Raw genomic sequence first — 144,179 nt, 5'->3', positions numbered from 1 at the left:
TAAGAGACACTTGCTCCTTGGGAGAAAAGCTATGACCAACCTAGACAGCATATTAAAAAGCAGAGACATTACTTTGCCAGCAAAGGTCTATACAGTCAAAGCTACGGCTTTTCCAGTAGTCGTGTATGTAGGGGAGAAGTGGACCAAAAAGAAAGAAGGCCAAGCACCATAGAACTGATGCTTCCAAACTGTGGTGCTGGAGAAAGCTCTTGAGAGTCCCTTGGGCAGCAAGGAGATCCAACCAGTCAGTCCTAAGGAAATCAACCCTGAATATTCACTGGAAGTATTGATGCTGAAGCTCCAATACTTTGGCCACCTGATGTGAAGGGCTGACTCATTAGAAAAGACCCTGATGCTGGGAAACACTGAGGGCAGGAGGAGAAGGGGACGACAGAGGATGAGATGGTTGGATGGCATCACCGACTCATGGCCATGAGTTTGAGCAAACTCCAGGAGATGATGAAAGACGGGGAAGTCTGGTGTGCTGCAGTTCATGAGGTCAGAAAGAGTTGGACCTGACTTAGCTACTGAGCAACAAAGAACAATGACCTTGGCAGTTTAAACACTCTAAGCCTCAGTTTTCTCATAGGTAATGAGGTGGCAAGAATCTGTTTCACAGAATCATTTTCTACCTATCCATTCATTCATTTATTAATTAAACAAATTTCTACTGAACAACTACTGTGTGCCAGTCACCACTGTATTTCGGGCTTTGGAAATAATGGAGAGTAAGAGCAAAACAAAGTAAAAAGAAAACAAAAATTCAAACTAACAAAAATTATTTCCCAGTCCTTGTCATAATGGATCTGATGAAGGAGAGACACTGAACAAAAAACCATACAAATACAATATAAAATTTTTATCCATGCCAGAAAGGAAACATACAGTTTCCACACAAGAGTGTATAATAAGAGTACATCATTTAGACTGGTGTTTACTCAGTGGCTCCATGGACTAGCCATGACACTGGCTGTCAAATTATGACCTGCCTGAAGAATGCTGGGGGGTTGGTGACATGAAGTGTTGGGGTGGCGTGGGAGGAGAACACTATAAGGAAAGGCTTTGAGGCGGAAGGGGAAGCATGATGTAAGCTTACTAATAAGGTGAAGTTGCTCACAACGAAGTGAGAGAGGAGGAGAGTTAGCGCAAAATAAGGCTAGAGAGGTAACTGGGGACAGGACTCTGGAAGCCATCACGAGTGCGATGCAATCAGAGGCCTTTGACAGGTTTTATGCTGAAGAGGTAAGTGATGTGAAATCCTCATGGAAGATTGCTCTAACTGTTACATATATATTTAGTGAGTGCTGGAAGGCAGGAGGTGTGACCCTTAGCACCACTGTTCTATTGGAAGATACTGATGTCGCAAAGCAACCCACATGCTGAGTTTATTTAGAAAAACATGGATTTGAATTTGATTACATTCCTCTTTTCTTCTTTTCTCCCATTTTCCGTTCTTCCTTTTCTTCCCTCAATTTTTCTCTATATGCTAATAACTTACGTTTATCATCTCTTAGAAGAACTTCATTAAGAGGATAAAGTTGTGTTATTCATAACCAATGGCCCATTGCATGTTCTCTGTCACACCCCTGGGTGATTTGTGCTGCTGAAAAGGCAAAAGGGGATATTGAGCCATTTTGCTCAGGATTTACGGGACAAGGAGAAGGAATCATGGTCTTCACGGTGTTGTTAGAAGTGAAGGAGCAGAGGTTAGGAGTCATTTGGCAGATGAAATTATGTGTGAAGAGAGGTCAAGGGTGTTGGGTAAACTAGAAGAGGTGAATTGGAGATGGGAGTAGCCGTGATTTATGGAAGAGATTTCTGGATATCAGAGCAGCAGACAAGGAACTAACATGTTCATTTCTAAAGAAGCCCAATACAATACTTTCATGATAGAAGAAAGGAAAATACTAAGAAATTCAGGTAACCAGTATGATGATAATTTTGATATGTTAAACTTGGGACATATGCATATACAATATGAATTTTAATTCTTTTTTGAGTTCTAATTCTTACAGAGAATGGTAATGATGGTGAATTAGAAATATATTGAAAACTCCCAAACAAACAACAACAAAGGAAAAAAAAAAAAAAAACCAAAAATGTGCTGAGATAAATAGCACAAATCAAGGAAATTCCCAGGAAACATTTATACAGGAATAACCATCCTGATTCCTCATGGAAAAATCAAAGAACATTTTTCCTTATGGATAGTAACTCTGAGTTTATTAATGATGATGATACCACCCTGCGTTTTGTTTCAGTTCTCTTGAGGCACACTGTTACAACGATCTGCAATGTGAGCTCTAATGATTTTGACTTAAGTACATTGGTATCATTACCATAATCTAAGTAACACAGGGTTTCATCAGCCCTTGAAGTTTACTTCTGCCCCTATTATAATCCTTTCCTTCCTCCATCCCCATCTCCAAGCGAGCAGTACTTTTTGTCACTATACATTCATTTACATTTCCTAGAATTTAACATGAGTGGAGTCATGTACTATAATTCTGGTTCTTCTATCCAACACAATTATCTCGAGATTCATCACGTATCATCAGGTGATTCTATTTTACTGCTTAGCAGTACTGGTAACACATGGTATGAATAGACTTATCTTGGGTGGCCTCAGCCTGCGATGGTCTGGAGTGGGTTTTGGGCTCCCAGCCAGAGACTGAAACCCGGTTGCTGTCTGGTGCTTTCACTGCCGCAATCCAGTCTCGTTCTCTGGCTGGGAACCCAAGCCCGGCTCCAAGCCATTGCAGGCAGAGGCCGCCCGAGATCGCATCTGGTGCTGAAACCCAGAAATTCAGAAAGTCAAGGTAAACCCCCGGCCTCGCCCAGCCGCGGCCTGAGGCCCCTAGGGACTTTCCCTCCTGCCTTCTTTCTCTCTGTCTCCTCTTCACTTTCTTTTCAAGACCCGCAGGGCATAATCTCTGCTCCCAGCATTATGGCTCCCCGCAACACTGGGGGTGGCGGGGCAATTTCCCAGGCCATGCAGATTCAAGCAATGCCTGGGTGAGAGCCGCCGCCGCCCTCTGGAACACGGTGGAAACGTGATTCCCAGTCATGCAGGGGCCCTCGGCGTCTCTGCCTCTCTCTCCCTCTCCCTCTCTCTGTTCTGTAGGAACCCTCCACCACGCTTCCTCTCCTACCTCACTGGCACAAAAGGCCTCTTTCTTATTTCTAATTTCCCCTCCCTTCTGAGGAATGGCTTCCTAGACATCACTCCTAAACCACACCCCCGCCACTGTCAAACCCAGGTCTGCTGCCAGACAGAACGGTCAGACGATTCCCAATTCTCCCTTAGCTGCCAGGAAGAGGCAGCAAAGGATTTTGGCTTCTTCTGCCGTCTAGTCTCACCTCAATCTATGCCCAGAAATCTACTATGAGAATGTCTCTGCCTCCAGGCCCTCAGGCCTTGAAGACGGTGTCATCTTCCACCATGCCTGATTCCAAGGGTTCCTCTCCAATTTCCTCAAGGTTCCTCTCCAATTTCTCCAACGTTCCTCTTTGCATCCATGGGACCCCCTTCACTCTAGCCTTGCAGCCTCCACACTGCTATGGACAGTCTATTGGGCTGGCCTCTACCCAGAAGCCCAAGTTATAAGCTTTGCAGGTGCTCAGTCTTGAGGATGACTCCAGCTTAGGAAGATGTGTCATAGGACCTAAGTCCTATAGACAAGGGATCCCACCTCAGGAAAGTCCTGGCAACCTGCCTGCATTGGTTGGCAGGAAAGCCCTTCTCCAGCCGTGCCAGGCTGGGTAACTTGTGTAAGAGGTCACAAGGAGGACCAGAGACATCTGGCCAGAAATCAATGGTAGGGCAGAGGACACTTGAAACCCCATCAGGTTCAAAGGGAATTTGGCAGATGCCCTGAACCCCTTTGGGTTAAAGCCTCCTCGTAAATTTTTCCAGGACACCAGGTTTCATCCTAGGACTACTCTCTTATTCTCAGCTGCAGGTTACTCAGTATGGGAGGATCCTCTTCTAAGCCACAAGAAACATCTCTGGAGTGTATCTTTAAGGAGTGGAAATTCATTAAAATCAAAGGGTTTAAAAACAGAGACCTACTGCAACAGGCACCTACTGCAGCAATGCTTGGCCTTTGTATATAAGGCTGGGGAATGGAGAAAAATGGCTTGAAAACAGGTTTGTCAATTATAACACCATTCTGCAATTGGATCTTTATTGCCACAGAATGGAAAAGTGGAGTGAGATTCCCTATGTTCAGGCTTTCATGGTCTTTTACTGAAATCCCGCTCTCGTAATTTAAAACTTGAAGAATGAGAAGTCTCTTCTGACATTCTGGATGATCCCCTCCAGGCTCCTCTGTCCATGGGATTCTCCAGGCAAGAACACTGGGGTGGGTTACCATTTCCTTCTCCTTGGGATCTTCCCAACTCAGGGATGGAACCCGGAACTCCCGCATTGCAAATAGTGGGTCATTGGCCATTTTTTTAAATAGGGGGGGATTTGAACAGTAACTTGGTGATGAGGGAGGGAATCTCTAGCTCCCTGGGAAATCTCTCTCCTGGGAGGGACATGTTGAGCTCCCTCAGGGCCATCCTCTGTTTAGGAAACCTCCGGGAGCCCCTTGTTTCAACTCTGACTAAGACAGACCAGCCATAAGAGCAAGGTTCTATTCCTAGTCATATTCTACAAGCAGTAGATCCTTTAGTTCGGGACAAAGGAATTCCTGGACGGCCCATAAACACCCAACCTGTAAGAATTAGCCTTAGGTCAAAAATCGCCTATCCTGACAAGAGACTATCCTGTGAAGCTGGAAGAGAAGAAGGGTTTACGACTCGTTGTGGATAAATCCCTAAGGCACGGCCTCTTGGTGCCCGGCCAGTCTCTGTGCCACACTCCGCTTCTGCCAGTTGTTAAGCCAGTTGGGGAATACAGGTTGGTACCAGACCGTAGAGCAGTAAACGATGCAGTGGCCCCTGTATATCCCCTCATGGCCAGTCCTTATAACACGTTAACCCAAATCCCTGCTGACACTGCATGGTTTTCTGTATCCATCTCAAGGATGCCTTTGTCTGCATCCCAGTTCATTCCTCTTCACAAGACCTGTTTGCCTTCGAGTGGACTCATCCTCACTCAGCCCTAATGCAGCAAGACCTGGAGAGGGTTGTGTCAGGGGTTTCAGGACAGCCCACACCTGTTTGCCCAGGCGCTAGGAAAGGAACTAAGGGAAATACCCCTGAAGGAAGGTGCTATTCCACAGTACATAGATGTTATTTTAACATGTAGACCCTCCATGGCCTCAGATCAAAGCATGACTGAAGTCCTTTATTTCCCTGGGGCTTGCAGATACAGTCCCTCAGAAAAAGGCACAAATCTCAAAGCAACAAGTTAAGTATCTGGGATATATTATAAACCGTGGAAGTAGACAGTTTATCTCCAGATAGAAAACTAGCTATATTAGGCCTAAGCCACTCCAAAGATGAAGAAAGATTTCCATACCTTTTGGGGCCTGGCAGGATTTTGTAGACTTTGGATTCCAGGATTCGGACATATGGCTGAGCCCCTTTATTAAGCCACTAAAGGCCCAGATAGAGAACCATTACTTTGGAATGGGGAACATAGAAAGGCTTTTAATGATATCAAGCAGGCCCTCACTGGAGCCTCTGCTCTTGATCTCCCCAACTTGAAAAGCCTGTTCCTCTTGCACGTGGCTGAAAAGCAGGGGACAGCCTTGGGAGTCCTTATACAGAAGCTAGCGGAAGTTCCTCAGCCTATAGGATACATTTCCAAGTGAATAGACTCCGTGGGCCAAGGTTGGCCCAGCTGCCTCTGGGCAGTAGCTCCCACGGCTTTAGTGGTGGAAGAAGCTAATAAACTTACCTTTGGGGAGCCACTTGAAGTAGCCATACCCCTCATCAAGCACAAGGGATTCTAGAGATAACAGGCCACCATTGGGTAACTGAAGATGTCCCGATAGCAAGACTACAGATTTCCATCAGTGTGCCTATTATTGGGCATTTGGGTTGATTCCAAGCTTTATCTCTTACCAACAAAGCCTCTGCGAACTTGGTGTACAGTCTTAGTGTAGACATATGTTTTCATTGCTCTTGGGTGAACACAGGAATGGAGTGGCCAGATAACAAGGTAGGTATATAAGTGTTAGTCCCTCAGCCGTGTCCAACTCCTTGTGACCCCACAGACTGCAGCCAATCAGGCTCCTCTGTCCATGGGATTTCCCAGGCAAGAACACTGGGGTGGGTTGCCATTCTCTTCTCCAGGGGATCTTCCCAACCCAGGGATCAAACCCAGTGTATACTTAACTTGAAGCAAGCTTTCAGAATATTTCCCCGAATGACTGTACCATTTTATGTTCCCACCAATAGTTTAACAAAAGTTACAGAGGTTGGCATTGCCTTACACAAGCTTAACAACAATGCTGAAACGAAAGTTCAGCACTCCTTTCCCCATTATACATAAAGAAAGCTAGGTTCAGGAATGTTAAATAAAGCACTTGTGATCAGAGTAAGTGAATGGAAGACTTGGAATTCAAACTTGTACCTGATAGTGCCAGAATATTTTTTTCAGAATGCTTGGGGGAAGTTTTTTTGTTTTCTTTTTTAATAAACTAAGGACAAGCTCTTGCTTTAAATAAGTGTGGTTCTCATCCACTGAGTTGCTAGCTCCTGCTTGACTTGGATAAATGGAGAGAATGGAAAATTATTTTAGTTCAAGTAATGGCTCATCAGCCAGACAAGGTCAAGGTATAGCTTTGTATGGTTGACTGGAATTCAAACTTGTGACCTGCCATCAGTTGGAGAAGAGATATATAAGACCCTCTGATAAATGAACAATCTTATTAATTTCAGAAGGCAGTTCCAATTCAAATGAAGTGCCACTTAAATCAGAAACCATAACCATGCTTTCATTGGTTTAATGCCTTTTTCTTTTTAATGTTGATTTTGTTTCAAAGAACAAATAAAGATGTAAGGACTGGAAAAAAAAAAAGAAAGAAAGAAATATAAAACCAACTGGGAAACAAAGAAAAAAAGGACAAAGCACCTGGAGGAGATTAATGGACGGAAATACATTCCCTTTGTTTCCATTTTTAATAAGACAAATGCATTATGTAAAATTTAAAATGTGAGAACTGTACATAGATGTATGAAACACAACTGCAAGAGGTTCTTGTGGTTTTTGATGCTACTGTTGGCACTGCTTCTCCGACTGCTGACGGGCACTTTGGTTTCTGTAATGGTTACTCTAAGCGCAAGCCTCTGAGGTAATCCAATATCCAGGATAGACAATGATGAAGTCACTGCTTCTGCCTTGGGGACATAACATTTTAGTACTGAGGTGAAAACAAACAGAAAACTAACTCTTTTCTCTTTCTGGAAGAATCAGGCATGAGTGCGGTCTGTGTTTAGGAGGAGTTAGTGAGTGAAGGTCTAAAAACTCTCAACACCAGAATCTTATTTCTCAAAGACTTTCATTCCTCACCATCTGCTGTCATCAATGACAATAGTTTCTTAACTAAATTAGCAAATACAAATATAAGACACAGACTTAAATTTAGTTTTCAGATAAAAAAAGTACTTTTAGTATGATAATGACCCATCCAGTATTTGGGACACACTTATACACTTTTTAAAAAAATGGACTTCCCAAGTGGCACTAGCGGAAAAGAACCTGCATGCCAATGCAGGAGATGTAAGAGACCAGGGGTTTGATCCCTGAGTCAGGAAGATCTTCTGGAGGAGGGCATGTCAATCCACTCCAGTATTATTGCCTAGAGAATCCCACGGACACAGGAGCCTGGCAGGCTACGGTCCAGGGTCACACAGAGTTGGACACAGCTGAAATGACTTAGCAAACATGCATTCTAAAATTATTTGTGTTTTTTTCCAAAATTCAAAATTAATAGATTGTCCTGTATTTTTATTTGGCAACTCTGTTGCTAACAGACTTCCCTCCTCTTTTACTCTGATTTCCCTCATTGCAGTGTCAGAAAAATGGGATAGCAAAATTTATTGAAGAAGTGAAATATCTAAGTTAATAAGAGTCATTAGATGGAAACACTTCTGTGCATTCTTTCAATCATTCTAAAACAGTGAATTATAGTGTCATTTATTCACATGACATAATATCAATACTTAACATGATAATCTCAATAAATACCTGAAAAGTCATTTTGTGAAATTTAACACACTCATTCTTCATAAAGACACTGAAATAATACCGATGAAAGGTCAGTATTCAATGTAATAAATAATCTAATATTTAGTAACTAACATTCTTGACCTCTTTCTATGTGTCATGGCAGTAAGGGAGACACATAGAAAGTATTGTTTTACCTTATTTAAAACCTTATGTCACAATTAAGGTGTTAAATATGATCTTATTTAATCCTCACAACAATGAGAAACCAAACCTTGTGAGGCAGAAAAAATAATTATTATTCCCATAATAATTTTTCGTGGGAAGACTCAAATAGAGAAGTTAAGCAATTTGTCTCAAAGTACACAGCTGTAATTTATGGAACTAGGCAGTCCAGCCTCAGAGCCCATACTCCACACACTGTACTACCATTCTTCATAGTAGCAGTAATAAATATGCATTGTTTAGGAATAAGGCAAATAAAAGATATTCAGGACTCACACTATTAAAAGCAGCTGAATGACTAGATATACGCCTTGTGTTTTATTAAAAGGCAATGCTTGTAACATCTCAGTTCTTCCCAAATAAATATATGGCTAGAATTCACTCAGATTTCAAATCATGTTTTTGGGGAAGTTGGCAAAATAGTCTAAGATTAATCTGTAAGGGTGCATTAGAAAAAATATTTGAGGGAGTTGCCTGGTGGCCTAGTGGTTAGGACTTAATTCTGGGCCTTCACTATCGAGGCCTGAAGTTCAATCCCTTGTCAGAGTATTGAGATCCCACAGGCCTGTAAGTGGTATAGAGTGGCCAAAAAAAAAAAAAAAAAGAAGAAAGAAAAAAGTTGTTGAGTAAAGGGGAATAAGTAGAGAGAGTTTGATCTACAAAACAGATACAATAGGAAGAGTAAATATTATAAAGATACTGATTTTTCCCAAATAAATCTTTACATTTAATATATTTCCAGTAAACTGCAAACAGGTTTGTGTGCATGTAAAGAAATGTTTAAGCCAATGTTAAAATTATGTAACTGGGATTAGTGGTGGCTCAGTCAGTAAAGAATCCTCCTGCAATGCGGGAGACCTGGGTTCGATCCCTGGGTTGGGAAGATACCCTGGAGTAGGGCATGGCAACCCACTCCAGTATTCTTGCCTGGAGAATCCCCATGATCAGAGGAGCCTGGTGGGCTACAGTCCATGGGTGTTGCAAAGAATTGGACATAATTGAGCGACTAGGCACAGCACAGCACAAAATTATATGACTGGGATTAGTTAATGAAATATCTTTCCCTTCATTCAATAATTTTGCATATCTAAAATATAAGAGCTTAATCTTTTTAAAAAATGTAACTAGCCACCACTATACCATTTTACCTATCTTAATATTGTCAAATACTCACTTAATGTTCAAATTTCCAATTGCTTCATAAATGTAATCATTATTTTACAGTCCTTTTATTGACTCAGGGTTGAAATAAAGCCCATGCATTGCAATTGGTATAAAGTCTATATGTTTCCTCCCACCCCTCAATCTACTGTTTTTCTTTTCACAATTTAACTGTAGGAGAAGTCAGGATGTTTGTCTTGTAAACTTCTTACAGTGTACGCTGTATCTCATAGTTTACATCTTCCTCTGCCCTCTGTTTTTCCTGAAAACTGTTATATGTAGAGACTTGATAAAACTCAAGTACCATTTTATTTTGCTTTTTGACCAGACACTTACATGGTATTCTTCTACCCAATGCCTCTCTCCTTGAAATATTAGCAGTCATTGTTCATCAATGACTAGATCATTAATAAAGATGAGATTAAAAAATGGTGATACTCTAATGCTATGATAATAATTCTTCTATGTTATTAGTTAGAATCCTTCTATAAAAAGAAACATTTCTTCACTTATTATTTAATTATCCAGAGTACAGTTTGAAAAGGCAGGAAAAATGCTGATTATTTTAGCTAATATACATGTGATAAATAGTAACAAAGTGAAAAACTCATTCTCTTGTGTGTGAAGATTTATTTTTAAGTATAATAATACATACAGTCTGGTATTGGCACAGACATACAAGGGGCAAAGCAACAGAATGACTTAGGTCCACAATAAATATTTATCAAACTTCTGAAATTCTTTATTGAATTAACTGGCAACCAGATGAAGAATCAGAGCATTATCAGCAATCCAGAAACCTCTCTCTTGGCTCCTTTCGATTACTACTCTTTCTGAAAGGCAAGCACTATGCTGATGTCTAAGAGCTGCCTGTATTATACTTCAAATAAATGGAATCATACGGTAAGTACGCCATAGTATTTGGCTTCTTTTGTTCAATATTGTATTTATGAAATCCAATCATGTTGTTGTATCCAGTTATAAATCATTTGTTCTTATGGTCTGTATAATCTACCATTTTCGTAAGCACTGTTCCAATGCTGAGCATAGAGCAGATTTAAAAAATTGTGTCTCTGCTTTACTGGAGCTTACATTCTGGTGAATAAAATCCATGAAGATCATATATATATATATATATATATATATATATATATATATATATATATGCTATTTGGTCGATTCAGTTGTGTCTGACTCTGTGCAACCCTATAGACTGCAGCCTGCCAGACCCCTCTGCCCATGGGATTCTTTAGGCAAGAGTACTAGAGTGGGTTGCCATGCCCTTCTCCAGGGGATCTTCCCGACCCAGGGATCAAACCTGGGTCTCCTGCTTTGCAGGCATATTCGTTACCCCTGAGCTACCAGGGAAGCCCATATTATATAAGAGCTGCATATATGCAATGGTTGGGATATTGATTTCATGGGGCCGAGATAATTTGTTTCCATTTGGAAACCAAAAATAGAACTCTGTTTTATGTCATACACACAAAAATATTTCAAAGATATTTAAAGCCAAATATTTTATAAGAATAATATTAATTTATTAATTATGAATAGTTATTAAATATTTACTTATACCAAGCATGTTTCTATGTATTAGGGATACATTAGTAAAAATAACATGCAAAAATCCCTGCTCTTATGAAGCATGCATTTAATGTGGTAAGACAGACAATAAAAACATAAACAAATAAATTATATATTAGAAAATTATAAGTGGTCTGGAGAAAAGCAAAGCCAGTGGGAGTAAGGGGTGGGTAAAGAGTGTCTGCAGAGAAAGGGATAGGATTGTAATTCTCGATAGGATAGCAAGGAATATAGCAGAAAAGTCTTTGTAAGCATAGAGTAGGAAGGATTTATGAAATAAGATTTAAAAAGCCTAAATCAGAAAAGAAATGTTTGATCTATCTGACTACAATAGAGGAGAAATGCTTACTCCTTAAAAGCAAAATAAAATTAAAAAGGAAATGAAAAGATATTTGCAATCCATATAACCACCCCAAGGACTAATATCCAGAATAGAATCAAAAGCAATTCTACAAATTAATAAGAAAAATCTGACCAACTACCAGGAAAAATATCGATAAAGGAGATAAATATGCAATTCACAGGAGAAGAAACCCAAATTATGACTAAACCTTTGGGGGAAAAAGTGCTGAATATCAAGAAAAATGTGAATTCAACTTACAATGATTTCTAATTTAGTACAGTAAGTCCAAACACGTTCCATTCCTAAAGCACGTTTGTAAGTTCAATTTGCTTTTAAGTCCAACAAACTAACACAATCAGATGCATTGTTCTACACTGCAACAGGTTTATAATACTTTTCACACAAATAATACATGAAAAAACAAACACAAAAATAAAGAAAGCATTCTTGATCTTGTAAGCAGTACAGCCCCTTGAAAACCATAGTACTATAGCAATAGAGCTGGCACGCAGGGGCTGGTATCAAGAGAGCCGCCAAGAAGAGCTACTGACTGGAGGCGGGAGTGGAGATGGGAGATATCAGAACTGAAGGGTCACCAGCAACGGGAGACAGAGGGCAAGCTGCAACTTCACTCACGCCCCACGTTAATGGCCCAGGTTCTGGTTCCTTGCTGGATTCAATTCTATCTTCAGTTCAGTTCAGCTCAGTTCAGTCGCTCAGTTGCGTCCAACTCTTTGCGACCCCATGGACTGCAGCTCGCCAGACCTCCCTGTCCATCACCAACTCCCGGAGTTTACTCAAACTCATGTCCATTGAGTGGGTGATGCCATCCAACCATCTCATCCTCTGTCGTCCCCTTCTCCGCCCGCCTTCAATCTTTCCTAGCAAGATGAGTCAGCTCTTTGCAAATGAGTCAGCTCTTCGCATCAAGTTGAAAACACGATCCAGTGATGTTTGGGTAGTAGCTCTTTTTTTTCCTTGTTCTAGATGACACAGTACCACTAGATTGCATTCTGAATGGCTGTTGCAACCTTCATGTACCAGATCCTGTACCTCCAAACCTCACAGTGCCTCCTCAGTAAAGAGCATTCCCTTGCCGTTTCCTGCATCACAGCTTTATCTTCTTCCTCTTATCTCTCCTTGTCCTTTCTCTGGACTTTCAATTCCATCAGATCTTTGTAAGGAAGCTCCTTGTGTTGCATGGCAAGGAGTTCACAAAGTTGCCCTCTTGAAAACTTACCTCCAGCTTCTCACTGAGGGTCACTAAGTCTCTGAAGACTTCTTCGGACTCTTCAGTAAATATAAGCCTTTGTCTCCAAGTTTTGAGGCCTTAGAAGATAAAAAAGAAAAAAAAATAAGGTGGGAAAATGTGAACTGAGGAAACTTGAAATGCCACCCAGCCAAGTTGTTGTCTGATTACTTAAGAAAAAGAAATCCAATTTTTGGATGACCCAGGACTCTTGTTTCCTGTTTTCCTTCTTGATGCTTAATTAATACTCATTTCAACTCAATGCTTACTGATATTCCATCAGAAGTGGTGTAATTCGCATTTGTCAAAAATGATTACTCTTTAAAACTGATGTAAAAATGAATCATCTTGTATGTAATGGGTATGTGATGGGTGGCTGAAATAGCTCAGTTGGGAGAGTATTAGACTGAAGATCTAAAGGTCCCTCATTCAATCCCAGGTTTTGGCAACTGTTTCTGACCCTTTGGGCTTCTCTGATAGTTCAATTGGTAAAGAATCTGCTGGGTCAGGAAGATCCACTGAGAAGGCATAGGCTACCCACTCCAGTATTCTTGGGCTTCCCTTGTGGCTCAGCTGATAAAGAATCCACCTGCAATGTGGGACACCTGGGTTCGATCCCTGGGTTAGGAAGTTCCCGTGGAGAAGGGAAAGGCAACCCACTCCAGGATTCTGGCCTAGAGAGTTCCATGGACTGTACAGTCCACGGGGTCACAAAGAGTCAGACATGACTGAGCGACTTTCACTTTCCCTTTCTGTATGTGATGTCAAAGTGAGCTTTTGAAAATACGGATCGGATCGCCACACCCCCATGTGCATTCTGAATTCCAGTTTTAATAACCAATGTGCTCTTCTGCAAACAGAAGATTCCTTGTAATGAATACAATTTGCTCCCTCTACATGTTTTATGCAACAAATATTTATTGAGCACCTATAATGTTATATGAGCACCTAGGTTCCAGGCACTGAGGTTTTATGTATGAATAAAAAATAAGTTTTCTGTTTTAATGGAGCTTAAATTTAAGTGAAAGAAAATAGACAATAAGCTGAAAAAATATATAACATGTTAGTATATCCAGTGTTCTGAAGGCATTTTTTTAAAGGATCAGGGTACATGGTGATGGAAAAAGGCTGTTTTAGATATTTTGGTTAAAGAGAGTTCTCGATAAGAAATTTGAGTAAAGACTCGAGGAAAATAACAAGTAAGTTGTGGTTATCAAAAAATGTGTACTCTGTATTTGTCAACAACAGAATTAAAACAGAAGACTATGATAGTTTAAGGTGTAATATATGGGGAGGGGGGAGATTCTAGCCACTAAATGAGAATAATGTTTCAAATAGATTATATGAAAGAATATGTTTCTTTGAGTTAAAGAAAATGATGCAATTTTTTTTTAAATTCTGCATACTCTCTTGCTAGTTGCATTATCAGTTCTGTAAGCTTTGAACCTCAGAAACATTTAACTTCTGAAATTCAATATGGTACATTTTATTCTTGCAAATTTTTTTGCTATAGAAAATGAAAGTGTCTGATATTTGATTGAAGGCATCTGTATGATTCACCCATTTTTACCTAAGGTAGCTGTTAGATTTCTCTCTGCTCTGCGTGTTATCATTTCTCACAGTCCTTTCCTCAAGTCGAGATACTGAAAGCAGGATTACCAAGGTGCATGTGTTGGACTTAAAAACTCTTTAAAAAGAGTTTTCCAACTATGAATTGAGTGGAAAAATGTGATAAATGTACGTGAACTTTCCTGGGGACATTTAAAAAACCGGTGGTAATTTGAGGCTTTATGTCACAATTTTCCAGGTGGCCCAGCCAGCCTTTCCAATAACCCCACTTTCTCGGGGGCTGAGCACAGGCTGACCTAACCACAAGTGTGATCCCCACGCTAGGCACTGGGAGCTCTCTCTCAGCCTCCTACCCAACCAGCTAAACACAGAGTCCACTCTGAAACCACTCTGTCTTCTGAGTCTCTAAAATATACTGGATGTACTAACACAAGCATAACTCATCCTGTGAAGTCTGGTGGGACATTTGGGCAATTGAAAGAGAACTGATATCGTCACAGTCATTTCTGGTATGAAAAGTATGGTTAAAAACAAAGCACAGAAGGAATTTTTAAAGGCATCCCGATTACGAATTAAACATGTAAAATAGCCACAGACTACTGGGGGAAAAAATGGCAAATTTTACTATTTGGAGATCCATTCATTTTTAAAATTCATTCATCCACTTATTATGCATTCAACAAACACTTCATAAACATTTACTGTCCATCAACTTTATAAGAGTGCCGAGAATTAAACAGTTGTTTCATAGTATAATCACTTGTCCTTGAAGAACTAGTAGGTCACATAAACATATGAATTATTACAATACAATTTGGGGAGTGTTTTGTTATAGGTTTATGCAGTCAACTTAGACCGTGGAGAGTGAGGCCCAAAGCCCACTCAGTGTTGGGGAGAAGAGAATGTCGAAGAAAGCTGCCCAGAAATATTTTTTTCTTTGAATTTGAATAATCATTCTAGTAATTTAGTGTATCAAAACCTAGAACATTTCTTCACCATAAACACCGCATAGATGAGCAATTTCCTATTATTTGCACTTGCATATATGCCTTTTCTTTAACTTTGTCATCAGTTACACCAAAACAATGGGGGTCACCACTTTTCCAGCCATTCCCATAAATGCTTGCCTCCTCCTCCCCTCTCTTGGTCAGTGGTTTTTCCAGAAATAGGTGATGACATGATCTCAATTGCTTAACCATACATGGAACTATGGGACCATTCCTGGAAATCCTGCATTCAGGGGCTGACATGTGATCTGAAGCCTGAATAGGCAAAGATTCCACTTGTTCTGCTTGTACCTCTGAAAATTATCTTTCAAAGCAGAGGCATTAGTCTCTGGAGAGAACGTGACCATACTTCCAAGGTGGAGAAGTATTTCAGCTAGTTTATAGGGTACAGTTGATTTCTGCAGTGATTTCCTTTTGAAGAGCAGATGAGCGTCAATAAAGGCTCATTCACGCTGAACTTTCAGTAATCGACTCATAAGGAACTTTAATGTAATTTGTTTTTACATAATGCAGGCTCATAAAATGCATCGTTTTTCTTACTCAGTTCATAGTTGGAAGATTTATCATTAAGAGGTTTTATTGAAGGCCAGACCCTTCAAAAAAATATGAACAGTTTCTTTCTCATTCTAGCAAAGTCCTCCTGTTAAAGAAGTGAAAGAAGTGAAGTGCTTCAAACACCCTAGTAATGGTACAGTAAATTACATTTTCTCATTTGGAACATTGTAATAGATTTCTCTACAGAGTGATTTATCATGCAATAATTAGGAGCCCAAGGGAATTAGATGACCATTTTAAATTTTATCAGCTTGTTTCAATAAACTGTTAATGTGACCCTAATGTTTGGGAAGCACTTTAATATAATCAGATTTTGGTTGTTCAATCCACTGACATTAATGGCCACCTCATTAATCATAGCATTCTCGCGGAGACCTTGGAGGCTGAGCTAAGTTCAGTGGACCAATTCTTACCATAATAAAAACAGGCAATTTTTGACAGGGAAGTAGTCTCACTTTAGCTACAAAATGCATTTTGTTGTTTCTGAGGGACTGACAGGGGCGACTGGAAGCTCTAAAAGCCTACAAAACAACAATCAAAAACCCTTTAGCTTTAATTCCCGAATGGATCAATTAAATCAAGACCTCATATAATTATTGCCTGTAATGATTTTCTATTATTTTAAAAGTATCAAACTACACAGCAAGACCTAAAATAGGCCAGCAACAAATAGGTAATAAATGTCTGTCTCCCAAACCTGGGTAGCATCTGATTGCTTGTGCAAATCCTGTAGTGTTGAAACATTCTTCAACTTTTAAAACTCTGCAGTTAATTCCTCAGTGGTCTTTCAGGAGAGAAATGAAAAAGGTACTACAGGTGATTTATAAGATTTCAGGAAATTGTGTGCAAATGTAGGGGTCAATTTTAGTACTCTTGAGTTTTTTATTGTGATAATAGACACTCTCAGTCTCTCAAATGTCTGTAGAACTGAAACAAGAATTATTTTAAAACCACAATATCACTATAGTTTTCTGCTTCACTTACCATTATAAAACACCTTGGTATTATATGTCATGACTGGAAAAAAGGACATAGTACCATCTGTTTCTAAAATTATGGTTTTGTTTTATTAATTTTTCTTGTTAAGCTTAATAGAATATGATCTTATTGGAAACAGTCTATAAAGCTATATAGTTAGCTGAAAACAGAAATATCAGATGTTTTTAAGTCAGGTTAAAAATGCCCTGTGCTTTACAAGAATTTCATTTTTGGTTTCAAGGAAATCTCATCATTAAGTGTGTGGTTTGTACTCTGGGTTTTATATTACCCACAAAGATTAAACTACAGAAAACAGTCTTAAAAAATCAAATATAAAAATTCATAAAAATGAAACCAAATGTATCTACTCAAAGCAGAAAATTTTTTGAAATGTAATGTGCTAAATCACTATTCATATTTTTTGTAGTTCTCAACTTTTTCTTTACTTAAAAATACATCATTTTGAGTAAAGATTCTTGGGTAGATAAGTTTAACTTTATTCTACTGTACAGGGGTGTAAGCCCTCTGAAAATGTCTAGTATGATATGCTTTCTCAAGGTAACTATGAATTTCATAGTATAATTTCATTGCCCCTTCAGTCATCAAATTCTTGTTAAATATCTTGTATTTTATAAGTATCTTATATCTTATAGGTGCTTTGTCTCGTAGACTCTGGATTCTGAAATTTTATGTGTTAGATTAAGTGCATGTTCTGTGTATAATAATACTTTGAAGTTGGAAAGAAATGATATCTATTACACTTTGCTTAGCATTCACCAGGTTCTCAATTATTTCATGCATGTTAAGTGGATATATTACTGGAATAATAAATAACAACCCTGCTTGTTAGCAGTAACAAAAAACATTTTAGAAACTGTGAGCTATGTAATTCTCCAAGTAAAGAAAAGCCCTTCATTGGAGGACCCTGTTTTCGAGCAGACTACTTGCAGGGAAAAATTATACTGTGAAAGCGAAGATAAAGGCGATTTCGTTTTCAGATATGTTAAACAGTTTTGTTCTTGTTGCTCTTCAGTCACTCAGTCATGTCCGACTCTTTGGGACCCATGGACTGCAGCATGACAGGCTTCTCTGTCCTTCACCATCTCCCAGAGTTTGCTCAAACTCATGTATACTGAGTTGGTGATGCCATCCAACCCTTTCATCTTCTGTCATCACCTTCTCCTCCTGCCTTCTATCTTTCCCAGCATCAGAGTCTTTTCTAATGTGCCACTTATTTGCATCAGGTGGCCAAAGTGTTGGAGCTTCAGTTTCAGCATCAGTCCTTCCAACGAATATTCAGGACTGACTTCCTGTAGGATTGACCGGTTTGACCTCCTTGCAGTCCAAGGGACTCTCAAGAGTCTTCTCCAACACCACAGTTCAGAAGCATCAGTTCTTTGGTGCTCAGCTTTCTTTATGGTCCAACTCTCACATCCATTCACGACTACTGGAAAAACCATAGCTTTGAGTACATGGACCTTCAGTGGTAAAGGAACGTCTCTGCTTTTTAATATGCTGTCTATGTGTGTCATAGCTTTTCTGCCAAGGATTTTAAAGATGTTATGCCATTCCTTTCTGGCCTGCAAAATTTCTGCTCAAAAATAAACTCATTATGTTATAAATTATTCAGAGTTCCGTTGCACAGAATATAACTATCTGCTTTTCTCTTGCTGCATTTAAGATTGTCTCTTTATTTTTAAATTTTTGATATTTTAATCATAATGTGTCTAAGTGTGGGAACTTCCCCAGTTGCTCAGGGGTAAAGAATCTGCCTACAATGCAGGAGCCACAGTAGATGCAGGTTAGATTCCTAGGGCAAGGAAGATCCTCTGGAGGAGGGCATGGCAACCCACTCCAGTATTCTTGCTTGGAGAATCTTATGGACAAAGGAACGTGATGGGCTATAGTCTATGGGATCACAGAGCATCAGACACAACTGAAGCGTCTTCTCATCACGTCTTAGAGCGGATCTCCTTGGGTTCCTCTTGCTTGGTGCTTTCTCTGCCCCCGGAGCTATCTATTTTCTTCTCTAATTTAGGAAAGTTGTCAGGTATTATTTCTTCAAATAAGTTCTCTGCCCCTTTCTTTCTTGTCCTTCTGAGATCCTTATAATTCAATTACTAGCTTGCTTAATGTCTTAGAAATTTCTTAAACTATCTTCATTTTCAAATATTTAGAAAAAATTTTTTTTCTATTCAGCTTGGGTGATTTCTACTACTCTGTCTTCCAGATCACTGATTCATTTTTTTTTTCCTATTTCATTTAATCTACTATTGATTCCTTCCAGTTTTTTTTTTTTTAAATTTTGGTTACTATATTCTTCAGCTGTTATATTTTCTCGTCCTTTGTTGAATTCTCACTGTGTTCATCCACTCTCCTCTTGAGTTTGGCAAACATCTTTATGATCATTACCTTGGACTCTTTATCAGGTACTTGTTACCACCACTTTGTTGAGTTCCTTTTCTGAGATTATCTCCTACTCCTCCATTTGAAATTTATTCCTCTCTGTCCTAGTTTTAACCAGTTCTCTGTGTTGATTTCTATACGTTAGGTAAGTTGTTTTCATTTTCTGAAATTGGAGAAAGTGCCCTACTAGGCCCAGCAACACACTCGCCTCTGGTCCCCAGAGCTATTCTCTGTGGGCTGCATCTGCATTCTGATTTTGTGGGGCCAGTTGCTGTGGCCACACTGATGAGGTGGGCTGCTCTTCAGCCTAGGTGGCTGCAATGCTGTGCCTGATGAAGTGGTCAGCTGGAGGGTGGGTTCACCTTCCTATGCAATTGGCTCTTTAGCCCGTGGGGGCTTAGGGCTTGTGCCAGCTTGCAGTAGGCAGGGTCAAGTCCCCACCCATGTGCCATAGAATTTTTACTGGGCAGCGTTTTTCTGATTATTCCTCCAGCTTGCAATTTTTTTTTTAACCTTTAGGCATGGATCTTTTTTTTCCCCAAAGATGTTATTATCTATTAAGCTAATAAAATTTTTATTTTTGAGAGCTGAGAGACTCTACAGTCAACCTGTCTTCTCTGAGAGACTCCTTAGAATGCTACCTTGTGGCTGAAAACCACCGTTTAGATTATTTCATTCTTTAGGATCACAAATGAAATTTATACCCCTCCATGCTTTAGGAAGGTATTTACAGACCTTATTCCATATGGTGTATTTTTTCAACTGTGACAGAACTTTCTATGAATGACAGTGGAAATTACATATATGAAGTGAGTGGAAAATTAATCTCAGCTGACACCAAAATTTTTCTTGGAAGATAAGTGCCTTTGTTTAGAAATATACTTTGAGAAACCTGTTAGAGTGGCATCTGAGACCCTCAAGTCATGAGCTTTGAAGATCAGCTTTAAAATGATAATTAAACTGTTCTGCCAAACAAATGTTTAGGATGTAGAGGGCTGGAAAAGAATGAAGAGAAAGGAGCTGGTGAGAGAAGAAACACTGAAAGTCAAACAAGACAGTGGGGGATAAATATTTTTTAGTTTTTTATTCTATATTGGAGAGTAGCCAATTAACAATGTTGTGATGGTTTCAGGTGAGCAGTGAAGGGACTCAGCCGGACACACACATGTATCCATCCTCCCCCAAACTCCCCTCCCAACCAGGCTGCTAGGTAACATTGAGCAGAGTCTCATATGCTATACAGTAGGTCCTTGTTGGTTATCCATTTTAAATATAACAGTGTGTACATGTCCATCCCAAGGGACATATTTTTAAAAGCCAAAATGTATACCATACTCCATTAAAATTTCAATTATATGTTTGTGTGAGTCTCCTACTTTATGGAACATCAGTCTCTGTTACAGATGCTTTGAGGCTTTATCAAATTTATTTCTAAATCCACATAACAATCCCATAATGTACACGATATTCCCACTTGACTAATAAGGATAAGTAAGACCAGGATTCTCCATTTACATGTACATTCTGTATGACAATAACTTATTGATCACTTCCCAGCTGACACATACCCTGTTAGATGCCGGGGGTATAGTAGAAAACAATGGAAGTTAAAGTTTCTGGTCTCAGTTAGTTTACATTTATCTGCTTTATGCTGGTGATGAAAGATTCAATTCTAAGTTAAATTACTTTAGTCACAGGAAATGCATACTGTGTAATAGCTGAAAAGACTAATCATTTTTGTTACGTAAAAGTTAAAGCCTAACGGATTTTTTAAAGAAAATACAGTTCTAATAAGTCAAACTCTTTAAACAAGGCTACATTTAAGAAGTTAACAATCTTGGCTTTTCTACTTCTTTATGTCTTATAATAGACCCAAGGTGGGTGGATAACCTACTACAACTGCATACCTTACCATGTGTTATTGATTACTTCAGGCACCTTTCATAGCTACTCACAGGACTTGGAACAGTGCTTTGAATTTAAAATGTCTTCTTCTGTGCTTGATGTTCCTAATTATGTCAGCACCAGCTGGAAGGAGATATTGACAAGAGAGTACAACACGGCTATGTTCCCTACATAATTCAAATTCAGTGGCAGACTTCCACTTCCATCTCCCCTTCTACCTCCATCAGAATAAAGTGGCACAAGCCTACTGCTTCATATTTAAATGCACAAAAGAAAGGGCATGCAAAGACAGATTTTATTATGCTTTCAATATTTCAATATCAAAGGTCACTAATATCAAAATTATCATCAACAGTTAAGTTACTTAACAGTCAGAGGAATTGCATACTGTGTAATAGCTGAAAAGACTAATCATTTTTGTTATGTAAAAGTTAAAGCCCAAAGGATTTTTTAAAAGAATTTTATATCCTTAAATGTCTATAATATGAACAATAATAAGAATATTATTTTAAAGTAAAGCTGTGATAATTATTTTAATATTGCTATATGAAATTAGCATAAGTCCCTAATGCATTATATCTACACAAATGCTCAAAATATGAACTGTTTATGGAAATAAACTCATACATTTCCCTCTATAGATTAGGCATGGAAAAAAAAAAACAAAAATCTTGCTATAGAATGTAAAAGATTGTCCAGTATTAAAATCCTATAAATGCATTTTTTCATTATTGAATGTAGCTGCACTAATAAACTACATTAATATAGTACATACTCTAAGTCCCAAAGTTAACGATTTTTTCTGTTATTTTGATTCTTATATAGGTTCTTGTGTTTGCAAGGAACAAAGATTCATTCAGGTTACCTCCTACAGGGAATCTTGTAAAAATAAGGGAAACAGGAATCTTAGCCAATCCTCAAGGAAAGCCAGGAAAAAAAAAAGGTGTTTTAAGCAAGAATAAGAAAGACTGAACAGCCAGACCTCGTGGCAACTGGAATGTAGACTTGATGTGAATGCAAGTTATCTCCCTGTTTTCTCAGCTGCCTGGGCCCCACCCACTGCTCTCTCTCCCTCCCATTCAGCTTCCAGGTTCCACCTTGTCTAGGCTCACTCTGGTATGTTTTCCCCTCCACTTTCACCACCAGTCAGCTAACTCTTTAGGTGTCTCCCAGTCTAATCCTGACCAAGAGGAAGACTGGGAATCAGTGTTACTGTGAAGGAAGACTCTGGCTTCACCCCTTCTCAGAAGCCCCCAGACACCCTGAAGTTAGATGTCCAACGGATACATCATGGTGGCCAAGACCGCAGAGTCAGTTGGTAAGAGAACATGACCACCCAGGACCAAGCTGCTGCCTGAAGTCCTCGCTTCGGGCCATTTATTAAATTGCGAATTCTTACTTCTAACGCTTTCAGATATAACGTAGCTTCTCATATGCTGATGTGAGCAATCTATGCAATAAAAGAGGGGATTATTCTCTAGGAGCTTCAGTTTTCTCAGGAAACATGAACAGCAAGCAGACAAAATTGAAACCAGAAGCAAGTACATTATCTTTTGCATCAGACAACTTTAAAAAATTGTAAGGGGCTTCCCTGGTAGCTCAGATGGTAAAGAATCTGCCTGCAATGCAGGAGACCTGGGTTTGATCCCTGGGTTGGGAAGCTTCCCCTGGAGAAGGGAAAGGCAACCCACTCCAGTATTCTTGCCTGGAGAATTCCATGGACAGAGGAGCCTGGCGGGCTACAGTCCGTGGGGTCACAAAGACTCAGACACGTCTAAGTGACTAACACTGCTGCTGCTACTGCTAATGGTCAGTATCTGTCATTAAATAAAATGGATGAACTAAAAATAAGATTTAAATCTTGAGGGGTTTACCTGATGAAGCTTTATCAACACAAAATGAAACAATTAGTTGCCTCACTGAATTAACTAAAAGGGGAGGTCAAGAACCATGAACTCAAATCAATGTGTTAGCTATTCAATGTTTTCTTGTTGCCTATGTATTTTGGTAGTACACACCTATCAATAGACATGCTGCAAATGGGCAAGGTCATGTAAATTGTTATTAATAATTTAAAGTGTCAGTAACCCATTTGCCAACATTTATTGACTGATTAATATGTTATATACTCTGCTAAGTTATTTTGATATATTAGCTTATTTAACATCCCAGCCCAGTGAGTTAGCAAATATTAAAACACCCTATTTATAGATGAGAAAATTATGTTATAGAGAGGTTTGATTATTTGCTCAAGGTCAATTTGCAGTAGGGCGTGCTGGGGCCAGGATTTTTTAAAGGCACCCTGGATCCAGAAGTCCCTTCTCTATGTGACTATTGTAGAAACTTCTAAAGAGAAATGTTTAAATGAATAGATTATCCTGACTTTAGTGGAAATTTTGCTTCCATACATAATCCTGCTGAGGAAATAGAGTTTTCTTTCAACCTTTAAATATCTTGGTGGTCAACAGTTCAGGAAGAAGAAGAAAAAAGACAAGAAACATCTAAGGAAATTGACGCTGAGGATTAATTTTTAGAAAGATTGGGGTTTTCTCCCTTATCTTCAGACTCTAAACACATATACACATTACACCACCCAAAGTACTTTCCCATCAATTTTGTTATTAACCCACAGTTCACTAATTTTAATTGTCAAAAAAATCTTTTGCGTATATGTGTATACATACATATATATGTTTCCCAGGTGGTGTTAGTGGTAAAGAATCTGAGCAGGAGACTCAAGAGATGTGGGTTTGATTCCTGAGTCAGGAAGATCCCCTGGAGTAGGAAATGGCAACCAGTTCCAATATTTTTTCCTGGAAAATTCCATGGACAGAGGAGCCTGGAGGGGCCACAGTCTATGGGGCCACAGAGACTCATTTGTGACTAAACACACATTATAATATATATATATGTATAATGTCTCTGCCCATCTTGTATTAGTAGAGATTTTGGGTTCCTCAACTTGTGGAAGGAAAGCTTACTCTGGTTAAGTTGATGCCAGGTCCATTTTGAGCTCTCACAATTGAGGAAAGCAGAAGTGAGCAAGGCTATCCATGTAATTGTGTGTGTCTTATGGAGGGTGGGATCTCTGTGAGGTATCAGGACTCCAAAAACTGTTAAATACAATGCCAATAAGACTTCATTCAAGCACCTTTAAGTTTACTTGAAAGGCAAAGATAAAAGAAATTTTCAAAGGCACACATTTTATTCAACTTATTTTACTATAAAAATCTGCCTTTCTTGTTTTGGGGATAAAAAAAAACAACAAAACACTCTTTAATGATCAGATTATTTCTCCTACCATCACTAGAATCTTGGATATTAGAAGAAACTCTGCAGCAGAAGTAAACCACATACAAAATGGACTTTGGCTATATTGACAGTATTTTTGTCTGAAATCAGATGCTTTGGGGCAACATCCCTCTCCATTCATGTTATCCATCATGAGGGATTTTCCATCAAAACATGTCAAAGCAGGAAGAATGCAAGAATAGTACTGTAATTTTTGCCATTTTTTTTTCCTTTACCTGATTTCTTTTCTTTCTCCTCATTTCTGTTCCAGGTGATCCTTAATCCAGGAAATGGACCTAGACCCATTAAGTTCAGAAACAGTGTGGCTTCAATAAATTTTTGTCAGTTGTTCTTAGACCCTAACCCATCTACAAGTCATTTGAGTGTTTTCAAGATCTGTTCTTTGTCTACCTTTACTCCTAAGATTATCTCTAGCCTCATATGGAAATATTCCAAACTTATAGAAGAATCAAACAAATATCACAATATACATGTGCTGTTCATCAAAAATAAGTAAGTGTTAACATCCAGTGATGCTTTCTTCAGAACATTTTTTTAAAGAAAATAAGGCCTTCATTCATTTAGCAAGTATTTTTGAGCACCTGTTGTGGGGCAGCAGTTCTTGGTGTTTAGGATTTATCAGGGAGCAAAACTGATTGCAGTAGCTGCAAATGGGAAGTTTGCATTCTTCTCTGTAAGCTATTTTTAAATCTTCCAGAGAGGAAATCTTACTGCCTACCAGTGCTGTCTCCTTAGACATAGAAGTCACTGTCATTAGCATAGCAATACTGGCCTCTCCAAACACTTATCTCTTTTCTGAGGAGGGGCTGCTTATTTTGGTGAATCTGAGAGGAAAAACAGGGCTTGAGTATTCAGTTCCTCCTCTTCAGACAGTAAAATCACAATATTGCTCTCCCACAGCACAAGAATTTTACAGAGAGAAAGACCCTACAAGATTTGACCCTACAAGAATGATCTATTTACATACTTATGATGTACTGATAAACATAAACTTTTGTCCAAAGCTGCTAGTCACAGTGTGGTCAACTTTGTCTAAATTTATTTTCAGTATTATGAAATCTATTTTTCTATATCTCTACACCACAGTGTCCTCAACCTAGACTTCATCAAAATACAGGCAATATTTTGCTCTTCAGTTGTCATATTTTTTTGTTTGTTTGTTAACTGATCCTGAGGTTAGTAAAGGGGCGAGTCAATTATTTGGACCTCTCAAATACTCTGAATAATATCTCTCTTTCAATCATCCAAAAGCAATAGCTTTCTAATATTAGTACATATTCTTCTGGTCTGTGGTCTTTTGTTTTTTGACTATATTTGTGTATAACCATAAAAAGTTGAATATTAGTTTATGTATTTTTAAACTTTACATGTGTTCCACATGTTATATGGACCATGTATGTAGCTGAACATGCTACAGTTAGAACCACACATGGAACAACAGACTGGTTCCAAATAGGAAAAGGAGTATGTCAAGGTTGTGTATTGTCACTCTGCTTACTTAACTTATATGCAGAGTACATCATGCGAAATGCTGGACTGGATGAAACACAAGCTGGAATCAAGATTGCCAGGAGAAATACCAATAACCTCAGATATGCAGATGACACCACCCTTATGGCAGAACGCAAACAGGAACTAAAAGAGCCTCTTGATGAAAGTGAAAGGGAAGAGTGAAAAAGCTAGCTTAAAACTCAGCATTCAGAAATTAAGATCATGGCATGTCGTTCCATCCCTTCATGGCAAATAGATGGGGAAACAATGGAAACAGTGACAGACTTTATTCTCTTGGGCTCCAAAATCACTGCAGATGGTGATGGAAGTCATGAAATTAAAAGATGCTTGCTCCCTGGAAGAAAAGCTATGACAAACCTAGATAGTACATTAAAAAGCAGAAACATTACTTTGCTGACAAAGGTCCATCTAGTCAAAGCTATGGTTTTTTCCAGTAGTCATGTATGGATGTGAGAGTAGGACCATAAAAAAGGCTGAGCGCAGATGAACTGATGCTTTTGAACTGTGGTGTTGGAGAAGACTCTTGAGAGTCCCTGGGACTGCAAGGAGGCCAAATCGGCCCATCCTAAAGGAAATCAGTCCTGAATATTCATTGGAAGGACTGATGCTGAAGCTGAAGCTCCAATACTTTGGCCACCTGATTTAAAGAGTAGACACATTAGTAAAGACCCTGATGCTGGGACAGATTGAAGGCAGGAGGAGAAGGGGATGACACAGGATGAGATGGTTGGATGGCATCACCAACTCAATGGAGATGAGTTTGAGCAAGCTCCAGGAGATGGTGAAGGATAGGGAAGCGTGGTGTGCAAAAGTCCATGGGGTCATAAAGAGTCAGACACAACTGAGCAACTGAACAAGGAGAGCAAAACTATATGATATATACTCAATAGGGTGTTTGTTTTCCACTGAGTTTTGTTATTAAATTTTATTCATGCTAATCTATGTATAGCTAGTTTGTAATAACTGTATAATTTTGTATCATATAAATGCAACAAATTTCTCACTCTTTCCCTCTGTTTTGGGACTTCCTTTTCGGCCTCTGACATTGCTCAAGGTGTCCTTCGGTTTCTGATGCACAGTGTACTAGGCTCTCTGCCTTTGCGTCTGTTGAATCTTCTGCCATAAATACCTGCCTGTATTCAGCTCACCCCCATCACCATGACCTAAGCCTTTGGACTGACTCCAGGTTTTAGGATTCAGCTCAGGCGTGTCTTCTTTCAGGAAGTCTTTCCTAATCTGCATCAGGCTGTTGCCTTGCCCAGGTCATAGGGATTCACATTTCAGAAACAAGGCCTGAATTTGAAAGTATTTCTAAGTTGGATTGAGTCTCTATGTAAGTGAAATATTTGCAAGGTTCATTTTTAAATTCTCTGCGTTACATCTCAGCGAGATTAAAATTACAAGAATGCTTTTCTCCATTGTTGGTAGGTTTGTCTTTTCAAGACTAGTTTAGAAAAGTTAAGCTGGTAATGAAGCCAAATATTCATCTCATACTCTCTTTTCTATCATGTCACACTGAATAATTTTTATTTAGAATATTAAAATATCCCCTGATTTAAAATCTCTCAGTGAGATCAATGCTAGAAAACACACAGAGAAGCCAAAAAAAAAACAAAACTTTTTTGAATTAGCAAGTGGGCAGCATTTTGTTTTAAATAAGGGGCACTGCTTTGAAAAATATACTTTGTTCATTTATTGTGATGGCTGTACTCTAGTTTAAATTATTTATAATGATACTTTATACTGTATCTTATAATCTGTGTAATATGAGTCCTCACTAAAGCTCTATGCTATTAAATCTTTGCTGAGAAGCCTTAAAGATCACTAGTTTTCAGTGAGGATTTCCAGAATTAGTAAAGGAATTAATATGTTTTTAGGGTACAGTATACATAATAAATTAAGTTCTGAGGAATATAAATCTGTTTGCATAGCCAAGGGAAGTTTTGCTTTATTAAGTTTTATTTGGAAAAAAAGATGTTTTTCTTTCTGATATATAAGGTGTTTTGTGGGTAACGTTCATTAGGGTTAATGGGAGTAAGATGCAAAAATCTCTCCTGCTTTGTGAGAAGTACAGGCTCCATAATGTTTCCAGGAGGAATACTCTGAAACCTTCATAAAACATTTATATCAGTTGGATAGAAAAAAAAAGAAAAGAAAAATCTCCTTTAATAAAACATTTGCCCCTATTACACTATGCTACCATTAGAATTTTATTTATTCAAGAATCATATGCAATAAATTTGCATCACATGAGCATCTTGCAAAGAATGGGAACATACCAATGCCCTCATGTCAAACAAAGACAGTCTTCTGCACAGTGAAAGTGAAGATTTTGGTGAAAACTGGCTTGTTTCTCTGCTGTTATGGGTTTATGTGTGTGTTATTGCTAGTTCAGTTTCCAAGATCTTTATTCAAACTTTTGGCCTTAAATTAATATAAAAAGGAAGCTGAGAAAGGTTATGCTTATCTAACTTGCTGAGTGAGGGTTTAGTAAAATGATAAAAAAATAAAAAGATATAATGGGAAAAATAGACCATTTAAAAAATAAAAGATTTTTGCAGAATAACTACACACTAAATTTATTTTGCAGTATTGTCTTTCTTTGATTATATGTTAAATGTTATAATTTAGCTGGGATCTTAGAAATATGCTGGAATTTTGGAGAGGAGTTTTTTAAAATAATATACTTTTTCAAAAGTCTTTAAATAAAAATAAAAAAGTCATGAAAGATAAAAACCTCTTTATATATTACTTCATGTCCATAAACATGCATACTTTTATAAATTCTAACAAAATATTTCTGGTCAATTTTTGGTAGAGCAGTATACAGTTAATATTTATATCTCGAATGAACTATCCCATTCTTCTTGAGGAAATGTTAAAATGTTGAACATCTATGTTCTCCACAAGTAAATAACACATTGTATAGCTACATTATGACCAGATTATATCTATTAGTTACTGCTGTGCACCATGTAAATCTCGAGAGTCCCCTGGGAAATGAGAAAATCATTTCAGACTTCAATAACTAACAATCAGTTATTGCTCTGGGCAATAATAAAGCTGAATGCAATTACCTAAAGTGAAGTTAGCAGTGTAACAAATGAAATACAGGTTTTTTTTCCTCCCCTCTCTTAAAATAAATGTAGCATCTCACCCCACACTGTTATGTATTATAACAGGGTCCTCTAAACAATGTATTCTCGCATAGTCTGTTTGATACTTGAAATACATGTGATTGAAAATTATAAAGTTATTTTTTGTGGTATCACTTGACTGTTACTCAAAGCATCAATAACAATTTCAAATAAACAAAATCAAATAGCAAGATTCACAAAATTGCAAAACACAAAACATTTGTTTTATTTAAAACATTTCCTAGATAGTTTGTGTCTTTAAAAATATTAAATTTTTCCAATGAAAATGTTAAAGCTTATTCCTAGTATTTTGTTTATATAGCATAATAGTTTGAATGAAAAAAGTTAAAAGAATTTTCAGAGTAAGTTATAACGGGCTTACATATATATTGTTACTTGATTGAAATGAATAGCAAAAAGAAAAAAGTTCTTCACAATAATAGCTAATTCACAAATTTTAATCTTACAATATCTTTCTTCTGTAACATTATTTATTTATCCATAATTGATTTCTAATTCATTATTTGCATATATTTCCTATTTGTCACAACAGAGTGCAATTATACTGAAACAGATTTCCCAGTAGAAAGTTAATCCTGCTGTTCCACATTTTGTTTAACCATTTTTTATGTATAATTGTAGTCTGTGTTTTGGCATAGACCACTCATGAAACAGTAGATTTTCTGGCAATTTGGCTGTTAGCATATATTTGATGGTGAATATAGCCTTTCATTAGCTCTGTATTCAAATAACACTGCCAAAGTATTTTTCATGTTCTTTACTCATTTCTGTTTATAATAAATCCTTGGAAGCTTGAAGCTGACATCTGTTTTCTGAAGTAATCCTTTCTCTTTCCTCTGTATGGGCACATACTGACATTATTGTAGGGGTGTTTATTATAGTTGGGCTGCTAGCGATTATTATTATTTAAGAAAAATGGATTGTTTTGTGGGGGGAAGCACACAGGAAAGCGGCATGAATAATGTTACAAAAGGACATGTAAAAATTGGCACCTACAAACACTGACAGCATCTGCTTAACAACATATTTATCTTCTGTAGTTTTTTATATGTTGAGTAATTTGGGAGATACTTCTATATCATGGACCACACACTATTTGAAAATCAAATTCATGCACAGAAGTAAAATCTTCATTGAACTTGCATATCTGAAAACCCTATTTTAACTCCTTTATCTTGTTCAAGTTGGCTCTTCTTTCTTGCCCTTGCAATCTCCCTTCCCACTTTCCTCATTCCTTCCAATAGCATGTATTAGTTATTATTATAGCTTACCGTGTGGCAAAGACTGTGAAAATCAGTAAGACATGGTCCCTAACTACAAGAAGCTCACCATCTAATAAGGAAAAGAGATAAATGAATGACAGTAATGATTATTTTTTATCTTGGATAAGACACAAGCCAAATAGCCAAAGTGTTACTAAATAAAGCCTTATTTAATAAGCGCCGAAGTGTTTAAGGATTTTCTGTGAATTGGATCTTGGAAGACTTTCTCTCTAACCACCACTGAGTGATCAAAAGTTCTTCTAATGTAAGTTCTGTTCAGTTCACTTGCTCAGTCATGTCCAACTTTTCTCGACCCCATGGACTGCAGCACGCCAGGTCTCCCTGTGTCCATTACCAACTCCCGGAGTTTACTCAAACTCATGTCCTTTGAGTTGATGATGCCATCGAACCATCTCATCCTCTGTCGTCTCCTTCTCCTCCTGCCTTCAATCTTTCCCAGCATCAGGGTCTTTTCAAATGAGTCAGTTTTTCACATCAGGTGACCAAAGTATTGGAGCTTCAGGTTGAGCATCAGTCCTTCTGATGAATATTCAGTACTGATTTCCTTTAGAATGGACTGCTTGGATCTCCTTGCAGTCCAAGGGACTCTCAAGAGTCTTTTCCAATGCCACATTTCGAAAGCATCAATTCTTTGCCACTCAGCTTTCTTTATGATCCAACTCTCACATCCATACATGACTACTGGAAAAACCATAGCTTTGACAAGAGAGACCTTTGTCAGCAAAGTAACATCTCTACTTTTCAGTAAGTTGTCTAGGTTGATCATAACTTTTCTTCCAAGGAGCAAGGGTCTTTTAATTTCACAGGTGCAGTCACCATCTGCAGTGATTTTGGAGCCCCCAGAAATAAAGCCTGCCACTGTTTCCACTGTTTCCCCGCCTATTTGCCATGAAGTGATGGGACCAAATGCCATAATCTTAGTTTTTTGAATGTTGAGTTTTAAGCCAAATTGTTCACTCTCCTCTTTCACTTTCATCAAGAGGCTCTTTAGTTCCTTACTTTCTGCCATAAGGGTGGTGTAATCTCCATATCTGAGGTTATTGATATTTCTCCCGGCAATCTTGATTCCAGTTTGTGCTTCATCCAGCTTAGTGTTTCTCATGATGTACTCTGCATATAAGTTAAATAAGCAGGGTGACAATATACAGCCTTGATGTACTCCTTTCCTGATTTGTAACCAGTCTGTTGTTCCATGTCCAGTTCTAACTGTTGCTTCTTGACCTGCATAGAGATTTCTCAAGAGGCAGGTCAGGTGGTCTGGTATTCCCATCTCTTTCAGAATTTTCCATAGTTTGTTGTGATGCACACAGTCAAAGGCTTTGGCATAGTCAATAAAGCAGAAGTAGATGTTTTTTGGGAACTCTCTTGCTTTCTTGATGATCCAACGGATGTTGGCAATCTGATCTCTGGTTCCTCTGCCTTTTCTAAAACCAACTTGAACATCTGGAAGTTCACGGTCCATGTACTGTTGAAGCCTGGCTTGGAGAATTTTGAGCATTACTTTACTAGGGTGTGAGATGAGTGCAATTGTGCGGTAGTTTGAGCATTCTTTGGTATTGCCTTTCTTTGGGATTGGAATCAAAACTGACCTTTTCCAGTCCTGTGGCCACTGCTTAGTTTTCCAAATTTGCACTTTCATAGCATCATCTTTTAGGATTTGAAATAACTCCATTAGAATTCCATCACCTCCACTAGCTTTGTTTGTAGTGATGCTTCCTAAGGCCCACTTGACTTCCCATTCCAGGATGTCTGGCTCTAGGTGAGTGATCACACCATCGTGATTATCTGGGTTGTGAAGATCTTTTTTGTACAGTTCTTCAGTGTATTCTTGCCACTTCTTCTTAATATCTTCTGCTTCTGTAGGTCCATACCATTTCTGTCCTTTATTATAACCATCTTTGCTTGAAATGTTCCTTTGGTATCTCTAATTTTCTTGAAGCGATCTCTAGTCTTTCCCATTCTACTGTGTTCCTCTATTTCTTTACATTGATCGCTGAGGAAGGTTTTCTTATCTCTCCTTTCTACTCTTTGGTACACTGCTTTCAAATGTGTGTATCTCTCCTTTTCTCCTTTGCCTTTTGTGTCTTTTATTTTCTCAGCTATTTGTAAGGGCTCCTCAGACAACAGGAATCAAAACCACGATTTTTTGAGAGATTAATATAAAAAAATCTGAAAACTATGGTCATGAAAAATGAGGAGAACACATTAGGAATTCAAGTTCATTCATTTATCAAGTAAAGTTTAAAATATTGTAAGAGAATGTGCAATACTAGACCATAAGTTTTTGAACCTACAGAAAAATGTATATACTTTTGAGAAAATGTGAATATCTCAAGTGTGTTCAAGAGGAAGTAGAACAACTGAATTAAACCTCTAACTTCAAAATAAATTGAAGTTCTATCAGGACCAGATTTTTCCTTAGATAGAGTTGTGGTAAGACTTTACAAAGTAAACAACATCCTAACTTTCTGCAGTTTCCCAAAACAAAGAAAATAAGGTGAAGCTTCCCAAGTTGTTTTATTAACTTAATATACTGAATAGTTCCAAAACTGAGCAATGATAGCAAACACACGCATGTCCCACAATATGCTAATTATACTTCCAAAATAGATACAGAAAACATAAAAAGTATTAACCAGTAAAATTAGGCAGCGTATTTTTAAAGAAGCATGACCAATAGTGTTTCTCTAGGCTAAAATACATTACCACACGAGAATAGCTACTAATGTACCAACTGTAAAATGCTGTTGTTCATTTCAATGGGCAATAATAAACATTAAATAGAAACAAATATTCACTCATGATAAAAACATTTAATAAATCTAGACTAGAACCCCCTTAACTTAGTAAAGTACCAGAGATTTAAGTGATTATCATATATAATGCTGAAACTTCAGAAATATTTCAAATTAGAAGTGATGCCAAGATGAAGATTCTCTTTATTGTTGCTATTTTTCAACATCATATCAACAGTCCAAGCTAAGGGAATAGTAAAAATAAAGTAGTATATACACTGGAAAGGGAGAAACAATTCTAGCAGTTATATCTAACTCTAAATTCTAAGACAGTTCATCATTATTTTTACATGAGTCTAAATTTCAAATCAATCAACAGACAAACATTTATAGCAGCTGAGAAATTAAACTAAGTTGAATGGCTATATACATAATCAGTTTGCAAAAAGCAATAGCTTTCCCACAAGCTAATAGTAAGCAATTAGAAAATATAATGGATATAGTAAATACAATCCACAAAACAAAAAAACTAGAGTATTCCAAAAAGCAAACTTAAAAATAAATATGGATAAAATATGCATGACCTAAACATAAAAATTATGCAACTTAGGGTAATGACATATAAAAAAAGATGCACTATGTATGTTTAAGAATAACACTTAATATTGCAAAGGTATCTAAAAATACACTTGCTCCTCAGAAGAAAAGCTGTGACAAACCTAGATAGGATATTAAAAAGCAGAGACATTACTTTGCCGACAAAGGTCCATCTAGTCAAAGCTATGGTTTTTCCAGTAGTCATGTATGGATGTGAGAGTTGGACTATAAAGAAAGCTAAGCACCAAAGATTTGATGCTTTCGAACTGTGGTGTTGGAGAAGCCTCTTGAGAGTCCCTTGGACTGCAAAGAGATCCAACCAGTCCATCTTAAAGGAGATCAGTCCTGGGTATTCATTGGAAGGACTGATGCTGAAGCTGAAACTCTAATATTTTGGCCACCTGATGCAAAGAAATGACTCATTAAAAAAGACCGTGATGCTGGGGAAAATGGAAGGCAGGAGGAGAAGGAGACAGCAGAGGATGCGATGGCTGGAAGGCATCACTGACATGAGCTTGAGCAAGTTCCAGGAGTCAGTGCTGCACAGGGAGGCCTGTTGTGCTCAGTCCACAGTCACAGAGTGGGACATGACTGAGCAACTTAACTGACTGAATCTCTTAAACATGTAAGAATATTCAAATATTCATTTGCTGAGCTTTGAATATGCAACTGAAAAGGGATTCAAATAAATAATTCACCATTTTTATTTAAATCTTACAGTATTTATTTACACAACATACTTTCTAATTTAGAACCAGAACACATTTTAGTGTAAAACCAAATATTTTTAAAATATTAAAGTAACATAATAAAGATTACGAGTTATACAAAGGAAAACACTTTTCGTACAGAGGTATTCATAACTAGCAAGCTTTCAGAAGAATTTGGAAATTTCAATAGGACAAGAGGATAAAATCATTTGTATCTGAAATGTGTTTTCTGTACTCCCAACGGTTTTATCATAGTATGGTGGCCATTTTAATTGAATCTCAATACACTTATCCAGAGGCATTGATTTTGTTTGTTTTTATTTTATTTCTTACTACCATATCTGACAAGATTAAACAGTTCTGGGTATTGGTGTAATATAGATATATATGATACTATGGTATAATATAGAAAAAGGATTTTACTGTTTTAAAGCTCCACACATGCAAATCTGATTAAGAGTATTAAGATAATCTCATTTAACTCTATGGCTGTTTCTGGAAGAGGAACTGGAGACCAATAAAGGATTTAGAAGGACAGAAAATAAAATTACATTTTAGACTCAATTCCGGACCCCGATATCTTGGGACATCTCACAGAATTTTCTAGTTCGTTTATACTTGTCTCTTTTGTATGCTAATTCCTTTCTCAAGGTTTTCATGTGCTTGTTTGCGTTGAAAGATTTGATGAACTGGCCTAGAGGAAAGTGACTTGTACTTCAGTGAGAGAAAAATTAAAATGGAAGTCATGTAATGTTTTTAAAAAAGAAATTTAAGCTCATTTTCACCACAGCATAAAAAATAATGACTAAAGGCACTTTTACATTTGAATGAATGTTACTCTCCGACTTGGTTTCCTTGTCCATAGGTTGTGGATAAAACTTTCATCGGGTGTTGTGAGGATTGTATCAGGTATAAATCATTCAATCGTCAGATGCTGTGCAAAAAGCAGCTAGTGACAATATTTCATTCCCATTTTGTATGGGTGAAAGGTGAAAACTGGGAATCTGGACATATCGCCAAACCTTAAATGTTAGGTTTCAGGAACCACTTTTCCTAAACGGATCAGTCTGTTAAAAGCTTGCATCTGCAAACATTTCTTTCCTAGATAGTTCATCCTTCCCTCCAGAGATGTCCCCCAAAGAGTTCGGATGGGGATGTGTGTGAGAGAGGTGAGAAAAGTTCAACAATCAAAAGAAAGTATTTCTGTGTTTTATATTTAAAAACAAGTGGCAGTCCTTATTTTCAATTTCTAGAGTCAGTTTGGAGACAGGGATGAGAGCTTGAGAATCGCGTTAAACCTTGAGGAAAGGCCACATCGCCCGCGCATTTCCGTCGGGGGACCCTCGCGGAGGATAGACAGAGAGCCTGGCCAATCGGAGCGCAGGTTAGGGCTGCTCCCGCCCCCTTCCGTCGAGCCCGCCTCTTCCCCGTGCCGCCCTCTGGGAGTCCGGCAGGCTCGTCCCGCCCCCTCCCCTGAGTGACAGGACCGTGGACAGCAACATTTCCAGCCGGACACGTAGTTGGTCGGCCCTTGCGTTGGCTGAACTGAGGTGTGTGTGGTGTGTGTGTGTGTCAGGCAGGGGTGGCGAGGGGGTTGGGGAGGCCCTGCCCGGGAAGCTCGGGGTCTGGGGGTGAAAGCGGTTCCTCAGTGGGTCCCCAGTGCGTTTAGGGACCGTTCGGCCCACCCCTGGGAGCCGCACGTGGGCGGGCTGGGCGGAGGTGGGCGGGGAGGGGGCTTTGGCAGTGGAGGACCCCAGAGCCCAGGAAACCCCGTAGGAACGGTCGTGGCGTGAGGAGCCTTCCGGGCGCGTGGGGCGCGCGCGGTGGGGGTGGGGCGGCGGGCACGGGGCTCGCGGGGTGGGCGTGGCCGCCGCGGTTGCTAAGGAACGGCGGGCCCCGCCCTGCCAGCGTGTCTGGCCCTGGCAGCCCGGCCCTGCGAAGCGGGGCTCCGGCCGCCTCCCTGCGGCCTTCCTCTCGGGTTGGGGCCGCCCCTCTTGTGGCCTCAGTGAAGTGGCGTCCACTGATTTCGCTGTCCTGCTCTCCGGTGTCGTGGGTGCAGAGCTCCCACTCAGGCCTCCCTCTCCCATGTTACTCCTCTCCACACTTTTCAGCTCCTCTCCTTCCAAAATGAACAAGGATCTGCAGACCAGAACATGCTCAGAGAAGGGTTTCAGGCAGCCAGAAGTGGCTTTATTTGCCAGGATGGTGGGGCGGGAATGAGCCTTTTCCTGGGGTTTGGTGTATGCTTGAAGCCACAAGGTCTAACTGGTGCACCTGTGGATGACTAGGACAAGGGAGATAGGAGATGGGATTTCTTCCACCTGGAAGTCATTTTGATTGCTGCTCCTGTTTGAGCTCAAGGAGCTTCTCTGAAGTTGAGGCAAGTCATTTTTGGACAGATCCTAATAATGTATGATCTCCCTTTGAGACCCGCTTATGGAGATGGGTGGTTGGTACTAAGTGACTGAAGCCCTGTTTGGCTCCACTGTCCTATTTAATGATTAACTGTGAGATAGTAACCATAGATAACCATTCATTTCACATCTCTTCTTTGCACCCATCAGCTGGCCCCAAATGATTCAGCAGCACAAACTTTCCACAGACAAAATGCAAAGGAACCAAAAGTCTGCTTTTACTTCCTTGTGCTAGGTTTACTGTATAAATCCCCAAGAAGGAAGCTTGTACTGCTTGTTCACTGGGAAGAAGATTGACCTAAAAATCAGGAGTCTAGCTGTTAGGAAATATTTGCCATTGGGCAGTAACCTTCATAACTGTTCTCTCATCTGGGAAGTGAAGATACTTATGTGCCCTTTGGTTATAAAACGTAAGGAGGGCTAATTGTAAAGTGTTATTGATTACACTTTTAATCTTTTTTTTTTTTTTTGTCTCTATGATCTCTGTTGTTGATTCAGTATTAGCTCTTCTTACGTAGTTCCTGAAATGTCCTGCATACTTTTTTCCCCTTTAATATCACTAGATTTTTTCAAGTACATGCATAGCCTGAAAAAATTGGGACAGATTACTTTTTGATTCAATGATGAATGACCTTTTTGGTGGTATATACCATTTTGAGAAGCCAAGGGAAACTACTGACTCTCTCTTTAGAAAAAGACACAATTCGAAACATAAGTGGATGTTGGATAAAGAGCATCTGTTCTCGATCAACTTCTTGAGAGTTAAGAAAATTATTCTCCTATCTTGCATCACTCCAAGGAGTGACTTGAGTAATTTATATCCAAAAGTACTGGGAGGAGACTTGGGTCTCTTCCATGTCTTCCACAATGCATCTTACTGTAGCTAACCTTAGTTTATGGTCTTCAATGAATCCTTTTTCTTCTTCTTTTAAAAAAAAATATTTATTTTTTTAGTATTTAACAAGCATGAACTACCAATGATCAATAAATTATAGATGACTCAAACCATGTAAATTGAATTTTATTACAAATGCCATTTGATCATTCTTTCAGAGAATATTCTTATATTTAGGAAATGAAAAGAGAAATTATTGTCTCAACTTGTTTGGGGAAATGTTAAATTGTATTTTTTAGACAAACATTAAGTACACAAACTTTCTCTTCTATCAAAGCCCATTTTTGACAAATAAAAACATTACTTTTAGTATATGCTACTAGAATTCTTAAATTCAAATGAATAACCTTTATAACATAATTTCCCATGGCTAAAAAATACTGTATTTGACTCTGGGTTTGGCTCTTTTCCTGATTTCTGGATTAAAATGGAAGGTTGTAAATAGAAATATTTTGTTTGCTAATATACCTTTATCTAACTTTATTAATAAAAGTGGGCATCAGTAGTAGATACTATCATTAGATAGGGAAAATGATGAAAAAGGAAAATACGTATCTTTTGTAATAAACATGAGTATTGCTTCTCTAGCACTTATAATTTTATTCAAACTGTTTAGTATTTGACTATTATTTTGTTAACTCACGTCATTTATAGTAGAAAAACTGGTATAAAGACAAATTGATTACAGACACAGTTGTAATGGAATTAGAGTTTTCAGGGCTTGGTAAGTAATAGCTATTGTGTTTGTAAACAGACAGGTGGAGTTGGTAATATCCAGTTCATTACATCAGAGCTAACTGGATGCATTGCTTTCAGCGGGAGACCAAAACTGAGAACTAGTACTTCCTTCCCCTTTCTAGCTCCACTCCCTGTCTCAGTACCTAGACTTCAGTCCAGTGAGAGAAAACTTCAGTTTAAAGAACAGATAGATATACTTAGAATTGGTGGTCTCTATGTTCTAGGGCAGAGAGGGAAGAAAAAGAAGATAAACTTCTAGTGTTTACAGGTTTGTAATAGGTTATCTCTACTCGTTGAAATAATATGGACCTCTGGATTTCAGCTTTGGATCAGATAACTTCCCTGTTGAGAAGCTGTGAATACTGAGTGGAATCTGAGACCAGGACTATTAATCTAGTCCTCTGGTTTTTCATCCTGGATAGTACCTCTGAGCCATTTGAAGTATGTAGGGATGTTGTTAAATAATTGTTGTTGTTCAGTCACTAAGTCGTGTCTAATGCTTTGCAGCCCCATGGATTGCAGCAAGCCAGGCTCCCTTGTCCTTCACTATCTCCTAGAGTTTGCTCAAACTATTATGAGAATATCCTTAAAAGCAACTGGCTTTTAGGACCTTGAAGTTTAAGGATGTTGAATATTGTATAATGTACAGGTCCACCAGCTCAGTAAAAAATTTCCTTCTTCTACTCCAATGCCAAAATCATCTCACAACTATTCCAGTGGAGTTCCTCCATAAAGAAACATGGAACTAGAGCAAATTTCCCCCTAGTCTTTGTTCCTATGTACCATATTTTTTCTTTTCTGTTAAATTTAAGTGTAGTAGTTTTATAATACTGTATCAGTTTTAGAAGCTACTGGGCTTCCCTGGTAGTTCAGCTGGTAAAGAATCTGCCTGCAAGGCAGGAGACCCCGGTTCTATTCCTGGTTCAGGAAGATCCCCTGGAGAAGGAATCGGCTACCCACTCTAGTATTCTTGAGCTTCCCTGGTGGCTCAGGCAGTAAAGAATCTGCCTGCAATGTGGGAGACCTGGGTTTGATCCCTTAGTTCAGTTCAGTTCAGTCGCTCAGTCATGTCCGACTCTTTGTGACCCCCTGAACCGCAGCACGCCAGGCTTCCCTGCCCATCACCAACTGCCGGAGTTCACCCAAACCCATGTCCATCAAGTTGGTGATGCCACTCAGCCATCTCATCCTCTGTCATCCCCTTCTCCTCCTGCCCCCAATCCCTCCCAGCATCAGGGTCTTTTACAGTGAGTCAGCTCTTTGCATCAGGTGGCCAAAGTATTGGAGTTTCAGCTTCAACATCAGTCCTTCCAATGAACACCCAGGATTGATCTCCTTTAGGATGGGCTGGTTGGATCTCCTTGCTGTCCAAGGGACTCTCAAGAGTCTTCTCCAACACCACAGTTCAAAAATATAAATTCTTCGGCACTTGGCTTTCTTCACAATCCAACTCTCACATCCATACATGACCACTGGAAAAACCATAGCCTTGACTAGATGGACCTTTGGTGGCAAAGTAATGTCTCTGCTTTTTAATATGCTGTCTAGGTTGGTCATAACTTTCCTTCCAAGGAGTAAGCATCTTTTAATTTCATTGCTGTAATCACCATCTGCAGTGATTTTGAAGCCCAGAAAAATAAAATCAGCCACTGTTTTCCACTGTTTCCCCATCTATTTGCCATGAAGTGATGGGACCAGATGCCATGATCTTAGTTTTCTGAATGTTGAGCTTTAAGCCAACTTTTTCACTCTCCTCTTTCACTTTCATCAAGAGGCTCTTTAGTTCTTCCTCACTTTCTGCCATAAGGGTGGTATCATCTGCATATCTGAAGTTATTGATATTTCTCCCGGCATTCTTGATTCCAGCTTGTGCTTCCTCCAGCCCAGCATTTCTAATGATGTACTCTGCATATAAGTTAAAAAAGCAGGGTGACAGTATACAGCCTTGACGTACTCCTTCTCTGGAGGAGGGCATGGCAACCCATTCCAGTATTCTTGCCTGGAGAATTCTGTGGACAGAGGAGCCTGGTGGGCTACAGTCCATTGGTTCACACAGAGAGTTGGACTCGACTAAGTGACTAAGCACACATGCAACATAGTGATTCAGAATTTTTGTAGATTATACCCCCGTTTAAATTTATTATAGAACATTAGGTATATTTCCTATGCTCTACAGTGTATCCTTGTGGTATATTTATTTTATACATAGTAGTTTATACCACTTAGTACCCTACCCCTATTGTGCCCCTGCTCTCTTCCAGCCTCCCCACTGATAACCAGTAATTTGTTCTATGTGAGTCTGTTTCTGATTTGTTATTTTCATTCATTTTATTTTTTAGATTTCACATATAAGTGATAATATACAGTATTTGTCTTTGCCTTATTTCACTGAGAATAATACCTTCTAGGGCTTTGTATTATTGCAAATGGAAAGATTTTATTCTTTTTATGTCTAACTAGTATTCTATTTTATATATGCATATGTATATATATACTTGCACACCACATCTCTGCAGCCCCATGGGCTGTGGTCCCGCAGGCTGCTCTGTCCATGGAATTTTCCAAGCAAGAATACTGGAGCAGGTTGCCATTTCCTGCTTCAGGGGATCTTCTGACCCAGGAGTCAAACCAATATCTCTTGCATCTCCTGCATTGGCAGGCAGATTCTTTATCACAGTGCCATCTGGGAAGCTTCTATGTTTACATACCACACCTCATTTATCCGTTCATCTGTTCAGTATGTACCATGTTTTTGGTATCAATAAATTTGACTCTTGAGTGTGAAGGTCTTAAAAATTCTGCTTAGAATATGGCTACTTTTTGGTATTCTCTTGGAATGACTAAAATTATATTAGTGGAAAATAGCGATATATATTTAATTATATTTGATATTCTTAAGACTAAATATATCCTTATTGAACATAAAAGAATCATAGACTCCTAAGACCTAAGTTTTGGTCACACCTATTGTGTACATTTAATCCTTTCTTATATGGTTCAAGTGTTAAGTATCCTTGCAACAATAGAGTGAGTAGGTATATCTTTTCATGAAAAAGAAAAGGTGGCTTCTTAGCTTACTTCTTACTAATTCCCTTGTAGCTCAGTTGGTAAAGAGTCTGCCTGTAATGCAGGAGACCTGGGTTTGATTCCTGGGTCGGGGAGATCCCCTGGAGAAGGAAATGGCAACCTGCTCCAGTATTCTTGCCTGGATAATCCCATGGACAGAGGAGCCTGGCAGGTAACAAGAGCGGGACATGACTTAGCCACTAAATCAACATAGCTTACTTTTTAATTTTGCAGTGTTAAAAAACAATGATAGAAAGGTAAATCCTCTGTACTTAGTGGTTTAACAAACTCTGTTATGTTGAATCAGAAGGTGGAGATAGTTCCCTAAATGAGAGGATTGTATTAGTTTCATGATTTTTAAGCCATTAAACATGGAGAAAGAAGCAGGAATAAAGTAGCTTCATTTTTTTTGTAGTGGTATTACACAGATTAAAGTTGCAAAAGCAGCAGACCAGTTAGACTGAACACCTTAAAATTTTGGCGAAGACGAAAATAGTTTAATCCCAAAGCATTTTTTACATACTTTGAATTTTAAAATATTCAAATATATATTTGTATAAAAATTATATGGATACCTGTGACAGAATCCTAATTGTGGATTGCAGTTTATAACCTCCATCAGGTAGAAAGTGCACTGGAGTGAAAGCTTCAGACCTGGCTTCATGCAGTAGACATATCATTCGTTAGATTTTATAATGTCTTCAGGCATCAAGTTCCTTATTTGAGAATAGAAAGAGTTGAAGATTTTTGTTGGTTTTCTACCATTTTTTGACTATACTTGACTATTATGAAAATTCTCATTATTCACAGTGATTAACTATAGCACTGAATCTTTCTGGTCAGGGATATATTAGATTTTTTAAGGTATAATTTAAACAGTAATCTCACAGTTCCTGATTTCATTTTGTCTGTTCATAGAGGTTTATTCTCTTCTCCTTTCTTCAGTATCTCCCTCAACCTCCACACACGCTCATTGGAAAACACTGGATTATATAGAAATGATCTATATAGGCTCTTTCAATGCCAAATTTTTCTGGATAGATACAGCATTTGAAATGAATAAAGTGGAACAACAACAAAAAAATCCCACAAAGCCAAGAAAAAGGAAATTGGCAGAATATTCATAGGTGTACCTGTGAAAAATCTAAGAATTTTAAGGTAAGGAAGAACATTTGATAGAATTCTTTGATATCTAACACATAGAAAAGAGAACTGTATGTAAAAAGAGCCATGATTAAGTGACAGTGGAAAGAAGATTAGGTAGAACAAAAAGAGGATGAAAAAACTGAAAAAATGTGAGAACTGTATTAGTTTTATATTCCTGATGTAACAAACTACCACAAATTCAGGATGTTATAATTCTGTATTTCAGAAGTCTGATATAGGTTTTACTGAACTACAATCAAAGTATGGGCAGGAATTCTTTCTTTTCAGGGGCCTCTGGTAGAGATGTTTCCTTGCCTTTTCCATCTTCTAGAGGCTGCACACATTCATTGATTTATGAAGATGGTTCCTCCATCTTCAGAGCCAGCAACATTGCATCTGACTCTTTTTCTGTAGTCAAATACACTTATGACCACAACCAGGAGAGCTTAAAACATTTAGAGACGCAGTTAGATAGTCCAGGAGGTTATTCATTGAATCACATCTGCAAAGTTCCTTTTGCAGTATAAGGTAACACATTCGCAAGTTCTAAAAATTAGAGCTTGGGCATCTTTGAAGGGGAACATTATCCTGCCTATCACAGTAACATACTAAATAAGTCCATATTTGAGGCAGTAAAGAGTAGAACTGATGTTATTATAGAAAATTTAATGTGTGGAGAACAGACTTGAAAAGTTACCCTAGCTAAAATACTGAATGCATAAAAAGAAAACTGTGTTTGGAGAAAAAAGAATGAAGTCCATTATATGAGCATTTGGAATTTCTGATAATTATACCTAAAGAAGAGAACAGAACAATTCAGAAACGTGTAATAAGCAAAGAGATTGTTGTTGTTTTTTGGTTGCTAAGTCATGTCTGACTCTGCGACCCAGTGAACTGCAGCATGCCAGGCTTCCCTGTCCTTCTCTATCTCCTGCAGTTTGCTTAAACTCATGTCCACTTAGTCAGTAGTGCCATCCAATCATCTTATCATCTGTTGCCCTCTTCTCTTACCTTCAATTTTCCCAACATCAGAGTCTTTTCCAATAATTCAGCTCTTTGCATCAGGTGGCCAAAGTATTAGAACTTCAGCATCAGTCCTTCCAATGAAAATTCAGGGTTGATTTCCTTTTGGATTGACTAGTTTGATCTCCTTGCTGTCCAAGGGATTCACAAGAGTCTTCTCCAGCACCACAGTTTGAAAACATCAATTCTTCAGTGCTCAGCCTCCTTTATGGTTCAACTCTCACATCCATACCTGACTACCAGAAAAACTGTAGCTTTGACTATATGGCCCTTTGTTAACAAAGTGATGTCTCTGCTTTTTAATACATTCTCTAGGTTTGTCGTAACTAGTCTTCCAAGGAGCAAGTGTCTTTTAGTTTTGTGGCTGCAGTCACCGTCCACATTGATTTTTGAGTCTAAGTGAATAAAACTTGTCACTATTTCTACTTTTCCCCCAACTATTTGCCATGAAGTTGTAGGACTGGATGCCATGATCTTTGTTTTTTGAATGTTGAGTTTTAAGCCATCTTTTTCACTCTCCTCTTTGACTTTCATCGAGAAGCTCTTTAGTTCCTCTTTACTTTCTGCCATTAAAGTGGTATCATCTGCATATCTGAGGTTGTTGATATTTCTCTCAGTAATCTTGATTCCAGCTTGTGCTTCATCCAGTCCAGCATTCACATGATGTACTCTGCGTATAAGTTAAATAAGTAGGGTGACAGTATGCAGCCTTGATGTACTCTTTCCCAGTTTGGAACCAGTTTGTCATTCCATGTCCACGTCTAACTTTTGCTTCTTGTCTTGCATACAGGTTTCCCTGGAGGCAGGTAAGGTAGTCTGGTATTCCCATCTCATTAAGAATATTTCACAGTTTGTTGTAATTCACATAGTCAAAGGTTTTAACATTGTCAATGAAACAGAAGTAAATGCTTTTCTGAAATTTCCTTGTTTTTTCTATGATCCAGCATATGTTGGCAATTTGATCTCTGGTTCTTCTTCCTTTTCTAAATCTAGCTTATACATCTGTAAGTTCTTGGTTCATGTACTGCTGAAGCCTAGCTTGAAAGATTTGGAGCATAATCTTGGTGGTATGTGAAATGTGTGCAATTGTATAGTGATGTGAACATTTTCGGCATTGCCTTTCTTGAGATTGGAATGAAAACTGACCTTTTCCAGTCCTGAGGCCACTGCTGAGTTTTCCAAATTTACTGGCATAATGAGTGCAGCATGTTAACAGCATCATCTTTTAGGATTTGAAATAGCTCAGCTGGAATTCCGTCACCTCCACTAGCTTTGTTCGTAGTAATACTTCTTAAGGTTCACTTGATTTCACACTCCAGGATGTCTAGCTCTAGGTGAGTGACCACACCATCATGGCTATCTGGTCATTAAGAGCTTTTTTTCATACAGTTCTGTGTATTCTTGCCACCTTTTGTTAATCTCTTCTGCTTCTGTTAGGTCCTTGCCATCTTTGCATGAAATGTTCCCTTGAAATCTCCACTTTCCTTAAAGAGATCTCTAGTCCTTCCCATTCTATTGTTTCCTCTATTTCTCTGCATTGTTCACTTAAGAAGACGACTTCTCTCTCCTTGCTGTTCTCTGGAACTCTCCATTCAGTTGGGTATATCTTTCCCTTTCTCCTTTGCCTTTTACTTCTCCTCTTAGCTAGTTATAAGTCCTCCTCAGAGAACCACTTTGCCTTCTTGCATTTCTTTTTCTTGGGGATGGTTTTAGTATCCCCTTCCTGTACAGTGTTACAAGTCTCTGTCCATATTTCTTCAGGCACTCTGTCTACCAGATCTAGTCCCTTGAATCTATTCATAAGAGTTTTGGTACATTCATAAGAGTTTTGATTTAGGTCATACATGAATGATCTACTTTCTTCATTTGGAGCCTGATCGTCAATAAACAGAGATAGCAGGAAATAAAATTTTCTGAGCTAAAAAAGATCAATAGATGCAGAAAGAATATTTCTTATATAAGATATGACAACTCAGAGACACAATGTCAACAGTTTTTCAACTCATAATGATAAAGGAAAAACATCCTTCCTGTATATAGAAGGAGAGAGGAGAAGTTAGTGCATTATTATCAGGAAACCAAACTTAATATGGTTGCAGACCTTTTTTTTCTGTAGTTTTAAATACTAGATGACAACAGAGAAATATTTTTAGAGTTAAAAACAAAATTCCATGCCATTTGTTTTGTTCACGCACAGCAACAGAAAACCATTCTTAAGTATATAAAACCTCTAAACTACATACTTTTTACTTCTGGGGGGAAAAATGTAATAAGAAGATGATACAATATAAATGCAAAAGCAATGGTATATTAAAAATCAAAGCATGATATATCATAGATTTCTAGGATATAGAGTGGCTTTAAATAATTAAGTCTAATTAAAAATTTAAATGAAAAAAACTGCATGAGAAGATATAAAATATAAAAATTTATTCAGCAACAATTATCTAGACTTAAATAAGACATGTAATCTTCTGATTTATTTATACCAGAGATGAAACCTGGTAATTCAAGAGTATGAATAAATTAAAAAAATACATCCAGCAAATTGTGACCCAGGCCCACCCACATCTGGCTTGTTTTTATAGAACCCAGGAACCAAAAATATTTTTTTGTGTTTTAAGTGGTTGAGAAAAAATTGAAACAATAATTTTTACAAGGTGAAAGGAATAAAATTCCAGTCTTATCGATTATAAATAAAGTTTTATTGGAACACAGTCACGCTTATTTGTTTGCATGATGTCTGTAGCAGCGTTTGCGTTAAAACAGCAGCTGTGAGTCATTGCGGCAGCGATGTAAATGTGGCGCTGTCCTTGCTTTGCACTGCTTCTCAGAGCGCTGCAGATCGAAAGGACAAAACTGAGTTATAATTTGATTTTGCCTCTTCACCTGAAGAGCCTAACGTATTTTTGATCTGACCTTTTACAGAGAAACTTTGCAACTCCTAATCTAAACTATGTATATGAACTTTGGTGTATAAGACTGAGACTTTGATTTCAGTCCACAGTACCCAAATCTACTCAGCTATTGCCCTTCAATATGCTACTTACTGTAGCATCTCTTTGGTCTTATATGGACTGAGGTTAAAACCAGGTATATTATTCTGTATATTTAATCACTTAGATTTTCTCTTTTTCATCTCCATGCTTTAAATGAAACAAAATTCATGTAAAGATTTAGAATATCACTTCCACAGGCAAAAGTCACTTAATCCTGATGTAAGAAGAAAAAGTGAATACTTTACTATGGTATGCCAAAATCATACGTGCTTCTAGAGATAAGCACATACCACATTTAATAAGTTGACTATGTGTCAATCATTTGATCAGCCTATATTTCTGGCAAGTGTAGGTGAATTATTTTAGAGGAAGTGGCGTTGAAACGCAGTTTTGAAGGGTGCCTGTAAATTCCAGGTGAATGAGGCTGGCGCTAAGGTAACACGGAGAATAAGGTTTGTAAAGCCACTAGGCTGTCAGTAGGGTCGTGTGATTGGAAAATGAAAGAAATTCTGTAGCTGGAACAGAATTTGGAAAAATAGTGGCTGGAGTTGAGACAATCAAGACCTGCTAGCCCAGGCCAAGAAGCCTAGTATATGTCATGCAAAACAGTCTTCATCTTGTAGGCAATGAGGATCCATTTCAGATGTTTGAACTGTAGAGAAACATGATCAGATTAGTGTTAATAATATTTAGACATTAATTCTTAAATTTTTCAAATATAGCCCTCCCCAAAATTCTCCTTAGAAAGCATCACTACGAATAAAGCTAATGGAGGTAATGGAATTCCAGTTGAGCTATTTCAAATCCTGAAAGATGATGCTGTGAAAGTGCTGCACTCAATATGCCAGCAAATTTGGAAAACTCAGCAGTGGCCACAGGACTGGAAAAGGTCAGTTTTCATTCCAATCCCAAAGAAAGGCAATGCCAAAGAATGCTCAGACTACCTCAAAATTGCAGTCATCTCACACACTAGTAAAGTAATGCTCAAAATTCTCCAAGCCAGGCTTCAGCAATACGTGAACCGTGAACTTCCAGATGTTCAAGCTGGTTTTAGGAAAGGGAGAGGAACCAGAGATCAAATTGCCAACATCTGCTGGATCACTGACAAAGCAAGAGTTTCCAGAAAAACATCTACTTCTGCTTTATTGACTATGCCAAAGCCTTTGACTGTGTGAACCACAATAAACTGTGGAAAATTCTTCCAGAGATGGGAATACCAGACCACCTGACCTGCCTCTTGAGAAACTTATATGCAGGTTAGGAAGCAACAGTTAGAACTGGACAAGGAACAACTGACTGAAAGGAGTGCGTCAAGGCTGTATATTGTCACCCTGCTTTTTTAACTTATATGCAGAGTACATCATGAGAAACACTGGACTGGATGAAGCACAAGCTGGAATGAAGATTGCTGCAAGAAATATCAATAACCTCAGATATGCAGATGACACCACCCTTAATGGCAGAGAGTGGAAGGAACTAAAAAGCCCCTTGATGAAAGTGAAAGAGGAGAGTGAAAAAGTTGGCTTAAAGCTCAGCATTCAGAAAACTAAGATCATGGCATCTGGTCCCATCACTTCATGGCAAATAGATGGGGAGACAGTGGAAACAGTGTCAGACTATTTTTCTGGGCTCCAAAATCACTGCAGATGGTGATTGCAACAATGAAATTAAAAGACACTTACTCCTTGGAAGGAAAGTTATGACCAACCTAGACAGTGTATTAAATAGCAGAGACATTACTTTGCCAACAAAGGTCCATCTAGTCAAGGCTATGGTTTTTCCAGTGGTCATGTATGGATGTGAGATTTGGACTGTGAAGAAAGCTGAGTGCTGAAGAATTGATGCTTTTGAACTGTGGTGTTGGAGAAGACTCTTGAGAGTCCCTTGGACAGCAAGGAGATCCAACCAGTCCATCCTAAAGGAGATCAGTCCTGGGTGTTCCTTGGAAGGACTGATGCTGAAGCTGAAACTCCAATACTTTGGCCACCTCATGGAAAGAGTTGACTCATTGGAAAAGACCCTGATGCTGGGAGGAGTTGGGAGCAGGAGGAGAAGGGGATGATAGAAGATGAGATGGCTGGATGGCATCACCGACTCGATGGACATGAGTTTGAGTAAACTCCGGGCGTTGGTGATGGACAGGGAGGCCTGGCATGCTGCGATTCATGGGGTTGCAATGAGTTGGACACGACTGAGCCACTGAACTGAACTGAACTGAAAATTCTCCAGTGTTATGACTTGTAATTTCATGCGGCATAAGTTACCTTGAGATATACCCATTTATATTCTATTTATAACGGTTCTTCCTTGAGGGAGATATACAAACAATCCCCCAATGTCTTTTCTTCATTTTACAGATGTAAAATCTATATCTCAGATAAATGATCTGAACACAGCTCTTGTAAAGGAAAGTGAGTGAGTTCTTTGATTAGATAGATTTGAGTTCAGTTCTCTACCTTTTCTTTGTTAACTGTGCATGCTTGAAAAACTCACTTAACAATTAGAAACCCTGGTTTTCCCAGTTGGGTTTTATTGTATTTATCCCACAGGAATATTATGAGAATTTCTGATAATGTATGTGACATGATTAACACAATAAATGGAAACTGCTGATATTTTTATTATTACTAATGTTCATCATCATCATTATAAGGGTTCAACACCCATTATTCACATTTTCAAAATCCAAAGTTTTGAAAAATTATTTTTCCCAAGATTGTCACAAATTCATTTGATGCAAACCAGTCTTGAAGTGACAGGGGATGACTTATATAGTACTTATTTTTTTAGTCAGTGTCAGTATTGATAAGATTTTGCTGTGAAGTATTGCTATGCTGCCCCCATGCGTGTTATATAATTATAGTAGCTATGAGACATAGTTCCTTTCTGTAGTCTCCAAGACACATCTAGCCCAAGTATTTTAGATAAAGACTACATATCTATATTATTATGATTCCTTTAATAATAGCTTCATTGAGATATAATTCACAGTCATAAAATTTATGATTTTAAACTGTACCATTCAGTGGTTTTAGCATATTCAGAGTGAGGTGTATGATCATCATTAATTTTAGAATATATTTATCACCTCGAAAAGTACCCTTTATTAGTCGTTCCCCATTTCTTCTGCTGTCACCCTCAGCCATGAAAAGTGAAAGTGAAAGTGGCTCAGTCGTGTTTGACTCTTTGTGACCCGATGGACTGTATAGTCTATTGAATTTTCCAGGCCAGACTGCTGGATTGGGTAGCTGTTCCTTTCTCCAGGGGATCTTCCCAACCCAGAGGTTGAACCGAGGTCTAATGCATTGTAGGCAGATTCTTTACCGGCTGAGTCACCAGGGAAGCCTAAAATACAGGAGTGGGTAGCATATCCCTTCTCCAGAGGATCTTCCCTACCCAGGAATTGAACTGGCCTCCTGCATTGCAAGTGGATTCTTTACCAACTGAGCTGCCAGCCTAAGTAACCATTTATCAATCTATTTTCTGTCCTTATAGATTTTCTCATTCTGAATATTATATATAAAGAGAACAAACAGGAATGATGCATTAATTGGACTTTTTGTAAATGACTTCATTCACTTAGCATAAAGTTTTCAAAGTTCATCCATGTTTTACCATGTATCAATATTTCATTACTTCTTTTTATGTTGAATTAATATTGAATTGTATGATTATACTGCATTTTGTTTACCTATTCATCATGGATTGTTTTCACTTTCTGGCTATAGGGATAATGCTTCTATTTACATTTGTGTACACATTTTTATGTGACCATATTTTCATTTCTGTCACATGTATACCTGGAAATGGAATTTCTAGGTCACATGGCCTTTCTGTTTAGACTTTGAGGAGCTGCCAAACTGCTTTCCCAAATGGCTGCACCATTTTGCTTTCCTACCAGCAATATGTGAAGGTTCTAGTTTCTCCACACCCACATCAATACTCCTTATTGTCTGTCTTTTGGTATAGCCATCCTTCTTCTTGTTCAGTCTATAAGTCGTGTTTGACTCTTTGCAGTTCTATGAACTGCAGCATGCCAGGCTTCCCTGTCCTTCACTGTCCCCCAGAGTTTGCTCAAATACATCTGTTGAGTCAGTGATGCCAGTCCAACCATCTCATCCTCTGTCGCCCCCTTCTTCTCTTCCCCTCAGTCTTTCTTGGCATCAGGATCTTTTCCAATGAGTTGGCTCTTTGCATCAGGTTGCCAAGGTATTGGAGCTTGAGCTTCACTAGCAGTCCTTTCAGTGAATACTCAGGACTGATTTCCTTTAGGATTGACTGGTTTGATCTACTTGCTGTCCAAGGGACTCTCAAGAGTCTTCTCCAGCATAATACTGGAAAAACTATAGCCTTGACTACATGAAACTTTGTCAGCAAAGTAATGTCTCTACTTAATATGCTGTCTAGGTTTGTCATCGCTTTTCTTCCAAGGAGCAAGCATCTTTTAATTTCATGGCTGCAGTTACTGTCCACAGTGATTTTGGAGCCCCCAAAATAAAATCTGTCACTATTTCTACTTTTTTCCCACCTATTTGCCATGAAGTCCTGGGACCAGATGCCATGATCTTCATTTTCTGAATATTGAATTCTAAGCCAGCTTTTTCACTCTCCTCTTTCACCCTTGTCAAGAGGCTTTTTTTTCTTCTTCACTGTCTGCACTTAGTGTGATATCATCTGCATATGTGAGGCTGTTGATATTTCTCCCAGCAATCTTAATTCCAGCTTGTGAGTCATCCAGCCTGACATTTTGCATGATGTACACTGCATATAAGTTAAATAAACAGGGTGATAATATATATATAGCCTTTACCTACTCTTTCCCAATTTTTAACCAGCTCATTGTTCCATTTCTGGTTCTAACTGTTGCTTCTTGCCCTGCATATAGGCTTCTTAGCAGACAAGTAAGGTGATCTAGAATTCCCATATGTTGAAGAATTTTCCATAGTTTGTTGTGATCCACACAGTCAAAGGCTTTAGCATAGTCAGTAGAAGTAGAAGTCATAGAAGTCATAAAAGTAGAAGATGTTTTTCTGAAATTCCTTTGCTTTTTCTGTGAGCCAATGTCTTTTTGAATTAGTGTTTATACCCTTCAGAAAAATACCAGGAAATAGAATTAATAGATTGCATAGTAGTTCTATTTGTAATTCTTTTAGGAACCTCCATTCTGTTTTCATAGTGGCTATACCAACTTACATTCTCAGCAACAGTTCCCTGTGTTCCTTTTTCTCTACATTCTTGCCAACCCTTGTTAATTTTTGTCTTTTTGATCATAACCATTCTGACAGGTATGAACTAATATCTCATCTCCCTGATGATTAATGATTTTGAGGATCTTTTAATATGCCTGTTGGCCATTTATATGTCATTGGAAAAATGTCTATTCAAGTCTTCTGTGCATTTTGTATTTGGGTGGTTTTTTTTTTTTTTTGTAAAAGCTGAGTTGTGTGCATCTTTGTTATATTTTGAATATTGACTCTGTATCAGATCTGTCATTTGCAAATATCTTCTCCCATTCAGTGGGCAGCATTTTCATTTTGCCATAGTTTCTTTAGGTGTGCAAAAGCTTTCTCATTTAGTGTAGTCCTATTTGTTTATTTTTGCTTCTATTTTCCATGCCTGGGGAGTCAGATCCAAAAAAATATTGCTGAGACTGATGTTAAAGAGCATATTATGTTTTCTTCTAGGAGTTTTATGGTTTCATGGCTTACATTTAAGTCTTTAATCCATTCAGTTTATTTTTGTATATTATGTGAAAAAGTAGTGCAATGTGAGTCATTCACATGTAACCGTCCAGTTTACCCAACACCATTTATTGAAGAGGTTGTCTTTTCCCTATTTCATAGTCTTACTTCCTTTTTTGTAGACATGAAAGTGTACATTTCCTTCTGGACTCAGTTCTATTCCATTGTTTCCTGTGTCTTTTTTTGTGCCACTATCATACTCTTTTGATTACCGTAGCTTTGTAGTGTAGTTTGAAGTAAGGGAGGTAGATGTCTCCATCTTTGCTTTTCTTTCTCAATATTGCTTTGACTCTTCAGGGTCTTTTTGTGTTTTCATTTTATAACAAATAACAAAAAATAACAAATTTTATAGTTATTTGTTCTGGTTTGGTAAATAACCCTTTGGGATTTGATGGGAATTGCTTAAGTCTATTGATTTCCTTGAATAATAGGAACATTTTAACCGTAATCTTTCAGTCCATGAGTGCAGTATATTTTTCAATTATTTGTGTGGCTTCAGTTTCTTTCATCAATGTCATAGTTTTCTGAGTACAGGTCTTTTGCATCCTTGGTTAGATTTATTTCTAGGTGTTTTATTCTTTTTAATGCAATTATAGATGGGATTGTTTTCTTAATTTCTCTGATAGTTCATTGCTAGTGTATAGAAATGCAACAATTTCTATATATTACCATTTTGCATTCATTGAGGAGTCCTAACCATGGAGTCCTAACAGTTTTGTGGTTATATCTTTAGAATTTTCTATATATTTGTATATGTATATAAGTTATATGGCTTTCCCTGGTAGCTCAGCTGGTAAAGAATCCACCTGCAATGCAAGAGACTCCTGTTCAAATCCTGGTTCAGGAAGATCCTTTGGAGAAGGGATACCCAATCCAGTATTCTTGGGCTTTCTTGGTGGTTTGGATGTAAAGAATCTGCCTGCAATGTGGGAGACGGGGGTTTGATCCCTTGGTTGGGAAGATCCACTGGAGGAGGACATGGCAATCCATTCCAGTATTCTTGCCTGGAGAATCCCCATGGTCAGAGGGCCCTGGAGGGCTGCAGTCCATGGGGTTGCAAAGAGTCAGACGTGACTGAGCAACTAAGCACAGCACAGCATGAATTATATAGTGTATACATATTTTACATATAAATGTATATATATAGTATACACACACACATATATATATATATTCATGTCATCTCTAAATCGTGAATTTTGTCTCTTCTTTTCCAGTTTGGATTTCTCATTTCTTTTTCTTGTTCGATTGCTGTGTATATGACTTCTAATACTATGTTGAATAAAAGTGGCAAGTGTGGGTATCCTTAGATTGTTACTGATCTTAGAGGAAATGCTTTCTACTTTTCACCATTGAGTGTAATGTTGGCTATGGGTTTGTTTTACATGGTCTTTATTATGTTGAGGTACATTCCATCTATACCCACTTTGTTGAGAGTTTTTATCATAAACAGGTATTGAAATCTATTAAACTCTTTTTCTACATCTGTTGAGATGGGCATGTTTTTGCAATTTGACAATATAGTATATCAAATTGATTTATGAATATTGGATCATTTTATGTCACTGGGATGAATCTCACTTGAAAATGGTGTTTGATTCTATTAAATGTTTGATTTGATTTGTTAATATTTTGTTGAGGATTTTTGCATATATGTTTATTAGTGTTATTAACGTGTGATTTTCTTTGTGGTCTCTTTTTTTGGTTTGGTATTCAATGTGCTGTTGACCTTATAGAATGAGTTTAGAAATGGTCCTTCCTCTTCAATTTTTGGATTAGTTTGAGAAGAATAGATGTTTACTCTTTAAATGTTTGGTAAAATTCTATGATGCCATCTATGCCTGGACTTTGTTGAGAGTATTTATTTTTTGGTAATTACTGATTAAATTTTATTACTCTTAATTTTTCCTCTTCATATTTTTTAATGCTTCCTGAGTCAGTCTTGGGAAATTCTATATCTTTAGAAATTGATCCATTTCTTTTAGGTTTTCCATTATGTTGGCACATAATGGCTTTTGGTAATCTCTTTTGAGCCTTTTATTGGCACGTAATAGTTTATAGTAATCTCTTATGGGCCAACTGTGGTATCAGGTGTAATGTCTCCTTTTTCATTTTGATTTAATGTTTTGAGCCCTCTCTGTCTTTCTTGATGAGTCTGGCTAGACAGTCATCTGTTTTGTGTGCCTTTTCCAAAACCCAACTCTTAGCTTGATAGAACTTTTCCCTTGCTCCCTCTCACGCCTTTTTTCCTCTCTATTTATTTCTGTTCTGGTATCTTTTATTTCTTTCCTTCTAGTAACTTTGGATTTTGTTAGTTCTTTATTTTCTATTCTTTTAGGTGTAAGATCAGATTGTTTATTTCATATTTTTTGTTTCCTGAAACAAAACAGGCTCTTATCACTGTAAATTTCCATCTTAGAACTAATTTTTCTGCATTTCAAAGATTTTGGGTTGTTGTGCTTTAATTTTCACTTGTCTCCAGGTATTTTTTTACTTCATTTAATTTTGGTCTGTTCTTCTTTTGGTTGTTTAACTAGCATACTGTGTAGCTTCCACATGTTTGCATTTTCTGTAGTTCTTTTTTTTTTTTTCTTCTTGTAATTGATTTCTGGTCTCATAGCATTTTGGTAAGAAAAAACTGCTTGATATATTTTAAGTCTTCTTAAATTTATTAAGGTGTATTTTGTGGCCTAGCATGTGATCTATCATGGAGAATGTCCCATGTGCACTTGAGAAAATTGTGTATTGTGATATTTTGAGATGGAATATTTCATATGTATCTACTAATTCCATCTGCTCTAATATGCCATTTAAGACCAGTGTTTTCTCATTAATTTTCTGTCTAGATGATTTGTCCATTGATGTAAATGTAGTGGTAAAATCCTTTACTACTATTGTATTACTGTGTTTCTCCTTTTATACTGGTTAATATTTGCTTAATTTAGGCACTCACATACTGTATGCATTTATATTTACAATTATTATATCCTCTTGTGGGATTGATCCCATTATCATTATGTCATGATACTCTTTACTGTCGTTATAGTTTTTGTTCTAAAAACATTTCATTTGTCCATGCTATGCCAGCCTTTTTTGTTTCAATTTTCATGAGTACTTTTTTTCATTTCCTTACTTTGAGTCTGTGTGTGTCTTTAGATATGTAATGAATCTTTTGTAAAAAACATATATATGGGTCTTAATTTTTTAATCCATTCAGTGACTGGATGCCTTTTCATTGGAACATTAAGTCCATTTAAGCTTAAAGTAATTATTTGATATGTATATACTTATTGTCACTTGATTCATTGTTTTTGGGTTTTTTCTGTAGCTCTTTTTTCTTTCTTTGTTCTTTTCCTTCCATTTTGATTTGATGACTATTTTAGTGTTGTTTAGATTCTCTTTTTTTGCAGTTTTGTGTGTGTATTTTAGGTTTTTGATTTGTGGTTACTGTGTGGTTCATATATAACAACCTATGTATGTATGTATACACATATGTATATGTGTGTGTGATTATTTTAAGTTTATGATCTATTTAGTTTGAAGGCATTCTGACCACCTTATATTTTTATTCCCCCACTGCTACATTTGATGTTTATATTTTTGTGCCCCTTAACTATTTATTGTAGATATAGATGATTTTACTAATTTTGTCTTTTAATATTCCTACTAGTTTTATAAGTAGGTGATTTATTACCTTTGCTGTATGTTTACCTTTATCAGTGAGATTTTTTTGCATTTCATAATTTTCATATTTCTAATGTGGCCTTTTCTTCTTAGAGGAGTCCCTTTAATATATCTTTTAGACTGAGTTTGGTGGTGTTGAATTCAGCTTTTGCTTGTCTGTAAAACTTTTGGTTTTGCTAAGAAATTTGAATAAAAGCCATGTCAGGGAAAGTATTTTTGGTTGTAGGTTTTTCCCTTTCATCATTATATATATTATGCCACTACTTTCTCATCTGCAGAGTTTCTGCTAAAAATCAGCTGATATGGGAGTTTCCTCAAACTTAACTTTCCTTAGCAAAGTTCCTTTGTATAACTTGTTGCTTTTAACTTACTGTTTTTAATATCCTCTTTTTATCTTTAATTTTTGCCATTTTATTTATAAAGTGTTTTGGAATGAACCTTTTTGTGTTCATCTTGTTTTGGAATCTCTGTGCTTCCTGGACTTGGATGTCTGCTTCCTTCCCCTGGTTAGAGACATTTTTAGCTATTATTTCTGTTCCTTCCTCTCTTTCTTCTGAGACTCCTATAATGTGGATGTTAGTTCCCTTGATATTGTCCAAGAGAACTGTTAAACTATCCTAATTTTTTTTTTAATTCTTTTTTTTCTTTTCCATTCAGCTTGGTTAATTTCCACTGGCCTATCTTCCAGATGGCTTATCAGTTCCTCTGTATCTAATTTACTATTGACTTCTGCTAGTAAATTTTTTATTGCAGTTATTGTAGTTTTTGCTCCATTTGGGTCTTCTTTATATTTTCTAGTTCTTTGTTGAAATTCACACTGTGTTCATCCAGTCTCCTGAATTTGGTGAGCATCTTTATGATTATTACCTTGAACTCTTTATTGGGTAGATTGCTTATGTCACCTTTGTTTGGGTCTTTTTCTGAGATATGACCTGTTCCTTCATTTAAGACATATTTCTCTGTCACCTCACTTTGCCCAGTTCTCTGTGTTTATTTGTCTTTATTAGGTTGGTCAGTTACATTTCTTATTCTTGGAGCGGCCTTGTGTAATAGACATCTTGGGTGGCCCAATGGCCTCCTCTACTCTGGTCGCCAGAACCGTATGTTCTGAGAGCGTCCCCTACGTGGACTGCATGTGCTGTCTGTTGTGGCAGGGCCAACTGCCCTGTTTGTGCTGGTAGGCGAGGCTGGCCCCAGCCTGGCTGACTGCGAAGTCATGTGTTGTATGTTAGCTGTAGGCCTAGGGGTAGAATGAGCTTCCCGTGCAGTTGGTTGTACAGCCTGGGGAACCAGGACTGCTTCCCACCTGTTGTTGGGTGGGGCTGGGTCCTAGCATGACTGTCTGCATGGTCCAGGGGGATACTCGGTTGGAATATTGCTAGACAGAGGAGCCCGGTCTTTGGGTGGGGAGCCTGGTGGGCTGCCGTCTGTGGGGTCGCACAGAGCCAGACGTGACTGCAGCGACTCAGCAGCAGCAGCAGCAGCGACACATTCCGGGGAGGTGTGGGCCTGCTGCTGTCCCGCTAATGGCTTGAGGCAAGAATCCAAAATGAGAATTGACAATGCTGATGTTATTGCCGTAGAATGAGCTCCCAGAAGTGCTTGTTGCCAGATTCTCTGTCCCTATGGGGAGCCCCAGTTGCTTCCTGCCTCTCTGGGAGGCTCTCTGAGATCAGCAAGTGGATCTGACAAGGCTCCTCTCAGACTGTTGCCTCTGTGCTGGGAGGCAAAGCTTGGGAGGTTTTGGGCATGCCCTTTGAGAGCAGAGAGTCTATTTCCTTTAGCTCTCTGGTTTTCCCAAACACAAGACTTTCTGGTTTTCAAAGTCAAGTGTTCTGAGGGTTTGTCTTCCTGGTGCAGGACCCTGAGGCTAGGGAGCTTAGTGTAGGGCTCAGACTGCTTAGTCCTTGGGGAGGAACTCTTAAGATTTTGATATTATTTTCATTTGTGGTTTGACAACTTGAGGAAGTGGATTCTGACTATATGGCATCTCTCCCTCTCATATTCATCTCCTTGTTTTCCCTTCTTTATGTGTTTAGTTGTAGAAGATTCTTTATGCTAGTCTTAATGTTGTTTTCATGGAGAATTGCTCTGTAAGTAGGTGTAATTTTAGTGTATCTGTTTGGGAGGAGGTGTGCTCATGGTCTTCCTACTCCATCATCTGGGCCACCTCTGCAAGATATTTTTAATTATGTGACTATAATTAGTAAAAATTGTATTCTCAAATACTTATAGTTACATTTTGAGCTGCTTGTTATTATATAGCAGCTTGGAACCACTTAAATTTGACATTCTTATTTATGTGAGAACAATTGGAACATAAAGCTAGATAGAAGTTCAGTTCCTGGAACATAGTAAATATTTAGTAAATATTTTTTTGAACAAAAGGAATAAACCATACATTTTTTAATTTTCTTATTACTTTTTAATGAAAATTTGACTTAGAAAGTAACATGTACGTAACAAATTATGGTTGAATAAATATAATTATATTTATAGATCAACTGTACAAATTGCACTAATGGAAAATAAAATTCAAATCAGTCTCTATATTCATATTTAAGTCTAAAATATAGTGGAAACACCTCACTGCTTTACAGACAATCACTATACAATGAATCATTCTTAAAGTGTGATCTGCAGAAGTAATGTTACTGTTGATTATAGTGAAAGAGGGTGTTTACTTAAATAAGTTTGGGACACCTCGGTTCAAATAAATTTCAATAGGCTTTTCTATTACAGGACTTCTCAGAGCCTTTTAATGAAATTGTATCTTGTGTAAAGGGGGAATAGAATGCAGTGTTTTTCAAGTATATATTGGCATAGAAACTTAATTTGAATGAACATATAATAGAGTTAGCAAACCATGAACCACAACATGGAAAATGCTACTACAGTGATTTTATTTTGCATACACTGAGGACCTGGAGATCATCCATTTAATATTTCCATATACTCTATTTGAATTCCAGTAAGAAAAAGCTATCAGAATATTATTATTGGTGGAATTGAATTTGCCAAGAATGCGAGCACAGCTTCCTCAGTGAAGATCTTGCCTTTGGAAACGTCTCACCTCTTGGCAGCTCTCCAGAGTTCAGACTTGGCAGCCTCAAGGACAAAGCTCAAGGTGTGTTTATTTGATTTAACATTTGGCAAAAGGTGTTTTGACTTGTGGTTTGTTTTCTTTCACTTTGTTTTTCTTGTTTTTGTTTGCTTTTGGTAATGAACTTGAGTTTGGAATTTGTTCTTTCTTATTGGAGGCGGGATTATGATGGGGAAATGTTTTTACTTGGATTTATTTTGTGATTTTGGACAAATCCAAAAAAACAGAGTGAGATCTATAAAACTATAAACCTTTATCTGATTAATTTGTTAAATCATATAGTATTATTGATTGCCTATAAGAATTTGTTGCCACATTAAAATATTTGCTCTCTCTTGATATTTGGTACACTATGATATTTTGGTCCATTACTGTAATTTGATAATTATACATTGGTTAATATCAATGTACCTGCATAATAAGTAATTAAGTTCATAGAACAAATTAAGATAATAAAATATCTATTATTCAACATTATTTTAAATCTTTCTTGATTAATTGATATGTTGATGTCTCATAAATTTTTTGGAGAGAAGAAATTTGTCATAAAATGGAAGAAAATGGGCCCCTATTATGTATGTGACCTTATCTTCTACTCTCTTCTTCCACCCCTCATTCTAATCAGAACTCTTTAGTGGTTCCCCATATATTTGTGGGGTAAACTCCAGGGCACAAAGGAAGTAGGACACTTTTTATACTTGCAGGAGACGGGGCACTTCTTACACTGAGATCAAAGTACTGACATGATCAGTGTTTGTATGAGCACACGTATGCGAATTTTTGTCTGTTTGGTGTATGTGTAAATGTGTGTTTTGGTGTGTGTGAGAGAGTGAGAGTGAACTTGCAAAGTCAGTTGACCTTACCTAAAGATCTATATTTTTGTGATTTGGGAAACAAATTCATGTGCCCAGACTGAGATGAAGATGTGTTTCAGGAGAAACACAACCTGGAGTTGCTACTGAATCAAACAGAGGATGAGATCAATTTGGGGCTGAGAGGTTGATGGGCAGTGTTCTGTACTTGTACAAAATCAGGTTGTACATTTTACTATAAAAATTGCTTTGAGAAGTTCAATTGCTTTTTTTCTTTAAATTGTTCAGAGTTCAGTGAATTTTGTGTATTTTCATTAAAAGGGCCCATGATATGTAATCTCTTCCCTGCTCCCAAATTTTGGTTAAAATAATAAAGACCCAATAGTAGGGGAAAAATTTCTAAAATTAGTGAGGTAGTTATTAAGTGCTTTTATAAAATCATTTTTATGATGGACCTTGAAATAAATAGTATATTATAGTGAAGTTAATTTTCAAAAATAAAATAGAGAAGTGATTTGAATATTATTATATTTTTCTTAAGAGTTTTTTTGGAAAACATTGGAATGGACTGTAATTTAAAGGATATCCTAAAACTGTATTTCTTTCTTACTCAGCATTATATGTTAGAGCTAGGGTCATTTTTAACATTTGGGATGCTAAATTTGGTACTGCATATTCAAGTTTTGATCATTGATGGAACCAGTTTTATCTAATGTCTGATTACTACCACTCTAGTAAAAAGAACTATACTGACCTATCTAATGCAAGTGTGAATATATAAGAGAAATTGTGACATATAGACTTAGAAATTGCATCAAGGGTTTACAACTCCTGAACTCCTGAGGAAGGAATAACAGAGAATTAGTGCAAGTGTTGAACTGAGAGGATTCTTTTCTTAGACTGGAGAATAATTTGAGATTTCTGACAAAGATGAAATTGTTAGTTTAAAAAATGGGACCAGTGTTCAAGATTTTTGTTGTTGTTCAGAAGCCTTCCATTTTAGAAAGTATTTTAGAATGCTCCTTATGTACATAAACTGCAAGCATATAAGTGATAATCTATTCATCCAAAGTTTTCAACACATTAAGAAGAAGACTGTATATGTAATTTGCTGTTTGGAGTTATCCAAAGATACTTTTGCTGAAGCCACTTAGCTGATGATAGAAGATGGTTAGGAGACCACATGATAGCAGAAAGGGTACTATTTATATGTAATTAAGTTACACATAGATATTGTGAGACCATCCTTTTCTTTTTTTCTTTGTATATCTCAGTGACTTTTTACATGAATGTAAGGTCTTCAAGTTCAGGTTAGTTTTTTCTCTGAAAAAGCTTATTTGGAGTGTGTGGTGACTCCACAGTGAGTAAGTGACCAACTCAGTATGATGGAATGATGCTGGCAACATTTATCCAGCGCGTGCTGTGTGGGGAGCACCATGTTACATACCTTAAATGAACTAGCAGTTTAGTTTAACACTTACAGCAGCCCATGAGGTAGGAATTCTTACTGCACTGACTTGAAAAATGGTAAACGAGCTTAGCTTAGTAAACAACTAAAAAGTGACAGAACCAGAAAGGAAATAAGTGAAAGCAAGGAAGAGTTAACCCATACTTTATCAGACTTATCTCCTTATAAAAGAGAACTTATAGTAATATTTTAAAATTCAGAGCTTTTAAAATCAAGTTTATAATAATTAAGCATAAAATGTGAATGTTTTAAGTTAATGTAATAGTTCTGGAAAATATCTGTTCAAGAATGTACTGAGTATTCAGTGTTCTAATTTATTTGAGGTTTTTTTAGTATACAAACAATTGTATAAACATTCTACTGAAGGGAAGTCAGAAAATAAAAAATGGACTAATATGAAAAGAGCTTTTTAACCTTTTAAAAGTAACAATTGATAGGTCTAAGGTAAAATAACTTTCCTGTTGCAACACTGACCATCTAATTGTTCATATTTTGTCATGCTTGCATCAAATCATGAAGAAATGAAATATTGATTGCTATAATATGGTTATTTATTTTAAATATTATTGACCATGACTTTGAAGAAATCTCTTCTCTCCTCACTTCTTATATACTGAAGATGCAGCATTCCAAGAAAGCAATTAAATGTCATTTGTAAAAGAACTTTATTTTCTGTAATTACAGACCTAGGTGGTCTGTGGCTTAAACAGAATGACAGTGAGAAGTCTTAGGACATGTTTTTCCTATGAAGGACACATTTAAGTGCATTTTAACATCAAAATAGCTATAAATGCTCATGATTAAAGATTCAATCTTCTTTTTGTTTGCAGTATATAGGGGCGTGTTTATGTGTGTATAGAAAAAAAGAGGAAGGGAAGAATAAATGTGAAAATGAGAATGAATTATTCCCAGGCTCCCTAGGTGTGTTGTTTTTAGTAGCTTTTCAGAATCCTACTGCTGTGATTCAGGGAATTGACTAAACATTGACATTATCATTAAAATACAAGATACCATTTTTTTCTGTTCTCTTTTTCCTCTATTTTCTCTCAAGTGGTCTCATATTACTGTAGTGGATATTCTTTTATGTAGATGTCTCTACTATACCACTCTAAATGTCTCTGCTTGGTAGATCATCTTGCATCTATTCTTTCTGGTGAATGCTTTAAGGAGTTAAAAAATGGATATGGTTTATGAACTTCATTATTGAAGATATAATAATGTGGTACAGTGAAAAATTGAAGTGTTCAATCACAAGGTCATTAACAAAGAATGAAAAATAATTAAGGGCAAAAGATGAAGGGAGATTTTAAGGTAAATTTGAAATTCAAGCATGAAAACACCACTGTGTTGAGAGAGGTGTAGGAGAGATTTTTGCAGAGGATAGAACCTGTATTGAAAGTCTGGTTCTGTAGTAACTAGACTTTTGTACTGAAAGAGATAACATGTAAGTCTTTGGAACAGGTTATAAAAAAATTTTGGAAAAGGGTAGCAAAAGTGACAAATGTATTATAGTTAAAAAATAAACGGTAAGGGAATATGATTCATCAAAGAGAAATTTGGGCCAGAGATTGTGATTATGGTCAATAATGTGAAAAAGTTGAACAATTATTTTTTACTTTGGGCTTCCCTGGTAGCTGCTCAGCTGTTAAAGAATCTGCCTGCAGTGCAGGAGACTCTGGTTCAATTCCTGGGTTGAGCAGTTGAAAAATTATGGTTTTTCTTTATTAATGGCTTCATGCAGTTTATTAGTGCACTCAGTTGTTTACTTTCATAAAATCCCATTTTCTAAAATGAACCGAAAAGGGCAAGTTTAAAGACAGGGGCCCAGAAGAGTTCACAGCCTTTTTATGACATTCATTTCTAAATGCCTAATTTGAAAGAGAATGTCCTGGTTTACGATTTTCATTTTTTTTTTTTTAACTTTTAGAAAGAGGCAGATGGTATGAAAACTGGACTCCCTTATTTAAAGGGAATGTTGATATTTATAACCAAGCTTATCTCCAGCAAGATTTGTTTTTTGCAGCTGTTCCAGGTTGAAAAAAAATATATTAAAGTCCTGGCTTGTTTTTCTTTCCATATTTGGGGTGGGGGGGGGAAATCTTCAGAATGTGAAAAAGTGATGTTTGATTTTAAACATGAATGCAATGTAAACTGTGATTTTTTTGCTTCTATATGTGAATTTTCTGTTTGTATGCTGTGATGATATTACTCTTTTTGTTTCACTGATCTATTTCCTAGGTACATCACACTTGGGAAATAATTTACTCATCATTTTCATCAAAGTATTCTAGGAAATGTAGTAGATTTTCACTGAGTTAGCCTTTATTATTAAACTATTTTCTGACTTTTCATTTTGATATTAGTCATTTTCTTTCTTCCCAGAGTGAGTATATTTTTCACTGGGAAATAAATGTTTTCTGTCCTTTTTTATAGTTATGTTATTTTTTATAAGGTATTATATTCTTTCTTATTCTATTCTTTGCTTCTCTGTTTTCAGTTGTAAATGCTGCTATTTCTCTGAACATATATATCTTAGCAACTTCCTTTTATAATTTCATTGTATTAATTGTATACAATTGATACAAAATTAACTCTATTTTATACTCTAAACTTAATACATGGAACTGTCTCTTTGGGAACATGGTAACGCTGGAATGAATATCTAAGTTCAGTTCAGTCACTTAGTCGTGTCTGACTTTTTGTGACCCCATGGACTGCGGCACTCCAGGCTTCCCTGTCCATCACCAAATCCCGGAGCTTACACAAACTCATGTCCATCAAGTCCATGGATGATGCCATCCAACCATCTCATCCTCTGTTAGCCCCTTCTCCTCCTGCCTTCAATCTTTCCCAGCATCAAGGTCTTTTCAAATGAGTCAGTTCTTCACATCATGTGGCCAAAGAATTGGAGTTTCAGCTTCAGCATAGTCCTTCCAATGAATATTCAGGACTGATTTCCTTTAGGATAGACTGATTGGATCTCCTTGCAGTCCATGGGACTCTCAAGACTCTTCTCCAACACCACAGGTCAAAAGCATCAATTCTTTGGTGCTCAGCTTTCTTTCTTTTTTTTTTTTTCCGTTTATTTTTTATTAGTTGGAGGCTAATTACTTTACAATATTGTAGTGGTTTTTGCCATACATTGACATATCAGGCATGGATTTACATGTGTTCCCCATCCTGAACCTCCCTCCCACCTCCCTCCCCATCCCATCCCTCTGGGTCATCCCAGTGCACCAGCCCCTGCTCAGCTTTCTTTATAGTCCAACTCTCACATCCATACATGACTACTGGAAAAACCATAGGTTTGACTAGATGGACCTTTGTTGGCAAAGTAATGTCTCTGCTTTTTAATATGCTGTCTAGGTGAATATCTAAGTTTATACACAAACATAATCTTTGTTAATATATATTATGACTATGTACCTACATATATAGTTTTCCATAATAAAGGATATTTTATCATTAGATATATTAATTTATTGTGAATAAATGTGATTATTGATATAAGTGAAGATAAATTACATAACTTGCTTGTCAAACTGGAGCAAGCCCCACTGTTTACATACAGATAACTTCCTGAAATTATGTCAGGTATATATTTTTCCTTTTCAATAATTAAAACTAAAACATTTATTTAAAAGTTTTTGTCTAAAAAAAAAGTTTTTGTCTGTCAACACTTACACTTAATCTATTTAATTTAGTATTATGAAGACCAGCATATTGCTTAAATTTATAAAAGCCCAACCATTACTAGTGGACTTCTCTGAAAGCTTAGTTGGTTAAGAATCCACATGTAATGCAGGAGACCCCGGTTCGATTGTTGGATCAGGAAGATCCTCTGGAGAAGAAATAGGCTACCCACTCCAGTATTCTTGGGCTTCTCTTGTGGCTCAGCTGGTAAGGAATCTGTCTGCAATGCAGGAGACCTGGGTTCAATCCCTGGGTTGGGAAGATCCCTTGGAGAAGGGAAAGGCTACCCACTCCATATTCTGGCCTGGAGAATTTCATGGACTGTTCAGTCCATGGGGTCACAAAGATTTGGACACAACTGAGTGAGTTTCACTTTCAACCACTACTAGTAGCAAGAAGTTTATTTCCAGGGAGTCTCTGGCTGTTTTCTGAACAAACCCTTTAAATATCAATCTTTGATTCATAAAGTAATCACTTTCTGTCTTTAATCGCACAGAATGTTTATCAGTTCAGGTTATTCTACACCTCCTTTTGTCCTTCCTTTATTCTTTCTTTTTTACTCTGGATTGATTCCTTTTCTTTTCTTTCATTGGAGTGTAGCTGCTTTACAATGTCGTCCTAGTTCCTGCTGCACAAGGAAGTGCATCAGCTGTGGTATACCTGCCCTCCCAGCCCAGCCCCCATTCCACCCGTCTGGGTTGCCACAGTCACCCCGCTGAGATTCCTGTGCTACGATAACCAGAGTTAAATGTGCTAAGTGAAGAATATATGAACTATTTGTTGGCGTATCACCTCTACCTATCTTTTTCTAAGGATTCACTCTAGCTGTTGCTCAGTCACTCAGTCATGTCCGACTCTTTGTGACCCTGGCGGGTTGCAGCATGCCAAGCTTCCCTGTCCTTTACTATTTCCCTGAGTGTGCTCAAACTCATGTCCACTGAGTCAGTGATTCCATCCAACCATGTCAGCTTCTGTTGCCCCCATCTCATTCTTCCCTTCATCGTTCCCAGCATCAAGGTCTTTTCCAGTGAGTTGGCTCTTTGCATCAGGTGGCCAAAGTATTAGAGCTTCAGCATCAGTCCTTCCAATGAATATTCAGTGTTGATTTCCTTTAGAATTGACTGATTTGATCTCCTTGCTGCCCAAGGGACTCTCCAGAGTCTTCTCCAGCACCACAGTTCAAAAGCATCAATTTTTTTGATGCTCGGCCTTCTTTATGGTCCAACTCTCATATTCATACATGACTACTGGGAAAACTATAGCTTTGACTCTATGGATCTTTGTCTGTAAAGTGATGTCTCTGCTTTTTTTTTTTGCCACTTTATTTTTTAATTGAAGGATAATTGCTGTATGGCATTTTGTGGTTTTCTGTCAAACATCAACAAGAATCAGCCATAGGTACACACCAATGTTCCCTCCCTCTTAAACTTCCTTTCCAACTCCTTCCCCATCTCACCCTTCTAGATTGTTACAGAGCCCCTGTTTGAGTTCCCTGAGTCATACAGAAAATTCCATTGGCTATCTAATATTTTACATATGGTATTGTAAGTTTAATATGCTGTCCAGGTTTGCCATAGCTTTTCTTCCTCATAGCGAGTGTCTTTCATTTCCATTGATTCAGTCATCATCCATAGTGATTTTAGAGCCCATGAAAATAAAAGTCTGTTATTATTTCCACCTTTTCTCCATCTGTTTGCCATGAAGTGATGGGACTGGATGCCAGGATCTTAGTTTTTTGAGTGTTGAGTTTTAAGCCAGCTTTTTCACTCTTCTTTTTCACCTTCATCAAGGAGCTTTAGTTCCTCTTTCCTTTCTGCCATTAAAATGGTATCATCCGCCTATCTGAGGTTGTTGATATTTCCCCTGGCAATCTTGATTCCAACTTGTGATTCATCCAGCCCAGCTTTTCACATGATGTACTCTGCATAGAAGTTAAATAAGCAGAATGACAATATACAGACTTGATGTACTCCTTTCCCAATTTTAAACCCATCTATCATTCCATTCACTCTGGTATGTTAGTTCATTTTATAAATGCCATTTTTTCTTGCATGAGTGTTTGCCTAGTGTGGGTTTAGTAAAAATTTAAATGGAATTCTCATAATAAACAAATTGACTTGAAACATTCAGTAAAACTTGCTAGTATTCTATTACTCTGTACTCTCACCATGTAATAAAGCAAGTGATTCTATAAGAGGTGTGAAACTGTGCAAACAAAAGTCTTACACCTCACTACTCCTGATTATTTTGTTATTGCTCATGTTCCCAATGGATACCATGTGAGTGAGCACTTAAAGATCATTAACCTGAGGTTGTCTATATTCATTTCTACTTCTTTAACCAGAAGATCCAAAGTGTATGTTTCTCAAATTCTTTGAAAATAATAAAAATAAGAAAGATGAAAGGATGTTTTTTCAAATAGTACTGTAGACATCTGAATAACATTTAGTTCAAATATCAATGGCTAAGACAGAAATAAAATACATTATTTTATTATATGTTATGGCTGAAGGAGATTTGTGCTTAGTCATATTAGGAGTAACAGTGCATAAAGGAAAGTGATATAAATATATATTTATAAACTAAATTAAAATAATTGAATTTTTAATTTAAAAGCATTTATGTATTTCCTAGGCTTGCAGCCTTTCATTTTGAACATCAGCAATCATTATTCTATTAGTTCATGGGAAAAATAGCACACTGCTCACAATAATCAACCTCTTTTTTTTTGAAATATTCTTCTAGAGGACCTGATTCTGAGATAAAATGTTAGCTTATGTGAAGGAGGATTTAATTAACACTGTTGAAAATTGACCAGTGGGAAAGAGAGAAAACTTGCAAAGTAGTAATGCCAATTTATAAAGAATAAAAATTGATTATAACATAGAAACCTTTAAAGGATGTGTTAGTAGAGTATAATGAAAATTTAATTTCCTCATAAGAATATAGCTTAGAGAGCATCTAACAAACTTGACACATTTCTTTTTTTGTCTTTAAAAATAATTAGTGAGAATTCCCTGGTCATGGTTAGGATTCAGTGCTTTCACTGTGGGAAACAGATCCAGTTCCTGGTTGGGGAATTAAGAACTTGCAAGCTGTGTGGTGCTGCCATAAAAACAAAACAAAACAAAACAAAAACAAAAACACACAAATAAATAATTACTAATGATAACCAACAGCTATGTTTAACTGGTTCAATAAACTAGGTACTAGCTAATTCATTTCCAGATCTGTATTAGTTTTCTATAAATGCATAATACATTACCATAAACTTAGTGGCTTACAACAGCAATCTCTTATTAGCTCACAGTTTTGTAGGTCAGGAGTCCAACATGGTCTCAATACGTTTTATGCTTGGGATCTTACAAACCTGAAATCGAATGCCAACCAGGCCATTCAAGGCTCTGTGAAAGAATCCACTTCGTATAGGTTGTGGGCAGAATTTAATTTCTTATGGTTGTAGGACTAAAGACCTCCTTTCCTTCTTGGTTGACTGATCTCCTCCATGTCACACTTATTTCTTGCTACATGGACCTTTCCATCAATGGAGAATTTCTCATAACATAAAATTCCTTTGAATTTCTCTGACTTCTCTTACTTTGACCTCTAGACTATGATTTAAAATGCTCATATGATTAGATCTGTACCTCTTGGATGACATCCTTATTTTAAAGTCAACTGATGAAGAGCATTAACTAAATGTGTGAAACCCTTTCGCTGTTAATGTAACATAATCTTAGGAGTTATATTTTGTCATATTTACAGATTCTACCCACACACTAGGTGAGGAAGAAATTTGCGAAGAACTGCATATTGGAGACAATCTTAGAATTCTACCAATCACATTTGATATAGTCATTGCTTATCAGTATAATGTATGGGTAATTTTTAATTTACTGGGTGCTCCAGGATTGCCTCATTATTTTTGTAGTTAATACCAGCTCTTTCTTTCTCTACTTACTTCCATTTTTGTATTTACATCTAACATCCTACTTTCTACATGTCTGTTGCTATTATAACTTTCTTCTTATCTGTGTTTAGAACTGTTGAGACATAGGAACCCACACATTGAGATTCCTACTTTTAAAAAGCAGCTAATGAATTCCTATGGAGAATTATTGTTGGTCTCTCTTGGTCATTCAAAATTGTTTTGAGAAAACACAGTTAATTGCAAAAAGCTATACTGTATTTAGGAATTGATAGGGCAGAAATAGAGTAATGAATTATATATTTTACCACAGGCTCCCCAGACAACAGATTCTGAGATGCAGCTTAAACTTGGATGCAATACTAGGGAGACAAGAGTGAGTGAAAAATAGAAGAAAAAAAAGACTAGATAAGGAGGAAAAACAAATATAAGGTGGTTACTGAACTGGCCACAGTGTAAGAGAAAATATAGACTTTTATTTAGTCATGTGGGACATCTCCAGGCTGGCTGTAGAGAGCCAATTAGTTGGATTGAGGAAGAGAAAGAAATTTATCTACTAACATCTTCCTGTCACTTATTTTTTATTGGTCAAAGCTCTATTCTTGTACTTTTCAGATTGTGTTTGGGCTATGGGGCTTGGGATTTGGAAGTGGTAGGAGAAGCCAAGCTTCCTATCGATCTAGGTGTAGGTATCGCTGTAGCTGTGGAGGTGGTGTTGGGAATTGCACTTTCACCTTTACCATCACCCACCCCCAGAGGAAGCCACGCCAGCCAGGACTGTTAGATTAGTTGTGGGTAATTGCTGGTGCTGTTCATTGGGCAGGTGACCAAGCATCCAGGAGACAGTGAATATGGGAAAATACATAAGTTGGACCTAACACAGAATGTTGTGTGGTGATTGCATCTGGTCAACTTCTTAAAAGAAATTGAGTCTTTAAAGTCTTTAAATAATTTAATCTTTAATTTAATCTTTGAATATTTAAGAGTCTTTAAATAATCTTTAAGAATTATTTGTAATATGTAAATATGCCTTTGATAGGATGCAGGTCACAGTTAGAACTCCTTAAATGTTTATGAAGTTTAATTTTTGCATAGAATATCCTCCTTTGTTTTCAGATGTGAAGTGAAGTGAAAGTCGTTCAGTCATGTGCAACTCTTTGTGACCCTATGGACTATACAGTCCATAGAATTTTCCAAGCCAGAATATTGGAGTGGGTAGCCTTTCCCTTCTCCAGGGGATCTTCCCAACCCAGTAATCGAACCCAGGTCTCCCGCATTGCAGGTGGATTCTTTACCAGCTGGGGTTCTCAGACAGACCTTTCGAAATTTAGATAGTGTTTGTTTTTTTTTTAAAGATGGGGAAATTCATCAAGCGTAATTAAAATTATATATCATTCCTTTGGACATTCTTTGTTAGTTGAGTCCTAAAGTTTTGCTGAAAGGCATTAATCTTGTGAGTGTGTTGCTTTTCAAATATGAGTATTCAACCAGGTCAATATTCTTTACCAGTGTAGACAAAAGCCAATTGTCTATTTTCACATGATTACTGTAATAGCAGAATCTGAGATTAGTATTTACATGATCTTCTTAGACAAAGATTTTGTTATTATTTTTTGCTATTGTTAGTAGGATCAGTGTAGGGTTGAATTCAGGTTCTCTGATAAGGCTTGTTAGACTTTCTAAAGTAAACAGGTTAAGAACAAACAGATGTATTTAATCAAAGTAAACAGGTTAAGAACAAACAGATGTATTTAATCTCTGATGTTTCTTCTGATTCTGTGATTCTGTTGTAATAAATAAACTGATATGCTAGCTAGTTATACTCAGCTCCTACCTTTAATATATTTAAGATAGGTTCCATGACTTTAACACTGCCATTCTTATTCATAAGTTGAGGTATATTCACATGTCTTTTCAACAGTGAGGCTGGGGAGCCCTCTGCTTTTTGAGGTTCCTGGGCGGTGGATCAGTCCCAGGATAGCCAGCAGCAACAGGGAGGCCAGGGACCCCATGCCTCCTGGGCATCCTCCAACATCATTCAGCTCTAGTCAAAAAATCCAGCAGGGCCTTTGCTCAGGCCCGCGGGTGGCATGTTGACCAACACCCAGTAGCCAGTAAAGGTTTGGTTGTTGTTGTTCAGTTGCTCATTCGTATCCAATGCTCTGCAACCCTATGTATGGACTGCAGCATACCAGGCTTCCTGGTCTTTCACCATCTCCCGAACTCTGCTCAAACTCTTGTCCATTGAGTCGGTGATGCCATCCAACCATCTCATCCTCTGTTGATCCCACCTTCTGCCTTCAATCATTCCCAGCATCAAGGTCTTTTCAAATGAGTCAGCTCTTCACATCAGATGGCCAAAGTGTTGGAGCTTCAGCTTCAGCATCAGTCCTCCCAATGAATATTCAGGGTTGATTTCCTTTCTATTGACTTGTCTGATATCCTTGCAGTCCAGGGGATTCTCAAGAGTCTTCTCCAACACCACAGTTCTAAAGCATTAATTCTTCGGTGCTCAGCCTTCTTTATGGTCCAACTCTCACATCCATACATGACTACTAGAAAAACTGTAGCTTTGATTATATAGACTTTTGTTGGCAAAGGTCTCTGCTTTTTGATATGCCATTTATGTTTGTTACAGCTTTTCTTCCAAGGAGTATCTTTCAGTTTCATGACTCCAGTCACCACCCACATTTTAGAGCTCAAGAAAACAAAGTCTGTCACTGTTTCCATTGTTTCCTCATCTGTTTGCCATGAAATGATGGGGCCGGATGGCATGATCTTTGTTTTTGGAATGTTGAATTTTAAGCCAGCTTGTTCACTTTCCTCATTCACCTTCATCAAGAGGCTCTTTAGTTCCTCTTCACTTTCTATCATAAGGGTGGTGTCATGCATATCTGAGGTTATTGATATTTTTCCCAGCAATCTTGATTCCAGCTTGTGCTTCATCCAGCCTGCAATTTCATGTGATGCACTCTATATGCAAGTTAAATAAGCAGGTTGACAATATATAGACTTGACATACTCCTTTCCCAGTTTTGAACCAGTCCATTGTTCCATGTCCAGTTCTGACTGTTTCTTATTGACCTGCATACAGATTTCTCAAGAGGCAGGTAAGGTGGTCTGGTGTTCCCATCTCTTTAAGAGTATTCCATAGTTTGCTGTGATCCACACAGTCAAAGAATTTAGCATAGTCAATGAAGCAGAAATAGATGTTTTTCTGGAATTTTCTTCCTTTTCTATGATCCAGCAGATGTTGGCAATTTAATATCTGTTTCCTCTGCCATTTCTAAATCCAGCTGGTACATCTGGAAGTTCTTGGTTCATGTACTATTGAAGTCTAGCTTGAAGGATTTTGAGTATTACCTTGTTAGCTTGTAAAATGCCTGAAATAGTCTGATAGTTTGAACATTCTTTGGCATTGTCCTTCTCTGGGATTGGAATGAAAACACACATTTTCCATTCCGGTGGCCACTGCTGATTTTTCCAAATTTGCTGGCCTATTGAGTGCAGCACTTTCACAGCATCATCTTTTAGGATTTGAAATAGCTTGGCTAGAATTCCATCACCTCCACTAGCTTTGTTTGGAGTGATGCTTCCTAAAGCCCACTTAACTTCTCACTCCAATATGTATGGCTCTAGGTGGCTGATCACACCATTGCGGTTAACCGAATCATTAAGATGTTTTCTATATAGTTCGTCTGTGTATTCCTGCCACCTTTTCTTAATATCATCTGCTTCTGTTAGGTCCATAACATTTACGTCCTTTATCATGCCCATCTTTGCATGAATTGTTTCCTTGGTGTCTCTAATTTCCTTGAAGAGATCTCTGATCGTTCCCATTTTATTGTTTTCCTCCATTTCTTTGCAGTGTTCACTTAGGAAGGTTTTCTTACCTCTCCTTGGTATTCTTGGAACTCTGCACTCAGATGTGTGTATCTTTCCTTTCCTCGACCAGTGAATGTTTACACACTCAAAGGGTCAGCAGCGGGGCAGCTGGTATCTGGGCCTGTCCTCCAGCTACGTGGAACAGCTGAAGGGCGTGTCCCTGCTAGTCTGGGCCTGGGAAAACATTGTCCACTGGAGAAGGGAATACCAACTCACTGTCTTGCCTTGAGAACTCTATGAAAAGTATGAAAAGGCAAAAAAAAGATCACAGTAAAAGATGAGCATTCCAGATTGGTAAGTTTCCAGTATGCTACTGGAGAAGAGCGGAGAAATAGCTCCAGAAAGAATGAGGAGGCTAAGCCAAAGCAGAAATGACACCCAGTTGTGCATGTCTGGTGATGAAAGTAAAGTCCGACGCTGTAAAGAACAATACTGCATAGGAACCTGGCATGTTAAGTCCATGAATCAAGGTAAATTGGATGTGGTCAAACAGGAGATGGCAAGAGTGAACATTGACATTTCAGGAAGCAGTGAACTAAAATGGAGGGGAATGGGGCAAATTTAATTCAGATGACCATTATATCTACTACTGTGGGCAAGAATTCCTTAGAAGAAATGGAGTAGTCCTCTCATGGTCAAAAAAAGAGTCCGAAATGCAGTTCTTGGGTCAGTCTCAAAATCAACATAATGATCTCGGTTCAGTACCAAGGAAAATCATTCAACCTCACAGTAATACAAGTCTATGCCCCCAACCACTAATGCCAAGGAAGCTGAAGTTGAACAACTCTATGAAGAACTCTAGGTGAGTGACCACACCATCATGGTTATCTGAGTCATTAAAACCATTTTTTTTATAGTTCTTCTGTGTATTCTTGTCACCTCTTATTTTCTTCTGCTTCTGTTAGGTCCTTACTGTTTCTGTCCTTTATTGTGCCCATCCTTGCATGAAATATTCCCTTGATATCATCAGTTTTCTTGAGGAGATCTCTAGTCTTTCCCATTCTACTGTTTTCCTCTATTTCTTTGCATTGATCCCTTAGGTCAGGGTCAGGGATGTAGGTCCTTGGGATATATAAATGCATCTTTGAAGGAATGGGGCACCCAAGGTGAGCACTTATGGAATGGTTGTACTATGCTGGGCTTGGTTGCTCAGTCGTGTCCGACTCTTTGCAGCCTCATGGACTGCAGCCCACCAGGCTCCTCTGTCCATGTGGATTCTCCAGGCAGGAATACTGGAGTGGGTTGCCATGCCCTCCTCCAGCCATGCCCTCCTCCAGGGGATCTTCCCGGCCCAGGGATCAAACCCAGTTCTCCCACATTGCAGGCAGATTCTTTACTGTCTGAGCCTCCAGTGAAGCCCAGTTGTACTGTGGATGGCACCAAAATTTAACAAGCAGACTGAGGAAAAAATGCTTATGATGGTTGTAAGCAAGAAATCAAGGTAATGGAGGTGGAAAATCAGGCGAGTACTGAATTAAAACAAATGCCGAGGTAGTTTCAATACTAAGTACAGTTGGCCTTCCATATCCTCGGGTTCTGCGTCCACTGATTCAACCAACAATGGATCAAAATGGTTCAAAAAGAGAAAAAAACTCCAGAAAGTTCCAAAAAGCAAAACTTGACCTTGCCACATACTGGCAACTAGTTTCATAGCATTTGCGCTGTGTTAGGTATTATAAGGGCTTCCCTGGTGGCTCAGATGGTAAAGCGTCTGTCTACAATGCGGGAGACCTGGGTTCGATCCCTGGGTCGGGAAGATCCCCTGGAGAAGGAAATGGCAACCCACTCCAGTATTCTCGCCTGGAAAATTCATGGACTGAGGAGCCTGGTGGGCTACAGTCCATGAGGTCGCATGGAGTCGGACATGACTGAGCGACTTCACTTTCACTTTCAGGTATTATAAATAGTCTAGATGTGATTTAAAGTATATGACTGGATGTATATAGGTTATATTGGAGAATGAAATGGCAATGTGTCAGGGAATGTTTGACGGGAGGATTCCTACGTGCTGTCTCTCATGAGCCCTTTGTCCCTCTTCAAGCGGACCAGCACGCTGCTTCCAGGGACTGAGGTCACTGTGTGAGGCAGGCTTGGTCTCCTTTAGTCAACATTCTCTTTAGGACAAAACTGCCTAGTCTCCTTCTCCTTTCTTGAGATACGGATTGCCTCCTGACCTTGTGACTAACATTACCCCTTGTTCCCTTGGTAACGGTTGCTGTAGGTTTGGTTTTCTGATCTCTATCATTCCTGAAAGAAGTTTCTCGTACCACAGCCTATATATACTCATAGGAAAATCATTAAAGCACCTTTGCTCCATCAGAGCTTAGGTCCCTGGGTCTTTTTTTTGTCTCTCTCTCTCTTTCTCTCTTTTACTTTCTTATGGTCGACTCTGTACCACCAGGTTCTGGTCCATTAAAGGACCCCAACAGCAATGCACTCCAGTGTTCTTGCCTGGAGAATTCCATGGACAGAGGAGCCTGGTGGGCTGCAGTCCATGGGGTCACAGAGTCAGACAAGACTGAGTGACTAACACTACTCCTATATAGGTTCTATACAAGTATTGTATTATCTTATATAAGGGCCTTGAACGTGAAAGATCTTGGCATCCTTGGGGATTCTAGAATTAATCTCTTCATGGGTACTGAGGAACAGCTGTGCTCAGAAGTGCCACATATCACCAAGAGAGAGGTTTCATTAAAAAAAATAATAAGAACTGTTTGTCCTGTGGCACAACCTGATCTCGTGGTATTCTCATATCTGCAGCTTATGTTGTCTAAAATAGTCATCTGTTTTCTGAAATGTAAATATTCCAGAAGATGTGCCATTCTAACCTCACCCTACTACACCTTGTGAAAAAGACAAGCCAGTTGAGCCACAGTGTGTTGTGAGCTACTCTTGGTGCTTCATGGTTGGGGTTAGGGTGATACCAACGGGCCCGGGTTTACAGTTGTTGACCTGCTATCACAGGGCCTCATTGACATGAGACCTCCAAAGTGCCCTGATTTGGGATGGTAAATTGTATAGTTACCCTACTTTAGGTTTCTGTTGACAGAATATTTCTTTCACATCTGAAGCTGGTTGATAAGCGTGTCTCTTAACCAGTTCTTGATAGCTTTTATTCATTAACCAGATGCTTATTCCCTTCCATTATAATCCTAAATCAGCTTTCTGATAATCCCTTTATTTCACCAAACTTTACGTGAAACAGAAGTTTTATAGGGTGATAATGTGCAAAATTTGAAAAGTTGGACAAGTAACATTGGAAACGTGGCATTTTCAAATCTCTTAGAGATTGACAAGGCACAAGTGGAGACTCAGTGAAGCTTTTCAGTAAAGCCAAGCTTATTAGTTTATTGTCCTAAAACGTTTTGGTAACGTGATTCATGTTTACTTCAGTGTAAAATACATGTAAGTTAAGAAAAAAGATTTTTAACTTTGAAATAAGCCAAACTTGTTTATAAATAGTGATTTTGATAGAGTGAATCAGAACATTTCATCTATACAGATATATTATTTAGAAATTCCTACTCAAATGTGTAACATTTGGGCTAAACATAACAAGTGTACATTTTGCCCATAAACCTGTGTCTCAGGTAACTTATTGAAAGCTCTGAGAAGAATTTGCTAATATCACTTCACAGCCAAGAAAAGGGAGTTCATATTGAAGAATTATCATGAAGTAAACATATATCTGTTTACTTAGGAATTTCAGAGATAAGAATAGATGCCATCTGAGATGTTTGCATCTAGAGCTTATTGTTTTCCCTCATCATTTAGCCACCAGTTTTTGGTACCATCTGGATAGAATAAAGTTTTTTGTTGTTGGTATAATTGAAACAATCTTGGGTTTCATAAAATTGTCTTAAAATAACCTAGTTTAAAGGGATTATAAGTATTGAAAAATCAGCTTGTGACCTTTATAACTACAATCCTATTTTTAATTACTCGTCTCATCAGGAAAAACGGTCGGAAGGTGTTTTGGTCAAAGATGCGAAACTGCCTTTTCTCTACTTCGAGTCACTGAAGCCAAAGATAGCCTTGGTATCTCTCATTCTGAACTACTGTTAGTAGCTTGTAGCATGCAGTGTACACACTGCCTACTGATTTATATTAGAATTGTGGATGTCTTTACTCTTTTTTACATGGTTGAGTACGTTTCTCTTCTTATATCAGCTTATATATTACTTTGTATTAGTAAAAGCAGGGTCTGCAGTATTATTTGGTACCATATTATGGTAACCTACATAAACTTTTTAAAAGTAGAGTTTATACTCAAAATAACCTTTATTTGAAGTGTTAGTCGCTCAGTCATCTCCAACTTTTTGCAACCCCTGGATTGTTGTGCAGGCCAGGCTCCTCTGTCAATGGGATTCTCCAGGCAAGAATACTGGAGGGAGATGCCATTTCCTTCTCCAGGGGATCTTCCCAACCCAGGGATTGAACCCGGGACTCCTGCATTGCAGGCAGATTCTTTATCATCTGAGTCACCCAGAAAGCCCCCTTTATTTGAAAGACAGTATAACGTATGTCATTAATGATTGTTCTATTAACTATTAAAAGTTAAATGATAGGCCAATCTAGCTTAATGAACACATCTCCTTTTGTAAATGTAGTACAGGAAATTAAAATACATTTCCCATTTTGCTGATTTTAAACCTTTTAAATCATAATGATCATTTCTCTGCTTAGGAACATGGTTCAGATAGATAGAAATCCCTCCCAGATTTGAAGTGCCTATTCCTTTGATATTTATGCAATTCAGAATTAAAAAAAATAATGCAACTAATCTCCCTGCCCCTAAATGATGAGCGTTGTTGACGGTACATGCAAGGCAGCTTCTTTGTCTATTCTGGGCAGTATAAATTTAATGTGTTGTTTTCAAGTATGTCATGTGTCCAGATGCCACAACAATCTGTGCGTTAGAAAGGCATTAAAATAAAAGTAAGTAAAATATTTGTTGGTTTTTTTTTTTTTTTATGAAGACCAGTGAATTTGTGGTGCATTATGTTTGGACTAACTAATTCTATTAGGGTTCAGGAAAAACAAGTATATTGTTTTCTTACAACCATTTGAAACATTTTATAATATGAATTTATAATAATATTCTGCCCTCATCACCTACCCCATACCTACTTCTTCCACTATATTACCTATTTCTGTTGATGATGGTATCATATCTCTAACCCAGTATTTTGCCAGGTATGGTCCACATACCACATGAGTTTGAAAACTCTGACATGGAGTTGGTGCTTATTTAAAATGCAGCTTCCTTGACTCCTCCCCAACATTACTGACCAGGTATCTCTGAAGAGTGCGACCTGGGACTTTGTATTTTAATTATGACTCTACTTTTAAAGCACAGTTGGCCTCCCCATTTCCTCTGCCTCATGCCCCCATCCAGGGTGTTCCCATAGTCTAAAAGTCGAATACCAAACTGTCACTTCCTACCCCCTTGCTGCATTCCTCCCTTAGTGGGTTGCCTTTGAACATAATATGGCTTTTTTTTTAAAGCTTATTAGCTATGTTCAAACCTTCTAGTCTTTCTAATATCACTAAAAAGTGTCTGATTTACTCATCACATTGCCCATTACCCTTTTATAACTTCCTGTTGAATTCAGAAAAAGCCTGAGGTTTCAGCTGGTCTTGAAAAGCTTTCACAAAGCAGACTGCCCACTCGGCCTCTACTGAAGAGGCCAAAAGGTCTCATGGTCCTGGTGCAGGCTTCACATCTACTTCTAGCAGTGTTTCTCATATGCTCACACAGAGGAGAATTACCCAAGAGCTGGTTAAAAAGACCACTAGTGTCTTTCAAACATTAATGGCCTAAACAAACAAACAAAAAACCCCTGGAGATTCCTGGACCTTAGCCCTTGGGATTCCTGGGGCCCAGGAATCTACATTTCTGCTGGTGATGGAACACATTTTGGGAAATACTGGCCTAGAGCCTCTAGTTGCTCCTGGTGAATTTGTGTGCCTAGTCAGACTTGAGATCCGAGCCTTTTCTCTGGAACTGAGATCCTCAGGTCTGGGCAGCAGATACTTCCCACCGGTACGGGATCTCCCATTTTTACCCAGGTCTCAGCTGACTGCTGGGAGACCTGAGTACTCCATGCAATTTTGAGATGAGTTTGTTCAATATACTCCACATTTACTCCACATTGCTGGTATCTTCATTCACCATTTGGTGTTTTCAGTTGCTAAGTTTTGTCCAGCTCTGGCAATCCCATGGGCTGTAGCCTACCAGGCTCCTCCGTCCATGGGATTCTCCAGACAAGAATACTGGAGTGGGTTGCCATTTCCTTCTCCAGGGGATCTTCCGATCCAGGAATCGAACCCAGGTCTCTTGCATTGCAGGCAGATTCTTTACCAACTGAGCTATGAGGGAAGCCCTCATTCACTGTTTAAGATGACCTATTTGACCATTTGTCCTCCCTTTAACACATATGCATCCCATTATTTTGTGGCTTGTTTGTTTTTGTTTTTCTTTTTTGGGACCAGTCTTTCGCTATTTCCTTGCCTCTCTATAGTTTTCTTTGTGTCCCTCTTGAACCCCATACTTTCTCAAGCAGTTAATACTTTTACCTCTTGATATTAATTGAAACCTTATTCTTGTCATAGACACCATTTTCCTGAAGCTTTTTAAAGTGGAGGCTGTTCTTTCTTTAACCCTCCATATACCCATGGATTAAGAGTCAGCTGTTACCTTTTTGTTTCTTTATTACAACTTCTAGATCATTTCCTTTTCTGCGGATATGGAGTGACAAGTAAAACAAAAATCCTGACTCCTTTGTGGTTCATTCCATTAGACTGTAGTGCTGTTTACCACTCCTCTTTGCTGTTATCTGTGGACATTCAAAGCACAGAGTCTCCCTATCTTAGTTATTCTTTCCATCCTAGCTCAAATTGTACCACCCTCCTGGTGCCTTCATTATTTATATGTATTAAAGTATGTATTATTCTGGTCTCACCTTTCCGTAACTTATCAGCCAAAATTTTTTTCTATCATTTTAGTCACCCTCTATCGTAACCTACTCCAACTCAATGATAACATAAATCACCTCACCTGTTCTATTAATAACCTTTAGTTCTTCCCGAGTGAAATAAGACTTTGGTAATTTGGCCTCATCCAAATCTTTTAAGTCCAAAAATCAATCTACTTTCTTCTTAACTCTTAAACTGCTGCTATCTCCAGTTCTTTTTTAATATAGTTTATTTTAATTTTTTTTTAAAAATTTATTTTGTATTAAGTATAGCTGATTAGCAATATTGTGATAGTTTCAAGTGGACAGCAGAGGGACTCAGGCATACATGTACATATGCATCCATTCTCTGAGAACTCCCTTCCCATCTAGGCTGCCACATAACACTGAGCAGAGTTTCCTGTGCTATACGGTAGGAGTTACTGGTTATCCATTTTTAAATATAGCAGTGTTTACGTGTCAGTCACAAACTCCCTAAATATCCCTTCCCCCTTTACTTTTCCCATAGCAACCGTAAGTTCATTCTCTAAGTCTGTCGAGTCTATTTCCATTTCTTTTTAGATTCTGCGTATGAGAGATGTCATATATTTCTCCTTCTCTGACTTACTTAACTGAGTATGGCAATCCCTAGGTCCATCCATGCCGCTGAAAATAGCATTGCTTTTTTCATTTTATGACTGAATAATATCCAGCTGTATATGTGTACCACATCTTCTGTACCCAATCCTCTGACAATGGGCATTTAGGTTGTTCTTTGTCGTGGCTATTGTAAACAGTGCTGTGACAAATATTGGGGTGTATGTATCCTTTTGGACTATGTTCTTTCTCTGGCTCTATGCCCAGCAGTGGGAATGCAGGGTCATATGGTACCTCTGTTTTTAGTTTCTAAGGTACCACCAAATTCTGTATTGGATGAACCAATTTACATTCCCACTAACAGTGTTGGAGGGTTCCCTTCTCTCCACACCCTCTCCAGCATTTATTATTTAATAGATTTTTTTGAGATAGCCATTTTACCTGGTATGAGGTGATAGCTCATTGTAATTTTGATTTGCAGTTCTCTAATAATTACCAGTGCTGAACATCTTTTCATGTGCTTTCTTGGCCACATGTGTATATTCTTTGAAGAAATGTTTATTTATGTCTTTTGCCCATTTTTTGATTGCATGGATAGTTATGATGATGTTAAGCCTCATGAACTGTTTGTAGATTTTGGAGATTAATCCCTTCTCAGTCACATCATTTACAAATATTTTATCCCAATCTGTGGGTTGTCTTTTCACATGGTTTATTGTTTCTTTTTCTGTGAAAAACTTTTTGAGTTTGAGTTGGTCCCATTTGTTTATTTTTCTTTTTATTTCCATTATTCTTGGAGATGGATGGAAAAAGATATGCTGCAATTTATGTCGGAGAATATTCTACCTGTTTTCCTCAAGGAGTTTTATAGTGTCTGGTCTTGCATTTAGGTCTTCATATAGCTGTTTCCCCAGCACCAGTTGTTGAACAGACTATCTTTACAACATTGTGTAGTCTTGCCTTCTTTGCTATGTATTAATTGGGTGGGTTTATTTTTAGGCTTTCTGTCCGGTTCCATTGATCTATATTTGTATTTTTGTGCCTATACCATGCTGTTTTGATGACTATGGTTTTGTAGTATAGTCTGAAGCCAGGGATCTTATTCCTGTAACTCTGCTTTTCTTAAGATTGCTTTGTCTGTTAGGGATCTTTTATGTCTCCATGTAAATTTTAAGATTTTTTTTTGTTCTAGTTCTATGAATAATGCCATTGGTAATTTGATAGGGATTGCATTGAATCTGTAGATTGCCTTGGGCAGCATAGCTATTTTGACAATACTGATTCTTTCAATCCATGAACATGGTATATCTTTCCATTGGTTTCTTCTTTGATTTCTTTCATCAGCGTCTTATAGCTTTTTAGAGTTCAAGTCTTTTGTCTCCTAGGTAAGTTTATTTCTAGGTATTTCATTATTTTTGGTATGATAATAAATGGAATGGTTTCTTGAAATTTTCTTTCTGATCTTTTGTTGTTAGTGTATATAAATGCAACAGATTTCTGTGTATTAATTTTGTAAACTACACCTTTACCAAATTCATTGATGGGTTCTATAGGCTTGTGGTAGCACATTTAATATCTTCTGTGTATAGCAGTATCATGTCACTTGCAAACACTGACAATTTAACTTCTTATTTTCCAGTTTGGATTTCCTTTATTTCTTTTTATTCTCTGATTGCTGTAGCTAGGATTTCCAAAGCTGTGTTGAATAAAAGTGGTGAGAGTGGACGTCCTTGTCTTATTCCTTTTCTTTCTTTTTTTTTAATTTTTTTTTATTAGTTGGAGGCTAATTACTTCACAACATTGCAGTGGGTTTGGTCATACATTGACATGAATCAGCCACAGAGTTATACGTATTCCCCATCCCAATCCCCTCTCCCACCTCCCTCTCCACCCGACTCCTCTGGGTCCTCCCAGTGCACCAGGCCCGAGCTCTTGTCTCATGCATCCCACCTGGGCTGGTGATCTGTTTCACCATAGATAATACACATTGTTCCTTTTCTTAAGGGAAATTATTTCAGCTTTTCACCACTGAGTAAGATTTTAGCTGTAGGTTTTTTGTATGCCCTAAATGGTGAGGTGTGTTCCCTCTATGCCCACTTTCTGGAGAGTTTTTTCTATCATAAATGGGTGCTAAATTTTGTTATAAGCTTTTTCTACACCTATTGAGATGATTATATGGTTTTTATTCTTCAGTTTGTTGATGTAGTTTGTCAGAATCATTTTGTAAATATTGAAAAATGATTGCACTCCTGGGATAACTCACACTTGATCATGGTATATGATCCTTTTAATGTATTATTAAATTCAGATTGCTCATATTTTATTGAGAATTTTTGCATCTATGTTCATCAGTAATACTGGCCTGTCATTTTCTGTTTTTGTGGTATCTTTGTCTGGTTTTAGTATCAGGGGGATGGCAGCCTTAGAGAATGAGTTTTGGAGTTTTCTTTTCTCTGTAGTGTTTTAGTACAGTTTGAGAAGAATAGATGTTAGTTGTTCCCTAAATGTTTGATAGAAGTCACTTGTGAAGCCATCAAGTCCTGGACTTTTGTTTGTTGGGATTTTTAAAATCATAGTTTCAATTTCAGTACTTGTGATTAAATCTGTTTATATTTTGTATTTCTTCCTGATTCTGTGTTGGGAGACTGTATCTTTCTAAGAATTTTTCCACTTTCCTGGGTTGTCCACTTTATTGACAGTAAGTTGTTTGTAGTGATCTCTTATAATCCTATGTATTCCAGTGGTGTCAGTTATAACTTCTCCTTTTTCATTTCTTACTTTATTGATTTGAATTTTCTCCCCTCTTTTCTTGATGAATCTGGCTAAAAGTTTATCAATTTTGTTTATCTTTTCAAAAAACAAACTTTTACTTTCATTGGTCTTTGTTGTTTTTTTTGTGTCTGTTTCATTTATTTTTGCTCTTAATCTTTTTGCTTTCTTTCCTTCTACTAACTTTGATTTTTTTTCTTTCTCTAGTATTTTTCAGGTATGAGGTTAGGTTGTATGTCTCAGGTATGAGACTTTGCTTACTCCTTGAAATAAGATTATATTTCTATAAACTTTCCTTTTAAATCTTTTTGGTTCATACCATAAGTTTTGAATTATTATGCTTTTATTTTCATTTTTCTCAAAGTGTATTTTTATTTCCTCTTTGATATCTTTAGTGATTCATTGATTGTTTAGTAGATATTTTTATAGTCTTTTTCCTTGTAGTTTATTTCTAATCTCATAGTGTTGTGACTAGAAAAGGCACTAGATATGATTTTAATTTTTTAAATTTACCAAGGTTCACCTCGTGGCCTAGTATGTGATCAATCCTGGAGAATATTCTTTGTGCATTTGAGAAGTAGTCTACTGCTTTTGGATGGAATGCTCTCTAAATATAAATTAACTTCATCTCGTCCAATGTGTCATTTAAGGCCTTTGTTTCCTTTTTTAATGTTCTGTCTGGATGATCTGTCCATTGATGAAAGTAGGATGTTAAAGACACTCAGTATTATTGTATTACTGTTGATTTCTCCATTTATGATTGTCAGTATTTGCCTTACATATTGAGATGCTCCTATATTGGGTGCAAATATGTTTACAGTGTTATAGCTTCTTGAATTTATTCCTTGATCATTATATAATATCCTTTTTTGTTTCTTTTAACAGTCTTTGTTTTAAAGTCTATTTTGTTAGATGTGAGTATTTCTACTCCAGCTTTCTTTTGATATTTGTCTGTGTAGAATACCTTCTTCCATCCCCCAGCTTTCAGTCTGTACGTGTCCCTAGGTTTGAGGTGTATCTCTTGTAGACAGTGTATATAGACAGCGTACTGATAGGCACATCTTGTTTTTGTATCCACCTATCCAGTGAATATCTTTTGGTTGATGCATTTAATCCATTTACATTTAAGGTGATTTTTAGTATGTATGTTTCTGTTTCCATTTTCTTGTTTTGGGTTTGCTTTTGTAGGTGCTTTTCTTCTTTCATATTTCCTGCTTAGAAAAAGTTCCTTCAGTTTGTTGTAGTGTCAGTTGAGTGGTGGTGAGATTTCCAAAAGTTAGGAAATCTCCTAACTTTTACTTGTCTGTAAACCTTTTGATTTCTCTTGTCAATTCTGAATGAGAGCCTCACTGGTTAGAGTGTTCTTGGTTGTAAGTTCTTCACTTTCATCACTTTAAATATATCATGCCATTCACTTCTGGCTTGCAGAGTTTCTGCTGAGAAGTCAGGTGTTAAACTGGCGTGAATTCCCTATGTTATTTGTCATTTTTCCATTATTATTTTTAACATTTTGTCTTTGTCTTCTTCTTCTGGGACCCCTGTAATGTGAATGTTGGTGCATTTAATATTGTCCCAGTGATCTCTTAAACTGTCTTTGTGTCTTTTCATTCTTTTCCCTTTATTCTGTTCTGAGGCAGCAATTTCCACCATTCTCTCTTCCAGGTCACTGATCCATTCTTCTGCCTCAGTTATTCTCTCAGTGATTCCTTCTAGTGTATTTTTCATTTCAGTTATTGCATTGTTTCATCTCTGTTTGTTCTTTAGTTCTTCTAGATCTTTGTTAAACATTTCTTGTATTTTCTCAGTCTTTGCCCCCATTCATTTTCTGAGATGGTGGATCATCTTCACTTTCATTATTCTGAATTCTTTTGCTGGAACATTGACTACCTTTGCTTCATTATTTGTTTTTCTGGGATCCTATCTTGTTCCTTCATTTCGGACATAATCCTCTGTATTTTCTTGTAACTTTCTGTGATTGTGGTTTTAGCCTGAAGGCTGCAGGGTTGTAGTTCTTGCTTCTGCTGTTTGCCTTCTGGTAGATGAGGCTAAGAGGCTTGTGCAAGCTTCCTGATGGGAGGGACCAGCAGTGGATATAAATGGGTTTTGTTCTGGTAGGCCGGGCCATGCTCAGTAAAACTTTAATCTGCTTGTCTGCTCATACGTGTGGCCATTATCCATCCCTGTTAGTTGTTTGACCAGAGGCTACCCAGCCCTGGAGTATGCAGGCTCTGTGGTAGGGTGACTTCCAGGAGGGCCCCTGCCAACAGGTGCTTCTAGGACTTCCCAGCCCTGGAGTATGCAGGCTCTGTGGTAGGGTGATTTCCAGGAGGGCCCCTGCCAACAGGTGCTTCTAGGACTTCCCAGCCCTGGAGTCTGCAGGCTCTGTGGTAGGGTGACTTCCAGGAGGGCTCCTGCCAACAGGTGCTTCTAGGACTTGTGTTGCTGGTGCCCTTGTCTCTGTGGCGAGCCACTGCTCCCCATGCCTCTGAAGGAGACCCTCCAAACCAGCAGATAGGTCTTCAGTCTTCTGTGAGATCACTGCTCCTTTGCCTTGGGCCTTAATCTTGCACAAGATTTTGTGTGTGCCTTGTAAGCGTACAGTTTCTATTTCCTCCAGTCCTGTGGAAGACCTGCGGTCAAATCCCACTGACCTTCAAAGTCAGATTCCCTGGGCTTTCCTGGTCCCTTGTGGGACTCCTGGCTGGGAAGCCTGACATGGACCGCAGGATCCTCACAACAGTAGGAGAACTTCTGTGATCTGTTCTCTAGGTCTAGGATGCTCTCAGTGGGTGTGGGATTTAATTTTATCATGATTGTGCCCCTCCTCCCATCTCATTGCAGTTTCTCCTGAATTTGGACACAGGGTATCGTTTGGTGGGTTCCAGGATCTGCCTGTCAGTGGTTGTTTAACAGATAGGTGTGATTTCTGTGTCCTTGCAGGAGAGTGCACATCCTTCTGCTCTGCGACTCTGAGTCAATCTCCACTTCTTTTTCTATCTTTAAACTCCATGGTACATTGTTTCCCCTACTTTATATAGTATCCTAGTCTTTTTTGCTCTACTGCCCTTCTGTTATGCCTGTCAGAGAAAATTGAAACTTTGCTTAATCCAGCTGTCTACCCCTCCCCTAAACCAGCAATGCACACCTGAGCACTCAGAAATACATTATTTGCAATCATGTAGTTTGCTGCTACCGTGGATTCATGGTTACCAAATTAATGTGGTCTCATAATGTTAGTGATTTATCCTATTTTCCCTAGACACCTCTTTCCATTTCTCCACAACAGAAATTTCAGCCTTTGCACTCTTAAATCTCCAAAGTTCTCACCTCCCAAATTTACTTTTAGGAGATAACCTTGCCTCCTAATTCATATGAAAGGAGAGCTACCATTTAGAGCTCCCTCTACTTTTGTCTACCAAACCTCAAAACTTATATATAATTTTACTCTGTTTTTCCTCTTTCCTGCTGAAGTGAAGTAAGTAAGTAAGTAAGTATCTGCTATGATTAGTCCTTCAGTGTACACTGGATTCTGTCCCTTCCTATCTACTTGGCAACCTCCATGATTTTCCAGTTTTTTCCCCTGTATCTTCACCTCCTTACTTTATACTGGAACCTTCCAGTTATTGTTTAGACCAACTCAAATTTCCATGTATTCTCAAAAACAAACACCCCAGACTTCCATGGTGGTTTAGTGGTAAAGAATCCACCTACCAATGCAAGGAACATGGGTCTGATCCTTGGTCTGGGAAGATTCCAGATGCTGTTGGGAGACTAAGCCTATGTACCATGATTACTGAGGCGGCATGCTGCAACTACTGACACCCATGTACCCTAGAGCCTGTTATTTGCAGTAAGTGAAGCCTCTGCAATGAGAGCCCCATGCATCACAACTAGAGAGTAGCGTCCACTCACAACAACTAAAGAAAGCCTGTGTGCAGCAAAGACGACCCAGGATAGCCAAAAATAAGTGTGTAAATAAGTATAAAAAATGAAAACAGAAAGAAACCTAAAGAAAAAACAAACATGCCCGCAAATGTAACAAAACAAGGCATAATAGGAAATCTCCCTATACCTTCGTTCCTCTCTACTCACTATCCTATCTCTCTCCTTCCTTTTACTTATTTTGTAATAGATTTGTCTGGGCTTCTGATCTGTGCTTTCTCACCTTGTACATATTTCTTAGCCCACAGAAATTATACTTAAGTGTATGTGTCAGGGAAGGAGCAGGGATTACAATGGTTAAATCATGTTATAAGGCCACTTATAATGAAATGGTAAATGCCTATTCAATTTAGGTCCAAAAGGGTCATTGCTTCTTTTGCTCACCATACTGTTTTTGAGATTAATTTCCATTGTTGCATATTATCAGTAGTTTTTTCCTGGGTAGTATCTCTTTATGTGAATAAACCACAGTTTTCCAGTTTTTATATTTATCAACATTGGGGCTGTTTCCATTTTTTGGCTATTATGAATAAAAATGCTATGAATATCCTTTCATAAAGCTTTCTTTGTGAGCATATGTATTTATTTCTCTTAGATAAATGCATAAGAGAAGAATTAGTAGTAGTTAATGTTATGAGAAATTGCTTAACAATGTTCTAACATGTTTGTATGATTTTACAACTTGCACACATGAGAGTTTTAGTTGCTCCACATCCTCCCAATGTTCTGTAGAGCAAATCTTTATGTGAATTATTCTAGTGGGTGTGTAGTGATATCTCAATTCTAATTTTAATTTACATTTTGCTGATTACTACTGGTGTTGAGAAATCTTTTGTGTGCTTATTTATCATATGCATACCTTCTTTGGTGAAGTTTCTTTTATTCATTTTTTGTTGGTTTGTATGTTTTACATTATTTAGAGTTCTTTATACAATCTAGATACAAGTTCTGTTTGTCATATACAGATATAATGAATATTTACTTCCCATATATAACTCACCTGTTTATTTTCTTACTTGATTAAGTCCAGTACTTCCTATTTTTTTCCTTCAAAGTGACATACTATCTGTGTTCTCTCTAAAGTGTTATTTGCCTACCCCAAGGTCATGAAAATAATCTTCATTTTCTCCCTAGCAGCTTCATTGTTTTATTATTTATATCTTTGGTGAGTTTTGTGTGTGATAAGATAGGGTTCTGTTTTTCTTCTTTTTTTTTTTTTTCCTGTAAGGATATACGGTCATCCCAGCACCATTTGCTGATACTGTAATCACATTAGTTCTAAGTGTAGTGGAAGGATAGTCCCAACCACTAAGATTTCTTTCTTAGGATGTAACTTTTGGAGTCATACAGAGTACTGTCCTATAGTTACTTTTCTTGTTAATTTTTATGTCAATGTTGGCAAGTGATCACCATTTTAGAAATCACCTTTTCACACATTCAAGATTTTACATGCTCTTTCTGCACCTGCAAAGGAAATTAATTTACAAGTAAAGATGAAATGGTCACTTTGATGCCTGAAAACGTTAGGAAGACCACTGTTAAACTCTCCAGCTCTAGACAGTAGGAATGTGTTCTACAGCAGACCTGTCTCACTGTTACACTTATGCAAAGTGTGAACGGTCTGCTTGAGTTCTGCGTCGCACTTCGATAGACTTTTTTGTTGTTGTTGTTCAGTCACTAGGTCTTGTCTTGCTATTTGCGACCCCATGGACTACAAGATGCCAGGCTCCTTAGTCCTCTACTGTTTCCCCAACTTTGCTGAATTTCAAGTCCATGAGTCAGTGATACTATCTAACCATCTTATCCTCTGTTGGCCTCTTCTTGTTTTGCCTTCAGTCTTCCCCAATATCAGGATTTTTCCCAGTGAGTCAGCTTTTTGGATCAGGTGGCCAAAGTATTGGAGCTTCGGCTTTAGCATCAGTCCTTTCAGTGAATATACAGGGTTGATTTTCTGTAAGATTGATTGGTTTGATCTCCTTGTTTTCCAGGGGACTCTCAAGAGTCTTCTCCAGCATTAAAATTTGAAAGCGTCAATTCTTCAGCATGCAGCCTACTTTATGGTCCAACTCTCACATCTGTACATGACTATTGGAAAAACCATAGTTTTGATAGTCTTTTAATTAGTTAATTTATTTCCTTAGCATGGCTTTGCCCATCAGAACAAGACCCAGTTTCCCCTTCAGTCAGTCTCTCCCATCAGGAAGCTTCCATAAGCTTCTTATCCTTGTCCTTCGGAGGGCAGACAGACTGAAAACCACAGTTACAGAAAACTAACCAATCTGACCACATGGACCACAGCCTTGTCTAACTCAGTGAAACTATGAGCCATGCTGTGTAGGGCTACCCAAGATGGACAGGTCATGGGGGAGAGTTCTGACAAAATGTGGTCCACTGGAGAAGGGAATGGCAAATGACTTCAGTATTCTTGCTTTGAAAACCCAATGAATAGTTTGAAAAGGCAAAAAGATAGGACACTGAAAGATGAACTCCCCAGGTTGGTAGGTCCCAATATGCTACTGGAGATCAGTGAAGAAATAACTCCAGAAAGAATGAAAAGATGGAGCCAAAGCAAAAACAACACCCAGTTGTGGCTGGGACTGGTGATGGAAGTAAAGGCTGATGCTGTAAAGAGCATTATTGCATAGGAAACTGGAATGTTAGGTCCATGAATCAAGGCAAATTGGAAGTGGTCAAACAGGAGATGGCAAGAGTGAATGTCGACATTTTAGGAATCAGCAAACTAAAGTGAACTGGAATGGATGAATTTAACTCAGATGGCCATTATATCTACTACTGTGGGCAAGATTCCCTTAGAAGAAATGGAATAGCCATCATAGTCAACAAAAGTCTCAAATGCAGTACTAGGAAGCAATATAAAAAATGACAGAATGATCTCTGTTCATTTCCAAGGCAAACCATTCAATATTATGGTAATCCAAGTCTATACCCCAACCAGTAATGCTGAAGAAGCTGAGGTGAACAGTTCTATGAAGACCAACAAGATCTTCTAGAACACCCAAAAAAGATGACCTTTTCATGGTAGGGGACTGGAATGCAAAAGTAGGAAGTCAAGAAACACCTGGAGTAACAGGCAAATTTGGCCTTGAGTAGAGAATGAAGCTGGGGAAAGGCTAATAGAGTTCTGCCAAGAGAATGCGCTGGTCATAGCAAATACTGTCTTCCAACAACAAAAAGAAGATTCTACACATGGACATCACCAGATGGCCAACACTGAAATCAGATTGATTATATTCTTTGTAGCCAAAGATGGAGAAGCTCTATACAGTCAGCAAAAACAAGACTGGGAGCTGACTGTGGCTCAGATCATGAACTCCTTATTGCCAAATTCAGACTTAAATTGAAGAAAGTAGGGAAAACCACTAGACCACTCAGGTATGACTTAAATCAAATCCCTACGATTATACAGTGGAAGTGAGAAATAGATTCAAGGGATTCGATCTGATAGACAGAGTGAGTGCCTGATGAGCTATGGACTGAGGTTAGTGACATTGTACAGGAAGCAGGGATCAAGACCATCCCCAAGAAAAAGAAATGCAAACAGGCAAAATGGCTATCTGAGGAGGCCTAACAAATAGCTGTGAAAAGAAGAGAAGTGAAAAGCAAAGGAGAAAAGGAAAGATATACCTGTTTGAATTCAGAGTTCGAAAGAATAGCAAGGAGAGATAAGAACGTGATCAGTGCAAAGAAATAGAGGAAAACAATAGAATGGGAAATACTAGAGATCATGAAAATTAGAGATACTAAGGGAACATTTCATGCAAAGATGGGCTCAATAAAGGACAGAAATGGTATGGACCTGACAGAAGCAGAAGATGTTAAGAAGAGGTGGCAAGAATACACAGAAGAACCATACAAAAAAGATCTTCACGACCCAGATAATCATGATGGTGTGATCATTCACCTAGAGCCAGATATCCTGGAATGGGAAGCCAAGTGGGCCTTAGGAAGCATCACTACAGACAAAGCTAGTGGAGGTGATGGAATTCCAGTTGAGCTATTTCAAATCCTGAAAGATGATGCTGTGAAAGTGCTGCACTCAATATGTCAGCAAATTTGGAAAACTCAGCTGTAGCCACAGGACTGGAAAAGGTCAGTTTTCATTCCAATACCTAAGAAAGGCAATGCCAAAGAATGCTCAAACTGCCACACAATTGCACTCATCTCACACACTAGTAAAGTAATGCTCAAAATTCTCTAAGCCAGGCTTCAACAGTACATGAACTGTGAACTTCCAGATATGCAAGCTGGAATTATAAAAGGGAGAGGAACCAGAGATCAAAGTGCCAACATTTGCTGGATCATTGAAAAAGCAAGAGAGTTCCAGAAAAATATCTATTTCTGCTTTATTGACTATGCCAAAGCCTTTGACTGTGTGAATCATCACACATTGTGGAAAATTCTGTAAGAGATGGGAATACCAGACCACCTGACCTGCCTCTTGAGAAATCTGTATGCAGGTCAGGAAGCAACAGTTAGAACTGTACATGGAACAACTGACTGATTCCAAATAGGCAAAGGAGTGTGTCAAGGCTGTGAATTGTCACCCTGCTTATTTAACTTACATGCAGAGTACATCACGAGAAACGCTGGGCTGGAGGAAGCACAAGCTGGAATCAAGATTGCCGAGAGATATATCAATAACCTCAGATATGCAGATGACACCACCCTTATGGCAGAAAGTGAAGAAGAACTAATCAGCCTCTTGATGAAAGTGAAAGAGGAGAGTGAAAAAGCTGGCTTAAAACTCAACATTCAGAAAACATATATGGCATCCGGTCCCATCACTTCATGGCAAATGGAAGGGAAACAGTGGACAGTGGCTGACTTTATTTTCTTGGGTTCCAAAATTACTGTAGATGGTGACTACATCCATGAAATTAAAAGACACTTACTCCTTGGAAGAAAAGTTATGACCAACCTAGATGGCATATTAAAAAGCAGAGACATTACTTTGCCAGCAAAGATCTTTCTAGTCAAGGCTATGATTTTTCCAGTGGTCATATATGGATGTGAGAGTTGGACTATAAAGAAAGCTGAACACCGAAGAGTTGATGCTTTTGAACTATGGTGTTAGAGAAGACTCTTGCGAGTCCCTTGGACTGCAAGGAGATCCAACCAGTCCATCCTAAAGGATATCAATCCTGAATGTTCATTGGAAGGACTGATGTTGAAGCTGAAACTCCAATACTTTGGCCACCTGATATGAAGAACTGACTCATTTGAAAAGACTCTGATGCTGGTAAAGCTTGAAGGCAGAGGATGAGATAATTGGATGGCATCACTGACTCAATGGACATGAGTTTGAGTAAACTCCAGGAGTCCATGATGGACAGGGAGGCCTGGAGTGCTGCAGTGCATGGGTTCACAGAGTCAGACACGACTAAGTGACTGAACTGAACTTCATATCCTTAAGTGTGGAGAATTATTTCCAGAGATTTGAATCAGGTACCCTTGTTTGAAATATTAAAATAAAGTTTCCAAAAAAAAAAAAATAAAATATAGTTTTCACGATTTTGGAGATATGGAAATGACATTTAAAGTAAATGGTAGAGTGAATGACCTTGTCAAAATCATGGACCTAAAAGCTGAATTTGATCGTGCACAATAACATGAGTAGGGAACAAATGATAACTTGAACCATTAATAGTTCTTTATACTAAGGAGTTTTGCTTTATATAGGGAAAAAGGCCATCACTTGGATGACTTAAGTATGTTAATTACATGATCAGTTTTGAGTTTTTATAATATTACCCTGGAATGTTAGATCAGGGATATTTATCCTTCTTCATTCCGGCATCCAGCATAATACTGTATTTTCATAAGTGCTTCTCAATTCTGATCAAGTCACAGCCAAATGTTTTTGGCATCTTTATAACTTCATCCTTAAGTAAGAGGATTTTTTGTTTTTGTTTTTAAGTTCTATCTCAAAGCCTTAATAACTGAGCTGATTATTTTTTCGTGGTCATGGGTTGAATATTTTTAATAACCTATGTTTTAATCTGTATTTAAATGTCATGGTCTGGATTGAATTCTTTTTCTGGAAGCAGAGACATATGTGAAGGTTTCATGTTTCTTATTTCTTTACATGTACATTCTAGATTTCATAAGAGAGGTATAAATGAGCAATACAATAAGTTCATTGGAATGTGATTGCATATAACACTATCTTTGTTTTAAAGGTCACATGTTATGCTTAAAAATACAGATAGTAAATTGCAGTGCAAAATTCAGGTTAAGAAAAGATATTAAAAACTAAGTATTCTCTTTAATTTTAAAAGTCTTAAAGAACATGCAGTTTTAATCAAGTAAAGTTAATTATGAATTGTTTTAATATGCAATTTAGGCATTAAATAAAATTAGCATTTTTTTCTTCCTTAAAAATGTGTTATCAAGTTTCAAGAATGTTAAAAACTTCTCTGATGATTTAATCTGAAATCATTCCTACAGCAAAATTCATAAATAATAAATATTATCTTATTAATCCATATTTTAGTTTAGCTGGATCTCAGAGCAAGTTAATTCCTCAGGGAATGTAGTCTTCTTTATGAAGGAAGGTGATGAGATGTAATCTCTAAGGAATTAAATTGTGAAAACAATCTCGGTATTGTACATGCTAATATAAATCTGTTATTCCCTTTCCACATCTATCACAACACATTTTAAATTGTGGCTGATCTGATATGCAAATAGCTGTCTTATTAGAAATTGTGGCTGTATGTGCTAATGTCTCCCTGGATTTCTTGGGAGTTTGCTATCTAACCATCAAAGCAATAGAAATGAATGATGATTACTGCAAGGCTTTGAAGAACAAAGAAAGTCAGAGCATTTTAGAGGTTCTAGATGTATGAGACATTGACAGTTTCACCATACACATGGATGGGTTTCCCTATAGGTCTTTTAAAATAGCTCAATGTGTTTATTAGGAAAGTAAAATATTTCCCATCTTCCTGCATTTTTGCAACTAATACAGATAAAAATGTGAGCCATTTGCACATGTGTGTCTTCTAGGCATTTTTTGTTTGTTTCAACATTTGTTAAAATGTAACCTTGCTTAAAAAATAGAAGATAATTTCAAAGACAAGAATAAAGTTTAAATTTTTGAAATTCTACATACGGATTACCAATCACCTAAATAGTTAGAGACATACATTTAAAACTAGTTCCTCTTTAATGTCTCCCCTAGGTTGAAATTCTCTTAAAGTTTTTATATTCACAGGTTATTATATACCTAAAATGTATCATTCATAGAGTATAGGCCCTTACATTGATAAAACTTTAGGTTATTTAGCTTTTTAACTTTTGGTATAGTTTTTTCTATTTACAGTACATTTTAAAGTAAATAAAGTTCAATTTACTTTGGTGAAAAGATAGTCTCCATGAGTTCCTGGCATTTTTTAAATTTACTCCAGGTAATAAATGAAGAAAATACTGGCCTCTAAAGTGTTATCTTTATTTGACTCTTTGTGACCCCCATGGACTGTATGTAGCCCACCAGGCTCCTCTGTCCATGGAGTTCTCCAGGTAAGAATACTGGAGTGGGTTGCCATTTCCTTCTCCAGGGGATCTTCCCGACCCAGGGATCGAACCTGGGTCTCCTGCATTGCATGCAGATGCTTTACCATATGAGCTACTAGAGAAGCCCAAAGTGTTCTGTTTGTTTAGATGTTTGTTTAAATGACCAGGAAAGATTTGAGGGAAACATAGTGAGTGACTCTGCTGGTAAGTAGCCTCAGTAACTTGCTTTTTAAACATTCAAGCTGTTCCATGGCAGGGGGCGGGATTTAAGGAGGAAATAATATATGGTGCCTCTATTCATTTAAACTAACTGCCTTACCAAAATGTTTTGATATCTTGTCTAATCTTATGCAATCAAGATCAAAATAACTTGAGTCCTATCTACAATTAACAAATGCAAAACACTATGCAAATAGATTGTTATACAAATAAACTATAATGAAATTATTGACATTATTTATGGGTTTTGTATTATTAGAATTATTTTTAATGTTCTGAATTATACCAAGTGAGAATATAGGATTAGGTGATGTCTTGGTTTCAATTGTGAAATTTTAAGGATGTGTTTTCTTAGATGTAATAACTACATGGTTTATGAGATATGAAGACAATTTATTTGACTTTTTGTTTAACTATGTCTACATTCCTAGATATTACCATAATATTAAATCTGAAGATTATTATGAATGTAAAAGTAATTTTTGGTGAATTTATGATTTTCTTACATACAGGTAGAAATTATTACTTTGGAGATGTATTTTACTGTATAACATGTGATCATTGTTATTATTGCTCTGTGTGACCATGTGTTAGTCACTCAGTCATGTCCAACTCTGCAACCTCATGGACTATAGCCTGCCAGGCTCTTCTGTCCATGAAATTTTCTAGGCAAGAATACTGGCATGAGTAGCCATTCCCTTCTCCAGGAGATTAATTTATTTATATTCCATTAACTGAAACTCCGTCACATGCCCACAGGAAGCTGAAATATGTAATTGAGTGTGACCAGGAAAGAAAAAAAGGAGAACATGCAATTTAATAAATAGCTTTTCCTAAATTCCACATTTCTGATTAGGAGTTAGCCATGCATATCCTTTTTCCTGCCTGCCCAGTAGGGATATCCTAAAGTTCTCCCATCTCCAAAGTCATGGTTCTCAAGAGGTTTATAGATAATGAAATTTACCCACTGTCCTCCAGCCTCACCTGGCTTCTAATAAATAATAGTGAAGCAACAGATAACTGCTTCATATCTCTGATATTTGTTCCCTTTTAGAAAGGAAAGATGGGAAACACAGTGGGATCACTGATCCATGTTGTACAGGATGCCACTGAGAAGGCCCATTATACTGACAGTAGGCGTTTCTTGCGTAGCCTCTAATTATGGTCTTTTTGGAGAAATTCCCTTCTCTGCCTTCTGGATATCTGCTCTTCCTGGTCACATGCGCAGTGCATTTCATATCCACAGTTTGCCTTCTTGGTGGCAACACTCTGTTGGTTTAAGTTTAGAGGACCAAGGATTGGTTTTCATTCACAGACTTTTTTAAACAAAGTTTCTGGTTTCCCTGTAAATACAATTCCCTCAGATTTTAGGAACATTCTTACCGTTTCCATTTAGTTCCATGTGCCAGTAGTCACACTGCAATTTCTTTCCTAGAAGCGGTTCTCAAGTCTGCTTTCTTTGTAAACATCAGACCTCCTGTGTCTCTCTTTCTATAGAGGCTGCCTCCAGGTGATATGGATCAATAGACTCCGGTGAGAAAGGAACATTCTTGATCTACTCTTGGTCCCCTCCTCCATTTTAAAACTGAGAGGTCTTAATGAGCATTTTTTTCTTCAAGACCTCATTAATTTTTATTTTTTCCTATTTGGTATTTAGAAGTCACCTTTTCCATACTCGTTCCCAAATTACTGGGCCCTCTTATCCCTCATGGTTTTGCTTGTTAACTGGCTAGTTCTTACCCGACTTCATCTTTATCCTGTATCTCCTTCCTAGAAGCAGTGAGGACCAACTTCCAGGCCCCACTCTGAGGAACACTAACGTCTATAATAGACCTCACCAACTTTGTGATTTGGTCTCAATAGAATTTCATTTCTTTTTCAGTAGAGTACAGTGAGGGTGAGAACTAAAATATTGCCTGCCATGTCAGTGAACAAAGGCTATTGCAGCCATCAAGTCATTATGTTACAGCCCCGGATGGTGAGCCCTGAGGGAACTCAGGATGGAGGCAGGTGGGCTGCCTACTGCCAGGCCCACCTAGCAGTCAGCTACTGCAGCCGCCCCGATGGTGTACCTGAGGAAGCTCGGGATGAGCAAACACAGGGTGCTGGCCCCAGATAGCTGAAGTGCGTGACAAAGGAATGATTTCAGTGAACCCAGCCTCTTGCATCTTCCCGTACGTAGAAAAGTGCTAAATTTCTTAAACTTGACATATCTGGTTTTCTTTTATTAACAATAATCCTGTTATGTTCCAACTTGGTCTTTTGTCATAAAAAACTTCTATATATCCTGGATTCCTGCCTTGCCTTTGTGGAGGAGTCTCCCAGAGTTATTTGGTATGTTGTCTTAACTCTCAATTTGTAGATTATGCATTTTTTTCAGTCGACAATAGTAGTATGTAAATGAGAGAATACCCTTCTCCATCCCAAGCAGATCAAGATTCTGTGTCCTTACAAATATACCCTTAGGGTTTGTTTGGGGATTGTTTCCCTTCTAGCCAATTGGAAGGGGAAAAAGAACACGGGGAGATTTTTTAGTGTGCAGGTCTGGAGTGGCACACATCACTTCTGTTCATATTCTACTGACAATAATTCAATGAAATGTTTGACTTGAAGCTAGGAAATATAGTGCCAGGAAGAAAAGGAGAATATGGATTTTGGTTGGTAGGTTGCATTCTGTGCTACAATATCTAAATTCAATAACAAGAATAGGACTTGAAAGATATGGATTAAATCAAGCAGGGCCTATAATGTAGAGTATAGGAGGAAGAAATTTTCTTCTACCCTTACAGGTTCTTCTTGCTGGTCTAAGAATTAATATGAGACAGATTGACAGGAGACAATCAAACAAAAGTTTAATAACATGTGTACATGGCCCAGGAAAACTGAGTAACTCACCAAAATGACTGAAACTCTCAACTTAAATACCACATTCAGCTCTATAACAGTGTGGTTTAATTGAGCATTGATAGTATTTGATAAAATGAATGTTACCAAGAACAAGCATTTGGGAAATTTAATTACCAGCAATTATATTCAAAATAATTTTGTAATTTTTGTATTTTTTGATAATTTATTTGAAATAATTTTGTATTTTTTCCCACTATCTAACGGGAATAACATACTTCCCTGGTGGCTCAGATGGTGAAGAATTTGACTGCAATGTGGGAGACCTGGGTTTGATCCCTGGGTTGGGAAGATCCCCTGGAGAAGGGAATGGTTACCCACTTCAGTATTCTGGCCTGGAGAATTCCATGGACAGAGGAGCCTGGCAGGCTTTGCAAAGAGTTGGACATGACTGAGCAATTTTCACTCACTCAATGGGGATAATTTTGGGAACAGTGACAGACTTTATTTTCTTGGGCTCCAAAGTCACTGCAGATGGTGACTGCAGCCATGAAATTAAAAGATGCTTGCTTCTTGGAAGGAAAGCTATGACAAGCCTAGACAGTGTATTAAAAAGTAGAGACATCACTTCACTGACAGAGGTCCATCTAGTCAAAGCTATGGTTTTTTCCAGTAGTCATGTATGGATGTGAATGAGAATGAACCATAAAGAAGGCTGAGTGCTGAAGAATTGATGCTTTCAAACTGTGGTGTTGGAGAAGACTCCTGAGAGTCCTCTGGACTGCAGGGAGATCAAACCAGTCAATCCTAAAGGAAATCAATCCTGAATATTCATTGGAAGGACTGATGCTGAAGCTGAAGCTGAAGCTCCTGTACATGAGAAGAGCTGACTTGTTGGGAAAGACCTTGATGCTGGGAAAGGTTGAAGGCAGGAGGAGAAGGGGATGACAGAGGATGAGATGGTTGGATGACATTGCTGACTAAATGGACTTAACTTGAACAAGTTCCAGGAGATGGTGAAGGACAGGGAAGCCTGGTGTGTGCAGTCCACGGGGTCACAAAGATTCAGATACAACTGAGCGACTGAACTGAACTGAATGGGAATACATCAAATGAATTTTTACCCATTGCTTTAAAAACGGATTTTATGAAATAAATTATTCCTGAAGCTTTTAAACCGTCTTTTTGATTTTTTTAGGACTTCATCATAATTATTTTCTTTCTTTGCAGCAGGCATCTTGGAGATCAAAGATGGGCAGAAAAGATGCCTCCACTATAAAACTTCCTGTTGATCAGTACAGAAAGCAAATTGGTAAGCAATGAATTCCCTTTGATACATTCTTGTGAATTAAGATGAAGAAATAAAAGCAATTGTGTGTGTGATATTATCAAAATAACTTTTCTCTCACACAGATGATGCACAGAATATGAATAACAAGGGAATGCACAGAGGTTTTAAGGATCAAAAACACAGCCTTATTTATCTATAAAGAAATATATTTTTGTACTTAGGATTTTTCAAAGCTCTTACAGTTTTTATTGATTTGGTAAAAGCAAAAAGACTTATATTTTTATTCTTAAGGCTGTATGCTTGTATGTAGTCAGTAATTTTAATATTATCATGTTTATTTATTTTTATCCTTGTGAAATCGTTCAGTTCTGTTGACTCTTAGTGGCAATAATGTGATAGCCTCAAAATTCTCCATTAAAATTTAACCTTAGTAAAATGGTGAACTAGAGAGAAGTCCAGTCATCAGCACAGAAAGATGAAAGGAATCGTCTCTGATTTAGACTGTGCAGGATTTCCTACCCAATCTTTTCAATAATGCATGGAGTATTTATAAAAAATTACCTACATACTAGGTCATGACCAAGTCTCCTCAACTTTATAGAAGCAATATCCTACAACTGCAACTTTGAACAGTGTGGTAAATTAAAAATCAGTTAAAAGTCAAAAAGCTAACTTTGACGCCCCCCCCCCCCCCATCACCCTCTCTTCTTACATGTTCCTTCCTGTTCTCACCTGTTCCCACCCCTTTGGAAATTAAAAAGTAATTATAATAATAAATAGTTTAAAAAACTCTTCTAAATAGCTAACAGATAAACAAAGAAGTTACAAGTCAAAATAAGTTGAAGTAATTGGGACCAAAAGATTATATACCTGTTTTATAAATATGATACATGAAGTATACTCCTAAAGGAGAAGATATTTCTGCAAAACAAAGGAGATGCAGGCAAAGGGAAAATATTTAAAATTTAGAGCCAATTAAAATTTTACATGTAGAAAGATTAAAAGATTAAACCCTGCATGCATGCACGCTAAGTTGCTTAAGTCGTGTCCGACTCTTTGCAACCTTATGGACTGTAGCCCCCCTTCACTTATGGGATGCTGTATTAGTAATAGTGTGGGTTGTTGTATTATTTATGTATTTAGAGAGAAAGACTGACTTACCAGGTTGAAGTTTGATCAAATAGGATGTGAGAAACCCCATGAATAAAGAATAGACATATTCAGGAACAATTCATATCCAACTCTTAAGCAATTGTTAGAATTTTGACAAGTGTATATATCCATGTAACCACATATGCCAATCAAAATACAGAACATTTCCATCCTCTCAAATAGTTCCTATGTCTCTATCCCACCCTCCCATATGCAACCACTGTTCTGATTTCTGTCATCATTGATAATAGAAAAGATAAAGCATCTGCTAGGATTTTTATTGAAATTGAATTATGTCTAATAATCAGTTTTTAAGAGTAAACATACTAAAAATCTAAAGTAGTCTGTTCTATAGTCATTGCATACTTTTCCTTTGATTTAGTGCTATTCATACATATAAGAGCAAAGAAAAAATAAGACAGAGACAGTAACATAATTGTAAAGTCTCATTCCTCTTCTTATACTAAATTGTTCTAAGGATTCTATTATGCATTATTGTTGTTCAGTCGCTCAGTCTTGTCCGACTCTTTGTGATTCCATGGGCTGCAGCATGCCAGATTTCCCTGTCCTTCACCATCCCCCAGAGTTGGCTCACACTCATGTCCATTTAGTTGGTGATGCCATCCAACCATCTCATCCTCTGTCAGCCCCTTCTCCTCCTGTCTTAAGTCTTACTGAGAATCAGGTCTTCTCTAATGAGTCAGCTCGTTGCATCAGGTGGCCAAAATATTGGAGCTTCAGCTTCAGCATCAGTCCTTCCAATGCATATTTAGGACTGATTTCCTTTAGGATTGACTGGTTGGATCTCCTTGCAATCCAAGGGGCTCTCAAGAGTTTTTTTTCGAGCACCACAGTCAAAAGCATCAATTCTTCAGCACTCAGCTGAATTCTTTATGGTCCAACTCTCACATCCATACATGACTGCTGGAAAAACCATAGCTTTGACTACATAGACCTTTGTCAACAAAGTGATATCTCTGCTTTTTAATATCCTGTCTAGGTTTGTCAAGCTTTTCTTCCCGGGAGCAAAGCATATTTCAATTTCATGGCTTCAGTCACCACTTACAGTGATTTTGGAGCCCAAGAAAATAAAGTCTGTCATTGTCTCTATTGTTTCCCCATCTATTTGCCATGAAGTGGTGGGACCGGATGGCATGATCTTAGTTTTTTGAATGTTGAATTTTAAGCCAGCTTGTTCACTCTCCTCTTTCACCTTCATCAAGAGGCTCTTTAGTTCCTCTTTGCTTTCTGCCATAAGAATGATGTCATCTGCATATCTGCTGCTGCTGCTGCTAAGTCGTTTCGATCGTGTCCAACTCTGTGCGACCGCATAGACAGCAGCCCACCAGGCTCCCCCATCCCTGGGATTCTCCAGGCAAGAACACTAGAATCTGCATATCTGAGGTTATTGATATTTCTCCCAGGCAATCTTGATTGTTGCTTGTGCTTCATCTACCCTGGTATAGAAGCTGGGTGACAATATACAGCCTTGACATACTCCTTCCCCAATTTTGAAACAGTCTGTTGTTCCATGTCTGGTTCTAACTGTTGCTTCTTGACCTGCATACAGGTTTCTCAGGAGGTAGTAAGGTGGTCTGGTAGTCCCATCTCTTTATGAATTTTCCAGTTTGTTATGATCCACACAGTCAGAGGCTTTAGCATAGTCAACGAGTCAGAAGTAGATGTTTTTCTGAAATTCCCTTGCTTTTTCTTTGATTCAACAGATGTTGACAGTTTGCTCTCTGGTTCCTCTGCCTTTTCTAAATCCAACTTGAACATCTTAAAATTCTTGTTTCACATACTGTTGAAGCCTAGCTTGAAGGATTTTAAGCATTACCTTACTAGCATTTGAGATGAGTGCTATTGTGGGGTAGTTTGAGCATTCTCTGGCATTGTCCTTCTTTGGGATTGGAATGAAAACTGACCTTTTTGCAGTCCTGTATCCACTGCTGAGTTTTCCAAATTTCCTGGCATATTGAGTTCAGCACTTGCACGGCATTATCTTTTAGGATTTGAAATAGCTCAGCTGGAATTCCATCACCTCCACTAGCTTTGTTCTTAGAGATGCTTCCTAAGGCCCACTTGACTTCACATTCCAGGATGTCTGGCTCTAGATGAGTGATCACACCATCGTGGTTATCTGGGTCATTAAGATATTTTTTTGTATAGTTCTGTGTGTTATTGCCACCTCTTTTTAATATTTTCTGCTTCTCTTAGGTTCATACCATTTCTGTCCTTTATTGAGCCTATCTTTACATGAGATTTTACTTTTATGTCTTTAATTTTCTTGAAGAGATCTCTAGTCTTTCCCATTCTATTATTTCTTTGCATCGGTCACTTAGGAAAGCTTCCTTATCTGTCCTTGATAATCTTTAGAACTTGGTTTTCAAGATGGCAGAGAAGAAGGACCTGTGCTTATCTTCTCCTGGGAGAACACCCAGATCGCAACTAGCTGCTGAACAACTGAAATGGGAATTCTGAGTTCTTGTTTGTGGAGCCTCAGAATGGAATCCACGAACATGCAAACACTCATGGTAGCAAGTGAATAGGATTTATTAGAGAGAAGGAAAGTACAAACCTCTCAGCAAAGACACTGAGAGTGGGTACAGAGTCCCCCCCCAAAGGCAGGGATTACAGCAGTTTTATATCTTTACCAGTATTAATCTGTACATTTTTGGTTGGCTCCTGTTCTTAAATCATGTTACTTCTGTCCAGTCAGTTTAAAGGTTAAGGTGCTTAGCTTAGCATCTTTATATCTTCTCTTGATCCTCAGATTAAGTCCCCTCCCCCCACCCTGGCCATTTTATAATGAACCAGATATATGGGTTTAACATTAATGGTCACCAGTTGTTTCTCCCTCAGGCATATGGAAATACGTTAATTACTCCCCTTCCCTGGATCTGAGTGCTGATAATTTATCTGACCAAGGACACATTCCAGGAACTCAGGACAAAGGATATAGTTTTAGGTTAATGGAGGGAGATGTTTACTGAAAACAAGACCTAGGTCTCAGAGTTCTATACTGACTGCCTAGCAATTTCTAACTCATAGTCACCCACAGGAAAATGTTGAATCCCACCAAAAAAAAGATACCTTACATGCAAGGGCAAAGGAGAACCCACAACAAGATAGTAGGAAGGGTGCAACTGAGTGTAAAATCAAAGTCATACCTGCCAGAGATGCTTGGAGGGCCCAAGTGAAACCTTGTGTGCACCAAGGCCCAGGGGAAGGAGCGGGGACCTCCACAAGAGACTGAGCCAGACCTGCCTTTAGGTGTCTGAGTGTCTGCTGTGGAGCCGCGGGTCAGCAGTGGCCTGCCATGGCCACAGGGGCTCTGGTTGCAGCCATCCTGGGAGGTGCGGTGTGGGGCATACGTCTTCTTGAAGGAGGTCACCATTATAGAGTCACTGAGCAGGCGACCCGTGACCTGGAGAGCAATTATACCAAAAGAAGTTCTTGCACTGTTGTGAAAGTTCTAGGGCCCACAATAGGTTTCCCAACTTGGGAATCCAGCAAAGAGACTGAAACCACCCTCCCCTCCCAGGGAATTTGACTTTGAAGGTCAGTGGGTTATGATTATGGAACTTCCACAGGAATGGGGAAACAGAGACTCTTGGAGGCAAAAACAAAACCTGTGTGCACCGGGACCCAGGAGAAAGGAGCAGTGACCCCACAGAGGGCTGAGCCAGGAGTCTCCAGCGGAGGTGTGGGTCAGCAGCGGCCCGCCGTGGGGTCAGGGACACGGACAGCAGTGGTCCCGGGAGGCACAGCATCTGGCATAAGTTCTTTTGGAGGAGGTCGCCATTACCCCTACCATAGCTTGGACTCAGGCCAAACTACAGGGAGGGAACACAGCCCCACCCGTCAGCAGAAGCTTGGGTTAAAGACTTACTGAGCATGGCCCTGCCCATCAGAGCAAGACCCAGGTCTCCCCACAGCCAGTCCTTCCCATCAGGGAGCTTTCAGAAGCCTCTTATCCTCATCCATCAGAGGACAGACAGAATGAAAACCATAATCACAGAAAACTAACCAAACTGATGACATAGATCACAGCCTTGTCTGACTCAAGTGGGTCATGCCATGTAGGGCCACTCAAGACAGATGGGTCATGGTGGAGAGTTCTGACAAAACGTGGTGCACAGGAGATGGGAATAGCAAACCGCTTCAGCATTCCTGCCTGAGTGCCCCATGAACAGTAAGAAAAGGCAAAAAGATATGACACTGAAAGATGAACTTCCCAGGTCCATAGGTGCCCAATATGCTACTGAAGAAGAGCAGAAAAATAGCTCCAAAGAAATGAAAAGGCTGAGCCAGAGTGGAAACAACTCCCAGTTGTGGATGTGTCTGGTAGCGAAAGTAAAGTCTGATGCTGTAGAGAACAATATTGCATGGGAGCCTGGAATGTTAGGTCCACGAATCTGGGTAAATTGGAAGTATTCAAATAGGAGCTGGCAAGAGTGAACATCAACATCTTAGGAATCAGTGAACTGAAATGGACGGGAAGGGCCAAACTTAATTCGGACGATCATTACATCTACTACTGTGGGCAAGAATCCCGTAGAAGAAATGGAGTAACCCCCACAGTTAGCAGACGCGTCCAAAATAGAATACTTAGGTGCATTCTCAAAACAACAGAATGATCTCGGTTTGTTTCCAAGACAAACCATTCTATATTATAGTAATCCAAGTCTATGCCCCAACCACTAATGCTGAAGAAGCTGAAATTGACTGGTTCTCTGAAGTAGCTCAGTTGGTAAAGAATCTGCCTACAATGCAGGAGGCCTGGGTTCGATTCCTGGGTTGGGAAGATCCCCTGGAGAAGGAAATGGCAACCCACTCCAGTATTCTTGCCTGGAGAATCCCCTGGAGCCTTCCAGGCTTCTCTGTCCATGGGGTCGCAAGAGTCGGACACGACTTAGCAACTAAACTAAAAAAACTACATGAAGAACCTGCTAGATCTTCTAGAACTAACACCAGCAAAGATGTCCCTTTCAACATAGGGAACTGGAATGAAAAAGTAGGAAGTCAAGAGATACCTGGAGTCACAGGCAAGTTTGGCCTTGGAGTACAAAATGAATCAGGACAAAGGCTAACAGAGCTTTGCCGAGAGAATGCACTGATTGTGGCAAACACCCTCTTCCAACAACATGAGAGACAACTCTGCAGGTGGTCAGTACCAAAGTCAGATTGATTATGAAGCTTCTCCACCTGCGGGTGCAAGGCTTCCCCTGTGGCTCAGCTGGTAAAGAATCTGCCTGCAATGTGGGAGACCTGGGTTCGATCCCTGGATTGGGAAGATTCTCTGGAGAAGGGAGAGGTTACCCACTCCAGTACTCTGGCCTGGAGAATTCCATGGACTGTATAGTCCATGGGGTCACAAAGAGTCGGATACGACTGAGAAACTTTCACTTTCACCTTCAGGTGCAACGAATATAGAATCAGCAAAAACAAGACCAGAAGCTGACTGTGTCTCAGATCATGAACTCCTTACTGCAAAATTCAGACTTAAAATGAAGAAAGTAGGGAAAACCATTAGGCCATTCAGGTATGACCTAAATCAAATCCCATACAGTGGAAGTGACAAATAGATTCAAGGGATTATATCGGATAGACAGAGTGCCTGAATAACTATGGATGGAAGTTCATAATGTTGTACATGAGACAGATTAACAGGACAAATATCAAACAAAACTTTAATAACGCATTTACAGGGGAGAGACCTGGTAAAAATTAACTCACCCATATGGCTGAAACCCTCACCTTGAATACCATCTTCAGCTAAAAATAAAGAAGGACTTGGGAGGGGTGGTTGGGATTTCAAAGGAGAGGAAGGCAATTAATATGAAGATGGAAAGCAAAGGTTTGGCAAACAGATGTTTTCTGGGTCCTGCAGAGATAGTGGGGGCTTCCCTGGCTCAGAAGGCAGAGTCTGCCTGCGATTCAGAAGACCTGGGTTTGATCCCTGGGTCAGGAAGATCCCCTGCAGAAGGGATTGGCAGCCCTCTCCAGTTTTCTTACCTGGATAATCCCATGTACAGAGGAACCTGGTGGGCTACAGTCCATGGGGTCAAAAGGAGTCGTATACAACTGAGCGACTAAGCAGACAGACAGGCAGAGATAATGGAACACAAGAGTTCACTCTGATCTCCAGGCACCACCGAGCTTCTCCCACCACACTGCCCCACGTAGTTTGCGGATATCTCTAGTGCTAGCTCTAGTCTTGGAGCACACCTTCTATCTACATTTTTTAAGTAGGAGAAGGTCCAAGTTTCTTCCTGAGTGTTTTTGGGCCTCGATTGTTTTCAGCTCAAATGATCTGCATGCCAAAAAGACATTTGGGGTGGTAAATTTTGCTCCCCTACACATATAAATTGTTGCTTGGTTAGTATTTTTAATGCATTTTCTGGGAAGTTAATTTATACGTCATAAACAACTTACTGCATTGTCTTTGTAGGAGTCCAAAGTAAAGTGCTTGTTTTTTTAGTACTAATGCCATTAAATGACGGTATGTCCTTTGCAGTGTAGAATTAATGTCCAGTTATTTTGTCCAAAATTTGAAAAATTATCATTGTTTGAGTTGCCTCTGTAATATAATTTCAAAAGTTTGCCTGAGATTTTTGTTTTTGAGGATGAGCTCACTTGTTTCCTCTGTATAGCCCAGGTATCCCTCAATAATCTAAAGAAAAATACTTTTCTCAAGTATTATTTTGGCAGTTAATACCTCTTTTTGTTTCTTTAGGTAAATATGTGGCATCATTTTGTATGACTAGCTAAGTATAAAGGTATACAGTGCTGATGAGAATCTATTAGATCTGTGTATTATTGTGTTTCTGGTTTTTGTAATAATTTTCTTTTATCAACTTGATTGATTAAAATTGCAATGTTATTTTGCTTGTGATCATGTAATTTGTGATTTTATTAATCTTATAGCTATCAAAATGCAGATGTTTACTGGCATAGCTATTGGAACTTGCTATAGACTTTCATAAGACTCTTGACCCTTGTTTTTCATAGAATTTTCTAGTTATTTGTAATTTATAATATAATAACTAAAAATTGTGTTCCTATAGTAGTTGGAAAATGACTCTATGTCAAATTGTAATGTTCTTCTATGTATAATTTTGATAATATGAAAAACATAAGGTTCCAAATAGCCTTTTGCTTTTTTAAGGAAGGGAGAAGGGATTTGAAGCAGTTGATGAAAAATTATTTTAAAATGTTGAAAGAAATATAAAAGTCTTTATTGTTGATTAGCAAATTTTATTATTTGTCAGTAATTTTGGCATACTGTAAATAACTCTTCTGTTAATAATTCATTTGAGTAATTAAATTTAGATTGCAAATTTTTCTTTTCAAATATTTTGACTCTTATCTCTTCGCTTTTCTATTGTATCTTAATTGGTGTGGTCTATATAAATGGACAATAAATTATATATCTTTGTTATAGAGATCAGAGAGTGAATAGAACTTGGTATTCATCCCAGACAGAATTATGATTGAATGTATTTGCAAGATTAAAGCACTGAATTTACTTTTTTCTAATTAAAGGCAATTAAAGATTTCCAGACACAAATAAAAGACAATGAATTGAGGAATAAGTGTAGGAGCAAGTCCATTTGCAGGTGAAAAGATGTGCCTTTGAAGCAGAACCAGCTGTATTTTCATTGAAAGAATAACAGTTTAGGAAGCTTTTCTGCATGTGCTTGCTTGATAGCATAATGTACTCATAAGCAGCTTATGCAGTATTCAGAAAATAACAGTGCATTAATTTTTAAAGCAGCAAAGGCAGAGGAAGAGCAGTACTGCCACACGACGATAATGCGTGAGGCTCGTGTAAAGTCTCCTGTTCTAAGAAAGGGAAAAAGCAGTGAGCTTCTGAAAAATGAACAGTTATAAAACAATAACCGGATATTCACATGATAATGAGCTTAGACAGCAGTATCAACAAAGGGCAAAGATGCAGTCTTGTTTCTGGGCAAAACGAAGGAATCATAAAGCAAAAAGCAGTTAATCTAGTCTTTTATTAAACTGAGGAGACTGTAAAACTGTGGTATAGTTAACACTGACTATTGCTTTAAGTGTAAAATAACTCACGGCATAAATGTAACTTTTTATGTTGAATTAAATAGAACATGTTGATTACTCTGTTCTTTCCTAAATTAATGTAATATGAGGAATAGTAAATGATAATGTTGAGGTACCAAAATATTTATGATCTTTATTAAATATATGTTCTTATGATTCTTTATAAAAATGGTGCTCATGCTAAAGTTAAATATGTTTTAATTATATGGAATAATAAGAAAGGAACTTTTAACATACTTAGCACCTACTGATTACAGATTATAAATGGAAATGACTTTTTAAAGTATTCTGTTTAGAAAGCAGATATTACACATATTGTTTGCAAAGTACATATAAATAAAATTTATGAGAATGTATGGCATCATATTTGCTATCAAAAATTCAGGCATACATAATTCAAATATCTTTAGTATACATGTTTTTCTTTTTTAGTTATTATTTTGCTTTTAGTTGATACTTGTGATCCCTATTTAAGACTTGAAGCTGGAAATTCTGGTGATTATATATGATGAATTTTCAAGTATAAATTTTCAGTTTATATTTAACAGCAGAAATCAGAGACAGACGAGTTTGCTTTGTTAAAGTTGCTTGAATTGGGAACTGTACACATATTTTTAAATTAATCTTAGTTTTCCATCATTGGAAGTAACTTGTGAGACAACCCTTTGGAGCATATAGATTATTAAAATGATCCCAAGGAAAAGTATCCATTCCACTTTGCTCTTAGTTTTGTAAGAATGAGTCAGGGCTAGCGATAGCCATGACTCCAGACTGAAGCAAGGAATAAACTCTTCTTATCTACTGGAAACAACAGTAACCAATTATCCTCTCTCTCTCTCCTCTATTTCTTTCTCTCTCTCATTTTCATGTTATTTAAATTTGACTTTCTATTCTTTATCATGAAATAATCCTAAGAATATCTAAGAAGATTCTCAAAAGCTACCCAGATATTTTCCATCCAAGCTAGGGGCTGTTACTTTCCAAGTCTAGGATCTTGAGTTATATTTAGAATTTTATCTTTCTTGTGAGAAAGAAATATTTAAATGTTTACAATGCTCTTTTTCCCTAGAAATTGGTTGTGTAGAGAGGATAGGCATTACACTCTAGGAGTAAGCAAGGAATTATAGGTTCAGGTTATTATTGTCAGTTTTGTAGCTGGTCATAGTGGTTTTAATTTATGATCTGCATTCTCAAATATTCATTCTAGATCTTCCTATTTTAGCAAACTTCTTAGTTGGATGAGCCCTTTACCTTTAGTGAGAAACATAAATCTTCATTCCTGAAGGTTCTAAGTGATTTTTCTTGTTATAGAGACAGATAGTTGGCTTTGCTATCCATGGGGATTGGTTCTAGAACCCCCATGGATACTCAAGTCCCTTATATAAATAAAATGGCAAAATACAGTTGACCCTTGGACATCATGGGTTTGAACTGCTCAGGTTCACTTACATGAATTTTTTTTCCCCCCTAATAAATACATAGTAGAGTACTACAGGATCCTGAGTTGGGTGGATCCATGGATGTGGGACCAGAGATACAGAAGGCTGACTACTGACAATAAAGTAGTACTAGATTTTTGACTGTGCAGGGAGTCAGTGTCCCAGCCCCTGCATTGTTCAAGAGTCAGCTGTATTTATGTATAGCCTGTGCACATCCTCCTGTATGCTTTAAATCCTCTCTAGATTACAGTTGTGCAGGAACACAAAGCTGAAACTGAAGTTGCTCAGTCATATCCAACTCAATGCGGCCCCATGGACTGTAGCCTGCCAGGCTCCTCTGTCCATGGGATTTCCCAGGCAAGAGTACTGGAGTGGGTTGCCACTTTGAACCCCCCACCCCGGGTCTCCCGCACTGCGGGCAGACACTTTACCATCTGAGCCATCAGGAAAGCCCTGGTTAGAATGCATGCTAAGTTGCTTCAGTCGTGTCTGACTCTTTGTAACCCTGTGGACTGTAGCCCCCTAGGCTCCTCTCTCCATGGGATTCTCCAGGCAAGAATACTGGAGTGGATTGCCATGCCCTCCTCCAGAGGATCTTCCCAACCCAGGGATTGATCCTGTGTCTCTTAAGTCTCCTGCACTGGCTGGCGGGTTCTTTACAACTAGTGACACCTAAAAAGCCCAAGATTACAGTTGACTTTATAGTTATGTCATTACAGTCTACCTTTGGTCATAGCAATACATAGAATTAACCCAGGAGTTCCTTCACAGCTTTCCATATTTCTTTTAGCCCTCACTGTGTATTAACACATCATTTTTTCCTTGATAGCAAACATTATTATAATAATTAATGTTACCCCACCCAACAATGTGAATCCCCATTTTGCTGTTTACTCATAGGCATGAAGAATTCAAACTGATTAGGCAGAAGGCTGTTTCCAATTCAGGAAAAAATAATATGTATTTTCTTAGGTTACCTCTGTTTCTAGGTAAACTATACAACAAAATGTACCACTTAAACTTTGGCCACTGGGAGGATTTCCTTTATAGATAGTGTTTTAGGACCACCTCCAAAATAGCAGTTTACTTCCATTGTGCAGCATATTTTAAAGAACCATCCACATACATTTTGTAAACTACTAAAATGGTATACAACTTTATGATTTGTTGAATTAGATGACTCCCAATTCATGACTGGTAGCTCAGGCCAGATGGTCCCTGAGTCTCATAATCTGATAGTCAGTCTTCATCAGAGCTTGGTAGCAATCCAGGAGTTGTTTCATAGCAGTTGTTTCCTGTTGAAGGGTGTATGGAATTGTTTCAAAACCCTAGAGACTGCCACTTCTTTTTTATTGGGACCTACTAAAGGCTTATTTCTATGTCTCAGTTAGCTAGATGCACTTAAGGCTTCACTGACTATGCCATGTCATAAGTTCTGAGAGGTAGAAGAACTTGCACAGCAGTCTACCAGAGTACTTTTATTGTACCATGTCTTCGCACCTTTTTAGGTTCTCTCCATGCATAAAATATGCACATAGGTTAAAAAGCTTGACAACTACATAAGCAGCCATGTATCCATTATCTAGGTTAAATATCAGATATATACTTCTTTATGCACTTACCCAATTGCAACACCCTCTATGCCGCTATATTTGTGAGACAGAACCACTTTCTTGATTTTGTGTTAATTTCATTTATGAAACTTCCACCTAGGTACATGTTAAACAATGTATTTTTTGTTTATGAACTTATATAAATGAAATCATGCTGTATATATTGTCATAAAACTTGCTCTTATTGAACATCATATTTTTGATTTTTATTCTTATTGATAAATGGTGATATGGTCCATTCATTGTCTATGCCTTATAATAATCCATCATGTGACTATACCAATATTTTCCAGCCTATTCTCTTGGTTTTGACAATTGCGTGATTCTCAGTTTTTTCTCTATGAATGGTATTATAAAGTTTCTATAAATAATTTCAGACATGTCTGTTCTTTGGTTCACAGGCACAAGAATTTCTCTGCAATATATACACAGTAGAAAAACTTTGGATCAGATGTATAAATATTTGACATTATCAAGTAATGCCAGTTTTATAAGAAGTTGTGCCTATGTTTCATTCTTAATGATAGATATGGGACAAGTGCAGCAAGTTGACTTATTTTTTTGCAGACAATCCTGATATGCTCTAAATCAATGCAACTCTATGAATCAAATTTAGTTGACAAGCTTCTGTATTTTTAATAGAATGCTCTGTGTTCTGTGTTCATATATATATATGTTCATATGTTCATATATATATGAATGCATGCGTGCATGCTAAGGTATTTCAGTCATGTCCAACTCTTTGTGACCCTACGGACTCTAGCCCACCAGGCTGCTCTGTCCATGGGATTCTCCAGCCAAGAATACTGGAGTGGGTTGCCATGCCCTCCTCCAGGGGATCGTCCCAACTCAGGGGTCCAACCCATTTCTCTTATGTCTCCTGCATTGGCATGTGGCTTCTTTACTGCTAGTGCCAGCTGGGAAGCCCATATATGAGTTTATATATATATATATATATATATATATATATATATATATATGAATGATATATATAAGAATGAATGATATATATATGAAGAGTTTTCATATCTTCTCCAAGGCTTACGTCTTACCAGTGTCATGATGTCCTGCAGGTTGGTGAGGCAGTTACCCTCAGAATTAGATTGTAGCAGTAGATGGAGAGTTTATTTAGTATACAAACAGTATACTACTGTTCCTTCCAGTAAAGGTATATAGTCTCTTATGGTATCTGTGATCAGAATTTAGAAAAACTCATTGGGTAGATTAATTAGCTAGTTGTAACCATATGGAAAGGATATTTATATTCTGCTAGAATAAGAAGGCAAAGCGGTTGTCTGAGGAGGCTTTACAAATAGCTGAGGAAAGAAGAGAAGCAAAAGGAAAGGGGAAAAAGGGAAAGATATACCCAAGTGAGCACAGAATTCCAGAGAATAGCAAGGAGAGATAAGGACTTCTTAAATGAACAATGCAAAGAAGCAGAGGAAAGCAATATAATGGAAAAGACTAGAGATCTCTTCAAGAAAATTGGAGATATCAAGGGGACATTTCATGCAAGGATGGGCACATTAAAGGACAGAAAGAGTAAGAACCTAACAGAAGGAGAAGAGAATAAGAAGAGGTGGCAAGAATACATAGAACTACAAAAAGACCTTAAAGACCAAAAAAACCAAGATGGTGTGGTCACTCACCTAGAGCCAGACATCCTGGAGTGTGAAGTCAGGTGGGCCTTAGGAAACAAACATTACTACGAACAAAGCTAGTGGAGGTGATAGACTGCCACTGAGTTATTAAAATCCTGAAAGATGATGCTGTGAAAGTGCTGTACTCAATATGTCAGCAAACGTGGAAAACTCAGCAGTGGTCACAGGACTGGAAAAGTTCAGTTTTCATTCCAGACCCGAAGAAGGGCAATGTTAAAAAATGTGCAAACTACCGTACAATTGCACTCATTTCACTTACTAGCAAGGTTATGCTCAAAATCCTTCAAGCTAGGCTTCAGCATTACGGGAACCAAGAACTTCCAGATGTACAGGCTGGATTTCAAGAATCAGAGGGACCAGAGATCAAATTGCTGACATTCATTGGACCATAGAGAAAGCAAGGGAGTTCCAGGAAAACATCTATTGCTTCATTGACTATGCTAAAGTCTTTGACTGTGTGAATCACAAAAACTGTAGAAAATTCTTGAATAGAAGTACCAAACCACCTTACTTGTCTCTTGAGAAACCTGTATGCGAGTCAGGAATCAACAGTTAGAACTGGTCATGGAACAACTGACTGGTTCCAAATTGGGAAAGGAGTACGACAAGGCTGTGCATTTTCACTCTGCTTATTTGCCTTATATGCAGAGTACATCATGCAAAATGCTGAGTTGAATCAATCACAAGCTGGAATCAAGATTGTCAGGAGAAATACCAACAGCCTCAGATACACAGATGATATCACTCTAATGTCAAAAAACAAAGAGGAACTAAGAGCCCCTTGATGAGGATGAAAGAGGAAAGTGGAAAAGCTGGCTTAAAATTCAGCATTCAAAAAGCTAAGATATGACATCCAGTTCCATCACTTCATGGCAAATAGAAGAGGAAAAAGTGGAAGCAGTGACAGATTTTATTTTCTTGGGCTCCAAAATCACTGCAGACGGTGACTGCGGGCATGAAATTAAAAGATGCTTGCTCCTTGGAAGGAAAGCTATAATTAACCTAGACTGTGTATCTAGGTTAAAAGGCAGAGACATTACTTTGCTAACAAAAGTCCATATAGTTAAAGCTATGGTTTTTCCAATTGTTTGTACAGATATGAGAGTTGGACCATAAAGAAACCTGACCACTGAAGAATTGATGCTTTCCAACTGGGGTGCTGGAGAATATTCTTGAGAGTTCCTTCGACTAGAAGGATATCAAATTAGTCAATCCTAAAGGAAATCAAGCCTGAATATTCATTGGAAGGACTGATGCTGAAGCTCCAATACTTTGGCCACCTGATGCAAAGAGCCAACTCACGGGAAAAGTCCCTGATGCTGGGAAATATTTAAAACAAAAGCAGAAGGGAGTGGCAGAGGACAAGATGGTTAGATTGTTAGTCATGTTCATCACTGACTCAGTGAGCATGAATTTGAATAAACTCTGGAAGATAACAGAGGACAGAGGAGGCTGGTGTGCTATAGTCCACAGCATCGCACAACTTAGCGGCTAAACAAGATTTAAGATTTAAATAGATTTAAGATTACTCAGTCTCTAAGACCAACTAGACAGTGAGGAAATAAATAGGTTTGTGAAAATAATCAGCGTAAGTGCATATTTCGTTTTTCATGATATAGTCAGTTCCTGAAACTTCTCCAGGAATATGCGTTTCCTTTGATTTACCACTTTAGTAAGCAAGGGGAATAATATTTCTACTTCACTCTTACTTTCTAAAGCTCTCACATCACATGTCAGGGAACCAAGCTGGAGATTTTGCGTATTTCCAAGGATATTATTTGGGGCCGTATCTCAGATATTGACACTTGGTATTTGACCAATGAGCCTGACATCGGACATTGAACTTTTAAATTTTATTACCTATTAAGTTCTCTTTCTGACTTGAGAAACTTTAGTGACATTTTGACCTCCTCAAAAAGTTCGTGTTTTCTGAGTCTTTATAGCTCTATATGCCAGTATTTGGAATCGCTTCCAACAGATATCCACATGACTTCCTAAATTCGTTCAAGTATCTGGATAAGTGACATCAACTGATAATGCCAAGTGCTGTATCTAGAAGGCCTTTCCTGATGACTCTACCAGAAACAATACATCTTTTGCTATTGTTTTCTGCCGCTTGCCAACTGCGTTTTTCTCTTTAGTGCTTTTCATTACCTGGCAAATTGAACTATTCTTTTTATGTGCTTATTATCCATCTTTTTACAGGGTTCAAGATAACAGGCATTTGGTCTGTTTTGCCAAACTTTTATTTTCAGTACGTTGAACACTGTTTCTATCTAGTGTAAGTGCTCAATACATAATTTTTAATGAATGAATGAAAGCACTGTTTAAGAAAATATGAGTTCTTGGGACCAATTGTGAACATTGTCAGTTATTCTTTGGCATAAGTTTAACTAAAAAAATTGTGATATGTTCTGATATTACAGTATTTATAATACTGTTCTCAGAGAATCTAGCAACTCTATCTGCTAACCATAAAAATAATGATTCATGTAATTAAGAGCTTGGATACAGGTGAAAAAATTAAAAAAATATTATAGATATATAGACATACAGATTTAACTTTTATATTTCCTTATAGATAATAATATTTTGTTACTTGCTCACCAAAATAAGCTATTCAATATATATGTGTACAGTCATAGTGACTTGATAATCAGTTGCTAATATTTGTTCAAAGAGAAGTTTTATAATAAAGATTTCCTATGTGAAAATGAAAATTTTAATGTTACTCATTTGAAATGCCCATTTTTCAGCATTAAATTCAGATTGTTGTTTAGTCACTAAATTGTATCCGACTCTTTGCAACCCCATGGACTGCAACAGACCAGGCTTCCCTGCCCTTCACCATCTCCTGGAGTTTGCTCAACCTCATGTCCATTGCTTCAGTGATGCCTCCAACCATTTCACCCTATGCCATCCCCTTCTCCTCCTGCCTTCAATCTTTCCCAGCATCAGGGCCTTTTCTAATGTTTCTGCTCTTCAAATCAGGTGGCCAAAGTATTGGAGCTTCAGCTTCAGCATCAGTCCTTCCAATGAATATTCAGGGCTGATTTCCTTTAGGATTAACTGGTGTGACCTCCTTGCAGTCCAAGGAACTCTCAAGAATCTTCTCCAACACCACAGTTCAAAAGCATCAATTCTTTAGTGCTCAGCCTTCTTTATGGTCCAGTTCTCACATCCATACATGATTCCTGGAAGAACCATAGCTTTGACTATATGGACCTTTGTTAGCAAAGTGATGTCTCTGCTTTTTAATACACTGTCAAGTTTAGTCACAGCTTTTCTTCCAAGGAACAAAATCTTTTAATTTCACGGCTACAGTCACTGTCCACAGTGATTTTGGAGCCCAAGAAAATAAAACCTGCCCCTCTTTCCATTTGTTTCCCCATCTATTTGCCATGAAGTGATGGGACCAGATGCCATAATCTCAGTTTTGTGGATGTTGAGGTTTGTTTTTTTTTTTAATATTTATTTTTAATTGATGATGTTTGCTTTACAATATTGCTTTGATTTCTGTCATACATCAACATGAATTAACCATGCATGTACATATGTCCCCTCCTGCTTAAATCTCCTCCCACCCCCCACGCATTCCCACCCCTCTAGGTTATGACAGAGCCCCACTTTGAGTTCCCCGAGTCATACAGCAAATTCCCATTGGCTCTCTACTTACATATGTCGGTGTATACTTTTCCATAGGACTGTCCATCCATCTCACCCTCTCCCTCTTCTCCTCCACATTGTCCATGAGTCTCTTCATGGCTGCGTCTCCTGTGCTGCTCTGAGAACAGGTTCATCAGTGCCGTCCTTCTAGATTCCATATATGTATGGAATCCATATATTCCATGTATATATATACACATACACACACATTAATATACGATATTTGTTTGTTGAGTTTTAAACCAGCTTTTCATTCTCTTTCACCTTCAAGAGGCTCTTCAGTTCCTCTTTGCTTTCTGCCATCAGGGTGATATCATTTGTATATCTGAGGTTGTTGCTATTTCTCCCAGCAATCTTGATTCCATCTTATGCTTCATCCAGCCTGGCATTTTGCGTGATGTACTCTACATATAACTTAAATAAGCAGGGTGACAATATACAACCGTGCCACACTCCTTTCCCAATTTTGAGCCAGTCTGTTGTTCCATGTTGGGTTCTAACTGTTACTTCTTGACCTGCATACAGGTTTCTCGCGAGGCAGGTAAGGTGGTCTGGTATTCCCAGATTAATTTTTAAAATGCAGATTATTTTGAATTTTGAAGAAAGTTGCTAAATTCTATTATGCAACATAAATAGCAAAGTTTACATATTCTAAGTGTTTTTTTCCCTTATATAAATTACTACAAGTCCAGTGATTGACATGAAAGTTAATGTTTTATTGCCTCAAGTACATTACTTAGCTATATTATTAGCATATTTGGGGAAGGCTTTTTTAATTTCTTCCTAATAATTATCTTAGATTTTATATACAAAAGGAGAACCTTTATAATGAGATATTGACAGAAACGCACTCTATTTCAGATAGTACTGAAGGAATTTTAACTTTCAATGTCAGGATTTCAGAGAAATTTTCTATTTTTATTGCAATATTAGTAGTATGTCATCTAAATATATATTAATATTTATTTTTAAGAGTTATTCATAATGGATAATAGAATCTATATTCTTACTAAGGCATAAAAACTATTTTACATGTCACAGAATTTTTATTAGAATATTGGTTTTGCAATTTTGTTTTAAACATACAAAGATGACATTTCATTAGTATATATATATATATCTGATAAGCTTAAGTTTTAATATGTAGTTACTTTAGAGAAAATCAGACAGAGTGTTATTGCTGTTTTGATGAAAGTAATTGAGATTGAAGATTAAGAGTGGCATTTGTCATCATTTATCAACCTGAACATTACATTTATTCCTGCATTTGTTTTGATTTTACCATATCAAGAAAATTCTTTTAATGTAAATAAATAGTTAAAATAATAATATAACTTTAGAAAAAATGTTTATTTTTAATTGGAGGATAGTTGCTTTAAATATTGTGTTGGTTTCTGCCATGCATCCACATGAATCAGTCATAGGTATACATAGGTCGCCTCCCTCTTGAGCCTCCCTCCACCTCCCACCCAATCCCACCCCTCAAGGTTGTCCCAGAGAATAATGTAACTTTTTAGTAGTACAGATCTAGCTAAAGCTATTCTTCGACTAAACTGAATACAACATTTGACAGAAGAGTAGTTAGAAATTTTATTTCAGAACTAAAATACAAGTATTATCTAAGGACAACTTGCAGGTTTTATCACGAACATAAAATTTCAGTAACCAAGTATGATAGTCATTGTAACTATGCATGTGCCTTTCACTTTTTATTGCAAAACAGTTAAGCTATAATAAGCACATGCATCAAACAGGGACACCATTCTCTTGCCTAGCATTTTAAAGGAAAATACATCTGTTCTACAATAGTATATTCACTTGTATAATTCTTTGCAGACATTTAAAGGCTTGAATTAATAAAAGTCATTTACATATAATGGAAACAACTTTCCTAACCTATGACGTATGTCCAAAACAATAAAATATATGCACAGAAAAGTCAAAAGGGGAAAGAACTAATAAATCTAGCACTAAAAAACAATATGTTGCTTGTTTACATTTTATTACAATGTGGAATGTATTGGATTGCATGTTAAAATTTTTAATGATATATAATATGTTTAAAATATGAAATTGTATAAAATATTGATTTGAATTATATTCTTAAAATATAAGTGTATATTTTAGAATCTCTTAGGAAGGTATTGAAACATTATTCTAAGAGATATATCAAAATACAATATATGATTTGAATGTAATATTGAAAAATATTCAAATAATTCAAAAAAGGGCATGAGCAGTCCAACAGAAGGAAATCAAAGGAAAGAAAAGAAAACAAGAATAAAATGGTAGACCTAAATAAAAATGTGTTAATAGTTTCATTAAATGCTCACGCTCGTGCTCGGTCGCTTCAGTCATGCCCGACTCTTTGCAGTCCCATGGACTGCCCTCTGGGCTTCTCTGTCCTTGAGATTTTTCAGGTGAGAATGCTGAAGTGGGTTGTCATTCCCTCCTCTGGGGGATCTTCCTGCCCAAGGATTGAATATGTATCTCCTGTGCCTCCTGCATTACAGGCAGATTCTTTACTGCTGAGCCACTGGGGAAGCCCTTCATTAACTGTATCTTCTAAGCATACCAATGAAAGGATAGAGGATTTTCAGATTGAAATTTTATAAGCTGACCTAAATATAGGCTGGAGATAAGAAACTCACTTCCAATATAATGATATTAAAGGTAAAATGATGGAAGAAAAGCATTTCTTGAATGGAAAGTAAGAACCTCAAAAGTGTGTTTTCCTAGACATACGGATGGCCAATAAACACATGAATAGATGCTCATCACTAATTATTTGAGAAACGCAAATCAAAAATGCAATGAGGTATCACCTCAGACTGGTTAGAATGACTATCATAAAAGAAATCTACAAACAACAAAATCCTGGAGAGGATGTGGAGAAAAGGGAACCCTCCTACAGTTGTAGGAATTGTAAACTGATACATTTATTACCCTACAGTTGGTAGAAATGTAAACTGATGCAGTTATTATGGAGAACAGTATGGAGATCCCTTAGAAAACTGGGAATAAATCTACAATATGACCCAGCAACCCCACTACTGGGCGTATACCCTAAAAATCAGTAATCGATAAAGACACACGTATCCCAGTGTTCATGGCACACTGTTTACAATAGCCAGGACATGGAAGCAACCTAGATGCCCATTAACAAATGAATGGGTGAAGAAGTTGTACCTATATACAATGGAATATTGCTCAGCCATAAAAAAGGAATATACTTGAGTCAGTTTTAGTGAGGTGGATGAACCTAGAGCCTGTTACCCAGACTGAGGTATGTCAGAAAGAGGAAAACAGATATAGTATATTAATATATATATATATATGAACCTAATTGCACAGAATGAATGGAGACATATAGAGAATGGACTTGTAGACACAGTGCGGGAGGAAAAGAATGGGACGAATGGAATAAGTAGCATCAACATATATATACTATCAGGCATAAGATAGCTTTCTCTTAGCTTGCTGTGTAGCACAGGGAGCCCAGCCTGGCCCTTTGTGATGACCTAGAGAGGAGAGTTGTGGGGAAGGGAGGGAGGTTCAAAAGGGAGGTGATTGGTACATATAGATATATAAAATTATGGCTGATTTGTATTGTTGTACAGCAGAAAACAAGGGAACATTTCATGCAAAGATGGGCTCAATAAAGGACAGAAATGGTATGGACCTAACAGAAGAAGAAGATATTAAGAGGAGGTGGTAAGAATACACAGAAGAACTATACAAAAAAGATCTTCATGACCCAGATAATCACGGTGGTGTGATCACTCAGTTAGAGCCAGACATCCTGGAATGGGAAGTCAAGTGGGCCTTAGGAAGCATCACTACAGACAAAACTAGTGGAGGTGATGGAATTGCAGTTGAGCTATTTCAAAACCTAAAAGATGATGCTGTGGAAGTGCTGCACTCAATATGCCAGCAAATTTGGAAAACTCAGCGGTAGCCACAGGACTAGAAAAGGTCAGTTTTCATTCCAATCCCAAAGAAAGACAATCCCAAAGAATGCTCAGACTACCTCACAATTGCACGCATCTCACACGCTAGTAAAGTAATGCTCAAAATTCTCCAAGCCAGGCTTCAATAATACGTGAACTGTGAAGTTCCAGATTCCAAGCTGGTTTTAGAAAAGGCGGGAGGACCAGAGATCAAATTGCCAACATCTGCTGGATCATTGAAAAAGCAAGAGAGTTCCAGAAAAATATCTATTTCTGCTTTATTGACTATGCCAAAGCCTTTGACTGTGTGGATCACAATAAACTATGGAAAATTCTGAAAGAGATGGGAATACCAGACCAACTGACCTGCCTCTTGAGAAATTTGTATGCAGGTCAGGAAGCAACAGTTAGAACTGGACATGGAACAGACTGATTCGAAATAGGAAAAGAAGTACATCAAGGCTGTATATTGTCACTCTGCTTATTTAACTTATATGCAGAGTACGTCATGAGAAATGCTGGGCTGGAGGAAGCACAAGCTGGAATCAAGATTGCTGGGAGAAATATCAATAACCTCAGATATGCAGATGACACCACCCTTATGGCAGAAAGTGAAGAACTAAAGAGCCTCTTGATGAAAGTGAATGAGGAGAGTGAAAAAGTTGACTTAAAACTCAATAATTCAAAAAAAAAAAAAAAACAAAACTCAACATTCAGAAAACAAATGTTGTGGCATCTGGTCCCATCACTTCATGGCAAATAGATGGAGAAACAGTGGAAACAGTGAGAGACTTTATTTTGGGGGGCTCCAAAGTCACTGTAGATGGTGACTGCAGCCAGGAAATAAAAAGATGTTTACTCCTTGGAAGAAAAATTATGACCAACCTAGACAGCATATTAAAAATCAGAGACATTACTTTGCCAACAAAGGTCCATCTGGTCAAGGCTATGGTTTTTCCAGTAGTCATGTATGGATGTGAGAGTTGGACTATAAAGAAAGCTGAGCACCAAAGAATTGATGCTTTTGAACTGTGGTGTTGGAGAAGACTCTTGAGAGTCCCTTGGACTGCAAGGAGATCCAACCAGTCCATCCTAAAGGAGATCAGTCCTGGGTGTTCGTTGGAAGGACTGATGTTGAAGCTGAAACTCCAGTACTTGTCCACCTCATGCAAAGAGTTGACTCATTGGAAAAGACCCTGATGCTGGGAGGGATTGGGGGCAAGAGGAGAAGGGGACGACAGAGGATGAGATGGTTGGATGGCATCACCAACTCCATGGACATGAGTTTGAGTAAACTCTGGGAGTTGGTGATGGACAGGGAGGTCTGGCATGCTGCAGTCCATGGGGTGGCAAGCAGTCAGACATGACTGAGTGACTGAACAGAACTGAACAGCAGAAACCAACAAAACATTGTAAAAAAGTTTAAAAATTAAATTAAAAAAGCTTACTCTTCTATAAAAGCAAGAATAATGGGGGAAATTGTCAAAGTCAACTTTTAAAAAAAAACTATAAATTAACAAAAATTTTAAAACAGTGCAAGAATATTTATTTGAGAAAAACAACCAACTCTGAGTAAAACATCAAGCTTTGTTTTGTTCAACTTGCCTTAGTCCCATCTTTCTCTCCTCAACCTTACAGTGATAATAGTCATGAAAAACAGCAACCTACAGTCACTGTAGACGGTGGAGTGGGTTTGTGGCTACCCCAAATCCCGTCCTCTGAGAGCTCTCATTATTTGATCACAGTGAGTTGTCTGACAACTCACTGAATATCCCCATTCTCAGAACTCATCTTTATTTGACCTGCCTTATAGCTCATTCTGTATCCTTTCCTGATGGCATTTGGGAAATACAATCTGTGGCAAGCATTTACTATCACAGCTGCCTGGGGCAGCATTACTAGTTGGGACTAGTATGAGCAATGCGATGTTCATAGTGTCTTTGAAAATCCCTGATATAGATTCTTGAGAATCTAGAAAGTCATGAACCTGTGGAGGGCTATGCCATGTCCAATAAAGACCTGGGAAAGCTATAAACTCTCACTTACTGATCTTGAGGTTGCTAGCAGGAAATGAAGGCCAAGGCAAATTATAATGTCCTGCTATAGCATGAAACATCTCTTCAACACACCTGGAAGGCTTACTGGTTCAGGACATTTAAGAAAATATCTATCCAGTTTCTAGATGAACGTTAAGGTAAGTGTCTCCATATGACAAAGAATGCAGATTATAGAATTAGCCTGTGAGAGTTGCTAAACAGACAGACACACACTAAGACCAAAAAAAGAAGAACAAAGACCAGTAACAACAAACCCCAGGGGAGGTCTGTTTTGAGAGTTGCCATTTTACATTTTTAACTGTTGCCACATAACATTACTTTGTAGAAATCTGTTTTCTACAAAAAGTATGGAACAAAAAAATTTAGCAAATTATGGTCCATACACAGAGAAAGGATAGAAACTGTCCACAGTGAAGCTCAAACTTTGGACTTACTAGACAAAGACTTTAAATCAGTCATTTTAAATATTTTCAAAAAATTAAAGAAAACCATGTCTAAAGACTTGATGTATGACGATGATGTCTCAACAAATAGAGAATAATATTATAGAAATGTAAATTATGTATATAAGGAAATAGAAATTCTAGAATTGAAAAAATATAGCGATAAATATAGAAATCTCACTTAAAGGGCTTCACAGTAGGTTTAACCTTATAGGAGATACAGGGAACATGAAGAGAGGTTATTGAGACTATGCAGTCTAAAAAGCATTACATAAAATAATGAATAAGATGTAGTTAAATGGGAATAGAGCCACAGATACCTGCAGGACTCTATCCCGCCTACAAGTCTACGCATAATAATAGTTCTAGAATAAGAGGAAGAAGAGAGAGGGTCAAAAATAATATTTGAAAAAATAATGTCCAAAACCTTCTCTGATATGATGAAAAAGTTTAATTTGTATATTCAATAACCTCACAAAATTTTGAGTAAGATAAACTGAAAGAGGTCCACACATAATAAACTTGTTGAAAGTCAGACATAAACAGTGAATCGATGTGCTGAAAGCAAAGGAATGCCAATCAAGAATTCTATATCAAGCAAAACTGTCCTTTAAAAAGGGAGAAATTAATGTGTTCTTGGATAAACAAAACCAGAAAATTCGTCAACAGCACACCTACCCTACGAGAAACACTCGAGGAAGTTCTGTAGGCCGAAATCGAAATACATAAGATGGTAATTAGAATCCACAAAGAAAAAATAAGCTAACATCAATAAAAGTGACTGCATAGGTAAATATATCTACAAGTGTTTTTTGTATATAATTTTTTCTTCTCCTTTCTGATTTATTAGATACTGATAAAGCAGTATTTAGATGTAAATTTATAGCTGTTAATGACTATATTAATAAAAAAGATTTCAAATCAATAACCTTCATCTCTATCTAAAAAAAATAGAAAAAGAAAAGCAAACTGAACTCAAAGGAATCTGAAGGAAGGAAATAAGAAAGATTAGTGTGGAAATATAATACTGAAAAGAAAATCAGTAGAAAGAAATCAGTAAAACCCAAACCTTGTTATTTAGAAAGACAGATGAAATTGAAAAATCTTTAGTCAGGCTATTAAGGGGAAAGAAAGAAAAATATTACTAATACCAATAATAAACCATTATATTATCAATCTTAAACAACTATACCATGAATTATAAGGGAATATAGGCTTCCCTTATAGTTGAATTGGTAAAGAATCCACCTGCAATGCAGGAGACCCCAGTTCAATTCCTGGGTTGGGAAGCTCCCCAACCAACTTGAGCTGGAGAAGGGAACAGCTTACCCACTCCAGTATTGTAGCCTGGAGAATACCATGGTCTGTATAGTCCATGGGGTTGGAAAGAGTCAGACATGACTGAGCAACTTTAACTTTCATAAGGTAATACTATGGGCAGTCATACACTGAAAAGAGAGAGAACCTAGATACAATAATACCAAGTGCTAGTGGTGATGAAAAACTATTAAAACTCTTTTTTGTTACTGGTGTGAATACAACCACACTGGAAGATGATTTGGCAATATTTTAAAAGGTAAACATGATCACTCACCTAGAGCCAGACATCCTGGAATGGGAAGTCAAGTGGGCCTTAAGAAACATCACTACGAACAAAGCTAGTGGAGGTGATGGAATTGCAGTTGAGCTATTTCAAATCCTAAAAGATGGTGCTGTGGAAGTGCTGCACTCAGTATGCCAGCAAATTTGGAAAACTCAGCAGTGGCCACAGGACTGGAAAAGGTCCGTGTTCATTCCAATCCCAAAGAAAGACAATGCTTGATGCTCAAACTACCGCACAATTGCACTCATTCACATGCTAGCAAAATAATGCTCAAAATTCTCTAAGCCAGGCTTTAACAGTACGAGAACCGTGAACTTCCAGATGTTCAAGCTGGGTTTAGAAAAGGGAGATGAACCAGAGATCAGATTGGCAACAGCCATTGAATTATTGAAAAAGCAAGAGAGTTCCAGAAAGACATCTATTTCTGCTTTATTGATTATGGGAAAGCCTTTGACTGTGTGGATCACCACACACTGGGGAAAATTCTTCAAGAATGGGAATACCAGACCCCCTTACCTGCCTCCTGAGAAATCTGTATGCAGGTCAGGAAGCAACAGAACTGGACATGGAACAACAAGCTGGTTCCGAATCAGGAAAGGAATTTGTCAAGGCTGTATATTGTCACCCTGCTTGTTTAACTTAAATGCAGAGTACATCATAAGTGCTGGGCTGGATAAAGCACAAGCTGGAATCAAGGTTTCTGGGGAAATATCAATAACCTCAGATATGCAGATGACACCACCCTTAAGGCAGAAAGTGAAGAAGAACTAAAGAACCTCTTGATGAAAGTGAAAGAGGAGAGTGAAAAAGCTGGCTTAAAACTCAACATTCAGAAAACTAAGATCATGATATCTGGTCCCATCACTTCATGGCAAATAGATAGGGAAACAATGGAAACAGTGAAATACTGTATTTTCTTTTTCTCCAGAATCACTGCAGCCATAAAAGTAAAAGATGCCTGCTCCTTGGAAGAAAGGCTAGAAAGCATATTAAAAAGCAGAGACTTGACTTTGCCGACAAAGGTCTGTCTAGTCAAAGCCGTAGCTTTTCCGTAGTCATGCATGAATGTGCAAGTTGGACCGTAAAGAATGCTGAGTGCTGAAGAATTGATACTTTTGAACTCTGGTTTTTCAGAAGACTCTTGAGAGTACCTTGGACTTCAAGGAGATCAAACCAGTCAATTCTAAAGGAAATCAGTCCTGAATATTCATTGGAAGTACTGCTGCTTAAAATGAAACTCCAATACTTTGTCCATCTGATGGGAAGAACTGACTCATTAGAAAAGACCCTAATGCTGGGAAGGGTGAAGGCAGAAGGAGAAGGGGATGAGAGGATGAGATGGTTGGATGGCATCACCAACTAGGTGGACATGAGTTTGAGTAAGCTCCAAGAGTAAGTGATGGACAGAGAAGCCTGGCGTGCTGCAGTCCATGGGGTCACAAAGAATCAAACATGACTGAGGAACTGAACTGAACTGATGCTGAATAAAAAAGCCTTTGTCACATTATTGCCACATTATTGAAAAGACCAAGCTAGAGAAATAGACAATAGATCAGTTGTTGCCAGGAATTATGGGTTAGAGGGAGGGTGAGTGTAGAAGGATAGTGTCAGAGAGTTTTCTGTAAGATGCTATGGAAAAATACAAATGAAGCTTTTGGCCAACCCAATATAAATTTTCTATATCCAGACTGTAGTAGTAATTACATGAATCTGTATATAGGCATTAAAGTTCATATAACTGTACACCAAAAGAAAAAAATGTTGACTTTACTGTATGATAATTAAAAAAAAAATAGGATTATATTGGAAAAAGGCATAAATCAGTCCATCAGAAATTATGGAGATGCTTTTGTTGAGGGAGAAAACTTTTGCTACTTAAATTATATCATGGGAAATTCAAATATGGAAATGTGATGATTAGTGAAAATGAGAAGAGAAAAATAAGGTGATTGAGACCCTGTATTAGCTTCATGGGCTTGAATTTCTCTCATAAAATATAGTGAGCAATTGCTAAGTTGCTACTTTGGTAATTGTGTTATTAATATAATCAGAATTAGATCCAATTGTATTTCAGAATTTGCCTACATATAAAATCTAGATTATATAAAAGTGTTTTTTCCTAGGTGTAGGTAAGTAAAGTCAAGAGCTTTTTTTATATTTTTATGATCATGTGGGCATAGGTATTTTTTGAAGCAATAAAAAATTAAAATGTTAAAATTCTCATTGGGTATAAAGGAAAGATCTGGTTTTAGTTACAAAGAACTTAGCAGATGTCCCTGTAAATGTTTTCCCTTAGTAGAATGAAACCACATTTTGCAATATATACTTTTGGATATCGTAGTCGGCAAAGAGAATGCTATATTAATGACAGATGAACTTTTTAAAGTATGAGGTGTGCAATAATTTTTAAAACTATTTATTATAAATATAGCTTCAAATGTTTGTATCAACTTTAATATAAATCTATAAATATTATTCTTTAGGAGATTATAGGAGTTGAATTGAAATAGAATGTATTATTTAACCAATGGCAAGTGAAGTAGAATGATAAAATCCCACTTTAACATTGACTCTTTTAGGCATTTTTGTATCTATTTTATGGCAGACACATCATCCAAAATATTGTATGTCTATGAAAAGCAAATGGGTTAAGATAATTCTTTTTTGTTTACTTATTTTGTCCCTCTTGCATCCAGAGTTTATTATAGGGCATATATAAGGTAATATAAGAAATGATTCCTTAGCTTCATATCCATAATAATGAAATTTCTCTTTAGATTCTCATTAGAAACTTGCTTTGTAACCATGAGTGGAGACATTTGATGTGTCACCAGTTTCATTGTTCTGAACTGTTTATATCTCAGCAGGAATAATGACATGAATAGTTTGACTATTGAGATGTGAAATCAGAGTGAATACTTGCCAAGGTTTTTTTCAGCAAAATTAAATGTTGCTAATTTAAAATGGGTCAGAGTAATATTTTTCTGTATTTTGTTCATTGCATAATTTAAATTTAGATCATTTAATATACATTCTTACAATTGGCTCATTTCTGGATCGTTAAGCTCTACCATCAAATAATATTTATTAGACTTCTGGATGCTCATAGATCCAGAATGATTGTTATACCATACAGTTAAGGAAAGAGCATATACTCTTCTTTAATAAAAACATAATTCTTCAGCCAAACAAATATTTTTATGTAACAAATACTTTTATCTAACAAACACAAATACGGCATTTCTTCATTATTCCAATCTATTTGTCTCACTTCTCCCTGCCATTTCTAATTCTAAAAATCTAATAGAATTTTAAAGATACTTTTGAATCATTAGCAAGCTCATTAAGAAATATATTGCACATTACACTTTGATGATATCCTTTAGATTAACTGCTTTCAGATTTACTTCAGTGTGGCCAAATAAGAGAATATAAAATACTCAAAGAGATTAAATGGTCAAATGTTCTTTCCCACTCAGAATGGCATATGCTTATATATGACACTCATTTGACCCAATTCTTAGCTAAGAGTTTGGTTAACAAAAAAATGTATATTATTCTAGTCAGTGCTTTTGTTGTTGTTACTGTTGTTAAATCTATTTTCCTCACAGACTGTGTAATAGCTCTTTTGTTATTCATTAGTGGGGTCACCAGATGGTACACAGAATAAAGCAAATTTTGTGACTCTAACTCAATTTTGTTCATTTTTGGTTGTTAAGTTTGGAAAAGAAGATTGAAACTAATATTTCAGTATAGCTACCCTGCACCATGTATCAAGCCATATTTATTCTGTCCTCCATTGATAACAAAGAGAATTATTTTTTTCTAATGAATTGAAAGTTAATTATTTACAGATCAGTCTTCAATATCTTACCTAGAGAAAGCTTGAGGATATTTCTCAAATTGATTATTGAATATTTGATATATCCATAATAAAATTTCTAATAAACTGTTAAGAAGATTGAAACTAGTATTTCAATATGGCTACCCTGCATCATGTATCAAGCCATATTTATTCTGTCCTCCACTGATAACAAACAGAAGTTAAATATTTTTTTCTAATGAATTGAAAGTTAATTATTTACAGATGAGTCTTCAATATCTTACCTAGAGAAAGCTTGAGGATATTTCTCAAATTAGTTATTGAATATTTGATATATCCATAATAAAATTTCTAATAAACTGCTACTGTTCAGTTACCAAGACAAAATTGTTTCCCTGCATGTTAAGTCACTTCGGTTGTCTCCCACTCTTTGTGACCCCATGGACTGTAGCCCGCCAGGCTCCTCTGTCCTTGGGATTCTCCAGGCAAGGATACTGGAGTGGATTGCCTTGCCCTTCTCCAGGACGAAGACAGTTAACCTTACCTATTTAATGGGATCTTATGTATATTCATTTATTTCCATATTTGTCTCCAAATGTTCCAGATGCTCTTTGCTTTTGTTCTCTAAAGGGATATATATTTTTTAAATCTTTGTTGATATTCACTTCACAGGAAACTGAATATGTCTGTCAAGTCTTCTTCCTGAAAAAGTAGAAAAAAGAAAAGTTGACCTTTTAGGGTGAAAAGTTTATGGTTTCTGTAACTGGAAATTACTTTGCAACTTTGTGTTCCAGGTTTACTCTATTTAAAAGTTCTTTGATATTTCAGATGGCTATTAAACTTGAATTATAGCTCATTGTCTGAAATTATTTCTTTTTAGGTAAACAGGATTATAAAAAAACCAAACCTATTTTACGAGCAACTAAATTAAAAGCAGAAGCAAAGAAAACAGCAATTGGCATAAAGGTACCTATATTTGATAACTTTAAAATTTGACATATTACCTGCCACTTCATTTCTAAAATGGATTGCATAAATGTTGAATTCTAAATGTTTTGTGACATTTCAAAATCTAAGTCAAATGCCAGAATTATAGGCTTTTGAAAAGAATTACTTAATGAGAAACATCCTTAGATTTTATCAGGTCTTAGATTAAGACCCAATATCACTTAAGAGAACCAATTACACTTAAAGTTGCAACTTACTTTTTCTGTAGCTTCTGTTTCACTTCAGTGATATATGTGGCCTGGATTAAAAACTTTTCTCATTCGCAGAAAATTTCATTTTATGGTGGTTTATATTTTAATTATAATTGTATATACTTAGATCACTAAAATACATAATTTTGCTCATGTGTTAGTTTAGTTGTCAGTACTCTCAATGATGAAATTCTAATGATGTTCCCAGACATGTTCTTTTAAAAAACCAGTGTTTTAACTGCTTAAGAAGGATAAAAGCTATTGAGAATGATGTTAACAGATAATCCAATGTGCTATCACAATGAAGTTCAACAAAATTACATTTACATTATTACTCATGTCAACTCTGCCAAGTATTTAGAGTAAAATTAAACTATAAATAGAAAAATTATTTTGGTGGCTCCACTGTCAAATGTGTAAAATTAAAGTGGCTAGTACATATATTTTATTTAAATATTAAAATGTTAAAAGGAGATTTTGGTTTTTATCTGGCAGATGAAAAATCAATTTTTCTAAGTTATAGCTTATAGCAAATGCCAAGGTATTACTACCAAGCTGTAACAGCTGTTGAACTGCCAGATGATATATTTGGTTGTCTTCCAGAATTTGCTATTATGATCACAAAACACTGCCTTCTTTTTACTCTTGATTGCTGATTTTGATCAAGCATTGCCGTGTGCTGTGGTATGTTTTCACAATACAGTCTCCTCAGTTAGTTCTGTGTGTAGGTTTTCAATGAAAAAAAAAAAAAGTGAATCACCTTTTTGTTTAAAAGAGAGATGATTAATCTTTTGAAGTTTTCTTCTCATTTCGCATGAAATTTCATTCATCTTTAAACTTATTTCTATGACATAAACTTTCTAAAACCAGTGCTTATTTCCTTGTTTCGCAGTTAGTTACCTGATGATTGTCTTTTGTAGTGAGAGCATTGTCTTGTCATTTTCCAGGAAAGCTGTGTGTCATTTGCTTTTATCTTTCACAATACAGTACTTCGCTTTTGTTTTGTCAGAAAAATATTGAGGTAGCACACTCTGCTTGTAGCACAATATAATGAGAAACTATAAATAAGAATTTGAAAAGCAGTGCAGCCGTGCATTTATTGATGTATATACCACTTTCCCATGCACTTCCTTTTTCACTTGCTATTATAATTTTTGCTATGGTTTTACTCGGAGGAAATAACCATATTTCTAGTTTAAGTCTAGTTTACAGTGCAGTCATTTAATGTACTTTTTCAAAACAATGTAGAATTTATCTTATATGAGAAAAAAAATTGTTCTTAGATTTCATTTATGATTTAAAGCATGTACAGAAAAGTTTTTGACCTCAGAAACGTAGCTCCTTTTTAATAAACTAGCATACCATTTTGATTTGTAAACCTGTGAAAAACAAAAATCTTAGCCTTAAACATTGTTTACTTTGCTTGAACATTTATGTGAAATGCCCATTAAAATGATAGGGAACTTTTTAGAATCAGAACCATGGAGGTGTTTTACATTTCAAATCTAGCATACTAATTAGCTTGCCCTGTCAAACTTTGATTGCCTTGTCATTTTAGCATAGTATTTTAAATAATGAAGTTTCTTTCAGGATTGCCATTTAATGCTATTTAATTTCCCCAGTGAGTGATTTTATCCATACTGATAATGTCAGAGAAGCAACCAAGGACTAACGAACATCAGACATGTTTGACTCTTACCTAGTTAATACAGGATGACCATAATGTTATATTTTATCACTTGACTACTTAGTTTTTAGAGGGAGTCATAGTTATGCTCTTCAAATAATTTAAATCTATAGAAAATATGAACAACTGCATGGGATAGAAAAATAAGAGCAATGATAAAATTGAACACAGAATAAAGAGGCCTAGAATCACTTGCTTCTTTCCTCTACTGTTAATGATGCAGAGTCTAAGATAGCACATTTGTAAAATGGATTTTATGCCATTTACCTCACAGAATAGTTGGGAGAGTTAAATAATACAATGATACAATGAAAACACTTAACATGAATATGTGTTTGAAGTAGCCATTACTGGTTTGCATAAATAAGACTTTGCTTGGGTGCCTGTCGTTGGCCTAAAGATCCCCTCCTTCAACTAAGCCTGTCTTGTGTGACTGTACTACGTATTACCAAGTGTCCTTGGTTTTGTTGTGAAGATATTATTGTGGATGTTATTGCAGTAAAATTTGCAAAGCAGTCTATAATTTTAATATATACCTTATATATGAATTATATAAATCTGACTCAATCCTTCATTATTTATTTAGAAATTGTGTTACCATATTGTAGAATCTGTGAAAGGAAAGAAAAGACATAATGATTTTGGAGGGATTTTTGCAAGAAACCACTTCTAGATTTCAGTAACATCTAAAATCAACAGTATTGATTGAGGAATCATGGATATGAGATAGAAAAATTGCACAATAGGGGACCTTACCCTCAGTGGCTTCCAGTGCTTTTTAATAAATGAATGTTTAGCAACAGAAAAATTCAAGGAACAGTAATGATTCTGAATAAGACATGAATATGACTGCTTCAAAATGTGGAATTAATTTCTATTGAGAAGCTATTTTTGGTTCCTGTCTCTTAACAATGTAAACAAAATAATTTATGACCCAGTAAAGTGTACCACCTAAAAAATATTTGCACAACTAATATTTGCTATTTGGTTGCTGTTCAATGTGAAAACTTTTTTCAAGAATTGCAAATTAGTAAAAAAAAATTTTAGAATACAAATACCTGTTTCCTAGTATTTATAAGGAAAAAATAATCTATATTTAGTAGTTTATTAAGTTTATTTGAGAAAATAATTATATTAAAATAATAAGGATCAAAATGTGATTTATTTGTTTTATAAATGACATTTTCAAATGTCAACCAGATCTTGCTAACATGAGCCACCTGGAATTATTATTTTTGTCCTTTTTTGTTATTTCTGATCTAAAGCTAAAAATGGCCAAGGGCGGGGAGAGTCATAAATGTCTTAGGGATATAGGTTATGATTAGCATAACCAGCATTCTGCAGGCAGTATTTTCCAATTTTACCATGGTTTTAACCTTCCAAACATGCAGTCCCCACAGTAATAATCTCTTTAACAGAAAAGGGACATTTTGACAAAAACTATTTGCTGTACCTCCTCATCCAACACTTCTTTAGCCTCACCTGCATACCATAGTATAGTGAGTAGACTTACCTGAATTAATAGATCCTCTGAAGTTGTGTTCTATAAATGTTCTCTACTTTCTACCCTTAAACCTCTTTTTTATGCCTCTGGATATTCTAAAAATGTACAAGGAAGGTGAAACAATATTGCTTGAAAGGATAAGAAGGAGTTGAAAAGCAGCGATTGGAGGTGATTGTCGGTGAGAAGGAAGACCACGGCCTCCAATGGAGAGCAGAAACTTTATTCTAGTGTTAGGCTGATGTGAACAGTCACTGCTGTGGGACAGCTTTGTTGTCCACTACATGGAGCAGATGGAGTTTGCAGTTGCGTGTCCCTTGTTTATTACATCCTCTTAAAATTAGTAGCTGTGTAACCAGATGGGTCTGGGAGCACAGCTGTGGGTACAAGAAAATAAATGAAACCTGTCTGCTGCTGCCGTGCCCTTTTGAGATGCCAAAGTATTCCAACTGCAACAGAGGAAAATTCACTTTGATTTGACATTATATTGATAGGGTAATTTTTGTTTTGTTTCGATTTCATTAAAGTAGATTTAGAAATCAAATCTTACAAAAATAGTTGACACTGAATCTTTCAATCCCGTGATTTTCATTAATATTTATTTTTAAAGTTTTCAGATCCAAAAAAAATTAATTATAAAGCTAAAAATCTATATAAAATATCCACTTGTAATTTCAAAATTCAGGTAAAGATGACATGTTTATTATAAACCAAATTGATTTTATTGTCTTTAAAATGTTATTAAGTGACATATGAAAGCTACATTTTTATTAAGTGCAAATAAATTGTTTCTCCATAAAATAGTGTCAGGAAGGTGTGTGATTTGAAAGTGAAAATTAGAAGGGAATATTTAAGCCCTTTAGGATACTGTACTGGCACTATTTGTTCTTTTTTCTGTTTAGCCAAGTGATATGCTAACATTGAGAAAATTCCTTCATGGTGTGTCTATGTATCAATATAAAAAGTTTATAGATTTTCTAAAAAATAATATGATTTTGCTGTGGTGTATGTGGTAAACTTCTTGACTATTATTTCAACATCATCAATATAATCTGCATCAGATCACCAAATGAAGTGCCCAGGACCATCCTTCATAGTTGTGATAATTCTATCATATCATATCACGCTTCATGATCCAAGAGTGTTCGGTTTCGTTTCGTTCTGCCACGTTGTAAACTATAGAATTTAGAAGTTAAAAATGAGAGTTTTAACAAAATATTTAATAAGGATGTCTGTGGGCTTCCCAGGTGGCACTAGCACAGAGACATAATCTAGAAACTTGTTCTAATTGTTTCCTCCCATTAGAGATGGAGTGATCATTTTAGAGCCTGTGTCCAAATGCTATAATAATAATAATAAATGTGTTGAAGCAAGAAATACAGAGCAAGATAAACTGTGTAGGTACAAACTATACTGCTTGCATCCAACAGTTTGATATCTAAACTATGAAAATATATTAAAATTATAAATGTTAGTGTTACTATTTGAAAGACACACGCTAAATGAAAGTAATGACAGGTATGAATATGTTCATATTATACCCACTCATGTTATTTAGTCACTAAGTCATGTCTGACTCTTTTGCGACCCCATGGACTGCTAGCCCACCAGGCTCCTCTGTCCGTGGGATTTTCCAGGCCACCGGGGAAGCCCACCCACTGATGTCTTGCCATTATTATAGGTATTGTCAACCACAAAATAAGTTTCTTTGCTTAATGACAAAGTGTTAAACAAAAAGAATGTGATCATTCTAAACTTTTTTTTTTAATCTCATGAAACTGATAATGTTAACCAATCTCATTTCACGAATTTCAAATATGCCTTTGTTTTTTTTTTTCCTTCCTCAGGAAGTTGGCCTTGTGCTGGCAGCTATATTGGCCCTCCTGCTGGCTTTCTATGCTTTCTTTTATCTCAGACTGTCTTCAGATGTTGACCCTGATCTGGAACCAGATGAAGATTAGCTGAGCAGCAATCAATGCATGAAAAGGAAATAATTTTTTAAAAGCACCTCTAGGGACCAATACTTTGTGAAGTACGGAGACAGCAAGATCTTGAATTTTTTTCTGCTGGTATTTTCAGTTTGCAGAAACATCTTTTTAAGTAGTTGCATAGGATATCAAGAAAAGAACCTTTCCTAGCAATGTAGTTTAATATGTGTGCTACTAGATACTCTTATAAATCTTTCTACGTTGACAGGCAACCTATTCATGGTGCATTTTGATAAAATGGGAAACAGATCCTAAATTCTTCGGATGTCTTAGGCAATTTCTGTGTATAAGTCCATCACTTGCAGATTACCAAATCTATTTTGTTCCGTATACATCATGAGTAGAAGTATATATCCTCATTTCCAGAAGCATTCTCTAGTCACATTCAGCGCCTAAAAAGGAATGAAAAGTCATGGGAAATTTTTCATTTTACAAGGAAGCCCTGCTTTCTTTCCAGACGTATTTTGTATCATTAGAGAGACTATCTGCACATACATCTACAGTAATCTTTTTCTTTCTTTGCCAACTGTTCAGCGCACATGTGCTCCATCAGAAATGGCACCTGGATGACAGAAGCTCAAAGAGTCACATATGTCTCTAAAATAGAGTTCCTTTCCTCTTGGGCTGTCTGAACTGGCGTAAATAGAAAGTTCAGTTGATCTTGATTTTAATTAACTTATTACTCTACTAATATAAACTTGGAATCCTTTTTTAATTATGTTGTTCTGGCTGCTTGCTGTATCAGTTTGCCCCTCTTGTTAGGGAGTAACAATCTGTCATCTAATTGTGCAGTCTTTTTCACACAACAGTAATAGCAGAAGACCTACCTACTCAGAAACACTTTCTTGGGTTCTCTCATATCTGAACAATGCAAACTTGTTTTACAAAATTGTGCTCTGCCTCTTGGGAATTAAATCAATTAAGACTCTTTTGTGAAAAGTAATAGAAGAAAATATGTGTCTTATATTACCTGCATATCGAGTTTTTTGTTTATATGATTTTTCAAAGTATTTTACATTTGTTGGGTTATAATGACTAATGTATTCAATATTTTTTACTGGTAATCAATTTTTAAAATATTTTTACAGCACACAAATACATTAAGCTTAGAAAATGGAAAAGTATGTGTCCACACCAGAGTCACTAGTTACTACCTTATACAAATATGTATAGAAAGTGAATAGTTTGCAGCATGTTCATAGGGTGATTTATAGTGTATTTATAAAGAGTAAATAAAATGTTAAGATTGTTTCCATACTCACCAAGAGAACAAAGTTTTGATAAATATCTTTGAGACTTTTGCAGATAGTTGAAAGTGGCTGTATAGCATTTTGTTCTATAGAATTTTTTCAAGTAGTATAATTTATTTCATCAGCGTGAAAACAGCCAAAAGATCCAGTATCCTCAGAGATCCTTTATGTCAAACAGATGAGGGCAGAATTTAGCCAATGCTATTTACTGGATTCTTCCCCTTGAAATCACAAACTTAAGAGACAGACCAAGAGTTCCTATATACTCACCATAGTGGACCAATCCAAGTGGCATTTTTAGGAAAGGTTGCAGCATTTAATGCCATGTGGTATGTCTGTTTGTGAAGTGGGTGGCAAGGGAATATCCAAGCTGGCATTTTGGATATGATGGGTCTTTTACTTTCCTGAGTGACATGCCACATGTCAAGAAATACTGTTTTCCCTTACTCCTATCACATTTACGTGAACAATTTTCATTTAGTTATTTTCCCTCCCATCTGGTGCTAAATGCAATCGTATTAAATAAAGATTATTTCTAATTTCAGTGGTAATTTAAATGCAAGGATATGTAATACTTGTTTATTAGATACCTATCCAAGTGAGATATAACAGAATTTATAGTATTTAAAATACATGATTATACTCTTAGAAATGTTTGAAAATTCATTCCCCTGAAAAAATAATTTATTATCCTGTTCTACCGTTGAGGTACTCCTTGGGAGAAAATGTTTTTGATAGTAATGAATATTAGGCTAACCACAGTATGATTATAGACAAGTTTCATTACATAGTTTTACCAATACTCTGAGTCTATGGCTAGTCTGTTTGTATGACTGACTGACTTATGGTAAGTTCTAAGAGCTAAATTCTGATTTTAATAAGTAGCAGGTAAAGTGAGACAGTGTATGTTTACAAAACACTATTTTCATGAAGTCTACATTTGTCAAACTCACCTTAGTTAGAAAGCAGCAGTTTTTTATAGAGAAATCCCAGGTTGAAGTCTAGTTTGAATCTTTGAAGGCAGAGGTGTTATCCGGCCTACAGCTTCAGGGCACTACACTTTGAACAGTGGGTATTTGGTGTAAGTCTGAGACTGGCACCAGACAAATTTTAGGAGTGGGTTTTTCCCCTGCAATAATTCATCACTCAGAGTAATTCAGAAGACAAAAACAGAAAAATGTAATTACTTTTCAGAATGTTTGAATCTGTTTAACATGCTGTTTCTGCAGGAAAAAGTAATTTCAACTAATGCAGCTGGACTTAACGTACAACCTAGGAAATATTGTGAATGAAGTGAAAATGGTTACTGCATCTTATCTTGCATGCAAAATAAAGAAAATGTAAATTCATCTGAGAGGAGATGTAAAACTATTACCTCATCTAGAATTTCTTTTGAAACAAATGTACTAAAAGCCTATTTTAGTACTAGTATGAGGTTTGTTGTTTTAAGGTGACAAAATACTTGAAGATTTTCTAATATTTTTCAATTTTTCATAAAATAGAAATATTTCCATCTCAACTGATGATTACAAATTCCTGAGAATATATTCTTACTCATTTCTGTAATTTCAGTAGTGTAGTGATCTGCGTATATTTAATAAATGCATGTTAAAATTAATCTCTTTTACTCTTCTCAGAGCCTGGTGCAGTTTTTGCATGTGATATATGGTTTAAAATTATTTGCATTTAATAAATAAAACTTAAAATCACAATATTTTTCAACTCAGCATTTAGCATTTATGATCTTTGCTTGTATTGGAGCACATATACATTTAATCCTGGTTTTCTTAAAGATCAAGACAACTAGCATTAGATCTGTTGTAAAACAGAAATATTGCTCTTTTCCAGGAATACATCATTCTGATCTTAAGCATCGTTCAAAATCATATTCGTTGTTATAAATTAGCGTCATCTAAATCTTCACTCTTACTGAAAATAAAACTAAATTTTCATTATAATGCTTATATTTACGTGAAAATGAAGATGCTTTATTTTTCCAGATTCTGAAATTATATAGTCATGATAATTCAGTAGATCAAGTTATACTTTAGATAAGCTTCAGAAATAAACTTCTAGAAATTGAACAGATTTTAAATGTTAATGTATTTCATCTATAAATAAGGTTATTGAGCCAGAGGCTATCTAAGAGAGGCTTTTATTTTCTTGTTACCAACAGTGAGGCTTTTTTCCACTTACCTGAGGCTTCTCTGGGGAGATTCACACCTTCTCCCTTGGCAGCACTGCCTTCTTTTATTAGGATTGCTCCAGTACAGTCTGGTGAGGGTGTTTGCTAGATTTTGTTCCACTGACACCGTATCTAAAATCAGTACAACCTACAGAAAATATCGTAGCAGATAAATCCAGTGCCTACAGAAACACTTTGCTATTTTGTATAGGTTTTAGCTACACAGGTAAATATAGAGGGAACAGGGAGAGTTGCTTAAAGAACTGTACCAGTGTGGAAATATCTATAGTGGGTCAGTAAATGTATTTAAAACAATTGAACTGCTGTCATATTCAGCATTGTGCCTCCTTGTTAAACAAAAAAATTTTTTTATCCCTAGCAGCAGACATGAGATCCTTATTTCAAGAAAAATAAGATACTTTACATGCCAGAAGATTTTTTGATGACAGTACCCCCTCCTATTCTTCATTTTTTAAAACAACAACCAAATTGGTGGGGAGGCAGCCAAAATTTGAGGTACCAATGCCTCTCGAACAGATGTCGCACCATTATTTTTTAGCTCGTTTAGATGAATAAACATGTTAAACTGTGAAGTATTACATTTTAGATTTTTTCATTAAAAAAAGAGACAATCTGTTTACTGTCCTAATTGAGACAACAATCCTTGTGGTTGCCAGTTTTGGCAGTCATAACAATGAACTATAAATATTTGGACCAACCAAGTAAATGGTGGCTATAAAGGCTATAGCATGTGTAAAGTTCTGTTTTCATGGGCACCCATCTTAGTATGGCATTTTTTTTTTTCTGACTTCTTCAAATACAATTGTTTGTGTAAATTTGAAGTTTCATGGTAAGCCTAAAAGAAATTGATTTCAATATCTAATTTTGTTCTAGTTTATCATCCTTTTCAGTGTTCAACTATCCATCTGCTTGTAACAAATTGCTTCTGCAGTTGCTCTATTCAGTGTGATAAGGCAAGGTCTTCATTGGCTTGTCTTCTCTGTACATCCTAGGATAATATAAAATTCAGAGGTTTTTTTTTTTCTTTTCTATTCTCATATTTATAAAGTGAGGATAAAGGCATTTTAAAAACTCTTAAATTGCAGCAGTTTTTTTAAAAGAAAGTTTTATAAATAAAACATGACCAAATATAACTCTTGGCATAATGACCAATGATGGAGGTCATAGTCTTAGCCCATATTAGTATGCTGTACATAAAACAACAGGTGAGAGGAGTTGGTGGACCAAAGAGAAATAACCCAGAATTTAAAAACTTACTTGTTACACTAGCTCCTACACATCTGTGATCAAGATAGTGATCTTCTCAGCATCTTATTTGAGTTCTCTTGTTCACTTACTCTTTACCGTCTCCCCATCTGACTCAGTGCTCAATTCTCAGCAATCTTGAACATTCCTTCTCTGTATGAACCTCACTTGTACTTTGTCATACTCAACTTGGTGTGTACTATATTAACTGCCTCTCATATCTACCATTTTACTTAGAAATATCACTGCTCCTCCCCTTTTTTTTCTATTGTCTTTCTTCTTACCAGCTTTCTTTATCTGTCACTAAACATATGTATTACACAAAACTAGAGAGAAGAGTGCAGTGAACCTCAATCCACCCATCACCTAGTTTCAACAACTACCAATGTTTTGCCACTCTTTTTCATATACTCCACCCATTTTTCTGTAACCTGAGGTATTTTAAAGCAAATCTCAAATATGCTGACATTTTCCCTGCAAATATCTCAGTATGCATTCCTGAAAGTACTTTGGTATTTTTATTTGTTTTTGTTTTCTGTTAGGTTTTTTTTTTTCTTTAGTTACTAAGAAGTTAATCAAATTAATCAGTTCCTCATATTGCTTAATACCAAGGCAAGAGTCAAATGTCCTTAATTGTCTCTAAGGTATCTATTTAAGATAGGTTTTCAATCAAGATCTGTACTACCTTTGTTTGTATGTCTCCTAAATTCTTATAAAGTTGACCCGTGAACAACATGGGGACTAATCTGCCCATAACTTATAATCAGCCCTCCATATTCCTGGTTCCTCCACATCTGATGATTCAACCAACCTTAGATCGTGTAGTAGTATTTATTATTGAAAAACATCCGCATGTAAGTGGGTGCCTGCAGTTCAAACCCACGTTATTCAGGAGTCAACTGTATTCAGCAATAAACCCCTCTTTCATTCATGCCATTGATTGCTGAAAAAAGCAAGTTACTGGTCCTTTTGAATATTGAGGTTTCTAGATTTGGCTTTTTTCATTTTATTGTTCATTTTTTTCCCTCTAGTTTTCCTATTTTCTGTAAAATAGAAGTTAAGTTTTAAGTTAGATTAGATCCAGACAATTTTGTTGTTGTCATTTGTTTTTTAACGAGACACATGATGTCTGCTTGTCTCACTTATGGCAATGCTGAAATTTGTTACTGGATTCATGTGCTAGTAACCTGATTCCCTCCAAAATAAGGTTTTACATCAAGGTTTTACCTAAAGCTTTTTAATCCATTCATAATTGTTGCCTAGGTTATTAATATCACTAGGCATTTCAAACTGGTGATTTTCCATCATTCCTTTAGCATATGTTAAGTGAAATTATTAAAAACAATTTTTACCAATTATTTGGTTAGCTTAAACAGCTTAAAGAAATCCAAATTTCAGAATAATGACTTAGTACTCTTAACTGTGGCCAATGAAAATGTGTCACTGTTGTTCCTGTTATTTTTGTATTATCATTATAAAGGCATAGATTTTACACATGTGATATGATTAAATCCATTGCAATCTTTGTTCTTTTCAGTACTGAAATGAGAATTATGTTATCATGCTTCATATTATTAAAATCATGAAAGCTTTATGCTTTTACACTATTTTAAGTTATTCTGAAAAGACAGCCATTTAGTCAGATTTTAGAAACAACAGGAATAAGGAGTAAATGTGAGGAAAAGTATAATATTTGCAAATTATATGATTGACTAGAAAACTAAGAAAATAAGTTTTATGTAGCATGCTCTTTTAGAAAAATATTTGTGAAAATCAATAGTTTTATCTCTCTATACAATAATATAATAGCATAAAAATACCTTTTACAATTGCAATCAAAACTCTAGAAGAAAATCGGCAAAAGTATGAAGAGATTCATTGGATAAAAGAACACTACAGGTGACATAATAAAACTTTAAAAAAGGAATTTTCTGCTTTGGAAATAGAAAAGAGAAACTTAACCCATCAGATATTAAAGTGCATTATAAAGTTATAATTCATAAAATAATATCATTGTCAAGGAAAAGTAGACAAACCAATAGAAAATGTGCAATGTCCAGAAATAGATCAAAATATGAATATTCATTTAATGTTTCCTATAAGTCATGAGGATAGATTAGTTATTTATTAAATGCACTAACTGAACATCCATCTGGAAATTAAAAGATGCCTAAACCATGACTTAAAACAAGATTAATTTCTGATGGAATTTGATTTCTGTGTGAAAATGAAATGACAAAAAGTATTAGAAGAAATTATAGATATTTTTAGAAGCTCTTAGTAGGGAAATTATTTCTGGGCATTGATTCATGAGTCAGAAGCCATAAAGGAAATACTGTTGGTTTATAACACATTAAATTAAAATCTAACACACAAGCCAGTACCCAGTGTTAATTAAAGATGTGAAGAAACCATCTCTTTAATATAGTGCTTGGGGGAATAGTAATCTCACACACTTTCTGGAAGGGACTTTTGCAATGTACTTTAAAACTTCTTAAATTTGATGTATACTTTAAGCATTCTTCATTATGTCAAAAAAACCAAAGAAACAAAAAATTAAAGCTACGTTTATGTCCTTGGTGGCTCAGAGGGTAAAGCATCTGCCTGCAATGCAGGAGACTCGGGTTCGATCCCTGGGTCAGGAAGATCCCCTGGAGAAGGAAATGGCAACCCACTCCAGTATTCTTGCCTGGAGAATCCCATAGATGGAGGAGCCTGGTAGGGTACAGTCCATGGGGTCGCAAAGAGTTGGACACGACTGAGCGACTTCACTTTCTTTCTTTTCTTTCATGTGTCCAATATAGGAGTCTTTTTAAATGTCTTGTTACTTCTATAAAATAAAATGTGATGGATTCACTAAAATAGCGTGTATTTATACTTAACTGACATGGAGAGAGGTCAAAAAAGTTATAAATGGTTACAAGTGATTGTGATACAGTTCTCTTTTGTTTGAGTGTATATATGTCTTGGGCTTCCCTGGTGGGTCAGTAGTTAAGAATCTGCCTGCAATGCGGGAGACACAGGAGACGCCGGTTGGATCCCTGGGTTGGAAAATCCCCTGGCAGAGCCTGGGGACTGCAGTTCATGGGGTTGCAAAGAGTCGGACACGACCAAAGCAGCTGAGCACGGAACATGTCTGTGTTGTAAATGTGTTTGAGTGTGTTGGAAGAATATTTAGCAAGAATTAAAGAGTATTTCAGAAAAGAACTGATGTTGTAATAGGGAAGAACCTTCTGTATCCTATTACCAGTTAATAACTAAAGATATTGCCTGTAAGCTTAAGTTACACATAATGGCTCATCTCTGGGAATCCTGCCTCCCAGGTAATGAATGTTAAGCTAAATTAACCTTTGTTTCGCTCATAGCTTCCCTGGTGGCTCAGATGGTAAAGAGTCTGCCTGTAATGCAGTTCGAACCCCGGGTTCGATCCCTGGGTTGAGAAGATCCCCTGGAGAAGGAATTGGCAACCTGCTCCAGTATTCTTGCCTGGAGAACTCCATGGACAGAAGAGCCTGGTGGGCTACAGTCCATGGGGTCACAAAGAGTTGGACACGACTGAGTGGAAAGATTTTAGCTCAACAAGAAACATCCTGACCAGACCCACCTGTGAATGACTAGAGAGAAGAAGAAATTAACAACACATCTCTTCTGGGGGCTGATGAAAAATCAGGAAATATTGCACTTTACTCCTTCCCCTTTTAGTATAAAAGAAGCCTAAATTCTAACTCAGGCAATGTGGCTCTTCGAGACATGAGCCCACCATCTTCTTGGTTTGCTGGCTTTCTTGATAAAGTTGTTATTCCTTGCCCCAACAACTTGAGTCTCCATTATTGGCCTGTCATGTGGCAAGCAGTATGAGCTTAGACTTGATAACAATTTGGGATTTATTCACTTGTTCATTTGAAGAAAATAAACGTTTGCTACATGCCAGAATTGTTTTTGTGCTTGCAACATACCCATAAACAATAAAAGGAAAAACAAACAAACAAAAACAATACTCTTGCTTTCGTGACATACGATCTTCAGAGATGGAGTGGTGATGATTTCATCAAAAGAGTGAAAAGTGTGTTCTGAAGTGAGAGAAAACCAATAAAAGAGTATAAAGACATACTAACATTTGGCCTGTTGCAGCCAAGAGTGGCTGGAGCACAGAGGGCATGAGGTAGATGGAATGGGAAGGTAATTTATTAATGTCCCTTTGTACTCATTGTCACCTTCTTTCTTTCCTCTGCCTCAAACCATTTCCTTATATTTAATCTTGGAAAACGCCTGCCTTGAAGACCTCTCTGTTCCCTGATTTTTCTGGCCCTTCCCCTTCCAGTCCCCAACCCTTCCAGCTCAAGGCTAGGTGATGTGCTGATTCTCTGTCTTTTAGAGAATTTATTCCATGACAATTATTCATTTATATAATTCTCCAACTAGACTCTGAGGTCTTTCAGTGA

At 37.3% G+C, this 144,179-nt stretch overlaps 1 protein-coding gene and 1 non-coding gene across 3 annotated transcripts; both read left to right on the top strand.

Moving 5' to 3' along the window:
• Nucleotides 1–13,065: 13,065 nt before the first annotated feature.
• Nucleotides 13,066–13,138, top strand: TRNAF-GAA (transfer RNA phenylalanine (anticodon GAA)). The gene has a single exon. It is a non-coding gene; the product is annotated as a tRNA-Phe (tRNA).
• Nucleotides 13,139–35,850: 22,712 nt separating this feature from the next.
• TRIQK (triple QxxK/R motif containing) lies at nt 35,851–138,151 on the top strand. 2 transcript variants are annotated; one of them, XM_065902716.1, is made up of 5 exons: nt 35,851–35,967; nt 59,096–59,250; nt 99,112–99,190; nt 129,542–129,627; nt 134,896–138,151. In XM_065902716.1, exons 3-5 carry the CDS (start codon nt 99,130–99,132, stop codon nt 135,007–135,009), a joined length of 261 nt encoding a protein of 86 aa, XP_065758788.1. In that variant the 5' UTR covers nt 35,851–35,967; nt 59,096–59,250; nt 99,112–99,129; the 3' UTR covers nt 135,010–138,151. The 2 variants fall into 2 exon arrangements, with proteins under 2 accessions (XP_065758788.1, XP_065758787.1); XM_065902715.1 differs by having other exon boundaries at nt 99,109–99,190.
• Nucleotides 138,152–144,179: the final 6,028 nt, after the last annotated feature.

This window comes from Muntiacus reevesi, chromosome 12, assembly GCF_963930625.1.
Source record: "Muntiacus reevesi chromosome 12, mMunRee1.1, whole genome shotgun sequence".
NCBI lineage: Eukaryota > Metazoa > Chordata > Mammalia > Artiodactyla > Cervidae > Muntiacus > Muntiacus reevesi.
Note: the sequence above shows the minus strand (reverse complement) of the source record. Positions and strands in the feature narration are given on the sequence as shown.

Excerpts from the sequence above, each read along its gene's own strand:
- TRIQK (XM_065902716.1), top strand. The coding sequence starts at position 99,130 with ATGGGCAGAAAAGATGCCTCCACTATAAAACTTCCTGTTGATCAGTAC. Across the intron at positions 99,191-129,541 it reads TCAGTACAGAAAGCAAATTG|GTAAACAGGATTATAAAAAA; the intron begins GTAAGCAATGAA and ends ATTTCTTTTTAG. Across the intron at positions 129,628-134,895 it reads AAACAGCAATTGGCATAAAG|GAAGTTGGCCTTGTGCTGGC; the intron begins GTACCTATATTT and ends TTCCTTCCTCAG.